This window comes from Setaria italica, chromosome V, assembly GCF_000263155.2.
Source record: "Setaria italica strain Yugu1 chromosome V, Setaria_italica_v2.0, whole genome shotgun sequence".
NCBI lineage: Eukaryota > Viridiplantae > Streptophyta > Magnoliopsida > Poales > Poaceae > Setaria > Setaria italica.
Window position 1 is genome coordinate 36,730,509 of NC_028454.1, and position 116,823 is coordinate 36,847,331.

The window sequence follows — 116,823 nt, forward strand, 5'->3', positions numbered from 1 at the left end:
AATACTGAAAACCTGCTCTGTTCCAACCATTATGAACACTGTCTTGCTTTTTGCTCTTCATGTCATTTTTTTTTGAAGAAACTCTTCATGTCATTACTTCGTGTCTCCATTCTCTCTATGCATACACAAACACCGCTTCACTTATCAGCTTATTATTGCCGGTGATCTTCTTTGACCCCATCTTAGGGTTTGAACACAGCTCCACATTTGCTATATAACGAGGGCGTTGTTTATTAAGAAGGTGATCGCAACACAGCATGAATGAGAGTAGGTTGTCATTGTTAAGGATAAGCGTTCGACTATTCAGATTGGTCACTTGAAATATTTTTCTCTTCGGTGGACAATATTATGATATACTTGTTTATACAGTTGAAGGTTTTTTTTTATGGAAACATACAACCAAGCCAAGTTAGAAGGAGAAACCGTGAGGCTTGGCTTCCGCTACAAATTCGGACTACGGTCTCAATCACCCATATTAGAGTAATAAACCCTCGATCCTTAGTTATGAAATGGTCCATAACCCTTTTTCCCTAAATGACATTGTTAGGGTTACTTACATTTGTAAAGAAAAACACTTATGACATTCTGGTATAAAAATGGCTCTTACTGCAAGTCTCGAGCTTCAATACAGTACGGTTCCGTGTCGTGCGCATAGAATCCGGCTAGGTGCCTGACGTGGATCCGTGCTGTTCCCGTGGTCCAGCCACCTGCCCGTGCCCAATCGCCTCATCCCCAGCCTGTGGGCTCCGCTCCACCGTGCCCAGCAGCCAACCACTGCCCGTTCGCCACGTCCCCAACGCTCCCCAGCTATATATGAGCTCATAATCCTCTCCGGGTCGACCAAGTCGGAGGAGAGCACCGTTGCGCACAAAAAGCAAAGGAGAGCCTGTGTCAGTTGGGCAGCCACAACGAAAGAAACCAAATCGCAGCACAAACAGCACGCCATGGTGATGGAGGAGGCGATGGACAGCGAGATGAGCCTGTCGAACATGGTGCTGGGCTTCTTCGAGGATTTCGAGAGGGAGCGGTGGCCGGAGAACGACGACGACGACGAGGGCTCCAGCGGCGGCGACACCGCCGAGAGCAAGGCCTTCTGGCGGACCCAACATTCCCAGCTGCATGTAAGCCCTCCCTCCATTTGATTTGGCAATCTGCTGTTTCGCATGCTGATCAAGATCGATCGAGCAAGTGTTCTTCCCTGGTTAGAAGACGAATCGAGAAGATAAACTGATTTGCAGCTCGTTGGCAGGCAGCACCGCCGCCACGACCACATAAAGAATAATCCACGATATTTGGATTGATCTTTTGTGTCTTTGTTGTTTTGCGTTGGCCTAGCTAGCCTGGTAATATCTTCTGGTGCTGAGCGATGCAAATATGCGTGGATGTGGATGATACAGGAGGCCCTGTCCAAGACCAGCCCGGCCGAGAGCAGGATCCGGGCGGACACGGAGGCGGCCATCAAGAGCATGCGCGCCGCCGCCGCGGCGGGCACGGCGTGCTCCTGCACGGGGCGGCCCGCGGCCGGCGGGGACTGCCGGCGCTGCATGCTCCGGCGCGTCGCCGAGCGGCTGCGCGACGCCGGGTACAACAGCGCGCTCTGCACGTCCAAGTGGACGCGCTCGCCGGACATCCCTTCAGGTAATTGATCATCTGCGGCTACGTCGCGCGTACAATTAATTCACATTCAGTTTCTACCGTGCCTCGTCACCGATTTCTTTGCTGAAACCCACGGCGATCACCAGAAGGAAAGAGAGGGGAATATCCAAATTAGGGGTGTTTTAGCGAAGAGAAGATCCTATGCCACCAAACATTTTTCACGTACATGCTGCAAGTGGGCTCGACTGATTTTGTTGTTTAGCTCCTCCCGGTCATATCACGCGTATGGATTTTTCTTGAGAGAGATGGATTATAGAAGCGTTCTGCCAGTAGCGCCTACCTGCAGTAGATAGATATCATATCGAACACGGCCTACTCTGTAAACTAACATGGTTCACATGGACCTAGTCATCCTTCTTCGATGAGAAAGAGAAACGCTTCCCTACTAACCAAACGGCCAGGCAGATGCCAGGAACGCGTCTCTTTCCCTCTCAGTTCACCGGTCACGGCTCCCACTTGCCGCGTCCACATCAACCCCTCCCGGACCAAAGGAATTATACACCACACTTGCACAGAAACATCCCAAAACTTCCCAACCAGATATTCATTCGATACCCAACAGTTCGTTCGTTCCGCGTCACACAAGTTTGGCTCGTCCGTTACTACATGCCTCATGACGTTTGACGTGCCTTCTGACCGGCTGAAAAATCTGACGTGTGCAGGCGAGCACAGCTACGTGGACGTGGTGGTGCAGACGCGGAGCGGCAAGGCGGTGCGCGTGGTGGTGGAGCTCAGCTTCCGCGCCGAGTTCGAGGTGGCGCGCGCCGGCGCCGAGTACCGGGCGCTGGTGGCCGCGCTGCCGGAGGTGTTCGTCGGCCGGGCCGACCGGCTGCGCGCCGTGGTCAAGGCCATGTGCGCCGCCGCCAAGCAGTGCATGAAGGAGAACAACATGCACATGGGGCCCTGGAGGAAGCACAAGTACATGCAGGCCAAGTGGCTCGGCACGCCCGAGCGCACCGCGGCCGTGGCGGCGGCGGCGGCGGCGCCGCCGGTGGCTCCCCCGGTGGTGGTCGGCTCGCCCGAGAAGCAGACCAAGTTCAGGGCCTCCATGCTGACCTTCGACTTTGGCCGGACGGCGGTGGAGGTCGTGTGATGACAGCATGGCGTGCGTCCAACGAGGATTACTGCTGAGCTGCATATTTGTAAGTAGAGTGTACCCCGGATTTTAGGTTTTTGTCAGGATTCAGAACTTTAGATTTCAGAAAACCGGTGTTGATAGAGTAGTATCATTCGATACCATCACGTACTGTAGGGAAACCGCAAGTTCTGAATTTGTTGCTGAGGAATTAATCTTATTGCAAGGGAATAAAATCGAGCTTCACTTGCACTGATAAATATAGCCAACTGGAGCGCCAAAGATATGAAGCGTTGATTACCTTAAAAAAAAGAGATCTGAATGCCCGCAAAAAAAAAAAAATCTGAAGCTTTGAATAAACAGTCGCTTCTACTGAACAAGATGACAGGAAGCACAATTTCGGATTTTGTAAGAGATGGACAAGGGGACTTAAACAGTAGGCTACAGCACAGATGACAGACCTGTATGTCCAAACAAGCACGCATAGTTTGTACTTTTGTTTTGCACAATTCAGTAAAAGCAATAAAACCCACCTATGAGAGGCCCATTTCTAGCCGGTACGCATTGCTCAGAAAACTGTCCTGAAGGTGATAAGACTGCTATAGCCAATAGCAAATATGGATAAATTTAAACAAGAAATGTTGCAAGGTAGGAAAGGGATATAATAAATAAATAAATGTGTGTTCCAAGATGTCAGAATGAGCTCTTGATGTAACGATGCCAAACATTTTAAGCTCCTTGAACAAGCATTTTTCTGGAAGCTGCTTATGTACATTTTGTGTATTGATGATCAAGAACACTGCCATGGTGAAGCAAAGCAAGCGCTAATCATGCTATAAAGCCGTAAAATGCAAACAAACGATTTCTTTTCTGTATCTACCCAACATAAAAAAGAACTGCAGTTACATTCTGTGGCCTATCAGATTAGCGAGTTCGGAAGGGAGAAGGTGCTGAATAGTTACAACAGTTTTGGCGGAGGAGGCCCAGAGAGATCAGGTTGGCTATGCTTGAGCTTTTGAACCCAATGAGCAAGCCAGTTCTTGTGATCATGAGTCTCCTGGCAGATCGAGCTTGGCATATTATCGAGTGTACCATCTCTGTCAAGAACTGTCTTAAACTTCTCCAGTATCTGAACTATTTGGCAGAAGTCAGGCCTCTTCTCCGGATGCGAGGCCCAACATTGCTCAATTAGAAGTCGTACTGGCGCTGGACAGCTAGCAGGAATAGCCGGCCTCACATTCTGAAAATTGGAAAACTATTATGTTCATAATTTTATTTCCCCAAAAGCAACACTACTGCAGGAGTGCAGGGTCATGAGGTTGTACTGTGTATGTACTTCTGAAACTTCACCATACAGTGCAGCTACTCAAAATGTCTAAACATATTGTTTCTTGTGCAACCCAATCTCTTAATATTTTTCTTGTGCAACCCAATCTCTTAATATTTGAACAAGCCAATGAATAAATATCATCACGCAAGGAAGGAAATGAGGATCAGGTTATTACCTTGTCAAAAACAGCAAAAGCTGCTTGAAATGGATTCAGCTCTTCATAAGGTATTGAACCTGAAAACATTTCCCATAAGATGAGGCCAAAGCTGTAGACATCAACTTTTCGACCATATGCTTTGTGCTTCATCATCTCTGGAGCCATCCATCTGAATGTCCCGGTGTCATTTGCTAGAGGATCGCAGTACTCTTCTTCACAAGCTATTCCAAAATCAACAATCTTTGCACAAAATTCTTCGTCGAATATGATGTTCTCTGGTTTCACATCACGATGGACAACTCCCTGCGAGTGAATGTATGCCATGCCGTGTGCGATATCCAAGCTAATTGAGATAATCTTGTCTAGAGGAAGAGCTTTGTGATCTTGCTTGTGCAAAAACGCTCTCAAAGAACCTCCAGAAAGGAATTCAGTGATGACGCAGAATACCGGTGGACTGCTGCATGCTCCAACCAGCTACATAAACAAAATGTGGATTGATTGAGAATGAGACTCATAGAAGCAAGATCACAATTTGTAACTATCATGATAAAGGATGGGCTTTCATTTCCTGAATTTTAGTGTGCTTGCAAGTCAAACAATGAAACAATCGCCACCACTCAGTTGGACAGCAGGACTACCATGTGCCCGTATGTTAGGCATGTTAGTAGGACCGCATGGAACTATGGAAGGCAACCTTAAAAGTGCAGCTACTAAATACTACCCTACACTAGTACTGATCTTCAGGGATTCTCAAGTGTCCAGATCAGCTGGAAGAGGGTTATGCCAATTAAATGCAAGGAAATAAACACATAATCTGAAGGTTAATTGCAGGTTTAAGGGTTCGTCTGCATATGCAATTCTGCATACTGTAGCAGTTGTCAGCAATAAGGAAACCACATATACATGAATAATTCAAATGTTGATAGTTGGCCATATAATCATGAGTGCATCTAAACACAAATTGTCACAAAGTAAAATAACTACAAAACATAAAGCACGCAATAATAGAATTGTGCGACTATTCCATGATATTGTAGAAGTACAGCCACTGCAGAATTAGGCCAGCATCATAACCATAAAAGAAATCCTAAACAATGGGAAGTTAAGAATTACCTTAATGACATTAGGATGATGGAGGCGTGACAAAGTGGAAACTTCGGTGTTGAACTGCTTCTCAAGCTGAGCAGCCAGCTCTGCATCTTCCTCATCATCAGGCTGTCTGATGAACTTGACGGCAACAGGCTGCTCCTTGTAGATTCCGTGAAATAACCGGCTGTGAGCCCCGGACGCAAACCTGTGCCCAATGAGCAGCTGGGAGCGATCGACGGACCATTTCTCGAGCACCTCCAGTGCAGCAACCTTCGCCCTTCCGTTGGCATGGCCCTCCTTCCTATGCTTCAGCTTGCCCGGTGCCCTCACCGGCGCAGGTTGATTCCCAATCAGGTCTAGCGATGACGCGGATCTCCGGGGCGGTGGCGGAGTGGAGAACCTCTTGCTGGCTGATTTTGCCTCCTGAAACACTTCAGGGATGTGGCGAGATGGGAGAGGCGACCTCGCTCTCTGCTTCACCATCGGCCCATCGCAGAGGACACTAAGCGACGAGCTGCGCGTCAGGGCGTCATTGCCCGGCGTTTCCTTCCTCGGAAACGGAGCAGGGCTTGAGCACGCTCTCTGCAGCTTCAGGCTCTGCTCGTCGGGGTGGAAGGAGAACTCGAGGGCTCCAGGGCTCTCATCATCCGTGGGCTCGCGAGGGACGGCCACGCTCAGGTTGCTGCTTCCTTTCTTCCCATTTGCAGCCTTGGCATCGTCCTGCGTCGCCGGTGCTTGCTGCGGCGGGCGATCACCGACTGCCTTTTCGTGCTGCGTCGGCTTGACGTCCGGCGGCGGGCGATCACCGACTGCCTTCTCGTGCTGCGTCGGCTTGGCGTCCGAAGACAAGTCCTTGGGCTTCGGCTGGATGCCCAGCGAGCTCGTCCTCGGAAGGGCGGAGGTGGAGAACCTCGTCCCTGGCTCCATGTTGAGGCCATGGAGCTTGAACCCCGAGGCGGAGCCCTTCTGCTTGAGCGCGGCGCCGCGGTTGAACTGCTCGACGAAGGCGCCGAACTGCTCCCTGCCGGAGTTGGAGCGGACGACGGAGTGGGAGAACCGCGTGCGCCGCACCCACGAGTAATCCTCGTCGTCCATCTCCCCCTCTCAAATCCCGATGCCACCAACCAGACGATCCCGACTTCCCGAGACGCGCGCGTGCGCACGCACAGGGACAAGGTTGAGGTGCCGAGACAGCTGGATCAGAGGAACCTGGACGAGAGAAATCCGGATCCTAGCACATCCCACAGGTCATTAAACTGGCGCCACATTTGCCGCTCCCCCTCCTTGAAGAGCCCCGAGCCTTCGTCCCCGCTCGACGATCCAGTCAGATTCCACGGAGCGGCTCCGCCTCCTGAAATTCAATTCGAAAGCAGGAACCCGAAATCAATACGCCACATAAACAGCAAAGAAACGTGGAAGAATTCGTATTCGAAGCCACCGGGAACTAACAATTAGGAAAACAAACGAAATGCTTCCATTGGTCAAAAGTCAGGAGCCAAGGAACAGAGGACTAGAGGAGGATCGGATCAAAAGGGCGACGAACCGTGCCGGCTACGCGAACGAAAAAACGGAGGCGTGCAAGAACCATCATGAGAATAGCGAAGGGCAAGAAAAGTGCGAGCGGCAAGACAAGGCAGGACGGGCGCGAGATACGTGAATCTGAGGAAAGCATGACGCGGAACAGGAATTCAAAACCCACGCAACGCCACGCGACACATCCCGACGCAACGCAACCGGTGCCCAAATCCAAACAAGAGTTCGCCCCTCCCCAAGTCCCAATTTGCTACCCGGAGCGAGAGCGAGAGAGAGAGAGAGCCGTCCCCGACGCTTACCCGATCGGAGGAAGCAGGACGAACGAACCCCACGCGGCACGCGCCGAGCAGGCGGGCAGCCAGGAGCCCAGGAGGAACGTGGAGGGAACGCGCCCGAGCAGGCGAGGCCGCGGCGTAACAAAAGCGGCGGAGGAAGGAAACGAGTCGGGCAGCGCACGGGAAAAAGGCGGCGACGCCGCGTGGTGGGGAGGCGCCGGAACCCGGAAGTGGAATTCGCGCCGCGCCTTTGGGGGGAGGAAAGGAGGAGGCGAAGAATGTTGCGATGGAGCCCCCCGAACGGTTTTATCGCTGGCCGAATCGAGCAGCTTCCGAGCAGCGAGGGGGAGGGCGCCCGTCCGGTCCCGTCCCGCACGAGCACCGATCCTCTTGGCTTCGCTTCGCTTCGCTTTCGTGCGTGCGCTGTGCCCCTGACGTGACAGGATGGGACGACGGATCTTTACTTTCCCCCGTTATAAAAAGAAGTACTCGTAATAAAAGGAGATCGATCGAGCAGTGAAGTTTACGTGAGGTGTACGTACAGTAGGGGGCGAGGAGGATTCATCGCTAATTCAACGATTATTCTATGATCAATTATTGGAGACGACTTTTGAGATTAATCAAAGAGTAAACTCCGTGATTGGTCCTCAAACTTGTATCGGTGTGTCGTCCCGGTCCCCGAACTTGCAAAATGCGTAATTAGCTCCCCAAAATTGCTAATCGTATCATATAGGTCCCAAATCTTTTTAATTCAAGTTAAGCCAGCTATGTGGCATGCTGACTGTGCATCATATGGAACTTGTAGGTGGGCCCACACGTCAACCCCATCTCTCCGCTCAATCCTTCCCTCTCCCTCATCCCCTTTCCCACGTCCTCACGCCGTCACGCGCCGCTCCTTGAAGCAGAGGATAGCCATGGTGGCCATCGGCAGAGGGAAGGAGAGCACCTAGTGGAGCGCGGACCTCAAGATCCCACAGGCGCCGCTCCTTGCTTCTTGCTCCAGCTCATGCCTCGCGCCACAGCTGCTCGCCTCGTAGTCCACAAGCCTCCCGTCGCAGCTGCACACCACGAGCTCTGGATTCAGGCGGCATGACCTCCGGGATTAGGGTGGCGGGTTGGCAACATGAGCTCCTGGCGGTTGGGCGAGCTTCTGAAAGGGGCATATGTGTGAGCTCTGGGTGGTAGGGGCGTTGGCCGTCGGGGCCTCGGGGGCGAAAGGTGTAGCGAGCTCCTTGCGGCCCTACAAATGCACGATTTGTGGAGGTCCTCTCCTTGCTCTCTGATGCGCACCTCTATTCCACAAGCACCACCTACCACACCAGCATATCGTCGAGCAGGTTGTGGATAAGGAAGTGAAGGATTAGAGCTCGGCAATCAGCATCGATGCGGTATCATTTATGATGGTTCGACCGCAGCCCAGAACGACGCGTAGCAGCGCAGCCATGGCGGAGACTCCGGCCAGTGGCGTGTTCAGTGGTGACGGCTCGAAGGAGATGCCTTGAAGGCGCGGACACCCGCATGGTGACAGCAATACTAACTCTAGGCTTGGGGTTTGGGTTCTGCTGGTGGGTGGTTCTTGCTTGCGTGGAGGTGAGCTGCACAGATTGTGACGCTTTGCTCGAGCGCAGAGGAAGGGAGCTGATGGTTTGCTTCTTAGTTCATGGAGAAGAACGAATAGAAAGGAGAGTTGCTATTGGTTGCTTCAGTGGAGAAGGAACAAAGAGAGGCAGATGGCATGCTAAAATCATGGGCGCTGGTGTGCAGCTCGGGGAAGAAGAAGAAGATGCAGCTGTTGTTGTTTGGTCGGTGGGGAAAAAAAAAGAAAGAGAGATAGAGATGACACGTGGGCCCTATATGCCGGATTCAAGTCGTATCATAGTCGGCATGCCACATATGCAATTTAACTCAAATAAGGGGACTCATACAGTACAATTATCAAGTTTGGGCAGCTGATTATGCATCTTGCAATTTTGGGGACCGGGATCGGGATGACACATCGCTACAAGTTTAAGGACCGGCCGTGGATTTTACTCTTAGGGCCTGTTTGGTTATGGATGCTTATTTATAAGCAACTTAAGTTGCTTATTGTAGTTGCTTATTTATAAGTCTAGGTGTTTGGTTTGGGTTGCTTATCTGATTGCTATTGACATATTTGCCCCTGCCATCCCATTTCCCTCTACCCCTATCTGGTTTGGGTTGCTTATCTGATTCCCTCCATCCCATCCCACGGGCGGCCGGCAGCGAGCGGCCGGCGCGGCGCGGAGGCGGGCGGCGAGCGGGCGACGGCCGGCGCAGCGGCGGTGGGCGGGCGGGAGCGGCGGCGGCCGACGCGGGAGCGGGCGGTGAGCGGCGCCGAGGCGGGCGGCGAGTGGCCGACGGCCGGCGCAGCGGCCGGCGGGCGGGCGGGCGGCGCGGAGGCGGCCGGCGGGCGGGAGCGGCGGTGGGCGGCGCGGAGGCGGCGGCGCCAGGCAGTGGTGATGGGAGAGAGAAGAGAGAAAAGGGAGAGAGGAGAGAGAATGAGGGTAGGAGGAGTAAAGTGCCCCATAAGCAACCCAAAAGTTGCTTATTTGCTTATGCATAAGCAACTTATAAGCAACTCTATAAGCAAGAGTGTTTGAGTTATAAGCAACTTATTTGCTTATTTTTAAGTTGCTTATGGATAAGCAACCATAACCAAACAGGCCCTTAGTCAAACTACAAACTAAGTGCTGATCTCTTTTGGTTTTGGCGAGGGGGAGAGGGAAGGGTAGGTGGGATGTGAGACGGGCCGTATTCTTCTCGTGGATTCGATGCCTCGATGGAGCGCTGGCACCTGAGATCTATGTGGATCAGACCTTGTGCATGTGGGAGGGTTCCGTGTCAGCATCGGGCGAGCCCATTGGCAGAGGGCGTGTGTCGTCCATACATTTATAGGTCCACCAGAAGATTTGGACAGTCCTAGATATATGGTTGTACATCGAGACGTGTAAGACATGGAGAGTACGGTGCAGGACGACGTGGTCTATGTAGAGGACAAGAACTAGTCGAGGATTAGGAAACTACTCGTAGCAATTAGAGTAGGATTCACTAGTCGAATCCGACTAGTATTCTTGTAAACAACAGACCTGTAACCCTACCTAGCAATATAAGGTGAGGCAGGGACCCCCTCCAAACAAGTTCAACCAACACACAGGACGTACGGTATTACGCAACCTAGTGGCTTGAACCTGTCTAAATCGTGTGTTCGAGTTCACCTTCAAGTTTCTGATCTCGGTGAGCCCCACACACTAAACACCACCTTGGGCACCCCCCTTGGTAGGTTGACGGGTCTCAACACCGACAGCTGGAGCGCTAGGTAGGGGATCTCGTTGAGAATCCATTGGCGAACTCGATGGCCCAAGTCATCATCAAATCAATTGTCGCATTCGAAGCCGGCGCGACGTCGTTCATCTTCAGCTCGTGGGTTTGCATCGCAGACAGTGCTCGAAACTTCCACCAACATATTGCGCCGGCCTCGAAGAAGAAGCGGCACGCCATTAACCTTTAGCGCCAAGCTCTGGAGGATTTCGTCGAGAAATTCAACGAATTTTCAATTTCTAACCTAGTCAGAGGCTGGGGAGACGAGTCCGAGTACAACTCGACTTCTCCCGCTAGTCGGACTGGTTCCCACAAGTTGGCGCTTAAGCTATCGTGCGAATTGGACTACAACCCAAGTCGATTCCTATTCGGATTCCAAAACTCGGGTGCTGTCTACCAAGCTACCCTGTCTAGATCACAATTCAATTTGGATTTGACCGAGGACCTTGACTACTACTTGGATCCGGACGAGAAAACTCTATTATTAGGTCCACAACAGGGTCTAACGATTACATCAACTTCACAAGGCATATTCGCCTACTGGCCCAACATGAAGCCTCGTACTCTGTCCAAGGATGACGAGTCACGCTTTGTCGCTTCCCTTGATACCCTCCCGTACCAGGAGGGAACCCCTATGTCGCATATCTACGAAGAAGACAGCTCCGCAGAGGTCATTACGTCAAGTTCGGGATGCTATTCTCCGGAGCAGGAACTCTTCGCCCTTGTTGCTGCACAGGAAGGCGAGGAGGAAGAGCAACTAGAAAGAAATCCGTGGCATGAACGTCACCCAGATGACGTCCCGTAGGATGAGCTCACGCCAATGTAGCTGGAGAAGAAACTGAAGCTCAAAGAGATTGACGGTGAGCAAGAAACACTGCAAGAGCAAAGCGTCGTCGCCGCCTTGCAGTTGATCTACCAATTATGAACTTGGATCTCGCGTTTGAAGCAGTTCAATCGTGTCAACATCATACTCCTTTCGCCAATATCGCATCCATCGACTTGATTACCTGGGCAATGCCTCAAACCAAATACACTATGCAACTGGCTCAGCTAACGGAACGCGAGTACGAGCAACTTTATTGGCAAAACCCGATACACTCAGTTCCTCACACTCCATCCCAGCATGGCAGCAGTCATAGGCGCACTCAATCCAGACCAAGTCAGATTGGAGGTGCCAGACCAAGCCAAGTCGGAGCAAAGGGTAGTCGGGCGGCAGGGTAAATCGGATGAGGGCGGGAGCGGTAGTTATGCGAAATTTTCACCGTGCATGGAGGCTACCTCGGCGACTTGTAGGCGTGCGTGGCGCGGACGTGGCCTAGCGCGTCGCGCTGGCCGGTGGGCAGAGGTGCCGCACTGGGGCACGGCTCCTGTCGTCTCTGCTCTTTCTTTTCTCCTTCATCTCCTCCCAATCGACATGTTCAGGCCTCAATTACTCAAAAATTTCCATCTCAACTCGTAAAACTCTTTTAAGCGAACTTGTAGAGTAATCCAAGCACTTTATTTGATTGATTGGCCTCCAACCGAAATGATCACTCTAAGACTAAGATTTTTAAGCCCCAAGTTCGGGCAAAATCAATATGTAACTGAATCCTTTCAATTCAGTTTTGTAAGGTATGGTGCAGGGTCATTTATACTTCTTTGAGCTTGATTTAAATTAGGCAAACTTGTTCCATACAGCTTGACCCTTGCCTATCCTTGTTCTAAAACTAACAAAGATTCCATTTTGCATAAGAACCCATATAACTTTCACATTAGATTTCTCAGAAACTTGCGCCAAAAACTGCCAATCATTACTGTTTTTCAGACTTAAAATTATTTCGGCGAGAAGGCTGAAATCTGCTCATTTGCTGATTTTGGACTTCATTTTAAATTTGAACCTTCCACTTTGGCCAACAATATTTCATTTTCCTCCTCCATAGACCATATTTCACTAATGTCCAAAAACATCTGCTCACTTACAAGAAAAATTCTCCAGAAATTGGTTCCAAAGTTGTGTACTCAATATTATTTTCAGATTCGCGTGTTTTCGAACGATGCATAGTAACTTCGTCGATTCCATCTTCGATTATATTTCTGAGAGGTTTATAACTTGAATTAGACCCCAAGTTTCACTCTTTTGAGTTCTAAATACTATCAAGTCTTAATTTCATATCTTTGCCAATTTATCCAAATTGAAAACTCCAAATTGCAAATTTAGTCGAATTCAGCTCAAATTTGACTTTGGCCCAATTTACCTTCCTTTAATCCAAATTTCACCATTAGCTTCTTAATGTCATACTTAAGTTGTCATTAACACTGGGTGTTACAGATAGCCGGCTCCGACTACAATATACAATATAATGCACAATGTAAGATCATCTCCAGCAGATTCCCTTTCCTCTCTCCTCCTTTCAGCCATAAAGAGGATTTAAAGGAGAAAAATCAGCTCCATCAAATCCCCTTTGCATTCACTTTCCTCTTTATTTTTTCTCAATCCCCTTTCTTCCACTATCTCTCCCCTTTGCAGGGAGGAATTCACACATCTCCCTTTCCTTCTCTACCTATGCAACCGTAGGGTCTGCACGTAACATGATTTTTCTGACCACCCGATCTGGCCAGTGAGTGCCGCCGGCGCTTGGGCGAGTACGCCCGTGGGGACCGTTGGGCACCGCCCACCGGGGCTGCCGCCGTCGGGCGCAAAACCGTCTGCTCGCGAGCTGGCACTGCCGTTGCCCACCGCTGCCCTTGCTCGGATGGCCTACTCGGCCATGGCTACCGGCAGCGCACGCGTCGCCCAGCTCCTCACACCGCTGTCCCGAGTGTGGCCGCGTCCCATGAGGCCGCCGCCGCCCGCCCATGCCCTGGTCAGCGCGCCGCAGGAGGGCGTCGCGGTTGCTAGTCAAGCGCCGGCGCAGGAGAAGGGAGAGAGAAGTGAGAAAGGGAGAGAGAGAGGAAGAAGAAAGCTTTTTACCCATTGACCAGTGGATCGAGAGAAGAAAGAGGAAAGGTGATCCTGCGGTACTTTCCCTGAAAAATTCTAAAATTGTCAAAGGAGATTCTCCTATAGATTGATAAAGGGAAAATGTGAAGATAGACGCTCTAAATGGACTTTTTTAAATCTCATGTGCGTAGCTATTCGACGTGTCGGTCTATCCAGTACATGGTTAAAAAAAAACAAAGATTCGCTAATATGGATCCACCCTTTCAGGCTTTGACCGATCCCTGTACACGTGGCCTAGATTTTGACTAGCATTGTCGCCCGCGGAGCAGTTTATCTTCACGAGGAACGAGGTCTTAGTTAAACAGGAAAATAATTGTTTTTGCTAAAAAAAGTTAAGAGCAACTCCAACCAATACCTTTTTTAGAGAAAAAATGAACTCCAACGGTCCATCCAAAACTCTCCCAAAAGATTGACGACACACCTATTTTCACGACGCGCGGTATTCCCTAATCCCGCTACCCTACTTGTTTTTTTTTCCGCAGGCGTGGCAGCCGCCGCCTGCTTGCCCCGTGCAACTCCTCTCCGGCTCTCTCCCTTCACGCTCCAGACCCATCATCCACCACCACTGCTGCTCTCTCTCCGCGCCCCTCGGCGATCCCTCGCCGGATCTGTCAGGTTCAGTTGCTTGTCATGGCCGCGGAGGCAATGACCCGCAAGCGCGCGGCACCTAGCGGTGGCGAAACCTTTTCCCCGGCGAGCGGCGTGAAGCGGGCGCGGCGAGCTCCGATTGGGAGGATCCAGGTGCCCAGGGCAGGCGAGCGATGCAGATGTTGCCTATCCCTGTCCTCGTCTTCGAATCACTGCCCTCTGGCGGCATCTCCTCCGCGTCGCACCGCATCGTCAGAGTACACGTCGGCGACCCCATCGAGTGGTGCCTCTTCAGCTGCGGAGTACACGTCGGCGACGCCCTCAGAGTACACCCCAGCTACACCGTCGGAGTACACACCGGTGACACCGTTGTCGAGCTCTGCCCCCTCACCGGACTACACGCCGTCACCATACTAGAAGAGCGCTGCCAGCAGATGTTCCTCGCGCACGAGCAGGTCCAGCGCCACCCGGGTCCAGCGCCAGCTCACCTTCTCCTACTGATGCTACTATTGATGCCGTATACTAGGAGTATGTCTACGACATGTTAGATTAGTCAATTGCAGTTTTAGTCTTTGTACATGCTGTGTTTATGGTGATGCCTGATGATGACTTCAGAGAACACAAATTCTCAAATTCTTATGAAGTTATAATGTTATTATTTCGTTGATTCATAATATTTGTTAGCTGAGACCTGAGAACGAGGTTCAATGTTGTTCTCGCTCTTTGTTCCATCTTTGCAAACGATTTTGTAATAATATTTGTTGGCTCGGAGCCGTGGCGCAATGGTCCTTGTTTAAAGCATCTTGATGGTTCTCTTCACCGTCTCCTATACTAAATTGAAAGATGCGGATACAACTAATTTAGCTGTTCGATTTGGGCCGGGTGTAAATGGACCCAATTATAATAACATGGTCTTTTTTGAATTATTGACGGGTAATTTTTAACAGTCTTCTGTGTCCTGATATATTTTGGGAAAAAAAATTTAGCATAACCCAATACCTCAATTTAGGGAATTTTTTTAAGAGTTGCTCTAACAAAAATTTTTTGGTAGGCCTCAATAGTCCCGCCGCCCGCCCTGTGCACTATCAGGTCCAAGATAACGCGCCAACTGCCAAGGAACCCGACCGAACTCCACCCTCCCGCACGGCCGCACCACGCTCCCGCAGTCCCCGCTGAGAATAAAGCGTGGGAAGCCAATGCAGGCAGCCACCACCACCACCACCGTCCGCGCGCACCCGCACATGAAGCCTCCGTCGGGCGTCGGCCTCCTTCCTCCGGCTGCCTCCTCCTCGCCGCGTCAGCTTCCGCGCTTCTCCGTGCCTGAGCCTGAGGGCGACCGCCATGGCAGCCACGTCGCAGCAGGAGGAGGAGGAGCTAATCATCACGCGTCCCCGACGACTGGCACCTCCACGTCCGTGAAGGCGGCGTCCTCGAGGCTGTGCTGCCACACAGGTTCATCCGATCATCGCTGCTGCTTGGTTCTTTGGTAGGCGCATGCCGAGTGTTCGACGTAATGTCTCTGAGAGGTAGTTGTTTGGCTGTGTTCTCTGTGGCAGCGCGAGGCATTTTGGGAGGGCCATCATCATGCCCAACTTGAAGCCTCCGGTGACCACGACGGCGCACGCGCTGGAGTACAGGGAGGAGATCATGAAGGCGCTGCCGCCCGGGAGTGGGCCTGTTCGCTTCAGCTTATAAGCCGGCTGAAAAGCTGAAATGGCTGATTTGTTGTGAGAGGAAAATACTGTTTGGTGGCTGATAAGCCGGTTAAATAAGCTGGAGCGAACAGGCCCAGTAGCTTTGAGCCACTCATGACCCTTTACCTCACGGACAACACTAGCCCAGAGGAGATCAAACTCGGAAGTATGAATTATCTCCATGCAGTTACATGTTCTTCAGACCTTTTTCATCTTCAGATCTTAAGCTGCATCTTTACCTGTGGCATGTAGATCAACTTCACGTGTCATTTGTCCGGTTGCTTTGGGTTGCATCCATGTGCTCCTAACGAGTAAAAATCCAACAAGTAGCCAGCGCTATTGTTGGATTCACTGTCTATTTGTGGTAGACTCACACACAATGCAATGCAGATGTACATATGTGCTAATGTGCTTAAAATACCAAGGTTGTGTGCATTTATCCATCTATGGATTATCTGGATCGTGATGTTTATGTTGAATGTATGTGGTTTTAGGAAAGAGTGGTGTAGTCTGTGCTGTGAAGCTGTATCCTGCCGGAGCAACTACCAATTCCCAAGATGGTGTCACTGATATTGGGAAATGCTTGCCTGTCCTCAAGGAGATGGTCAGACAGGAAATGCCCTTGCTTGTAAGTAGCTTTGGTGCGTTGCATCCTTGATGCACTACTGACCTTTTGATTAGAGTTGTGATCCATGTGACTAGCCTTTACTGGACATAATCAACATTCTTGCTTCTACTATTTGGTAATTTGTTTTTTGTTGCACTTCCTTATGCAACAGCTTTTATCGGTATTTGTGATTTTTCTTCAGGTTCATGGAGAAGTCACGGATCCGCATGTCGACACATTTGACCGTGAGAAGGTTTTCATTGATAGAATATTGGCACCACTTGTAAAAAAACTTCCACAGCTGAAAATAGTCATGGAACATATCACAACTATGGATGAAGTGAACTTCATAGAATCATGTGAAGAAGGTGCTGCATTACTGCTAGAATGGCATTATACTTCTACCATTTTCTATGATTATAACACTTTCATGTTCCCAGGTCATGTTGCTGCAACAGTGACTCCCCAGCATCTCCTCCTCAACAGGAACGCTTTATTTCAGGGTGGCTTGCAGCCACACAATTATTGCTTGCCAGGACTGAAAAAGAGAGACTCATTGTATGTTGCAATCACCGTCCAATAAGGGAGTGTGTGGTTCCACGAACTAAAGTTTAGTCCGTGTCACATCGAATGTTTAGATACTAATTAGGAGTATTAAACATAGACTAATTACAAAACCAATTGCACAAACGGAGACTAATTCGCGAGACGAATCTATTAAGCCTAATTAATCCATGATTAGCACATGTTTACTATAGCATCACATTGTCAAATCATGGACTAATTAGGCTTAAAAGATTCGTCTCGCGAATTATGTGCAATTGATTTTATAATTAACATATATTTAATACTCCTAATTAGTATCTAAACATTCGATGTGACAGGACTAAACTTTGGACTAAAGAACCAAACAGGCCCTAAGAAATGCTACCAGTTGTTACAAATGCACAATGAAATTTCTTTTGGTTCATGAAATGACTAGACATTTCCTAAGCAATTATGAAAATCACTTCCTAAACAGGCATGATGATAATCATTTTGGTTCAAAATATGACCAAATATTCCATCATCAATGTATAATTAGATCCATAACAATGTTCTTGCATTACATTTTTTTTGCATGGTTAGATTTGGCTACTGCCCATCATTTTAATCAACTGTCATGTGAAAAGCTCTTGTTTCTGTAATTTGGAACAGTACTCCTGTTAACTGTTTCTCAACCTTCTACCCAGGACAAGCTATTCTATCTGCTGCAACAAGTCGGAGTAGATGGTACTTTCTTGGCACTGACAGTGCTCCCCCATGATAAACGGAACAAAGAACGTTCCTGTGGATGTGCAGGAATATACAGTGCTCCTATTGCCTTGTCCCTTTACGCCAAGGTATTTGAAGAGGTAATCTCTATATCTAGCACTCTCATCCTTATCAATAATCTTTGCTTCCTAGAGAATACATGATCATTTACCACCACCACTACTAGATTTCAAGAAAATTATCTTGCTGTAGATTGGTGTCAATTTCACGATACTGAAGTTGTGAAGTATAACAAACCATGTGGATGTTGAAAATTCTCTTTCTGATTTGGTTTTTTGGACATGTTTCCACTATTTCAGGCTGGTGCCCTAGATAAGTTAGAAGCATTTACAAGCTTCAATGGCCCTGATTTTTATGGCCTCCCAAGGAACACTTCAAAGATTGTCCCGAGAAAGAATGCCTGGAAGGTTCCTGCAACCTATACATACAGTTCAGGGGAGATTGTGCCCATGTTTACTGGCAGCACCCTTGAATGGCTTCCATCTGATCAGACCGAAGAATAAACAATATTGTTTACTTGGGGGAATCAATTCCATTTGTTTCCCCCTTTCTGTTAGAATCAGCATAGCAAACTGTCTTCAGCCATAAGCTGGGATGCCTCTACGTGGAATTCTTCAAGGCCAGATTAGCGAGAATGTGTGCTGGTTGAGTTGTTATATTATATCCTTTTGGGATTGCAGACTTGCAGTACAATTTCAGAAACATGGCACAGTGTATTGCTTTCAAGGGTGATCTACTTGCTGATGTAGACATCAGAGCACCCATGATGAATAAATATCAGCATTACTGTTACATGGCTGATATTTGATATTTCCTTTGCCGCAACTTTTTCCTGTTACTACTTCTGAACCCTGACAGTCTTTAGGACGATTGTTGTCTGGTTTATTCAGACTTGTAGTTGCAGGTGATCCATGCTTTCAGTATCGTCTCGTTCTGTCATCGCATTGCCATCCCCGTCTTACCAGTAGCAAACTCTCACCAGGTGCTCCTCCCTCTGTCGTCCACATCCAAATTTTCATCACCGTCATCATCACGGATGAAACTCAGCAGCGCTCGCAGCTCGCGAGCATTGACAATGCCCCTCTCCTCCATCTCCCTTGCTAGTCTGTCAGCATCCTCCCGCTTCCCAGCCCTCCACAGCTCCTCCACCAACGCCCTCCTTGTGATGTCATCCACCACCCTCCCGGCCCTGGCCATCTCCCACATCACCAGCTCCGCGTCCTCGGCCTCCCCGGACATAGCCAGGGCACTGACGAACGCGTTGCACGCCGGCTCCGTCGGCAGGAGGGCCTTCCCACGCATTTCGTCGAACAGCTCCCGCGCGTTCCTGGTGCGGCCCTGCGCGCTCAGCCCGTGCACGAGGTAGCTATACGTGGACGCGTCCGGCTCGCACCCGTACAACGGCCGCATCTGGTGGAAAACCCGCAGCGCGTCGTTGAGGTGCAGCGACTGCGCGTAGCCCCTGACGAGCACGTTGAGCGTGCGCGTGTCCGGCGTGATCCCCTCCTCGAGCATCTGCCTGAATAGCGCCGACACGTTGTCCATGTACATGTAGTGGACCAAGGTGTCGCCGCGGCCACGCGAGAGCAGCGCGGTGAAGAGCGCGTGGTACGTTCCGGCGGAGGGGCGCGCCGCGGGGTCGGCGGAGGCGCGCATGAGGGTGTAGACGTGGAAGGCCTTGCCGAGCCTGCCGAACTGGCAGTAGAAGTAGAGCGCGTCGCGGAGGAGGGGGCCCGGGGAAGGGAGCGAGGGGAGGAGCGAGAAGGAGAGCGCGCAGGCGTGGTCGAAATCGGCGTAGAGGTCGGCGGCGGCGAGGCGCTTGATGACGACGAGGAACGGGGCGGGGTCGGGGCGGAAGGCCGGGAGGCGGAGGGAGTGGGTGAGGAGCGGGAGGAGGAGGCGCGCGTCGGAGGTGGAGGCGAGGGAGGAGGCGAGCGCGGGCGGGGTGAGGCGAGACGGGAGGGATGCGATGGCCGCGGAGACGGCGTCGGGGGAGGGCGGCGGAGGGTTGGGGCCGCGGCGGCTGCGGCGGAAGCGGTGAGGCGTGCGGCGGGATCGGGTGGAGAATGGCATGTGGCCGGAGATAGACGCGGGGGCGGCGGCGGAGCGGAGGAGGCGGCGGAGGAGCGTGGCCATCGCGGCGGCGGGCGGCGCATTTGAGTGGCGAAGGACGGGGAGGTCAGAACGGGTATTTTTAACAGGCAGATCCCAGAGGTCCAGGACTTCAGCATTCAGGCCCATAGTAGAGCCCACTAACCGCACAGAGGTTGCTAGTCCAGTACTCCAGTCACACATTGGTAGTAGAGCACCGGGACGGAAACAAGAGGCGAATTCCTCGGTTACGTGGAGGGTAGGATGGCGGCCGCCGCGGCGCTCGCGTTGGCGAGTCCTCTCCGGCGTCTCCTCCGCGCCCCTCACCCGCGCGGAGCCATCTCCGCCCCGTACTACGGCATCACGCGAGGTAAGCCCGAACTCCCATCTTATTGCTCGATTTTAGCCTCTCCGCTGACGCTTAGCCCACCCGCGCCGCAGGACGGTGTAGCTCCGCCATTGCCGTCGCCGCCGCAGCAGCCAGGAATTCGGCGATGAAAGGAAGCGTGGACAGGAATGCAGCCGAGGAAGTCAGGAACATTCTGGATATGGTAAGTTACTTCCCCCCTTAATGACAATTGAGAAATCAGGCTCAGTTTATCGTCATTGAACTAAGAAACTGCTAGTATTCAGAGCCTTGTGAGTATAGCTATTGAACTTAAGCAGTTTGTAGGGATGTGTTTGATTAATTGCCTTGGAATCAAGTGCTTCCATTGCACTTAACATTTTACAACCATTATCAGTATTGAGTTATTTTCCAGCTTAGCTCTGAAAGAGAGTATTAGGTAAATGACAAACATGGGCCATGAGAAATGCTTAAAGTGTAGCTGTTTCTCTATTGTCCTATGAAAGTGGTTGTCAATAAGAGTGTCCATTTGGGGCTTGCAACATAAACTTTCAGTTGCATTCAATTGTTAGGCTTCAAAGATAGAAATCGCCCATGTTCTGCCCTTGTGAGTTGTAATAGATAAATGAGTGATAACAATTCTGGAGTTTTCAAATGCACATAATCATTTTCAACAGATAAACAGCAGATGGAAAAGAGAACCTTTTCCTACTACGGAGGGCATTGTAGTGAAAAAGATATTTGCATTTACCGTAGTCTGTAAACGATGGCTGAAACAGTTGTATCATATATTTGTATCTTGTTGTTCTTTCCGGGAAAAACGAAAACAGAAAAACCAGTACCTAATTTGTTAGCCACTTTGGCATACACTATAGTATAGAGACTGTTATGTAGTTTCATGCATGAGCTTTTGACATCATCGCTGAAATTTTATTCTGTTCTTAAAAATCTCGGAGAAATTTTGTATTCCAAGGAAAAAACATACTATACGTGGCTATACATATATTTGTTCTCTTATTTTAGTATTTCTCAGAAATATATCGTTGTCCTTTTCTCTTTGAAAGGGCAGGGGCAGTTGTCTAGTATAGTCATCTTAAGGCTCACGATGCTCAGGTCACAATTTTCAATCCCAGAGGGTCATATTCTTTGGAGAATAAATAGGAACAGTCCACAAAACTTGGGGTACAAATTTAACTATGGCATTCAGCCTGAGAGCCTAAGTGCCACACCATTGGGCTGCACAATAGTTGGCAAAAATCTGAGTAGACTCTAGATTATGATCTGTCATTGTTCTTTGTAGGCATTTTCGTTTCCGTTATACAGATGGTAATGATAAAATGTGCCAATTTGATCATGTGGATATGGTTATTCTGTCTATCCGTAGGTTATCTCTTACATCTATCTTATGCAGGCAGAAAGGGCATCCCAACTAAGAGATGTTTTCCACACCAATTTTCTTACTCCACCTATAATAAAGGAGGCTATGCTGGCAATTGAGAAGTTAGCAGATATAAAAGCTGTAGCTCAGGGTGGCTACCCACAGGTGAAATTTAAATACTCAAATGGAAATTTGTTAACTTCTTCCATTAGCCTATCTAGTTTCTCATTCTTATATTTATATGTATAGGCTGAGCGGTGCCGAATTTCTGTTGGACACCCGGACTCTATGACAAGTAACCCAGATGTAGTTGCTGCTTTGAGGTTTTCTCAGTTTTACCTTGTAAGCATTGCTATCTGCTATATAAGCTGACTTTGAGGCCAATCAGCATCTCAGGGAATTTCCGATTGGAACCCTGTTCTCATGGTGACTTTCTTGGTGCCATTCTCGGAACAGGAATAACAAGGGAGAAGGTTGGAGATATTCTTTTGCAGGTTACTGCTTTCCCAATTACTGTTTCTGAATGATCTGGCCATTTCCCACCATTTTTTCTTTTGTCATTGAGTTGTTCATTTTGATTTTTGTTAGGGGGAGAGAGGTGCTCAGGTCCTTGTTGATCCAGAACTTGTTGACTATCTGATTTCTACTCTTGAAAAGGTAGGTTTGATGTGTTACAAGTTGTGCAGCTCTTCTGATTCACAATTTACACGAGCTTATTGTGTAGTTATCCCTGATTTTCTGATTATTGAGTTTGATGGACAAGATCTGAGATAGTTTGTTCCCACATTTGACCATATTGCGGTCTGGTGTGATGCTGCTGTGTTTTTGTGTGTACTCATCATATATCCTGATATGTTTTATGGTCCTAATGGAAGGGCTTTCTTGGTGATTTTCGTATGTCGTGTTATGAGTTTTAGCTAAATCTAGTTGCCAACTTGACTGCCATTCATTCATGTACTTTGGTTGCCTTTTATGATTCTGTGAATTGCTTACTGCAAATTCTTCTAGTTACAGTCCATTTCTAACGTGATTTTATTCTACAGGTGGGAAAAGTTGGTGTTTCATGCACACAGATTCCTTTGCTTGCTCTAGAATATGAACCACCAAGGTTTTTCTCATGTGATCTCATCCTTTCTATGAATGTTATAAGCTTTCTTTCAAAGTTTTATGTTGTAAAACCTTGGCAAAAGTGATTCTTTGCCTTTAAACTGTAGAACCAAGTCATCAAAAACTGTAGAAGCATCCCTCAGGGTTGATGCCTTGGCCAGTGCGGGATTTAAAATCTCACGCACAAAGCTTGCTAGCTTGATAAGGTATGAACTTTGAATCTTTGAGTTGTCAGTTATCAACTTTGTATTTACTTATCTTAGCACAGTTGTTTTGTTTGGACTTTTGTCTATCCTAATGTGCACTATACCTCTGTTTGCTTGTTCAGTGCCGGGGATGTTCGAGTGAATTGGACGCCAGTTCTGAAAAATGGAGTTACCCTCAAATCTGGAGACATTGTTTCTGTCAGTGGGATGGGAAGATTAAAGGTAATAAAAAAAAATGTGATATTCTTCTCTTATAAGTTATAACTGACTGATGGTATTGTACACACTTATAATTGAGGATGACCTTCTGGTGTTGCTTGTCACCTAATTCACTCTGATACTGCTAGTTTATTGGTTTTGCACTTTTGCTTTTGCTTGAGGCTTTTTAGTCTATGTTGTTTCATAAATATGTTGAACTTTTCTAACTTTTTAGTCTATTAGGTTGGATGTTGCATGTTTCACTTTTTCGTTCGATATTGTTTTTGACTATATAATGCATGCAAACTGTTTCGTAAATTCAGCTGAGCAGCATCTGTTGACCATATAATGGCAATGGGTGAAACATACAACATTGGAGTGAATTTTCCTGCCCTGCTGGGCTGCCTCCTCCCATCTCAAGCGCCTTCCTCCCCCTGCCATGCTAACCTGTTGGAGCGAGTTTCCCCCACCACAAACTTGGCCCTGACGTTTGTACTGTGTTGTATTTCAGCCATGATTGCTGTGATGTCATGGGCCTGCACACTTCCTCTTGGTTGTTATCCACCTTGAAATTGTGGTATTGTTCAGCCACAATTCCAGCGCCCTTGGTTTGAACCACAAACTTACATTCCAGCACCTCCTATAGTGCCGTGGAACTTGTTAAGATGCCAAATGCATCATAGAGCGAGTCAGGCAAAGCATCAAAGTGACACCCAGGTTCATACTATTGGCCACCTGTGTTTCTTCTTAGACAACATGTAGTGGCAAGTCTTGGACTGCCATCTTTTGGTGTATGCACCCACAAACTTCTTCTGTTGGTATTAGATGGCTACCAGAATATCATGCATGTGCTAATGCAAAACCATGGTATAGCATCTGGAATATATAGGGTTTGTGTGTGCAGATTAATTCTAACGGTATTGATCTTAGATGGCTTTCACATCCTGTGCTGCATGAGCCCCCAAAAATGAAACTAAAACCTTTGCTTTGTACTGAGTTTCATGGTATCATTGTTGATCTGATGCTGTTCCTTAGCCTGAATTAGTGTAAACATGTTAGGAATTAATTGGCTAAGCTGCTGTTCTATATTGACAAAGTAAGCATATTGCTTTGTTTGCAACAAGGTCTTAGAATCAGATGTTAGGCGAATGGCCAAATATATGCATGCTGCTGAAATTTTTGTTGTTTTGCAAACTTATGAAGTGATTTCCTTTAGATTTATAGCATTAAATTATCTGACCGTTTATTTATGGCTACTTGTTCATTTTTTTCCTGTAGATTGGGGAAATTGTAACTACTAGGAAAGGAAAGTATGCGGTTGAGTTGATCCGATATTTATAAGCTTTGATCTTCAGTCCTTTCTCTACTGAATTGAAAGGTATGCATTTTTGTTATACCTATATGTTACTGGAATATTTATTAGCATCTTAGGGAAGCTGAAAGTGTAAAAAAAAAATTGAGTATATTCGTAAAGGAAAAGGCTATGCATACTACCAAAGTGTATGACTTGTGTATGCCTGGGCAGTCTTGAATTTGCTTGTGCCGCTTGAATAAAAAAAGAGGAACAATCCTGCGCTCTGTTTAGATACTTGAGTCTGGTCGAGCGTGGGTCAAATGCTTTGGTCAGACATAGCATTTTCATTCATATAAGATTCATCGACTGTGTTAAATTTGGAAAGCAATTGTCTCTGAGGTGAACAATTGCATAAACTCCTCAGTATAGATTCAGTATTTTGAATAACAAGCTCCAAAGGGCCAGGGTGCTTCTACTACCTAACATGGGTTTCCATTATTTTGGTGCTATCACTGACACGGTCTTGTTGAACTTTTTATGCACTGTCAGAATCACTCTTTTAGGTTTTGCTCTAAAGCTGAAGTAAATGCTAGAGGCAGGGAGGGAGATGTTTATGTCATGAAAAAGCAAAAAAAAAAAAAGGAAACTGTTTTTTCTGCTCATTTAACTATTTGAAACCAAATATACCCTTTTCCATGTTCGATATGATCATGTCCTAGGCTACTTGCATTTTGATCATCAAACATGTGAAATGATTATGACAAGATGATAGGAAATCTTTTGCAATTGGGACAATTGATAGCTGCTGGCCATGGATTCATAGGCTCCTGGCCCTTTTAGTGCTAAAAGGGTTGACAATGAGCATGCCTTTTTATGGGTTCTGTGGTTCTTGATTGCAAAATCATCACAAGATTCAGTGTCCAGAGCTGCAAATTGTGCGAGGGTCTTAGTTTTTCATATGTTTATCTGAAGGTTACTCACGCTGGGCTCGTTTTCTTGGAACAGGTTGAAGAAAAATTCACGTGGCACCTGTTAAAGTTTTTCTTTTTTTTTTTTGGTCAAAAGGTTAGCTATTAAGGAACCTCACAAAGGGCATGTACAAGTCCTTGAACACCTCGACCTATTTAGTACAGTTTGGCTGGCTAGCACCACTACATGCTTCATCTGGCTTGCAAACATGCTAGACCAGGGCACTACTAATGCGGCAATGGAATGTATTAGCCTCTATAGGTGTTTGTTTAGAGAGATATCTTCTTGTTCTTTTCTTCTGCTTGAAAGAAGAAAATGCCAGTACTCTCCTGTTCTTAACAACACGGTATTGTAGCTTCCGTGTATTCTTTCACAGAAATATCCAATAATACCTAGCAAGATATTACTGCTGGTAGTGTGAAGTCAAAAGCAGGGCATCACATGTTTGTAAAGGTTCTGTGATGTATCCAGCCTTGTGGGACTTTGAATGCGTTAACTTGACAGCCTGTGTCTAGGGGTTGTTTGTTTGAGCTTTGAAGCCCGGCAATTAATTTGGCCAGGAACAATAGCTACAGCTACCTTCCTTGCACCTCGCCGCTCTCTTTGAAGGTGCCAAAAGCTTGCTTGCTCACATGCTCCTACGAACGTATAGCCTCGGACGGCAGCAGCGAAAGATGTGTTTGTCACCTCGTGATTGTTCCTTCCAAAGGTAACCACACGGTGATCGATCAAATGAGACTATTCATAGGCATCTAATATTTGATGAATGGTGAGTCGGCCTTGCAATGTCTGAGCAGTATGATAGTGTATGAATCCTGGGAATTGATTGTAACGGGCAAAATAGGATTTGCCTATTTTTTGTTTGCCTTGATGTTTGGGGTATCAAAAGATATAGGATCATTTGGTCTGATGACCACTTTTAAAGTGGACCATTCTCAAAGCTATGCCTCGAAATGTTTTTAGTGGCCTGAGTCAGTGGAACAGGTGAGAGTGAGCTGCACTTTCCAAAGCAGAATCATACGCATTTGGACACTTCCACCACAAGTTTACTTTGAGCCGGCGTGACGATGTGCTTTCTGGCGCGAAGATAATCTAGATTAGTCCCTAGTCTCTGCACTGTCAAGCCCCATTTTGGTTGCTCCAGCTGGGTGCCTTTTCATTGAGCCCCTCTTGGTTTCTTTCGTGGCCAAACTAGTGGCAAATGGCTTATCCGGATGTGCCATTTGTAAGGCAAGATCAGGAGCGACAAATTTGACTCCGGGTCTAAAATATGCGTGATGCTTCCTTGGTTTCTACGCTCGCTATACTAAGAAAATACACAAGCCCATTAGCCCAATGATTACCTTTTGCTTGTCCAGCATAGCCAATAGGAGCATCCCATTGCCTCCTTAATCCCCAACGAAGACTTGACCAGTTCGGAGGATTCGAGACGATCTTTGCGTACCGATGGCCCCACCAGAAGGAGTTTATGCCGTCCTTTGAACTGGACGGTAGTAGTGAATAAAATGTGCTGGATGTTGTGACCTTTTCCATGCTCAACTACTCTCTTGGTGGTTACCGGAATGTTTATAGCTGTTGACTGACTTCATCTATGTGGTGATGCACCACATGTTTTGCAGTTTTTTCTTATACGCTCATGATGTACTTGATCTCTTTGTGTTTTTTGCCTGAACATCGTGAATTTGTAGACCAAAATAAGAGTCAATGCAGCAGCTGTGGATGATATCAGACTATCAGAGGTGCGGCTAATAAGCGCGCGAGCTCTTTCGTCACACGTTTCAGCCTCCCATTTGCCATGTTAGATAAGATAACCTGTCATTACCGCCATGCAGATGCTTGCGAAAATGGTCACGCTTGGAATCAAATGGCGTGCCTACAAAACCGGCAAGCAGTTCGTCGCTAAGGCTATGAATAATCTATGAATTAATCTTAGCTATATATCTGCAGTGACCCAGCAACACGTCACACATGGGAATATCTAGCTCGAGAAGTAAAAAAATGTTGCGTAGAAATGGACCTTTTCACGGCGCAAAATTCCAAACATAAAGACGGGATCGCGGGTTCGCAACGACTAGCATGGATGGAATTCTGAAGCAGATAGTCTTGTCAGATAGTACTGGTAGCGAAGCAGCGTGCCATGATTGAGCTGGCTTTACTTGTTCTTTGTTCCGATCAGGCTACAAACAAGCGTGTTATCTGAAAGCCCCAAGTTTATCGTTGTGATCCCGTCAGGAACACATGGCGTGCAAGCCCCTCCCTAATCCATTCCCACAATCCCACCCCAATCATGTTCCACGCACGGGTCTCTGTACGAGCATTCGGAGCAACACACCAAAAACGCATGCACACCCCACTTCCACAACCGACGCCGGCACGCCGCCGAGGCGCCGACGGCGACGCGACACGATCCAGCGGCCGTTTCCGGTTCCTCAGCCGGCCGCGCGCCGGCGGGGAGCGCGTGCATGGCGGACAGCACGAAAGCGCTACGCGCCCGGGCTAACTGGAACCTTTGGTGCTTTGGGGCTTTTGGTTTTGGAGACATGCCGCCCCCTGCCCCGCGTGCGCGCGCGACCCGACCACGCATGGCAGCGGCGGCCGGCGTGCCGACTCGCGCTGGCCTTGGCACCATCCGCGCGCGCGCGCGGCGCGCCAGCCGAGAACGGCCGGCAGCGAACGGCACGGCGGCTTGTTTCCGGCGCCGCTGGCTGGCCTTGGCTCTCCCGGCCGAGTCCGTTGCTGTCCGATCGCGATGGAAGAGCAGCTAGCTCCACCACGTACCTGCCCCCGCCTCCCCGCCTCCCCGGGTGGTTGCGCTACGCACTAGTTCTAGTACTACGCAGAACGCAGGGGGCAGCGGAGGCAGCCTTCGCTGACATTTCGATTGACGCCGCCTGAGCGCGCACGGCACGAGGAGAATGTGAGGAGCAAATTTGTTCTCTTCTGCTGCCTCATTTCCTCTCGATCGGAATTGACAAGTTTGTCTTGTGGCGTTGATGTGAATCACACCACTACACGTTATCCACATTGTTGTTTTACTCGGGGCAGTTAGGAGTGAGGAACGGGCCCGTTTATGTTTGTTGTATAGTAGAGTACTCCCATGCCATTTTCTACTGCATAGACGTGTCCTTTGGCCATAATCTCTCCTTTAGGGCGGCTTATTAGCTTGCAGAAATCAATGGTGTACTGACCTTTCAGGGTTCACCGAAGCTGGGGGGATGCGTTTTCCTGTTCACAGAATTTTTATCGGGGAAAACCAGTACGCCCGGCCTTCTCATGTGATCCACGTCCCTCTCCGTGAGAAAGCACGCAAAGTTGCCAGTCATCCTCTTATTTAAAAAAGCTGCAAACATATCACTTCCAGGCTAGCTAATTAAAAGGTGTTTGAACAAGAGGTTCTCCAATTAAAAAGAGTACGGTCTGAAATTGCACGCTCTAATTAAACAGCCATTAAATTAACGACGACCACCAACAGCGACTTGTTGGTGTGAACTGGCTAATCGTGCTGGAAAAGTGGAAATGTCACTGCTGATCGCCCTAGTACACAACAAACCGGTCGACGGCATGGCTCCGTTGAGTTAATGCCACCACACATGGCGCCCATCCGGTGAAGATCCTCAGTTCCTTCAATCGCCGCGAGGCAGCGTCATCACATGACAGGAACTAATCACCGGGGATTAGTTTATGAACAGTACCACCGGCGGTAACATGGAGCCGAAACCGAAAGGGGTCGCTGGACGCCGAGCGATCACTGGTTTAGTTTAACACAATGCTACCGCCGGTCGGTACTGGCGAAACGCCAGGACAGGACACAGCCGCTTGACGACGCACCTAATTATTGCAGCACCGCCAAGCAAGTCAACAAATTCAAAGCGCGAAATGAAGTAGGAGTACATGCACCGCAACAAAGACGGGGTGGTTTACGGGGGAGCTTTTTTACGGGTGTTGATTGGGTTTCTTTGACTAACGCAGCCACGCCATCACGGAAGATGAGTCTCGTTTCTCATTTCTCGAGTGTGTGTGTCCCTGTCCTTTTCGGAAATTGCGGTGCCTTGGTAAAGTTGTTGTTGTGGCCATAGGTGAGAGTGAGAATCTCTGTTTTCTCTGGGAGCGAGCGACATGTGTCGCGTTCGTAGTGACTCCACGACTGGTGATGACAAGATTTGAGGCTTCCGCAAAATAGTGTTTGATTCGTACTAAGGTAACGTAAACGCAAAGGGATTAGATTACAGTGTAATTAGCAGCGGAATAAATGATTACCCTCTTTGTTTGATTGCACTCTGTTAACGTAATCAGATTACAGTGCGGGTGTTGTATCTGATTACGGTGGAGGAGGAGAGGTAACAAGCTTGTATAGATATTATTTAGGTAAGGGATTCGATTACAGTATCAATTGATTACAAACCACCGCAACCAAACATATGTAACGGAATTCGTTACCTTCAATAATCAGATTACGTTACATTTGAGCCAACCAAACACCAACTTATTTCTTCGCTCTTTCAAGCGCTAGAATTCTACGTCAACTTATCAATAATCAAAATCGGAGAATGGACTAAATTGTCGTAAATTAGATCTGCTTGCTTTGCCACCAACTTTTTCAGTAAAACACATTCTGTACAATCACAGGACTTATATTGCCATGTGGGCGCGAACCTGGCTCCTTATTAAAATTTTGCAACTAGGATAGCCTGGCTAAATTCTAACCGGTGGTCAAATTTGATCAAGAATTATCAAAAGTACTGGCAAACTTTGGCTGTAATCTTTATTCAAACCACAACATGAGTCACATGACCGGAAAAGGGCAGTATATGCTTATGGAGGCAAAGCAGTCAAGCCGCAACTAGATTAGTGCACTGGCCCATTCCGTTCCCTTCTCCTTTTATCCCCATCTTACTTTTTCTTTCTTTTCCAAAGGCAGGAGTTTTGAGTAGATCACAGTATTCCACTAGCTAGTCCAATCATGGGATGTGGGATAAGACAGGTGCCACAGGCAACATGGTCCAACAAAAGCTGTAGCTCCATCTCCCCAAGTCCCCAAGGTTACCCAGGTGGTCAGGTCAGATTGTATAGTAGACGCACCCCGCCCGGCAACCGGACAGCATATAACAACTGAGCTATCCGACGGCGAACTCGTGCAGCAGGCTAGTAGTCGAGTACTGGTACCGAAACCGACGGCACCATACGCTCGGTCTGCAGAACTCGAAGACGAGCGGGCGCACAAGCAGAGCACTCGATCGCGAACCGAAACGAAAAAACAAGCCGCGACTAGTCATCTTTTCGGCCCGATCGCGAGCCACGAGCTGACGCGGACAGGGTTGAACCGGTCTCCCCGCCACCACCGCGGGCGGCAAATCTGGCCGCGCGCTCCCGTGCCCACGCCCCCACGGCAGCCTGCCCCCGCCACACGATGGCACGACGACGACGAGTCGCGGCCGGATCACGGGCCGCCGCCGCCCCCCACCGGCCGGGGGTGGACGTACAGGACAGGACGCATCGCGCGGATGCTACGGAAAAACCAAGGAATCGCGCGGGTCCTCGGCACGCTAGCTGCTGCTAGTGCTGGTGCCGGGCTCCCTTCCGTTCCACTCCACGGCGTGGCTTGCCGCGGCCAACTGGTCTCTACTGCGCTCCACTTCCACTCCAACTCTCCAAGTGGGCGGCGGCACCTCCATACCCGAAGAAGCCTTCACGGCGACTCCACTCCGTCCCGCTAGATCACGAGACGCAGCGGCGAGACAAGTTGCAGGGACCCGCCCCATTGTTGTCTCTGGTCTCAACTCTCAAATCGGTCATCTGAGCTGGACTGCTAACTGTTCGATTCGACGCACAGAGTGGCACGCACTGTGGCACTGTGCAGGAGAGCCCATGGCGGTGGTGGCCCGCCGGTCCCGGCGCAGGCGCACAGCTGTTGCCCACAGCCCCAAATGACTGACTGGTCCCGTCTGCCGGAGAACATCTCGGAAATATAGGACTGACAGACAGGTACAGAGAGACAGGTGCAGAGTTTGTCAGGAGAGCCTCGAGCTTTTTGCAGGAGAGGAAGGCAGGAAGCAGTCACTCACCGAGTCACCGCTGTTGTCTGCGTCTGCCAGTACGCGATGTCGAGACGTGCGCGCCCGAGCTTGTGCTGCAAGTGTTGCTTGCTGGTACACCGAATTTTGACCAGAATTATTATGGCTCTCCTCCCCAGATTTTGCATGCACGCGGAAAATTACAAGGAACCGTATTTATGAGCGCTGACGCACGAACAGCGGGCCGGGATCAGGAGGAATCAAAACCGAACAGGAAATGAAGGGAAAAGGCGAACAGAATTGACATCAGAGTGCGGACAGCGAACCGGTCAGAATCAGGAGACGAAACTGACGAGGCACACCTAACTTAACCTCGAGATTAATAGTAATCTTCATCATTAATTAATTTACTAATTCATCCATCCATCACTTCGTTTCGGAGGCGCCGCGTGCGATCAAGGAGTCCAGCCTGGCTCGATCGGATCGCACGATCGCTCGCGAGTCGCCGCTCCAAAAGGAAGAAAAACTCCCTTCTTCCTTTCAAGAAGGGAGCAAAAATTACAGCAGCAGCAGGAGAAGACAGGCAGCAGCGTCGATCAAGAAGGCAAGAACAACGGCGAAGCAAGCACCTTACAAGACCAGAGGTGAGGGTTGTAGTAGTCCAGGTAGTAGCCATGGTGATGGAGGCGCGCGCGCCCGCGATCAGAGGTGGGATCTCGGGGCCGGATCACTCGGACGGCGCCGCCGCGGGGGCGGCCATCCGGGGCGAGGTGACGGGGAAGAGCGGGAGCAGGCGCGGCGGCTCGGCGCCCCTCGGGGACGGGTGGAGGAAGAACCCCCTCTCGGCGATGGCCGCGCGCTCGGCCTCCTCGGAGGACGACGTCGAAGCCGGCGAGCGGTTGAAGGGGTCGCCGGTCAGCGGCGTCACCGGGCTGCTGAGCCTCAGGGACGGGAAGTCCAGCACGCTCGGCGAGAGGATCTCCGGCGTGGCCCTCCGCGGCGATGGCGGCGGGCCCATCGCCAGCGGCGCGATCATCTTGAGGTTCTTCATGCTGCTCCGCCGCTCGTACAGCTTGAAAGACGGCTTCTTGGGCCGGCACGGCCCGCCAGCCGCCTGGCCTCCACCGCTGGTCCCGGCGCTGCCGCTGCTGCCCGCGGCCGCCGCCGCCGTCGTCGCGTCGTTCTTGGCTGGCTGTTCGGCGCCGGTGAGCATCTGGACGACCTGCTTGAAGGACGTGGTGTCGGCCTGGACGAAGGTGGTGGGGAACGGCGTGGTGTCGATGGTGCGCGGGATGGGCCGGGGGGACGGTGGGAGGTTGTGGGGTTGCGCGCGGTGGTGGTGGGGGTGAGACGGTGAGGTGGAGGACGACGACGACGAAGAGGTGGAAGAGGAAGGGGAGTTGGGGTCCTGCCGATGAGGCACGGGGAGGAGCTGCTTGGTCGAGACCTCCATTGAGTGAGTGTGGGTTTCCTTCCTGGGTTTTGGCGTTGGTGAGGAAGAGGGAGAGGAAGAGGAGGAGAAGGGGGACGGGGAGGAGGCGACGAGGGGAGGAGGAGGATTTGAGTGGAGGAAGAGGGTGGGGAGGTAAGAAGAGAGGAAGAGCGGGGGATGGGAGTTAGAGGTGCATTGCTGGTGGTGTGAGTGAGACTTTGGATGCATGGTCTCTCTCTCCTCTACTTTCTCTCTCCAAAATCTGTTTCTTTTCGCTCGGGTTTCTTTTCTTGTTGGTTTTCGTCTAGTTTTTCTTGTCCTTTTCCTCTTCTTTTTTGCTCGGTTGTGTTGGGTAGTGTGGTGGTGGGGAAGCAGAAGGGATAACCTTGTGGACTGAACCTCATAGTTCCTGCTATTTACACTCGTCCCCATTTGGGTCTTGTTTTCACACTTCATCACTCATCTGTTATTAACTAACATAAATGTCTTTGCGGGACAGCTGAAATTGCCGGCTTTGAAATTTTGCTCTTTTGTGGTAAAAAGCGTAGCCTGTGTTTAATTTGATCCACCCATTGAATGGTTCTTATCATTATATTAAAGTAGTTGTTTTTGTGTTTTCTTTAACGAAAGTTAGTCACTGATATTTTGGAGGAGGTGCAGCCAACATAGATGAACAAAATTCAGAACAACTTGAGACAATTTATGGATTTAGATGGCTAATTGCGATTTTAAATCAATGATATCCCTAGACATACAAATATCATGTACTGTACAGAGAAAATGGTGATGTAGCCACTCTCCTATTGGCAAAAAGGAATATCAGGAAACGATACAAAATGAAAAACATCAAACTTATTCTCGGTGCAATATATAGTACATGGTATTTCATCATTATAAGTCAATTCTAGCTGTTCATCTAATCTAATGCGAGAGGTGTTGGGGCAAGTAAGTTCATCTACAATGAGAGTGCAAACGTGGATAGTAGAGGCTACAACGTTGTGAAATGGAGGAGACTTCGCTGGCTTGTTACCAGATTTTGAGAATTTTCGTACATGATGAACGGGGGCAAGAGGCACAATTGCACTCAGAGCAACGGTCGTTGCAAGAGTTGCTCATGGTGGTGCTTATATTCACAATCATAGGCGGTGAAAAATTATTGGTCAAAGTGGAGGACGGCGAAGGTTGAGGTGCTATATAGAAATTTGGGCAGGAGGATGGACAATCACGAAGGGAGATGATGAGGAAGAAAGGAGACGAAAGTTATTGGAAGGCTTTGAGCGGATGAAATAAGATGTTCATCTAGGAAGGTGGAGAGTGGTCCGATGACAAAGGTTTAGAAGGGTGGTTGAAAAGCTGTAGTAGTGATAGTAAATTTGCATGATTTAGCGTAACGAAGGGAAAGCGAGAAACATGTGAATTTACCGTGACGATGCCGTGGAAAAGGGAAAGCGAAGTCCGAAGACTACTGACGAGGGCAACTTCGCCGTTGAAACTTGAAACGGAGAAAGAGCCGGACGCTTGCTCGGGAAGATGCCGTAGATTTTTTTTTCGAGTGGAACGCGAGGAGCGCTTTAGCATTTGGGTGGTTGCTCATGGCTCATTTTTGGTCGCGTCTCACGCGTTAGGAACGGTCCAAAGATTCTCGTGTCCATGGAAAAGGCTGGACGCATTGACTTTAAGCTCCCTATTGACTGATCCTGGATCAGTTTGGTTTGAGTTAAAGGTGCTTATTTGGAGTTGCTTATTTTTATCTAGCTATTTGGATACCCTCCTTATGAGCATTGAATGAGGTGGACATTATCATATTTGCCCCTAGCTGTTTGGAGAGAGAGAGAGGAGTAGAATGCATTGAATGAGGGTAGAAGGTGTAAAGTGCACCTTCTAGTCCCCATAAGCAACTCTTGTGTTGCTTATTTGCTAAAAATAAACAGCCCTATAAGTAATCCAATAAGCAAGGGTGATTGATTTCATAAGAAAATTGCTTATTTTAAGTTGCTTATGCATAAGCACTCAAACCAAACGGTCCCTCTACCTACCGCTGCTGCACTCCTGCAGCTGGGCCACCACCAATGATTCCTCCTGTCCTGACCCTCCCTGGGGCCTGACTGCCTCGTACTGGACTCAGGACCTTTCTTGGGCTCTGCATTTGAAGAATTTTTTGGTCCTGCCGTGCGCGTGGCTCAGTGCTTCAGTTCAAAGTTCATGCTGTACCGCCCGGACCCGAGGATTAATAAAGTTTAGCATGTTATATCGATTAAATATAGATTAATTATAAAATTAATTGTATAAACGAAGGCTAATCCGCGAGACGAATCTGTTCAGTTTAATTAGTTATGTTGACTAATTAGGTTTAATAGATTCATCTCGCAAATTAGCCACGACTTATGCAATTAGTTTTATAATTAGCTAATCGGTATCCAAACATCCGATATGACTCGAACTAAAAATTAGTCTATGGATCCAAACATCGCGCAAAAACGAGAAGACGAGTAATTTTTTAGTGGAGACGGCGTCACATACGAGAAATGAGTAGAAATGCACCCTACTTTACGTCCATAGAGTGCATGTTTCGTCCATAGTACTTGTCGATTTTTCAATCTTCATCTGTACTCATCAGTTGCTCTCAGGCTCTCAGCTGTGTTCTATTTTTTTTTGACGTAACCACGGACAAATTCCGGGATGATTGTGGAAATCGAATCGTGTTCACGGTCCAAATTTGGGCGCACGATGAGAAAAAGGACGGGACAGAAAGCGGGCATCCAATTCCCGTTTAACGGCTACACGGGCGGCATCGGGCTCTCTATTGGTTTGACTATTCCCCCCTCCGGCGACCAGCGCCGCTCGGTGAAGCAGCCAAGCCGCTAGGGCACACGACAATTGCATTGCATGCCACCTGTGAGGGGGGAATCTTGGAAATGATGCTGCTGGCCACATTTCGTCGCTGCTGCAAATTAAAATGCGTGGAAAAGTCCGGTGAGCTTGTTTGTACGTGGAATGAATCGTGGATTATATTGATCCGGGATGGATGGCGAGCTACCGAGTATGACACGACGGACGATCTACTGTGCTCACAGTAACAGGAGATTGACCACCTAGCGTCTGTAGAGAAAAAGGATTAGTAGTGTTGATCAAGTTTGGAGCCATCAAATCGCATAATTGGAAGTTGGAAGTTCACATCGTAGCGCCAATTAATGGAAACGACTTCTCTCGTCAAACTTGCTATCATGATGAATCATTGTTTGCTTATCGAAGGAGGTTAAGCTTGCATTTGGAACACACAAATTCTGCACGGAAACAGTATGATGTCTAATTTTAGGAGTCGGATGCAGTGACGGCTATCCAACTAGCCCCGGAACGGGAGGACAGATTCATCTGGCGCTGGACTGCAAATGGTACATACACTGCTCGATCTGCCTACAAGATGCTACATCACGGATCCATACCTTTACGGGGTGCAAACCGGATTTGGAGTACACGGGCTCCCCTAAAGGCGGCCATCAGGCGGATCAGGCGGCGGCCATCAGGACGGCCATCAGGCGGCGCTTATGGACGGCGGATCGACGACGACGGCATAATCTGGAAACTCATGCTGACTGCCTCCTTTGCGATCAGGAACCAGAGACCTGCGATCGTATCCTCGTCTCTTGCTCCTTCACGCGGCAGATCTGGTACTCAATTCTGGTTGCAATAAACCTCCCTGCACAGGCGCCCGTTGGAGATCTTTCACTTCTCTCCTGGACTCAGCTGAGGAATATAACCCCACAAGGCAAGAAAGCAGGCATGGACTCCCTTCTGGCGCTAACTTCTTGGGAAGTATGGAAGGAGAGGAACAAGTGGGTCTTCAGAGATGGAGCATCAACAATGCAGGATCTCCTGTCCAAGATCAGGGCGGAGGCTGACCTATGGATCCTAGCTGGTAACGCGGCACTGGAGAGCCTGCGCACGCCTTAGCTCATAGGGTAGTTCCCTTCACTAGGTTGCCTGTTTTTTGTAATCACAACATCCGTGTAAACCGTGCCGAGAAAAACTAAGCAACCCATCAAACGGGCGTCGTGTAATTGTCTTCTACCTATTAGTCCAATAATAAGCAGCTCTTCTGCGTATTTGAGGAAAAAAATATTTAGGAGTCGGATGAGGCCCCAGCGTTCCAAGCGATCTCCCTAATCTTCTTATCCTTTTCCGCCAGGCTCGCAACCTCGGCGACCGGACGCGCGCGCGCGTGCACCCACAGTCCCACACCCACACCGCCACACGGCCGGCCAGCGTGGCCAGTGGCGGCAGCACAGGAAGGTTGCCCGGGCGCCGGCCCCGCGCGCACGAGAGGCCGTGCGCCCGTGCGCGGCGCCGCGTGCCGGGCTGCCCGCGCGCGCGCGGCCGAGGTGATCGGCCGAGCGAATCCTCCCGCCCCACCCGTGCCGGGGCCAGCTCGGCACGAGCGCTGTCTGGTCGCTTTGGCCGGGCTAATCATTAATTGTCCCCGCCAACGCCAACGGGACGTGCCAGCGAACGCCCTCGGTCAAGCGCCCCATCACACCGCCTCCTGCTGCTGCCGCCGCTCGTGGTGGTCTTGGTCTTCTTGGAGTGCACTTCAGCTCTGATCCGGCCCCAGCGTCGTCCCAATCATGCGGTGGTGGTGGTTCGGTCGCCTGGCGACGCCAACGGCGGCTCCAGCTTCTTGTGGCTGGTATATATTGCCGTATCGGACGTCGTCGTTTTCTGATCTGGGGATGCATGCCCACCAGCACGGAGCGTGGATCGCTGCGACTGGGAGTGTGCTCCATCCCATCCCGGGAAAATACCGTCGTGACCGGTGCCGCGTCTGCCAGTTGTAGGTTGATTCCGAGTCGTCTTCTGTCAGTGTGGTTGCACGCAAATGGCAAGCATATTTCCTTCTATAAGCACCTCCTTGTTGGGGTATGCATTTTTGTCAGACCCCGTAGATCACACCATGACAGCAGGAGTAGTATTCCGCATTGATGCCTGGCGACGAGCGAGTCTCCGGTCGATCTCCGGTAGGAAGGGAATTGAAGGTGTTAGCTCCGGCGTTTCCACGTCTGGGGCCACTAAACCTTCTTTCTTTGACCGGCAAATTAGGTGTGCAGCCAGCCGGCCACATCCCGGCCGAATCCACATCTAACAGTGGCCATGACAAGGCCATCGCTCCAGCTAGCCGGCCACACCTGCTGTCACCTTCAGCTAGCCCACACTACCACACTTTCCATTTTGGAGAGAGCGATCTAGCTACCAAGTGCCGAGTGCCGTTATGACTCCGATCAATCGCGCAGCCGCCAAGATCTCTAGATGCGTAACCCCGATACAGTCTGTAGCGGAGTGGAGTAACATGGGCCAGTGCTCTTCGATCCGTGCGCCCAACCTGGTAAGCCTCCTGCAGCTGATCTGCTGGCTTCCCCTGGCACTTCCGGTTCGGTTCGGTTCCATGCCTCGCCACTGCACGTCTGCACTTCCCATGGTCTCATGGATCACAATCCACAGCGCCACAGCGCAAGTGGAGGACCAGATCGATCACGAGAAGATGCCCCATCTGGATCTGGTGCTTTGCCTGTGCGAAATGGTGGGGGCTATCCGGCACCGGTTCCTCCGTCATATGCTCTCTTTCACTAAATCCCTGTGCTCCACGGTTTGAGAGCCAGGGCTCACTCATCAGCAGCACCAAGCAGATCGTGCGAGCTGAGATCCACTGCATAGCGTTCGGCGAAGCACATAGCATGGATGGCAGCTTGGGAGGCATCTGCTAGCTGCAGGCCCCAGTGGCGGACAAGGCGCAGGGGCCCCGAGCTGAGCCAAACCGAGTCCCACGCCTCGCCGAACATGGCGGAATAGGACACGCCACCATCCATGGACCCCTCAACAATTAGACGGAGAGCAATGCATGCCGCTATAAAAAGAACCAGGGGATATGGATGCCCTGCAAGACATTCCTTTCTGAAAGGTACATGGCCTTGTGGGGGTGGCGTTTTCTGCTGCATCCGGGTACAGAGATTTGCACAGCTTGATGATTTCGATGAGAAGACAAGGCACAGGGCCAAAAAGCATCAAGGAACAACTAGGTAGCCCAACGGAGCAGTTGGGTGCTTGAGATTCACGGAGTCAGTCGACGCGAAATGACACATGAGCATGATGTGCAAATCTGACTGTGTTCAGCATTGTCTCATCTAGAGGCTTTGCCAAACGCTTCCACGGCAGCAAAGTGAATCAGGTAGGCAGGCCCTTTCTACTCGGACTGGTTTGATTTCCATGCTTCTTTTTAGCACCCGTCACGTCAAATGTTTAGATACTAATTAGAAGTATTAAACGTAGACTATTTATAAAACCGATTACATAAGGGGATGCTAGATAGCGAATCTATTAAGCCTAATAGTCTATGATTTGACATGTGTTGCTACGTAAATATTTGCTAATGATGGATTAATTAGGCTTAATTAGGCTTAATAGATTTGTCTCCCCGTTTAGCCTCCACTTATGCAATGGGTTTTGTAAATAGTCTACGTTTAATACTTCTAATTAGTATCTAAACATTCGACGTGACACGTGCTAAAAATAAGCAAAAGTAACAAACGCCCTCGAAATCAGCAGACTAGCTTGCCAGCGAGTCCAAAACGTACTACTGGAAAGCAACAAGACAGTATTCACTCCTTGCACGACGAAATATATCGCTATAACGAGTGAAGTGTCATAAAACGCAGTGGCTCGATATGCAAGAAAAAACAGTTGTGAATACAGGGAGTAAAGTGGGAAGCGTGACAGGGAAATGGGAACGTAAGCTGAAGAAGTTGCCTGGTACCGGCTGTTTTCCATGCAGATGACAGGACAAGCAGCTGAAAAATATGGTCAGAGAGGTCTATTTTTCTCATATTTATTAGGTGTGCACCTTAACACGCTTCGCCTTGTCTGTTCAGAGACCAAACCTGTTGAATCGGTTTAATGGTGCACTCTCGCACAAGTAACCTCCAAGTAATAAAGAAACAATCCAAGCAGACAAACATATGCTGGATATTTGTATAAAGTTATGCAGGGCCTGCGCACAAACTTATGAGATGAGAACTCTAAGTCAACAGTTTTATTCGACTCGTCAAGCACCAATAATATCAATGTTGAAGCTGAACAGACATACAGTGGTACAGACCTTGTCAACAAGGAATTTGACGCGAAGAAAATAGCTTGTGCCACGAAAGATACATAAGAATGGGAATAATGAAGAATATGCAGCTGCAATAAAACAACCCCGGGCTCACTGTACCATGTGCAGGGGGATTCGTTAAGCTCATGAATACGGGCCTGAGGAGACGCTCCAGAAAGATCATCGTTACAGGGCCCGAGAGATGTTCTTGAACTCGTTCAGACAGCAGAGCAAAATCTTTTGACGTTTGAGAAGAGACTGGCGCTCATTCTGGATAGTGTCAACAGCCCCAGGTGCGACAAACATGTCCATGAACTTGTCATCATTCACAGCAAAGAGCTCGAAGCCAAGTGCCAGAAACAACCTTTCACGGCTGCATTTCACCAGTGGAAGAAACAGGTCAGCAAATAATACAGCTTCAAATGCACTGGACAGGCATGTATAACATTAAAAAGGCTACAACCTGCTAACATCCTGATATTTGACACACAACTAAAGACCTACTAGATGTGCTAGGCGCTATGCCAAAAATTGATTCAGACAGTTCACGTCTAATATTAGCAATAAGTTGAATGAACCAGACAGTTAATCTTGGTAATCAAAGAATTTAGTGCCAAAAGAAAATTGAAATGTGCAACTTTCATGGATGACAGTAGACTGAAAATTTCTGTGATAGTGCTTGATGCCCATGCAATCAGTTAGTTCCATAGTGGTTACTGGTTACTCTTCTCAAATATGATCATGTGCTCAGCTGTTGACAAAATCAGTTGTGAGTTCAGTGACATGTGATCTGGAAATGAGTACTGGTGGATTGGCCAACTAGATCAAAACATCAAGTTCAATCTGGATGTTATAGTAAACTCTCAAACTGAACAAGCATAAAGAGGAAAATGTCTGACATAATTATCAGTTTGAACATACCATGGTGTTAAGAATCCAGAGTTCAATGCAGAGGGAACATTTCTTTCAATCAGGACTTCCCGCATTTTGGCAAAATATCGAGCAGATATTGCACAGATGGTGGAGTATGATGACCCTGACTTTGAGCCTATGTCATCAGCACCAATGATACTGTTGTTATGGTGATTCCTATTGGTATATGCTGCCATCCTTGCATGTCTCTTCCTTGGCCCACCGTCATTCGGGATCCCAGTATCTTTCTTCTTACCGCCGTGTATATCCGATGGAAGATCAGGAGAAGGTGTCTCAGGTACTGTTAACTGGCTTTCTCTGAGAATGTCCTTTGACTCATTTCCTTTAGTAGGTGGTGTCATATGCTGCTGATCTTTTGGAGGCATGTTCTCCTGAGCTTCGTCTAATGCCGATCCACTGTCTGATAGATCAAAGGATGTAACTCCAGGAAAGTGGTTAAATCTATTCATGGAGTTGGCTACAGATCCAATGCCACTAAGAGAGTCGCTCTCATAGCAAATATGGGAGTAGGGGCTTGTAACTGAATCAAGGTGATGTCGCACTATCTGCTTGCACTGCTTGGACAATTCTTTGACAAATTTATAATATGAGCACCGGAGAGCAGCAAGAAAGCCAACATAGCCATCCATATCTTCGACACTTTGATCTGTTATGCCAAAAAAAAAGATAAGAATAAAAAAACATTTTGCAAATGGCGAAAGCAGTAATACCATTGAGTGCTGACAACATAAAAACTGACAGGACTAGATGCCATGGTAACTTAAAGCTTTAAAACAGTAATATATCCATAAAGTGATCCATGGTAAAAAGAAGCTGGGAAGCAACTAACTCACCAGTAAATGACCATGCTGATATGGGAAAATTGTTCAATATTTATAGCAAAAATGTGCATTTTCTGAAGTTGGGGGATGCAGATGGCTAACTTTATATGTTCAGTACAAAATGCAATCCATACCTTTTTTTTACGAACATGTTCAAGAAAAAAAAGATAAATAGTTATGATTGGTCATAACACACAGTAGAAAGAACTTACAGCTAAGGACAGTAACAATCAACTTCATTATGAACTAAACGGTACCCATCCATGTTAATATAGTGACATGATTAACTCCAGAATTTTTAAAAAAAAACTCTTACATTGTGAATCCTTATTGCGGTTGCGCTCCATAGCGAGGTCAAACAGACTTTGTAGGACAAACGCAAGCCGGTCACATGCAGTATCAATAAGAGGAGCAAGCCATGATCGTGCAGCTGCACGGGCTATCTCAGCTGCTGCCTCAGTCAACCCACTGCTTCCACCCCTTCCAGCATGAGCAAGTAGTATGTTCGCAACCTAGTGACATCAGCATTATAGTTTCAGCTATTTTCACCCAAAAGTTCTGTGTATACATAGTAGTCACAGACTAAAGAGTACCTTCTCCCTTGATACTTGTGGGCACTCCATTGAGTATGTTGCACAACGAAATTCATGCATTACTCTCTCAAAAGCTGCACCGCCATACAGCTTAAGAGTGGAGTTGGCAGGTTTTACAGGCACATTAATGCCAGGCCAGCTGACAATACCACTATGCATTTGTTCCTCATCCGTAGTTTTCCCCCATATCTCTGGAGCTGGATCGGCTGCTCCATCAAGTAATGCACGCTTTGATAGAAAAGAAGAAGAAGAAATGTTAGTTAGTTCAAGCTCATCAAGTGTCAGCGGCACTAGAAGAGAGTATTAAGTTGCATTATGTTTGTAATACCAAATGTGTACAAATAGAAGCGGCATGAAGCATCGCCGATCTCCGGAGCTGAGAGACATCAGATGTTGCTTGTAGTTTGGAATCTATTCTCGTCAGTTCCATTGAGACTTCACTGCACCTCTGCTCTAACAATGCCAGGGTGGCTGGAGCAGCTTCTTTGTACCTCTTCTGAAGTTCAGATTCGAGATACTTCCTAAGGCAGCTGAACCCAATGTGTGATCCATATTTCTCTTCATTAAAGCCACCTTTCACATTATCTCGCAAGTGACGTAGCACATCAATATCAACCTGACAGATCTGCCTCCGGAATTCTTCATTGGAAATTGTTCCACGGTCCTTTGGAAGAGCCACGAAGAATGGGTGGATGTTATCCCCAAGGTAGCCGCTTGCACTCAAGAAGGTATCGACCTCCCAACGCTCCGTGAATTCCTTCAAATGATCAAGAATAGTGACATTTTCATAAGGCACACACCACCACTCATAACTTTTTCATACTGAAAAAAAGTCAGCCTTGTGTACTGAATTGCTGATTGTTCTACGGGCATACCTTGAGTCGATTGTCGAACTTGGAGATGACTACCATGGTGCGCCTGAAAGTGGGATCAATCTCTTTAAGCGTGTCGAGCCAGATTGACGAGCACCATTCGACGCTGCTCTGCTGGAGGAACAGAACGAGGCGGTGGGGTGGGGTCGCTAGTGATTTCACCATCGACAGGATCTCATCTGGTGTGCTCTCTGGCTCACCTCTCTTAGCCTGCAAGCAAGCAAACGATAGCATCAGACAGCTGACCCACGCCATCACTGCAGTTTGAGAACTGAGAAGTCTCAACTCTCAAGTTCACCTCTGTACCTTAAGCACGAAACCTGGGGTGTCGATGATGGTGAGGTTGGGGCAGTGGGCGTACTCAGCCCTCATGACGATGGGCTTGGATGAGACGGCGGCCTGGATCTTCCGGAGGTGCGACTCAGTGCGCTGCTTGATAAGGTCGGCGATGGCCGTGGCCACCACCATCGGGCTCCCGTACTCCTCTGAGTCCTCCTCCTGCCACGCACCGCAAAGCAACCCACATAAAACAGGCGCTCAACGAGTTCACACTAGTTACATACTCGATCTGAGGAGAGGTAACGGGAAAACCCTAAGAGTGGAAGTGGAGCAGACGCACCTGGAATCGGCATCTGGGCTCGAGGGCGGTGGGGTCATGGACCATCTGGAGGACAAGGGGGCGGCGGGTGCCCATCTCGACCTCGCGGACGTTGAAGCGGAAGCCGAGGAGCGCCTCCAGGAGGGAGCTCTTCCCGTCCGACTGGCCGCCAATCGCCACGATCTCCGGGATGGGGAGCTTCTCGCCGAACGCCACCGCCGCCGCCTGGAGCCGGTTGTACGCCTCGAACCGCGCCTTCGAGTCCGCCGCCGCCGCCGCGGCAGCCGCCGACGCCGCATCCGCTACCGCCCGGCGGGTGGATGGGGATGGGGGCGGCGCCGCCGCTGATTTCGGGTTCGGCGTCCGGCTCACCGCCGGGGACGAGAGGGCGCTCGCCGCCATGGGGTGTGAACGGCAAGCAGCACTTGGGGAAGAGGGGTTTGAATTTGAAATGCGGGGAGGGATCGGATGGGATGGGAGCCGTTCGGGGTGGCCGTTATATTCATTCAAGGACAGAACCAGATGGGCTGGGCTGTTCAGGAACGGGAGTCTTTTCAGACCAGCCAGCCCATTGATAAGAACACTCGCGGTTCTGAGCCGTTAGATGACCACGAGAAGTATGTAGATCACCACCCACGCAAAGAAACGAGATCCAAGTTCCACCGTCCCAGTTGCAGGCACCTCCAGCCGGCAGCCGTCCAGGTTCATGACTTCATAAATCATAATCCTCACAAAGATGCAAATGCAATGGTGAATTTCTGAAACAGAAAGCATTATTTGACCCTTCCAGCAATGTCAAATTGCTGGTCAACCCAGATAACATGACAGCCGTGGTACAACAGAGGAAACTGCATAGATTTACAGCACGTTTAAATACTTCAGGTTCACATAAGAAATTCTTGACATGCCAAAGCAAGTCTCTAAAGAGGAACGCACGCAACTGCTACAACAACATCAACAAGGGTTTTGCTTCTCAACAGCCAAGGTCGTCACTCATTTAGCCAGCAAGACAGGATCTGCAGTCTTAAGTGATTCGGGGTCAAAATTTGTTGCACTGCATCAGATTGTTCACACCATGAGGATCACCTGAACTTCTGTCTCCTCCTCAGCTCCCGCTGTATAGCCTTCTTCCGAGCCTCATCTGAAAATTCGACCTTCTGTGCAGACCTACCTTGTGGGCTCCCGACATTCCCTGAAGCGCCACTGTCCTGGTTTTCTCCAGGCCCGTATCCTGGTGGAAAGACTTCTCTTGAGATGGTGCCAGGAGTCACAACTGCTCTCTGCTCCAAGTCTATATTCCTTGAACCACCAGTTCCCTGGTTTTCTATAATGCTATATCCTGGCGGACCACCTTCGCTGGAGACGGTCGTATGATTAGCAAACATTCTCTGCTTGCAGCTTGTAGTCCACAGGGTAATATTGCCCTGATTTTCTCCAGGCCCATATCCTGGAGGACCAATTTCTCTTGAGATGGCCGTAGGACTTGTAAACACTCCCTGCTCATAACACGTACTCCAAGAAGCACCATTGCTCTGATTTTCTCCCCCATATCCTGGCAGTCCGACTTCTCTGGGAATGGTCGTAGGACTCGTATACATTCTCTGCTCACACCTTATATTCCGTGCAGTGCCATAGTCCTGGTTTTCTCCAGGCCCAAATCCTGGAGGAACAACTTCTATGGCTGTGGGAAATACTCCCTTCTTGTAGCTCATATTCCATGAAGTGCCATTGTCCTGGTCTTCTCCAGGTTCATTCCCTGGCAGGCCGACCTCTCTGGAGATGGTCGTAGGACTTGTAAACATCCTCAACTCGCAGCTCGTATTCGGTGAAGTGCCATTACCGTGCTTTTCTCCAGGCCCATATCCTGGCGGACCAGCTTCTCTTGAGATGGTTGCAGGATTAATAAACATTCCCTGCTCACAGCTTGTATTCCACGAAGTGCCACTGCCCTGGTTTTCTCGAGATCCATATCCTGGTGGACCGGCTTCTCTTGATATGGTCGGAGAACTCATAAACACTCCTTGCTCGCAGCTCATATTCCACGAAATGCCACTGCCTTGGTTTTCTTCAGGCCCATATCCTGGAGGACCGATTTCTCTTGTGATAGTTGTAGGACTCGTAAACACTCCTTGCTCGCAGCTCATATTCCTTGGAGCATTATTGCCCTGGTTTTCTCCACGCACATATCCTGGTGGACCAACTTCTCTTAAGATGGCAGGAGGAGTCATTATCACATTCTGCTCACAGCTAGTATTCCTTGAACTGACCTGAAGAAAGTTTTCTCCAGGCCCATATCCCGGCGGGCCAACTTCCGTTGAGATGGCAGTGGGAGTCATAGTAGCTCTCTCTTCACACCTGGTATATTGACTGGGTGGGATATCTTCTTCAATATCTTCATTGAGATTAATTTGGATCATCAATTTTTCAGAAATCGTGTCATTTATATCTGCAGCCGGTTTTTCCATCAACACGATATTGGGTTCTCTTACTTCAACACCATCAAAGGATAAGCTATTATCATTCTCTGTAGTATTTTTCCCCGGATGTTTTTTATTCTTGGCAGCAGCACCTCTTGAATAATAACGAGTAGCAGAAAACCATTTACTGACCTGTTAACAGAAACTATAATAAGACAACAGAAACAATACAATAAGCATGCATCACAAAGATCTCACCTGATTAAATGTCAGTCCTAGCTCTTGTGCCAGACTCTCTTTTGTTGCACGACTAGGATATGGATCTTTTTCAAAATGTGCCTTCAGCTTCTGCAGAAATAAGCAGTGTCAATGATGTATCTGTATTAGATTACAATTAATTGGACCAATTTGTTAGTGCAAAGTAGTTTCGAGAAAAAAATGGATAACTAACTAAACCAAAAGGAGAGCTGTATTTTATACCTGACTAACTATAGGACCAAAATGATGTTTGGAGGCTTTGCTACTGCTGCTATTGGAGCAAAGAACTTCAGTTCGATGCTCACTTGCAGAACCTGTAAGCTGCTCACTCTGAGGAGTATGTTCATTATTCTGCTCTCTAGCTGGTGTTCTTCTAGAACACCGTTTTGGAGGGAGAAGTGACTCAACAGGTGATGCTGTTTCATTGTCTTGTAATCTTGACTTCCGTGGTGTGCTAAATGCAGACCACTCTTCATCACTCGAGTCTGATGATTCTTGCCCATACGACTCCTTAAGTATAGCACATAAAAATGATGAGATATGAATAAGCCAAGGCATGCAAGCAACAGTTCCTTTTCTAGTTTCAGAAATGAATACAGGCACTATTGAAACCTACCATCTCAATTTCTGTTCCAGAAAGTGGCATATCTTCTTTGTTACATTGGTTAAGATTATTCTGCATCGTCGGTTTTTCAGGAACAATGACACTTCTATCCGCAGTCAACTTTTCCATCACCCCAGCATGGGTTTGCATGCTATCCGCATTTGTGCTGTCATTATTCTCACTAGTATGGTTGTCCTGATGCTTTTCGTTCTTGGCAGAAGCAACCCTTGAATAATGACGAGTACTAGAGAACCATCTGCAGACCTGTTAATAGAAACACTATTAAGGCAGGAGAAACATAACTACAACTCCAACAAGAAAACAGCAGGAAGTTCTTGCAGGAGGAAGAACAAATGCAGAAGTCAGTACCTGATTGAATGTCAATCCTAGTTCTTGTGCCAGATTTTCTTTTGTCACGCGACCAGGATATGGATCTTTCTCAAAATGTACCTTCAATTTCTGTAACAGAAATCTAGTGTCAATGCCATAATTGATCTTAAGTTACAATCAATTTGTTCAACTAGTCAACACAAAGTAGCGTGGGGAAAAATCTAGATAGCTAAACCAAAGGAGATATTTAAATATCTATACCTGGGTTACTATAGGACCAAACTTCCGTCCAGTGCTACTGCTGCCATTGGAGCGAAGAACTTCAGTTTGCTGCTCACTTTCAGAACCACGAAGCCGCTCCCTCTGTGGTGTATGTTCATTATTCTGTTGCCCTGCTGGTGCTCTTCTAGAGCACCGTTTTGCAGGCTGAAGTTGCTCACCAAGTGAATCTGTTTCGCTGCCTTCTAATAGTTCTTTTCCAGACCACTCTTCATCATCACTTGATTTAGATGATTCTTTTCCATATGCCTCCTTTATATTGCCGCATGAAATAATTGAAGAAAGAAGTAAGGCCAGGCCATGCATGCAATAATTTTCTTTAGTGTGTAATGTGGTTTCAGTAGAAGTTGTGCACTGATTGATTCACTAAAAGATGAAATTGAGATGGTCATTGACCAAGAAAATTATTCTTCTATTGAATGTTATTATTACTATATTACTATTTCTAAGGGTTTTAGGGTTAGGAGCAAACACAAGAGGTAGGAAACACTGGATACAGAAAACATGTACTAATGGTAGGCGAAAGATGCGAGAGAGATGGCATACATTGTATAGTTTTTTGTAATCCAACCGTTCAACCTGCCGCCTACTTGAAATTGGTAGCACCGTGCCTTGCTCTAGCTCCATGTCTATAAATGCATGATTGGATATTTCTTCATTTGACTGGTTACCAACAGCCCTGATTTTCATTCTACCAGTACTGTTTAACACATCTAATAATGGAGATGCTGAGACTTCATCCTGGCCGCAAGATTTAGCAATCTCAGCACAAAAATCATCAGAGTCGGATGTGAAATCTGATTCTTCTGAGTTCAATTCATATTTTTGGTCTTCACTAGAATCTGGACCTGCTGGATCAAAGTCATCGTCCTCTGAGTCCTCCGAAGGCAAACCAAGGTCATCCCCTGTACTTGCATTATTGGAAGTAGCAAACATTTTGTTTTTAAAAGGTTCAGAATGCTCAAACAAGGTGATGAAATATGAGACATCAGAATCTGACCTTTGCGATCATCCTCTGCAGAAAACCTGTCTTCATTCATCATGTCCTCTTCAGCCAATGCAGGGTTGTAATCACTGTCCTCTATATGATCGGGTGGCAGATCGGAAGCAACAACTTGTTTAGAACCATTTGCAAGTGAAGCTGCCTCAGGGAAAACTTTCTGCAGTGATTAAAAGTAGTGTCTTGTTGGAATGTAATCTAGCCTCATTTATCTCTGCTGTACAGGTAGTTTGTAGGTTTTTACCTCCCACGAGTCATGAATAGAGAGTTTGCTTCCTTGGAGTTCATTAAGTGCATCTATAGAGTCTGCTTTGCACACGCATGCAGGGCACAGCCATCCTTCATCACCCGGAGGTACTACAAACAAAAACGATTACAAATGAGAAACAAATGCAATGATGATTTGGCAATATAAGGATACCAAAGGAGGATGGATTAGTAATGGATATTACTATCTTCAGTTAGCAAGGGAGGCTTCAAACAGTTCTGGTGGAACCCTCTGTCACAGGCTCCATCACAAAGAATGATGTCATTTTGTAAAGTCACATCCTTTGAACCACATATGGCACAAAAAATCTGAAAGTTGAAACAAATTATCTCTGCCTAGTTTGAAAACCAGGGTAAATAAGAAAGCAAGAGATATCAAGAATAAAATGCAACTGCCTACATCTTCACTGGAAATTTCTCCTGCAGAATCAAACAAAGATTCTTCAAGCTTCCCTTCGGATAAAACAAGGTCCATATTCCGAAAAGCTTCCCGGATTCTTAGCTTGCATTGTAGGATTTCTGCTTTGGCTCGTTCAAGCTCCTTCTCTGGTCTTATTTTTTCCAAACTGTGTAGTCATGTATCACCAACACAACGCATGAAGAAAATGCACAATTAGAAATTATTGATTAAATTAAAGAAATGCATGGTGGAATGTGAACGATGAGGAACAACGCAAGACATTGCGTAAATCATTTTAGACAAATGTGGAACATGGAATGCAGCCAGTATGTAACCAAAATTCAAGATATGTTCTATTTGCCACACAATCATACTAAAAATTTTCAGTACATATTGCATAACAGTTACAAATGAAAAGGAAAACCAACTTGACACTTAGTATATGAAGATATTGCCTGCAGGCCCTCTCACCCCAGCCAGAAGATATCTCTTTCGATGGTTGTTGGGCTAACACGAATAATAGAGTGGATGGTCAGACAAGAAAGGGGCTTAATTATATCATCACCTTGGGAGCTTGGTCAGTGTGTGTGGAACCATCGTAACAGATGTGTGTTTGATGGGATTCAGCCTAGCATAAACGGAGTCCTGGTATCAGTTAGGGAGGAGCTTCACCTTTGGAGCATGGCCGGAGCTCAAGGAATCTCTCATCTCCTCGCTCTAGTGCCACCCACCCATTGAGTAAGTTTTGTTAGTGGTCAAGGTCTTTCTATTGTAATAAGGCGAGAGAGTGCTCTTTGTATGATGTGAAGGGTGTGTGTGTGGTGCTGTACGGGACTCAAAACCCCTCCCTTTTCTTCTTAACATAATGATACGCAGCTCTCCTGCGTGTTCGAGAAAAAAAAAGTATATGAAGATATTGTGCACAATGCATATACCTACTACCAACTAATTCATCCTTTTTAGAGTGAAACAAGTAGAAAAATGCATGAGATGGACTGGAGCAAGTGATATGAAACATAATAATTTGAATGACAAACCTTTGACCTTTCCAACCTTCACTGGCATAAGCCTGAATAAAGCTTTGTTGATAGTTCATTCGATTCAATATATATCTAACTCTTTGACAAATTTTTACATAGTCCTTCTTGGGACTGCGATCCTTCGAGGGTCGGCAACTTTTTCTTTTTCTCACTGCTGTTTGAGCAGAGGTACTATCATTTACAGGCTCACTACATGCCTCATTCTTCTTTCCTGAGGCAGAGCGAAGCACCCTGACACCAATCTTCGGGCTATCTGTCTTTAAAGGTGTCCTACCTTTTCTTTTCCCTGAAGCAGGTTGAGCAGCAGTATTATCATTTGAAATCTCATTGAATGCCTCGTTCTTCCTTTCTGAGGTAGAGCGAAGCACCCTAGCACTGCTAAAAGGGCTTGCCATCTTCAACGGACTGCCACTTTTTCTTCTTTTTGCAGTTGGTTGACCAACAATGCTATCATTTAGAGGTTCAGTACATGCCTCGTTCTTATTCTTTAAGGCAGAGCGAAGCACTCTGACAGTGTCATTGGGACTTCCCACCTTAGAAGGACTGGCAATTTTCTTCCTATCTGCAGCTGGTTCAACAGAAGGCTCCGTACATGTCTCATCCTTATATTTTGAGGCAGATCGAAGAACCCTGGCACTGCTACCGGGACTTCCCAGCTTTGAGGGACTGACATTTTTTCTTTTATTTGCAGCTGGATCACCAGCGGTCCTGTTAGTTGTACGCTCGCTACATGCCTCGTCCTTATTTTTTAACGCAGAGCGAAGCACCCTGACGGTGTTGCTGGGACTTCCCACCTGCAAGGGACTGGCATTTTTTCTTTTCTTTGCAGCTGGCTTAGCAGTGGTCTTGTCATTTAAAGGCTCGCTACATGCATCATTCTTATTTTTTGACGCAGAGCGAAGCATCCTGACACTGTTGTTGGGGCTAACCGACGGGCTGCCATTTTTTCTTTTTTTCACAGCTGATTGGGCTGCAGCACTATCATTTTGAGGATCACTACATGCCTTATTATCCTTGGTCAAAGCAGAGCGAAGAACTCTGCCGCTACTATGCGAGGATCTCAAGGGATAGCTTTTACTTGCTGACACTTCTGAGCCTTTCCTTACCATTTTTCCTGTCCTTACAGGTCACTCGCATGCAGAGGCTCAATTGTTCCTAATGTTGCCATTGCCCTGAACAAGACCGTAAGTAAATGAACACAAATGAACATCATCCACGGCAACTGCTAGGACATTGGAATCTCCAGGAAGCCTTAGTAAACAAGCTAAGTCTATCCAGCCAAAATAAATGTGCCAGGACCTGCAGGAATAAAAAAACCCATGAATATGTGTATTGACAATGCCAAAAATTATTAAAAAGTAACTGTCAATGTGTTAATGCATATGTTCTCGGTAATTTCTTAGAAAAGACCTATCCTCCCCCCCCCCCCCCCCCAATGGCTTACATAAGAGTTCAACTTAAACTTATTTGAGTCGAGGAAAAAACAATGTAGGAATGCAAGGGATCGTGGGATTCAACAAATGGTCAATGCAACCCATAAATATACAAGTCGGTTTCAAACTAAATATATGAAGCACAGCAGCTGTATACACTCATCTCAATATCATATCAGTGTGATATGTTGCATTCTTTATGTCGCCAATACAAGATGCTAATATAAGGAAAACTCAGTTGAAAGACAAGCCAGCTCCATTTCTTGATCAGAATAGTTATTGTACTTGTACATTAGAGGTTTGGTATAAATAGTCCATCAGCATGCAACATGTCACCGTTTTACTTGGATGATCTTTATACATTAAAGTTGATGCATGGCACACCATACATTGCCAGGATGATTTTTATGCTGCGCTATTATAAGAAGTAAGACAACACCCCCCCCCACTCCCCCTCCCTATTCCAAGTTTTGCACAGCTGACCAAAACGAACCAGCTTAGCTACTCCCCCACCTAGAGATCTGGAGCACCCTGAAGTCACCGCCTTCTACTCTGCAATTTGGGCTTGCAGGTGGGGGCTCGGGAGTGTGATGGGGAAGCAGGGGCGGACGCAGTATTCTTGCGAAGAACAATCGAATTTAGTAGGTGAAATCATGGTCAGATCCGAATACAAATACCATACGTTAGGGGTTTGGGTGTTCGATTTCGCGCAGAAGGACGGGAAGGGAGGGGAATGGGCGGGCATACCCCTGTCGGATGCTCGTCGCCGGCGAAGCGCCCGTCGCACGACGAAGAACTGGCGGGCAGCGCAACTCGCCCTGCTGTCGCCGCTAGGAAAGGAAGGCCGAGAGCCCGAGACCGAGAGAGAGAGAAGGCGCAGGTCCTAGGCAAGCTCGAGCTGACGGTGACTCAGGCCGCGCGGGGCGCTGGACAAGGGTGGAGGCGGAGGTCACGACGGTGTGGAGCGCACGCGCGCGGGATATTGGAGCGGTGAAGGAGGAGGCGCTGGGGCGGGGCGGGCACTCACCTCGCCGCGGATGGTACCGCGAGTCTCCTTCCCTGCGATGTCGCAGCTTCCGATGGACAGCTCGTGCTGTCAGGCGTCGAGAAAATGCGATGGTCTGACGGTCAGCTCGATGCCCTCGCTTGCTACTGTTCTTGCTTATCGCCTCATCGGGGGTAAAGCGGTTGTTGGGCACTTGGGCTGGGATCGGCGGGTACTCGTCAAGCCCGTCGTTAGATAGGCAAAGGCCCCCAACCGCTCCCGCGGTCCCGCCACGGACAACCAGTGCACGAGTCTAAGGGAAGTTTCTGTAGTTTATTTTACGGTATGTGTTTATTTTTCTACGCTCAAAAGCCATGAGAAGTTCAGAATCTTCTCAGAAAATTAAGTTTTTTCAACTTTCCATATAAAAAGTTTCTGACTTTTCAAAAACTGCACGGAAAGTTCGCTGTTTGTTTGAGCTACATAGAAACTTTTCATTATGAAAAAGTTAAAAACTCAAACATTTCATTATGAAAAAGTTAAAAACTCAAACAGGAACTAATATATAGTCCATCTCTCCCCTCTTATTTTTCACTAAATTTATTAGAGTTTGAGTTTCAGTTGGATATATACTTATAGTGGAATTTTCTCCTCGTTCCCCTCCTCTCTCTCTCTCTCCAATTTATCACCAATCTGAGTGGCGCTCAACGCAGACAGCCTAGGTCATATTCTACTTGATCTTAGGTAAAAGAACACGCTCCCTCTCTCTCTCCATGTAAATGGATGAGTCTCTGAGTAAAGTCAGAGAAATTTGGATGATCTATCGGTCAGCTGGCGGATGAGCTTCCTCTGCAGTTACTATAAAGAAAGAGACTCAGTAACTATCATGTGTGGGCCTGATCATTATCGAGCCCACATGGCAGCTATTAGAGGATTTGGTGTTGTGTGAACCAGCGACCTAGCACTGGCACCGTCATATACCAACGTATTCCTTTGAAATGGATGGAGTATATCCTAGTTTTTGTTCTTCTCCATCTCCGTTTGCGGCGGTGGCAGGCAAACGCTGCAAAGGGAGCATGGATCCATGGAGGCGAGCGCGGAGGGGATAAGGGAACCTGGAGGCTTTCAGCATCAAATGCCTCGTTTCACCGGCGTCGAAGATATTATATCTATCATTTGATTCCACACACACACTGGTGCGCTCAATGGCCCAGTATTGTATCATGTTACCTTGTACATGAACATTTGACTAGCTACGATTTATTCTGTCTCATACTAACACAAACTGCTAAGTAACCATCCCGCAGTCCACCGAACGACACGACAACCGTGCAGAGATGGAAGTGAAACGAACGATACAGGCGAAACATCCTCAGGTTTCTACAGCATAGTACATAGCACCAGAGCCCCTACAACCCCAACCACAGAGCCGACGATCGCATCGCCGACCGACCGTGACGCGCCGGCCGTCGGCGGTGGCGCCCCCAGCAAGCTACTGAGCGACGTCCCGTCGTGGCCAGAGGTACCTAACGGGCTCATCCCCGGAGCATGCGCGTACTCGGGCGCCGACGCCCACAGCGGCGGGGGCGCGGTAGCGCCCGCCGGCGGGAACGCCGTCCACTGTGAAGGGCCGAGCGCCGGGGCCATGGCCACGGGCGGGCGAGGCGCCATCACGATGATGTACAGCTTCTGGCCCTTCTGGCACCGGTCCTCGTCGCTGCTGATGAAGAAGAACGGGCCCGACCGGTCGAACCTGAACACCGAGCTGCTGCCGCTGCCGCTGCCGCCGACGGCTTCGAGCCGCTGGACCGGGCTGCGCGTGTTGCACGTGTCGAAGTCCTCCTCGGTCACCAGCAGCACCGAGCTGACGCCCTCCTCGTGCGTGAACACTGCGAGCCAAGACACGCGCACGTCGTGTTAGTTTCGAACTTAACCGATTCATCGTGTATTCGGGTGCGCAGTTACCGATGGTGTCGTTCACTTGGAACCGGTTGCGGCCGGCCCAGTGGTTGTAGCTCTCGGTGGGGTCGAGGACCCAGCCGTCGCGGCCGCCGGCGTAGAAGACGTACGCCTCCGACGAGGAGACCACGGCCGCCAAGCCCACGGCGATCGCGAGCCACGCCCCCGCCGATGACCACGCCTTGGAAGCCGCCATGGCTTGGCTCCCCGTCCCTCGATTGGCCGGCAAGTTCTTGCAGCTAGAGCTAGAGGAGGGGCGCCGATCGAGAGATGGTATATACGGCAGCAAAGGATTGGAGCTGGTCGTTTATATAGGCGAGCGGCCAGCGGTGCGCGCGGAGGCGGAGAGATACGGTTGCTGACCGCGGCAGGTCACAGGTGGAGGCCCCGGAGGGATGCATGGCTATGACTCTGCAGCCAGCAGCGGGAGTCCCACCGCTTCGCGGGCCGAATTGATCGATCCCCATCCATCTTCTTGCTCGGGTCTTCGATGTCATGCGCGCCTGCGGCGGGCGGCCGGCACGGCGGCACCCGGCAGACGCGGGGAATCCGAGGAAGGCAGTTTCGCTTCCACGACCATCTCTATATATCTGCTGGGTCCATTTTTCTGACTTGAAGAAATGCACATTAAAGTTCTAGCATATGGATCCGTATATCTCGAAGCAAACCATACTTCTACATGTTATTCATGCTTTAATGTGGCATTTATTTGCTAAGAATAAAGGTCATGTGTCGCTGCGGATCAAATTTCAAGCAAGTCAAACATGCAGACATCTGCCAGGAGAAACTAACTGACACTGAAGTTGGTGAGTAGCATTCGGAAATTTCGAGTTCATCTTCCGTAGAAGCTAAACTCAAAATTTCGTGTACATCCACTGTTAGCAAAAATTGCGGTGATCAACTTGCGGGCACTACAATACTACTCTTTCCATCTAAAAGATGTAAGGCACATACTCAACCCAAGATTCAAATATTTTAATATTTGACCAATACTCTAACTTACACATTGGATTTGCATTTGAAGACACTTCCATATGATCTCAATTTTGTAGTTCTATATATTATAGTGTATATAAGATATTAATGATTTGATGTTGGACGCGAGTCAAAACCGTGCATTACATTTTAGGATGGACGGATTACTAGGATACCTTCGGCTTCGTGCCTTCGTCCTTCCGGATGTAGCAGATAGGATATGCTACTATATTATAACTAATAATTATAACATGTCTTATGCAAACCATTATGTCTTCAGTTTTGTTTGAAACACAAGTGTGGTAAGTGTGAGTCGTACTATATTGCGACTGCAACCAGAAACCATAAGTATAAACCCATATGTATATCGGTAATCAATGTATGGCTGTCCAACTTTTTTTTAACGAACGAGAGTTGCCGATTATATTAAAAAGAAGATGAATCCAGACTAGGCGATACAACCAATGAAAAAATAAAACCAGCCAGTTGGATTGGAGCATCAACACGCACCATACACTCATCAACTTAGTATGGTTGTTTGACTTGTCTTCAAGTTTCCAAAATTGGTATAAGATGCCATATATCATTTGGTTTTGCTTGCCCATAAGCCCATTGTGTTGCAGCAATGCAGATCAGAGCATACCATAAAAGTTTACCGTGGTAGACAATATATGCTAATCTGGGACTGGGAGGCTATTCTAGACAAATGGCTGAATGAACTGCTGATCAGACAAACAAATACTCATGGGATGAAACGTATACACAAGGAGATACATTAAATATTGAGTTAAATGTATCATTAGTATATAAACTTGGTGAGTGGGTGCGCTTAGGTAGATCATCTTTCAAATTGTTCATTTGGAAACAACAACTTAGCAAGTGGGTGCATATGGGTTACCGGAACAATACGTGGGCAAAAAAAATGCCACGTAGACAACTTATATGGAATGTTTTTTTAGAAAAGTCCTTGCTAATTCTAGCATTTATTTGAGTCGCATTTGTTTTCAGATTATGTTCCTGCAATTACTTTTAGCCTCGAAATTCAGTTCCAGGTTCAGAATAGAGCACTGCTCTATATGTCATCTCGTGTGCACTGCCCAATGGTCTCGACTCACATCTACATTCTATTATAGCCTGACACGCAACATATTTAAATCAGCGTCGATTAGATCGTCTAGGAATCCACTTCTCTTCTTCAACTTAATCAGTCGTGACATAGCGCTAGCTTTGATGAAAGTTTGCAACCAGGACATAGTGATCCTACAGAAGATACTGAAAACTTGGTGACCATCATGATAGAAGTAAGTTAACCTTGCAAAACCAACTTTGGTAGCTGAAATACGAGTATTAGCTAACACATGATAGCAAGGACATTTTAAAAAAATTAGCTAACACGTAAGCTGCCTACGTGGCATTTTTTCCCACGTGTCGTCCCAGTGATCCATCCGTATCCACCTTTTCTCAAGTTGTTGTTCTTAAATGAACAGTTTGAGAGATGATGCACCTAATCGCACCCACTTGGCAAGTTTATATACTAATGACGCATTTAACTCTTAAATATTTGATGTTTGCAAAGTACAATTATATAAACTGATGGGGAAGCTAAATTAGTAATTACTCCCTTGTAGAATGCAAACATGAAGATGCTCTTTATTCTGGAACCGAGTCTCACATTTGTACAGAAGCAAGGGCCAGAATATAGAACTGTTTCAGCTACCCTCATGAACAGATTGCAGAGAGGTTCTTCCCAGTAGACATCTTGACCTCCTACCTGTCCGAAAGCACAGAGGAGGCTCTGAAAATGAACAAAAGATATCAACCCAGAGATCAGGTGGACATTGGTAACCTTGTAGTATCTCCAAATTTCGTAGGCACATATATCTCCAGTGTTAGAGCAAAATGAAATGAACGGTGCACGTTTATTTGGACTATTAGAGACAATAGCACACAAGCTTCTGAAGAAGGGTCCTACTGTCATCCTAAGATTCAAACAAGTTCCATTCCACCGGTCAAAATGTTATTAGTAGCTAGCAGGATCATATCATACAACAAAGATCAAGATCCCGAGTGTGATGATTCAGAGACAAATAAGAAAAACCTTATCTTGATGAACAAAGAGTAACATTACAGGTCAGAGAAAAATCTCACTGAACTATCTCTGTGTATACTTCTTTTCACCCATTCGTTGCACAAGAGCCAGCTGAAAGCAATGTACAATTGTACATATTTGATATTTCACATCATCAGGTTAGTCTACCAGGAATTTTGAACAAATATCTTGCACGTGTCTTCTCAATTCACTGATTCGTGAAGCAATAACTCCTGAGCAGCAGTGCAGCTTCCTCTTCATCCAACCCGTTTAATTTTGTACAAAGCTGCACAATGCTGAAATGAACAACATAGCCTCTTCATTTCAAGTGCTTCTCAATCCAATTGAACATCTCATCAGCGTGCAAGCTCGTCATCTCATGGTACCCATATGCAAGATTCAGCTCCTCCTGGATGTGGTCAGCCAAAGGAGACACCTCCTTCCAGAACCCCCTCTTCACCAATGCATCCTTCCATGGCGTTGCCCGGCCATCCTCCTTCATATACCCTTCATCATCAACAAATCCTTCCTCCCTGAACGCCGTCCAGATCTTTTCTGATAGCACGCGGTCCAGCCCAGTTATCCTCTCCGACAGCAGCGTCGGCGTCAAAGGGAGCTCAAGGCTCTGGAGCTCCTTCACCTCAACGCCATTCTTCATCAGCATCTTCGAATTCCTCTCCAACAGCGCCGCCCTCCGCCTGTCTTTCGGCATGTGGATGAACATCGTGGGCGGGTATACCGCCGCCGGCGCGCCAGCTGCCCCGCCGAACGCGCCCTCGGCGATCATAATCACGACGGCAGCGAGGCTCATCTTGGCCGCGAGCCTGGAGACGAAGTACCCGCCAGAGGAAGCGCCGAGGGCGACAACCGGCAGGCCTTCGAGTCCGTTCTTGGCAGCCCAGGACTGGATCACCCGCTTGGCGCCGTTGACCTCCTTTCTCAGCGACCAGCACTCCCCGGCGCTCCCAACGGCCAGGACCGCGAACCGCCTCCGCAGAGCGAGGTCCGTGATGGCGACGTCTTCCGGCAGTCCAACGCACCCCGGGCAGCGCGGGGACGGTGGCCAGAAGTTCTCCGGTCGGCAGCTGCAGCCGTGGGCGACGAAGAGGACTGCCCTCGCCGGCGCCGCAGCGGGGAGCTCCCAGATGGCGCGCGCGCCGTCGAAGATCTCCACAGTCGGGGAGGAGAGGGACGGCACCTCCCCTCGGGACTCGTACGGTCGGGCGGCGGTCTGGGAGTAGAGGAACAAGGCGGCGGCGGCGAGCAAGAGCAGAGCCAGCGACACGAGGGGAGTGGTCAGATTCAGAGCTAACCGTCTCGGAGCGTGGGGCGGTGGATACGGCTTGCTCGGCCGGTGCGAGGCAGCACTCGTCCCGCTCATCTGCTTCGCCGGCTGCTTGTTTCTCTGCAGCGGCGGGGATGGTGAATCGGGCAGCACGAGTGGCATGAGATCTCGACGGGGACAAGCCAGTTGGTTCGCATCTTCGGGCTCGACGAACGAGGAAGTGATGAGCTGAAAGGCCGGAGTATGGGCTGAATCTGGATTTGGCAAACCAGGCCTGAAAAGAGGCCTATGATGGATGATGGGCCAACATATATGTGAATTCTCTTATTGGCATGGCTTGGACATTTGTGGTCCTAGCAAATAAACTACGGCCCGACCCTCTCACATCTCCTTCACCTTGACACGCGTTGGTACCGAATGAAATTGCTCTCCTCCTTATGTCATAGAAGCAGCACTCAGTTCCATTTCGCTCCCTCCTGAGATTTTTTTAAGACATTCATAGCATATTTTTCATTAAAAAAACCTAAAACGTAGATTAAAAGAACTATCACCTACAACCAACACCAGAAATACAATAACAACAAAAAAGGAACCACAACACCACCACCACACTAAACACAAACTAAAACACCTGGAATCTGCAGAAGATAAGGACACCATAAACGCACGTCAATCACCGATTGCCTAACAACCCAGAGCCAGCGGAGGTAGAACGAAAATATCATGCAAAACGATGCCTTCAAGGGGGAGCGACGCCAACGGCACCATCGTCCGTCTGTCCACAGAGGACAGACCAAGTCTTCACTTGGCAAAACCAAATGGATTTGGTAACCGTAATAACGTCCCCAGTGAGGTGAGTTACGTTAAAGGAACGCAACCGTTGTCGGTACCGGCGAATGCCGGGCAAAGCTCGCTAAGACCTCTAAAACCAAGTCCATGCAGCCGACCGCCAAGGCCTGGACGAGAGGTAAATTGATGGGATGGCAGTGAGCAATCCACAACGATAACGATAGGGAACATCCGCAGGTCAGCGACCACCATCACGACATACACTTTTATCAATAAGCTATATTGACCGTCCAATTGTCCAAAATATTTCCACTGCATCATTGCATCCGGACATGATAGGACATGGAATGAGATGATTTTTCTTGCAGATAAGAATCAGAACAGGTCAGATCTGATGCAATCATAATCTATGCTCTGTCCAGCCCACGGATTAGCATCTAATCAGCACACTGTCTCGTCCACTAACCAGCTGCTGCCCAGGAGGGCTCACCCTATCTTACCCCATGCCGTCCACATCCTGTCTCTGAAGTGCCTGCCTTGTCTGGACGGGCCCCTCTGATCTCCAGTGATGCCGCGTCATCTCTGAAAGAGATAGGCACATACAGAGGGTGTACACGCGTGCAAACCGCCAATGGTGCGTGCTTGCTTTAAAAGGAGCTCGTACGAGAAAAACAAATCGGGAACGCGAAACCGGCCAAAGGTTTTCGTTCGCTCTCTGTGTGCGGTTTTACACTTTTAACTTCATGGTCCATGCATCATACCATCCGACCTGACGAGTCACCTTTTGTTGCATTCTTCGTGAGCCAGAAAGCACCTGCCGTTTTTGTCGCTCCATGCATCTTCAGTATCGATCGCTTTCGTTTGATCTGACAAGTACTGCGACGACAGAGTTAACAAGGTGGATCACATCACAGTCGTAGCGTAATTTTGCGGTGTGGATAAAGTCTAGACGACTCCGCAATTCCGTATGCTTGACACTGATCAACTCGATCGAGTACACCGCAATCCCCCATCATGTCTTGATTTGCAAGCATGAAGTCGACATATACTTCCATTCTGCGATAATTTTGCAGAATTCTACGATAAATTACGCCCGCAGGTACGAATTTAGCATGTCCCCAGTGCAATGCATCTAGGAGGGATTTCGCTCTACGGAACTATGGATGTACCTTACAATCTCAACCGCATCTAGCAACAAGAATGGAGATGAGGTGTACAATCCAACATGCTGCTTTATGATCTATTGCCGCCGCGCTGCTCAATCGATCTGCTACGGTAGCCTAATCAGTACTTGTCGGAGCTGCTGAGGAACCCGGTCATGTGGAGCACCGCGTTGCGGACGGCGCGGAGGTCGCGGCCCTTGAGCGTGCGCCCGTGCCCCACGCACACCGACGAGGCCACCCTCGGCTCGTCCGGGCACCGCCTCGCGGCCAGGACGTGCGGCGGCACGATCCCCGCCTCCGCGCCTGATGAGGCTAGTCTTCTCACGATCATGCCATCGTCGTCCTCGTCGTCGTAGCTGCGCGTCGGGCGCGCCTCCGCCGCCGGCATCGCGGGGATGCGCACGGGAGGCGACTGCCGGCGGACGGCCGCGGCGTGCGATGGGTGCGGGTCTGCGGCGAGGTGCTGGTGGCGGCGGTGGTGGGCAGCGTCCGGCCACAGGACGTCGGCTTCCTGCAACTCCATCTCCATGCCTCGCAGTCGTGGTCGTGGCTATGCACACGGCCACTCAGCCAGCAACTGCCGCCTGTAGTAGTGTAGTACTGTAGTGTTCGTTCGCGTGCGGTGCCGGATTTATAAGCGCCGGGGGCCTAGTGGGCCGCTGGAGAAAGGGCCAGCCACGCACGCATGGCGTCATGCGGATGCGGCGGTGGGGGGAATGGGGAGTGGACTGCACGCATCGGGCGGCGCTTGTGGCTCGCTCACGGTTTCGTGACGGTGCAGGCTCGGACGGAGACCGTCTGGCCGGTGCCTTGCGTAACCTGACGTCGCCCTTGTCCATATGCAGGAGGAGTACCTTTCGTTTGTCAGGATCAGAGGACTTGATCGATGTAGAAACGCGTGGAACCCAGAAGCCGATCGGATCATCAGACATTCAGGCTGCTAGTATCTGATACTCATGCCGATCATGTTGCAGGCACATTTCCGTCAGCAAAAGGCCGGCGAAGCTGAAAGCGTGAAACGGCCCATGGAAAGCTTTGATAAGCGCCTGCCAATGATGGCGCAATCATGCATCGCTGCCGTGCCACGGGGGGCACAGATTAATCTACTGATCGAATCGGCATCGCCTCTTGACGGGGACGGAAGCGACTGTGCTTGGCGTGCAATTGTTCGCCGGGGCGGCGCGCCGCTCCCTAATCCCTGCAACTGTGCGCGGTAGTGCGAATCACGCTATGACCAAACCGGCAAGTCACGCTAGTACTGGCATGGGCGTCGCACGCCACAATTCGGTCGGCAAGTATGCGTTTCAGTGCCAGAGACTCGACGGTCTCGCGAGAAATTCGGTACAAGCGACAGGACGACTGGCTCTAGCTGGCCCAATTGAACTGGATTGCCGCATACTGTCGTGCTACTCAGACCAAGTGCAGTACCAAGTAGTGCCGGACCCGTTCGCTTTAGTTTATTCAGCCGGCTTATCAGCCACTAAACAGTATTTTCCTCTCATAATAAATCAGCCGTTTCAGTTTTTCAGCCGGCTTATAAGCAGTCAATTCTTTTGACAGGGCTACTCAGACCAAGTGCAGTACCAAGTAGTGCCCAATCTCATGACTATTGGATTTCAAGTGACCCGGCTGGCGAAGACGCGTAAAATATCTGCGCTAGCGTGGATTATTTGTGGAATCCACGAAGAGGAGAGGAATGGACGAAATGTCTTACAGGGACAGTCCTAACTCCTGTCGACCGGATTAACGCTACGGCCAGGCTTTGAGCTAGGGTCCGCAGATTAATTAAGATGATAAACAGGAGGAAGCCTAATCATCGGCGGCCACGCCCAGGGGAAGGGGAGAAAAAGTTTTCCGATCCATTCGAACAAAAAAGATGCTAGCTTGAAGCAGCTGTAGACTTGTGAGCTGCAAATGTGCACGAATTAAGCTAAACCTGATTCTCCTTTTGCGCATGCACCTGCATTGACGACTCCGAGGAAGGCAAGAATATAGGCTAAATATCTTATTCTTTCTTTGATCTTTCTACAATGATGCAAAAGAGATCTCTCCTGTTTCATAAAAAGGGGAGATAGAAAACAAATAAGGTCCTTAAATCTAAATCCAAGTATCATTCATCGTCAGCCGCCAAAATTACAAAATAAGCTCTGCTCATTACTGAGATTGGGAAAAAAAGATTTTCCGCCACTGTAAATCGATCAAAAGAATATAACATGTACTGATGATGTACGCCGAAATGTTGTGCGGGTTCGGTAGTTCAGGTGATCGTGATCCTAGAACGCCACAGCATTTCTTCACAGCTCTACTCCCGGACCCGGTCCTGGTTTCTAGTTGCACCACACAAGACCAAGATCGCGGAAGAACACCTCCACAAAACTCTCTACGAACGGCGGCACGATCATCGCCGTCCCGAATTAAAGCGACGACGCGCGGCGACGTTGGTGGGTATGTCGATGGGGGACGACGCGGCCGGCCTCCACCGGTCACGCCTAGCGGCGGCAGGACTCACGTGCCGGCCGGAAAACGGCGACAGCAATTCCCGCCCGCCCCCGCGCGGCACGATGCCCACAGTGTCCGGCCACATCACGTCCGCCTCCTGCCACTCCTCCTCGTCGTCGTCCGCGTCAGGTCTCGCGCCGGCCGATGACGACGGGCCGGCGGCGCCGGGGAGGAAGAGCCCCTCGAAGCGGCGGCGCCCGAACGCCGGCGCGACGCCGGACACCGAGCACGCCGTGGCCCCGTACGGCTCCTCCATGACCATGTCCGTGGTCGCGAAGGGCACCACCTGCTCGTCCTCCGTGGTGTCTGGCCACAGGATGTCCGCTTCCTGGAACTCATCCATGGCGTCCATTTCCAAGCTTCGGAGGCAGACGGAGCAGGGCTGCTGGCTGCCTGACCACTTTTTATATTCGTCCTGCCCTGCGGGCGTGCACCAGCGCGTCGCCGCGGGTTGCGCCATTTTGCTTGTGCCCCGAAGTGACGTAGGGGCCACTCTTCCCCCGGTCCGGATTTTAGAATCTTGGCGAGATAGCAACTCATGTGACGCGGGGGATACTTTACTGGGCGCTTAATTGAGATTGCCTAAATGACAACCAAGCGGCGCCGGCATGGTTGCCGGCTTGACGTGAAGCAGGGTATCGGTAGGCCATCGTTACGTCAGAAATCTGCTAGTGGTCCAGACTCCAGAACCTTTTCAGATGACACATCGTCTTGCTCAGCTCCTTCTGGGACGTCCGACTGATCGCACAGGCGAGGAAGCTTTCTTGTTCTGTCTTCTGTGCACGATTTAGGTTAGGCATTATGGGTTATGAGATTCGCAAAGTCGCCAGTTTTGAGAGAAACGGAGGAGATTATCCATTTTTTCTCGAGAATATACACCGAACTGTGTAACCGTCATGGTGACGTCGGCTCTATGCGGGCCTTTCGCACGGAACTACCGTAGCTTACGCGGGAGCTCCTACGGAAATCCTATCAATCTTCCGGAAGATAGATAGGATTTCCGAGCTTACGCGGGCCACGAGAATCGTTCTGCACAGCTTAATGGGCCTCACGACGACACTAGCCCACACGGAGCGTCCACGCAGGCAGACAGACAGAGAGATCCACCCACTCCTCCTCCTCCTCCACCTCCTCCTCCTGCCTTCGACGCGGCCCACGGGCCTTCAGTTCGCGACCGGTTAACGGCGGCCACACTGACCGAATGCCGGCATCGATCGATTTCGTTCTCGCCGCACGATCGCCCCCCTTGCCCTTTCTGAATCCACACAATGACACAAGCGCGATTTTGACAGGAGTTCGTGATGGTGCACTCGCCGCGCGCTCATGCATCTATCGTCGCGGGCTCGCGGCGGCCAGGGGCACCGCTGGGTGTGGGTCACGCACTCACGTGGGGATGCATGAGGTATGGGCGCAGCCACGACCGCGAAGGCCGCTGCTTGCCGCAACCCCCCGCTGTCCGTGCGCGCGGCGCGGACGCACACAGCACACTGCTGGTAGATGCGCTTGTTGTTCGCCCGCCGGACGCTGATGTTTTTTTTTCCCGAGAGTGCCTAAGCACCTTCCGATTAACAAGATTAACTGTCTCGATAAAGCCAAGCAGAGCTTGACCAGCACGAGAGCACAAAGAAAAAAAAAGAAACACTAAAGAAATATACAAACAACCACCACACGACGCGAAATAACAGGGAGAAAGCACACTCAAACCCACAGACACAACCACTCTCATGAACCTGCTAAAAGATACAACCTCGTCAAGGGTGCTAAAGGTCACGGCGGCAGAGCATCCACCCGAACACAACAACGGTGACAAAGCATCCACCCAACCAGCACAAACGCGACGGCAAAGCATCCACGGCAAAGCATCCACCTGGAGCAATAATCAACTACGGCGGCAAAGCATCCGCCACAAGATGACGACCTAAGCAACCCGGGCGAGGTGGACAAATTGAAGCGAGGGCAGGCGCAGAAGAAGACATTTCCCAAGATGACCACCACGAGGACCCTCACTGGCCGAAGACGACCGGGGGCGGCGTTCAGCAACGATCCTGGTAGTGACGGCAGCAAGAGCCCGCTGAGTTTTTGTTGACGCCGGATTTCGTCATCAGTAGAATCGGGGCCAAGGAAGAAATAAATCGAAGGAGTACAGATGGGAATCGGTCAAAAGGTGCTACAGTGCGGAATCGGTTAAGTGGCTTTTACCTCGCTTCAGGGTGAATACGCCAGGTTCCCAATCGGCAATCCTTTGCTGATGAGAAATCGGCCGATCGGGAAGGTGGACTAAGGTGGGCCTGTATGGGCTCGGAAAGATGGAGGGATAAGGTGGAGTTCAGCCCACGAAGCGTGGGGTAGTTTGGTTTAGCACGGATTGTGCTTGTAGATATTTGTTTTCTGTTTGAATTAGAGATAGAGTTCTAGTCGGTTAAAAAGATTATTTGTACGGGGCTATAAATAGCTACCTTTGTAAATCTGTAAACACAACAATCAATCAATACAACAAGTTACTTTATTCTTCATACTTACTTTCGAGCAGGCGACTTCACCATCACTTTTCCTTCTCACGAGTTCGTGCGGATTGGTAGGGCTGCATCATCTTGATCTCCGGCCGATTCTGTAAGTTCCGTTTATCGAGTAATATCTAAGCTTTAACTTCCGGCGCATCGCTGTTGTTTCGTTTAGATTTATTCACCAGTTATCGATATCAACTAGATTCATAGGTTTTTACCTGTTTTTCTAGCTTTTATCACCAGTTATCCTGCTAGGAATCGGTAGTATCGGCTTTCATTACTTTCTGTTGTTAAGATCCGTTCGTTGCCGATTAGATCTTCTCCTAGTACTGTTTTCATAAGCTTTGTACCGATTGCTTTAATATTTATCTGAATACGAGGCTACAGGGATCGTGCTGTCTTATAGCCGATTTCATCACTACAGTAAATCGGCCGATCTGCCGATAAGCTATCTCGATCGGAAACTTAGCCGATCGCGGTTATTGAATCTAATACGTATTCTTCCTTGCCAATTAACAGGTCAGATTGGCTGGCACGCCGCGCGAACCGCACCAGGGCATTCACCCGAACAGGAGCTAAGCAGATTCTCCCGGGTCGTGTGTCGGTCGCTGGGATTCGGTTGACCGACTTCTAGCGCCAACACACTTTTGGCACGCCTGGTGGGACCATTACAACCGCTGTCATGTCGAAAGCCGCTGAAGTCTCCGAAGATAACGTCATCGAAGTGACGGAAGCAGATCTAAAGGACGACCAAAAAGAGGATCTGAATCAGTATTTGGAGCAAGTCCGAAAAACTTGCTTGAAATCCTTCAGTCGTTCCAGGAGCGGGGAAACTATTAAAAAGTCTCCTTTTCCTACTCCCCGCCAGATCACGATTTCAGAAGATTCGGACAAAATGTCCGATATGATTCAGCAATCTCTTCATCACGCCTTCATCGACCAGTCCCCGGTACTTTCAAACATGGTGCACAATGCTGTTGTCAACTCCTTCGCCGGAGGTATACCACAGGGGTACAGGGGGCCTACGTATTTTCAGCCGATTCCACCAAATCAAGCTTATCAGGCTTCACAGCCGATCCAATCCTCTGTCGGGGGGTCTGGTGCTTCTACGTCATCAACTCCTTTGGGATACGGCTCCATCCAACCATCTACTGCACCACTCCCTCCAGTCATCCCTTTACCCTGGGGGGCACCCTTAAACACGACCGGTTTGAATCAATCGGTCAGCCAAGGAAATCCTCCGTTCCAGACACCCTCCCAAACGACCACTCGGCCGATCATACCACCATACCAGCCTATCGCTCCGGAGGTCAACAAGACGTCAGAGCTCATGCTGTATGATGAAACGAGTGGCGCCTACAAGCAACCGTCCTTCACTACACCGCCGGCTTATACTCAGGTACCACCCTTTCATCAACCTCCTTTTATTCAACCTCCGATTTATCAACATGTGCCGATTCCGCCGCCAATTATTCCCCAACAACAACCGGATTGGACGGCGCAAATCGCGGAGGTAATGCAAGAACAATTCGGCTTGAAGCCGAAGGTGCAAACTTATACCAACAGGACACCATACCCATCTACGTATGACTTGTTGCCGTTTCCCCATCGGTACAAAGTTCCGGATTTCACTAAATTTTCCGGAATGGATGACACTTCTACCGTGGAACATGTGAATAGATTCATCATCCAATGCGGAGAAGCAGCCGCGCAAGATGCCCTACGGGTACGGTTGTTCTCGTCATCCTTATCTGGATCGGCTTTTCAATGGTTCACCACTTTGCCACCAAACTCGATTATCACATGGGCTGATCTAGAGAAGCAGTTCCACAAATACTTCTATGCTGGAGTCCACGAAATGAAGTTGTCTGATTTAACTAGCCTCCGGCAACGAAGTGATGAGCCGATACCCTCGTACATACAGAGGTTTCGGGAAATCAGAAACAAATGCTACTCCCTGGCTCTAACCGATGCACAGCTGGCCGATATAGCTTTCCAAGGTCTGCTACCACACATTAAGGAGAAATATGCTTCACAAGAGTTCGAGAGCCTGAGCCAGATTGTCCACCGATTGTCTGGGCAGGAGGTGCGTCCATTTGATCCAAGGAGGAATTTCCAGAAGAAAGTAGCATTCCTGGAAGAAGTAGAGGATGAAGAAGACGCTGAAATCGGACTTGCAGAGTGGATTAAGGGAAAGAAGCCAATATCATGCCCATTCGGCAAAAAGGAGCCGGAAGCATTCGGTTTCGATACTGCTAAAGCTGACAAAATATTTGACCTTCTACTCCAGGAAGGACAGATTAAGCTCTCGCCTTACCACACGATACCCTCTGCCGAACAGTTGAAGAAGATGAAGTATTGCAAATGGCACAATGCCACGTCGCATGATACCAATGAGTGCAAAATCTTCAGACAACAAATACAGTCGGCCATTGAGCAGGGCAGACTCAAGTTTGAAGTGCCGGCAAAACCGGCCAAACCAATGAAGATTGATCAGCATCCTTTTCCTACTAACATGGTGGATACGGGTAAGAACCCCCTCCAAACAAAAGTGCTGACATCCGAATCGGCAAAAAGGAGTGGCGCTGTCGATCCCAGGAATCAAGTCACGTCTGAAGACATCAAGGGAAAGCGACGGATGGAGGCCGACGACGGGGAGCCAGAAGGACCACGCATTACTTCCCAGTTCCTGCTCCAAAAATACCAACGCCAACATGAACGGTCGAGGTCCCGTGAGGAAGCAATGCGTCGGCACGAGGAACACTGGAGATGCCCATTCTTCATCCATTGTTGGGAAAATAACCTCAGACTTCCATCAGCCGATACTTGCCCAGAGTGCAACGGTCCTTATCGCAATCGGCCGTTCACAAGGTCTCGCTCCAGAGACGGAAGGCCAGAACCGATCAGCAGGAATCAGCGTAACCCAGATGATCAGCGCCCTTCCATGCGTGATCGGCTGGGGGGCAGAAGTGACCGATATGATCGGTCAGAAGGTAGAAGCTATAATAGGCAGGGGGGCAGGACCGATCAACACGATCAATCAAATAGCAAAGCCAGCGTTCACAGTCGGCTCCAAGATATGGCCGATGCTCGGGTATCAGACGAGAACCCGTTAGGACGTGAGCCAGAATGGGAACGCGCCAGGAAAGAAGGGAGGCCAATAAACCCCAGATGGTGTCCCGATGGTTTAACCAAATCACAAAAACGAAGAGTCCAACGCCTCCGCCAATGGGAGCAGCAAGAAGAAGAGGGCGCAATGGACAAAAAGCAAGAAAGGCCTCGGGTGTGGCGCCCCAAAAGAAACGACAAGGGCAACGACGAGTCGGCGGGCGACGAATCGGCAGCCGAAATCGGTATGGTTTTCATTTTGCCGATGGAGTTTATGACCCCTGCCGACCAACTGGATGTGTCGGCGATAGAGGAACAAACAGCACGGTTGACTTTAGAACCGATGATGGCCACGTTCGAAAAGCCCGAAGACGACGAACGACAACATATGAAGGCGTTGTTCCTTAAAGGACATGTTGACGGTCGCCCCCTCACTAAATTGATGGTCGACGGGGGAGCTGCCGTCAACATCATGCCATATGCCGTACTCCGAAAGCTGGGAAAGAGCGACGACGACCTGACCAGGACGGACATGATGCTCAAGGACTTCGAAGGCAAGGTGTCAAACGCTCGCGGTGCCCTCTGCGTCGACCTCACCATCGGCAGTAAGACCCTTCCTACCACATTTTTCGTCATTAATGGCAAAGGGTCCTATAATATGCTTCTCGGCCGAGACTGGATACACGCAAACTGCTGCATCCCGTCAACTATGCATCAATGCCTTGTACAATGGGTCGGCGATAACATCGAGGTGGTCAAAGCCGACTCCGCGTACAGCATCGCAGCAGCCGACGCACAACAATGGAGCTGCGAAACTGTCAGGTGCATATCAGGTAGGGTGTGGGAAACCGATTTCCTGAAGGTCACCGATTTTGGCCTACAGCCGATCCGAGCAGTCGGCTCCGAAGAAGCGCAATAAATGGATCAGTTCACCCGAGAAGACGGGAAGCTGGGACACGGATTCACGTCGGCCGACTCATTAGAGATGGTAGATTTAGGTGACGGAACCAAACCAAGGCCGACTTTTATTAGTGCAAATTAAGATCCAGAGTACAAGTGTAAATTGACAAATTTATTAAGAGAATTCAAGGATTGTTTTGCGTGGGAGTATCACGAGATGCCCGGATTAGATCGATCTATTGTTGAACATCGGCTACCCATAAAACCAGGGTATCGGCCGTACCAACAACCCGCACGGCGATGCAATCCTAAAATCTTACCAGACATAAAAGCCGAAATAACTCGGCTAATTGAAGCAAAATTTATTCGGCAATGTCGTTACGCCGAGTGGATTTCTAATATCGTACCGGTGTATAAGAAAAATGGAAAGCTGCGCGTTTGCGTTGATTTCAGAAATCTTAATCAGGCCACACCGATGGATGGCTACCCCATGCCTACGGCCGATGTACTAATCGACGCCGCCGCGGGGCACAAAATTATTAGCTTCATGGATGGGAACGCCGGATACAATCAAATACTTATGGCCGAAGAGGATATACCCAAAACGGCTTTCAGATGTCCAGGCCATCTTGGTCTATTCGAGTGGGTGGTGATGACTTTCGGTTTGAAGAATGCTGGTGCTACATATCAGAGGGCCATGAACTATATTTTCCACAAACTCATCGGCCTCCTGGTGGAGATCTACATCGACGACGTTGTAGTCAAGTCCAAAAGCCACGAAGAACACCTAGCCGATTTGCGAAAGGTCCTGGAGTGCACCAAAAAACATGGTCTTAAGATGAATCCCAACAAATGCGCTTTCGGCGTCTCCGCCGGACAGTTCTTAGGATTCATGGTGCACGAACGAGGTATTGAAGTCAATCAGAAGACCATAGCGGCTATCAACAAAGTCGTCGCCCCACAAAACAAAACTGAGCTACAGTCTCTAATCGGCAAGGTAAACTTCATCAGAAGATTTATATCTAATCTATCTGGACGGATCCAGGCGTTCACACCACTTCTAAAGTTGAAGCCAGACCAAGAATTTATTTGGGGAGAAGAACAGCGCAAGGCGTTAGAAGACATCAAGCGATACTTGGTCTCGCCCCCAGTCCTGGTTCCCCCTCAACCGGGTAAGCCGTTTAAACTATATTTATCAGCCGATGAAAAAGCTATTGGATCGGCTCTAGTCCAAGAGTTTGAAGGCAAAGAACGGGTGATTTATTACGTTAGTAGAAGACTCCTGGATGCCGAAACAAGATATCCTCCAGTAGAGCGTTTGTGTTTGTGTCTTTACTTCTCGTGCACCAAACTCAGACACTATCTACTGTCGGCAGAATGTATAGTCGTATGCAAAGATGATGTAGTGAAATACATGCTGTCACTGCCGATATTGAAAGGGCGAATCGGTAAATGGATTTTGGCTTTATCAGAATTTGACCTACGATACGAATCAGCAAAAGCCATCAAGGGTCAAGTCATGGCCGATTTCGTTGCCCAGCACTGTGGGTCGGAGATCGCCTTCGTGGAACTAGCGCCTTGGCAGTTATTTTTTGATGGGTCATCATGCGGAGCCGGATCGGGAATCGGCATCGTCCTCATATCGCCTCGGGGGGCAAGATATGATTTTTCTCTGCCGATAGAAACCGTCGCCACAAACAATCAAGCGGAATACAGAGCTGTATTAAAAGGCTTACGACTATTGAGAGAAATCAAGGCCGATTCTGTCGAGGTCTTCGGAGATTCGATGCTAATTGTGGATCAACTAACCGGAAGAGCTGAGTGCAAAGATGACATATTGCGAATCCATCACGAAGATTGCTTGCAGCTGTTGAAAGAATTCAGATCGGCAGTAATCGAGCACGTCCCAAGAGACCGCAACGAAGAAGCAAACAAACTCGCTCAACATGCATCTGGGTATCGGCCGATTCCGGGCGCCATGGCCTTAGAGCTTGCAGCCGACGATTGGCGTAAGGAAATTGCCGATTACCTAAAAGATCCGTCCAAAAAGGTGGAGCGACGAGTGCGCTTTCATGCTACCAAGTACGTGTTGCTCGAAGATGATCTGTTCTACCGAACGATTGATGGTGTTCTTCTTAAATGCCTTGGGACAGAAGAAGCTAAGACTCTAATGGGAGAAATCCATGAAGGGGTATGCGGAGCTCATCAATCGGCACATAAGATGAAGTGGATGATCAGAAACAATGGGTACTATTGGCCTACGATCCTTGAAGATTGTTTCAAATATTATAAGGGTTGTCAGGAGTGTCAAAAGTTTGGAAATGTCCAGCGTACACCCGCCTCAGCCATGAATCCCATCATCAAACCATGGCCGTTCAGAGGGTGGGGAATAGACCTTATCGGCCAAATTTATCCACCATCGAGCAAGGGGCACAAGTTTATTCTGGTCGCCACCGATTATTTCACCAAATGGGTGGAGGCAATCCCGCTAAGAACTGTGACTTCGGCTATCATGGCCGATTTTGTAAGGGATCATATCGTCTACCGATTCGGTATCCCTCAAACTATAACAACCGATCAAGGAACAATGTTCACATCGGGAGAATTTGAGGAATTCACGACCGATATGGGCATCAAATTGCTAAATTCTTCTCCGTATTACGCTCAAGCCAATGGTCAAGCAGAATCCTCCAACAAAGGAATAATCAAGTTGATCAAAAGGAAGATTGAAGAATGCCCGAAGAAGTGGCACCTATGTTTGACCGAAGCCCTGTGGGCATACAGAATGGCCTGTCATGGGGCGACCAAGTTATCCCCCTATCAGTTGGTATACGGTCACGATGCAGTACTTCCATGGGAGTCAAGGGCAGGATCAAGGCGCATTTCACTTCAGGACCAGTTGTCGGCCGATGACTACTCGGCTCTGATGAAGGAAGAACTTGATGACTTGGCCGGCCAGCGACTGAGAGCTCTAATAAGCATCGAAGAAAATAAAAAGAGAGTAGCCAGGTGGTACGATAAAAAGGTCAAAGTCAAACAGTTCTCCCCTGGAGATTTGGTATGGAAGTTGGTACTACCGATCGGGTCGAAAGATCCTAAATTCGGCAAATGGTCTCCTACCTGGGAAGGGCCGTATAAAATCGGCAGATGCGCTCCAGGGAATGCGTATATTTTGGAAACAACAGAGGGGGAAGAATTCACTAGGGCTCTGAATGGGAGGTACTTAAAAAGATACTACCCGAGTATATGGGTCGGGGCCTAAAGGGATAAACACAGTCAAAGATGACCGACACGACTCGGTTTTAAGACGCATGTGAAATCGACCGGAACGGCCGATTATATTTATAATGGCCGATTATATTTATTCGGACCGATTACATTCGTTCGGTACGGGCGACCGATTACATGGCCGACAAAACACTAAGTCGCCCTTAGAATAAAAAATACAGCAACTAATTATCCTTTTTCTTACACTCCCTCTCAGCCCGACCCAACTCTATCATGAGTCGAATGTATTCTTCTTCTATGGCCTTCATTGAACTCTCCGCTTCGACTTGACGGGGGAGATCTACGAGAAGGCGCGAGGCTTCCGCCGCCGCCAGAAGGACGGGCCGAGGAAGCATGCGGGCCCCATCAGTGGAAGGCCGCGGGTTCCGAGGAAGCGGACGAGCCCTATCGGCAGGAAGCCACGGGTTGCCATTCCTTTCCAGGAAACCCAGGATCGTGCAGGTCGTCGAAGCAATGTCACCACCAGGAACGTCGCGGCGATGACTCCTCACGGCTCGAGACATATGGCAATGTTCGTTCACCACGGCGTCCAGGACTACCCGAGCATCTGCGGTGATATGGTCTTGGAGCTCCGCCTGATGAGCTAAGATCAGAACTTTGTCCTCCGGGGTCAGGGGGTCCTCAGAATGTAGGCACTCAATAGCGCGCACGAGTTCCGGACTAAGGCGTTGAGGCTAAAACAGAGAGGGAATGAGTAAGCGCATTCACGTCCTAAGATCTGGAAGGAGGAGGCGAAGCGTCACCTGGTTGACGGAAGAGGACGATGACGAAGCCATAACAAAGTGGTTGCGCCGATGAGAAGAAGAGGGAAAATGAGATGGGAGCCAAATCGATGTTATCGGGAGGAAGCGCCGAGGTCGATATTTATGGGGGAATACAGTAAAATCTGATGAGGCCACGTCCCATCGGTAATAAGGAAAGTAGTAAATAGTAGGCATCACGAAAGGTCAGTCAAAGACGGCAGTAAATGTTCGTACAAAACGGTCAGCGTTTTACAGATTACCCAAAAGGGTATCGATAGCCGTGATGGCCCGACGACGGATCTGATCGGCGGAGTCAAGAACCCGTTGGTCTTCTTCTGCCGATCCAGGGACTTCCGATGCGGTGCGGTGAAGTCTCAGAGCCTCCTGAGCAAGACGCTGCCTCTCCCGTGTTAAATCGGCAATAGCCGAAGGTAATTCTTGAAGTCTGCTCTCTTCGGCGCTGATGGCCTTGGTCACTTGTTCCATCTCTTTGGCAAGGTCCGCCCTCCGTCGTTTGAGGCGATCTATTTCACTAATGATCGCCGGCCGTGAATCTTCCAAGACATGGATCCGCCGATTCGCTTCCTGGGCCTGGTGCTTGAAAGCATTTTCATCTTCACGGATCTTGGCCAGTTTCGCGCGGTCGGCCATATGACGAAGAGCTCTAAAAACGGGAATCCTCACGGACTCAATAAAAGCCGCTGGTGCCAACGCCTCTTCTGCTTCCTCTGGTACTCGTCCGCTGACGTCACTAAAAAGTTGCCGAATCGGCGAAGCATCCTCTACCAATCGGCCGATATCCCCTTGAAGGAGGGATCGGATATTGGTAAGCTTAGCCCGGACGTCGTCAGGGACGGAGCTTAAGGCAACTTGGCGAGAAGTAGTCTCCTCATCATCAGAGAGAGCGACTGCGAAGGAGAAGAGACTGTTGTTGGGAGAGTCCTGTTCCTGAAAAGAATAAAGAAAAAGGGTAAATCGGCAAGGGAACAGAGTAAATCGGCTGGTGAGGCTGGTTCAAAAACTTACCATCTTAAAACGGATTTCCTCATGCTGCGCTTGTGGAGCCGTTGGATCTTGTTCGGTGGCCTGAGTCATGGGTTCATCCGATGAAGAAGACTCTACGACAATCGGCACGGTGCTCGGACCGGCTCCCTGGGAAGGAATCAGTTGTCGAGGAACGCTTGGTGTGCTGATGGTCTGCATCGAGGGATCGGTTAAATATGTTATATGCAAATACCCGAAGGAAGTCCATAAGACAAGTACCGTACCTCAACGGATGAAGGCAAGGGCGTGTTGGCATCCGGTCGAGTTGTCACTGACTGTGATATTTCCATAGAAGAACCCTAAGAAGCACAAAGTGAACAAGAATTAGTACCGAGTTGACAGATCGGAAGTGATAAAGCTTGAACTCACTTGTAAAGCTTCCAGCAATAGTGAGGCGGCAGCCGCTCCGGCTTGTGTAATGGCTTGAGTATCAGTACTTTGTGTGGCCGGGGGCGGTGCAGTCAAGACTTCTGCCGATGCGGGTACAGGAGGGTCCGCCGATGCCGTACGAGCCCGGACTCGGCGACTGGTTTTCTTGATGACCTTCTTCTGAACTCTCTTCGATCGGCCAGCAATCATATCGACTGATGGAGCGTCATAGCCGATGAGAGGATAAGTGGTGTACGGATAACTCTCTATTAGCCGACCACTGCGGCTGTGCGTGGGAGGAGCTTGATTCCCAGCCTAAAGGAGAAATGAAATCGTTAGTGTTCAATTTAGGTGAAAAGAATACAGTCAGTAATCAGAAGTACCTCGGCATTAGGATCAATGTTGGATGGATCCAGAAGGTTGCAGTACGCCGATGCTGAATTGCAGAATAAGAACTGCTTCCATTCGGCCCACCAAAGCTTGAAAGGCTGGATCGCAAATGGATATAATAGCCATTCATTCAAATTGATCGTACTGGAATCCGGAATTCGGTCTCGCAACCGACAATAATCCAGGCCGGTTTTAAGCGCTTCTCTGAACTTGATTCGGCCAGCAAAATACACCCGTATCGGCAGTTGACCCATGCCGAATTGTCGAGCAGCAGTAGATGGGTTGTAGAACTCATATGTGGGGGCATTTTTCCCCGAGAAGAAGTTGGCCGGTAAAATTCCTGGTTTGATCAATTCTTCATAAAGACCCTCATCAAACCGGCCAGAAGTCGAGTCAAAGCAGGAGGGGAGCTCAAAGACTGGGATGTCTCGCTGGTATGGGAACCAGATGGTAGCGTCCTCATTGAATCCATTGTAGAAGCACCGAAAGTACTCGGCTACTTTTGTAGCAGAATATGCACAACCTGGAAAAGCTGACGCTGCTTCGCCATAAGACATGCATCGGCGACGCTCGGTAGGGTCTTCTGCCGATTCAATATTGGAAAATGTCATGCGGTCCACTGGCTGCCGAGTGATCCTGCTCATATAGAGGTTCAACCATAGATTAACGAACCACCAAGGCCCACCTGGGTTGCCGATTGGTTCTCCCTTGGAAAGTTTTGTGCCGATTTGATGGAGCATGTGGTATACTGCGCCCAGAAGATGTTTCCCGAGAGGAATGTGGCTTCCTTTGGACAGTGCCTCGGCTAAAGATTGGGTGTTGGTTGTTGGGCCGGCGGCTCTTCCACAGAAGAAGTGTTTTTCGAGCCACATTATCAGGAAAGCGGTGTGCTCCCTGTTATCAACAGTACCGGTCTTCTTGTTATCACTAATAAAGCCTTTCCAGCCGCCGATTCCTCTTGTGTCCAGCCGATGCGACGGAACGTTCAGAAGTTGGAAAGGCGTGTCAGGGGAGGATACGTCTAAGCCAGTCAAGAGGACCACATCGGCCAGAGTGGGGGTCATAGGACCATGACCAAATAAAAATGCATTAAGGGCGTCAGACCAGAAATAGGAAGCTGCCATCACTAGCGGCTCATTTTTCTCCATCTGCGACAGAGAAAGGTTGATGCATTGGCCGATTTTAAGCTCATCCCATGAAACGCTCTTGGACGCGGCCACCCATTGGTACCATTCCCTCCAACCAGGGGTTTCATTCGGCCAGGATCTAAAAGTACTTGCCCATTGATTTAAGTTCATATCGGACCGTTTGAAAGGAATCCGGTCAGTTTCCGAATCTATAAGAATCGCCGGATCTGGGTTTCCCATGGGACCGAGACAAACAAGGCCGGGACTATCTGTGAGGTGAATGGTAATTCTATCTCTGACCGCCTAAAAAGGAAAAGGGGGCATAGGAACGTAAGGAATAGATCTAAAATATTGCCGATAAGGAGAGGATTCGGTATTTACCTCCGGGATAAAGTTCTGAGTAATCGGCGTGGCCGCCGACGTTGGCGCAGATGATGGGGCTGTGAAGGGAACCGCCATTGGGATTTCTGATGAAGCCCTTGCATCTGTCGAAGAAGTGATGGCCGTTGCTACCTCCACCGGAGGAATTGTTCCTGGAGCATCGCGTGCTGGGGAGTTGCCGGAGGGAGTCGCCATTGAAGGGAAAAGGGGAAGAAGTGATTGGAGCTGAAACTGGAAGACTTCGATGGCAAGATTGAAGAAAAAAGGAGGTGCGCGCGCTGGAAAAGAGATGTGAGCTTGAAGACGAGTTGCGGTGAAGTGATATTTATAGGGTGCCTGAAGGAAGGGTAAAAACGGAATTTTTCACCACGCCGGCGCGTCGAGTTTTTCGGGTAGTGGCCGTCGTGGGCGCCCGTTTCAAAAAATTGCAATGATCAGCCGGGAGACCGCGAAACGGAAGGATATTTTCACTGCGGCCGTTTCGGAGGAGAGGTTGTAAAGAATTTCGAAGTAAAGGATTATGTTTTACTCCGAAACTGGGGGGCATGTGTTGACGCCGGATTTCGTCATCAGTAGAATCGGCGCCAAGGAAGAAATAAATCGAAGGAGTACAGATGGGAATCGGTCAAAAGGTGCTATAGTGCGGAATCGGTTAAGTGGCTTTTACCTCGCTTCAGGGTGAATACGCCAGGTTCCCAATCGGCAATCCTTTGCTGATGAGAAATCGGCCGATCGGGAAGGTGGACTAAGGTGGGCCTGTATGGGCTCGGAAAGATGGAGGGATAAGGTGGAGTTCAGCCCACGAAGCGTGGGGTAGTTTGGTTTAGCACGGATTGTGCTTGTAGATATTTGTTTTCTGTTTGAATTAGAGATAGAGTTCTAGTCGGTTAAAAAGATTATTTGTACGGGGCTATAAATAGCTACCTTTGTAAATCTGTAAACACAACAATCAATCAATACAACAAGTTACTTTATTCTTCATACTTACTTTCGAGCAGGCGACTTCGCCATCACTTTTCCTTCTCACGAGTTCGTGCGGATTGGCAGGGCTGCATCATCTTGATCTCCGGCCGATTCTGTAAGTTCCGTTTATCGAGTAATATCTAAGCTTTAACTTCCGGCGCATCGCTGTTGTTTCGTTTAGATTTATTCACCAGTTATCGATATCAACTAGATTCATAGGTTTTTACCTGTTTTTCTAGCTTTTATCACCAGTTATCCTGCTAGGAATCGGTAGTATCGGCTTTCATTACTTTCTGTTGTTAAGATCCATTCGTTGCCGATTAGATCTTCTCCTAGTACTGTTTTCATAAGCTTTGTACCGATTGCTTTAATATTTATCTGAATACGAGGCTACAGGGATCGTGCTGTCTTATAGCCGATTTCATCACTACAGTAAATCGGCCGATCTGCCGATAAGCTATCTCGATCGGAAACTTAGCCGATCGCGGTTATTGAATCTAATACGTATTCTTCCTTGCCAATTAACAGGTCAGATTGGCTGGCACGCCGCGCGAACCGCACCAGGGCATTCACCCGAACAGGAGCTAAGCAGATTCTCCCGGGTCGTGTGTCGGTCGCTGGGATTCGGTTGACCGACTTCTAGCGCCAACAGTTTTCAAAACAACGCCTCAAGGAGGGGGCGACGCTACTGGTGCCATTGTCGTCCGACCAACACGGTCAAGGCTTTCACCCGGAAGCTCGCCATAGGAGAGGAAAAGGGGGAATGAATGATGCCTTCAAGAAGGGAAGCGGCGCCCGAGGGTGCTGCCGTCATCGACCCGCAAGCAGGCACAAGGCTTTCACCTACCCCCGTTCCTTCCCTAGAAATCGCCGCCACCACCAGGAGCATCAGGACTGTCGGGTGCCAAGGAGCCGAAGAATGCCGCCACATAACCAGTTACCTGCGCCCCCTCCCGGCGGAAGGTGGTGCAGCCACCAAAGAGGGGGAGGGCACAGCCACCCGGCTGATCACGCGGTGGCGGCGCACGGAGCCCTGCCCCCGGCGGACCTGGCGGCCAGGGAGGGGTGAAACCCCCCTCGCTATCCGCCCTCCGGCAGCGGAAGGGGTGGCAAGGGGAAGGGCGGATCTGACCGCGGCCCCCTGTCCTCCGGGCGGCGAGGGGGGGCGGGGGAGAACGCGATGGCCATCGTCGGGGAAGGGACCCCTGCGCCAGGGATGTGTAGATCCGGGCTCAGGGGAGGTGGATCTGCCAGCGGCAGTCGGCGGCCGGTGGCGGATCCAGGCGACCGGCGGTGCTAGGGTTTGCGAAGTGGGAGTGGAGAGGGAGAGAGGAGGAGGGAGCGCGACGTGGGCGGCCGGCTTCAGCACCACCGCTGGCCGACGTCGCCAGCGGGGATCGAACTTGGGTGGGTAGGTGGGTGGTTGGGTGTCATGCTATCGCCTCTCGAGTCGCCCCTCCGGAGCTCTCGGGAGTCGGGGAGCTCGGATGGTTTGCAGTGAGCTTCGGGCATGGGTGCTGCCGTGCTGCACGCGCTAAACTTGCACGTACCGCACGGCCAGCTTTTCAGAAACAAGTCATTAGGATGCGGTACTTAAAAAAACTTGTACCCGATCGATCACCGTTTTACCCGTCTACTTACTACCAACAGGAACCAGAAACCTAAATCCCCTTCCGTCAAAAAAAACCCCCTGAATCCCCTTCCGTAAAAAAAAAAAAAACACCTGAATCCCCTACGTGAGGCAGCCATCGTTCACACTGCTAGCCAGTTCGAAGTGTTTGTTGCCAGAGCCAGCCAACCAACGCCCGGTTCGTTGATCGCGTCCGCACGACAGCATGCATTGAATGCCACCACGCTATCTCTATCCCCAGCCGCTCTGAACACCCTTGATCAGCTGGCATGTGGATCGCGCGGGAGCTTTCCATGCGCGCATTTACGCTCCCCTCACACCGCACCACCAAACCGTGAACGCCTCTCTCTCTCTCTGCACACGCGCCGTGCCTTCAATGGGGCTTTGCTTAACTACCGAAGCTGCCGGTGAAACGTACGCGTCGCGCGCGCTTCTGCCAGAGCGGGGCCGACGCCGATCGCCGGCCGGCGGAAAAGGTCAAGCGATCTCTACCAAGACGGTGCAATAAATCTCGTGGAACAAAAGAGTGAGTCAAATCTACTCTACGTATCAAGGATGTGCAGGGCCCGGCTAGCCGGCGGTGACGAGATGTCTCCAATGCTTTGCATGTGGAGTGTCTCTGGGGCCGGACCGCCGCCACGCTGCCCTTTTCCCCATCTATTTCCAAATTATCCAGTTAACGCGCCTGGACCGTGGATCTGTGACGTGAAATTGGATTTGACAGAAACACTGTAGGACCTTTGTACTTCATATCTCGCTTCAGTCATTTTTCGGCATGCATTTTTGGTGTGCTACAGGTAGAACCAGAGTCGTCGTACTGCAACTGCTGCAGGGTCTGGAAACGGGTGATGCCAGATTAGGGCCCCAAACAATAAGTGGCCTCAAAGAAGTTATCACGCAAGTAGTGTTGTGGTGTAAATGCGAAAAAAGGTACCCTGAATGATTCTTGGATCATTGGATGCCTTACAGGAATGCTATATCAAAATCGAGTGTTGTCGAGGTTAATCTCGCTTCTTGCTCTTTCAATCCAATGTTCTCTTTCTCCATCTTTGTTGACATCCATATTGCCTTGTGTTAGGATTCAAAAATAAGGACCTATAGAGGCATAGAGGGAAGCAGCTATGGCAGGGCACTCCGACAATGACAGTGATCATAAGCAGGGATTAGGATTTTGTTTTTTGAATTTTTTCGGTCATCAACGAAAACACCAAATTTCGTGAAATTTCAGCTGAAATTTGGACTAAAAAGATGAATCTCTCGACAAAGAAAACGAAATTTCAGGCAAACAGTGACTTCGAAAAGACCAAAATTTCTGCTGAAATTTTGAACCCTGATCATAAGGCAAGAGTGTTAGATGACGGTAATGCCACCGTTCGCGGGAGGACCAAGGAGAACCACCAATTGGTTAGTGGTTGCAGGGGTAGACCCAAGGCAAAAATTTGAGAGGGTGTAATTCAAGAGAAACCTAAATAATAAAGCTTTTATATGGTTAATTTTAGTAAATTTGGCTTGGTGATTTTGAGTGAGGGCATGTGCCCTCACTCAGCTGAACGCAAAGTTTGCCCCTGAATGGTAGAAAGGGTGCGAGACAGCGAAGCTATGCTACAGTGGACGGTTGGAGGGTAGGATTACCCGTCTGGCGATGTCGAAGTTTGGGCGTTATGCATTGGCTTGCTGAAGGCAAGTTAGGTGGATGATGAACGTAGGTGACAAATCCGGCCAACGACGAGGATCAACCGGGGACACATAAGAAGTAGGAGTGAAGAAGTGGACGCGTGCACGGATCTAACAGTTTGAAATTTGGCTATTAGATCCCTCGTGTAGTGCCACGGAAACAAAAAAGTGTCCTGGTTGCGCATTGCTAGGTTCAGCAAAAATGCGAGTGCTGGTTGCAAATATCACCTGTACGTTTTCATGAAAGAAATGCATCACTTGTACATGTCCTTGATTTGTTGCACGCCCAATTCTGATTTCCCTACTACGGCTTGCCCGCACGACACCTTTTTCTGAAGGAAGCCCACACAGCACCTTGCATTATTCAGGATTCTTCACTGGGATTCAGCCGTACCGCACGCACTCCCTGGAGCCACGAACAAGTCTCCTAATGTTCCTGCTTGTTCAGTTGTTCACCAGTGACGTTCGTCCAGTGCTTCTATTTCGGCGCGTGGTATGACAAGTCCGACCTCTGCCATTCACCGCGAGTGCACGCCGGCATTCTGACCTGCAGATGGTAAACCCGGAATAATCTCTACTGTCGTCGCAGACTCGCGCCTCTTCTGCGAACTGCACCACTGTCGCAAGGGACACCGAACCAGGCGCGTGGTAATCAATCGATCAGGACGACCCCGCGTCGGCCCTGAGAATCTGAGACCCAACCGTGACTGCTCCAACCATCACCAATGCACGCGCACATGCATGCAGAGAGCTCGCCAACATGGACGCCGGCCACACCGAAACTGTTCTCTCTTCTCTCCACGCACTCCCTCCTGCAGGGTCCTACCCACATGCTGCTCATCTACCTAGGGGCGCTTCTAGCAACCTGCCCTATAAGTAAGGAGGGCTCGAATGTGTCGGCCTGCCGAACGGTCTGCCATTATATTCAATCCGCCGCGGCCGATCAAGGAGAAAGCTCAGCTAGCTAAAAGGATGGGGCGCACAGCTGCAATGCGGTGGATGCAGCCGGCGCTGCTCCTCGTCCTGGCCACCGTCGCCGTGGTGGTGGTCCGGGCCGAGCCCCAGGTGCCGTGCTACTTCGTGTTCGGGGACTCGCTCGTGGACAACGGCAACAACAACGACATCGCGTCGCTGGCGCGGGCAAACTACCCGCCCTACGGCATCGACTTCCCCGGCGGCGCGACCGGTCGGTTCAGCAACGGCCTCACCACCGTCGATGCTATATGTAAGCTACTAAGCTCAAAATACTCTCTGCTTTCTTGGTGATTATAACACCGACATTAGCTTCCTGGGTCAGGAGAGATTTTTAGGTGTGTCGGGCATCCCGTATCCCTTGACACCAATATCACGCTTTGAATGAAGTAGTGTCCGTTCATCAGATGATGTCATGCCAATCTGAGTGCCACGATGGCGACAAGTCCACCGAGGCCTTGACGCTTTGTAGACGAAGCTGGTCCCCTCCGCCGTATGATGGCCTGATGGGACGATCGATGGCTGATGCCGACGTTCCCTTCGATTGGAACCACTCGTAGTCTGTGCAGAAATTCTTACACTAGAAACTAAATTCATTGGGAGCAACCGAAACCGACGAATTACAATCAGTAGTGCTCACTGACAGATAAATTGATATTAGTAGTCACTATGATCTGAAATAACAGTCGAAGCAAGTACTTACACGCGCATCATGTATTCATGTGTCATTTTTTCAGCTCGGCTTCTGGGCTTCGACGATTACATCCCCGCGTACGCCGGCGCTAGCAACGACCAGCTCCTCACCGGCGTCAACTTCGCCTCCGCTGCAGCCGGGATCAGGGACGAGACCGGCCAGCAACTGGTGCGTAACCATATGTTTTTCATCCTAACTCTTGAAAGATCAATGATCACGCTACGCATTAACCTGAAGCTCACCATGTCGATGGGTTCGTGAATCTGCAGGGCCAACGGATCAGCTTCGGTGGGCAGCTCCAGAATTACCAGGCGGCGGTGCAGCAGCTGGTGAGCATCCTGGGCGACGAGGACTCGGCGGCGAACCACCTGAGCCAGTGCATCTTCACGGTGGGCATGGGCAGCAACGACTACCTCAACAACTACTTCATGCCGGCCGTCTACTCCACCAGCCAGCAGTACACGCCGGAGCAGTACGCCGACGCGCTCGCCGGCCAGTACTCGCAGCAGCTCCGGACCCTGTACAACTACGGCGCCCGGAAGGTGGCGCTGATGGGAGTGGGGCAGGTCGGGTGCAGCCCCAACGAGCTGGCGCAGCGCAGCCCCGACGGCGCCACCTGCGTGTCCGAGATCAACGCCGCCATCGACATCTTCAACCGGAGGCTCGTCGCCCTCGTCGACCAGTTCAACGCGCTGCCCGGGGCGCACTTCACCTACATCAACGCCTACGGGATCTTCGAGGACATCCTGAGATCCCCTGGATCGCACGGTATGGATGCATCGTCTTTGCACATCGATCGTTGCCCCCCAAAAGAAAGCTAGCTACCTAGCGCGTGTCCTGAAACTGAAAGCAACAATGGGGGCTTTGGATCTGTGCAGGGCTGACGGTGACGAACCGAGGGTGCTGCGGGGTGGGGAGGAACAACGGGCAGGTGACGTGCCTGCCGTTCCAGACGCCGTGCACCAACAGGAACGAGTACCTCTTCTGGGACGCCTTCCACCCCACGGAGGCGGCCAACATCCTCGTCGGGCGGAGGGCGTACAGCGCGGCGCTGCCGTCCGACGTGCACCCGGTGGATCTGCGCACGCTCGCTCAGCTCTAGTTGTATTGATTGATATTAGAAGACGTCGGTCACGTCAAGATGAGCAAAAGCTTACTGTGTCTTCCCTTTTCTGTTTTCCCTTCCTCGTGCCGTGATTCTGCAGTGCGGAGATTATATGGTGTGTACTACTCGAAAGGAGATATATAAATATTTGTGCATCTGAACAAACTATAAATATGATATATACATGGTTTCTTCGCGTTTTGCTAATGTAGTCGAGGGCATAATGTCACTGTTCAGAAATATGTGAATCAGTTCAAGCAAAAGGGCGATGAAAACACCTTAGATCTCAGTCGACGAATATCAGGTGTCCAAATTAAAGGAAGTGAGCTTAGCTCTAACTCAACTGGTTAGAGTAGAAGGTATGATTGTGCACTCTAATCACCCAAGTTCGAGGCCTCTCTAGCTCGAATTTGGGTGCCTATTTTTTCTGGATGAAAAATCATCTAGCTCCTCTATGTTGATCTAATTATTTAGGTGTCCAAATCGTGTTCCAACTGTTAATACATCATTTTCAACTTCTGATTCAAAGTGTTGTCTCGCAATTTCACTCTCTCCTGTGCTTGTTCGTCCCCGTCTGCCCATCTCCTGCGGCTTCCTCAACACCAGCCTCACATCTCACTGCCCCCCCCCTCCCCCCCACACACCCAGCCTAAATCCTAGTCTCACCAATAACAATGGAGGTGGCAGAAGTGATGTTAAACAGGTACCATTGAAATCAATGTACTCCCTCCGTTCCAAATTGTAGCTCGTCTTAGCTTTTTTAGTTACATAGTTTTTACTAATAGAGCAAATTCTCTCAGTGCCACAAATTTTGATGGCTTCCGTGCGTGCCACAAAAATTTTTGAACTGCCCTTAGTGCCATAGAAATTTTGATTTATCCCTTGTATGCCATTTCCATCCATAAGCTGTTATGGTACAGTTAAACAGACATAGAGAAGATTCATTTACCCCTCCAATAGAACGAAGTAAAATTTAGCCATTTCCCTTACATGCCATATTCAGATGAAGTAGACCAAGTAAATACATATAGAGACAACACAGGCCATCACGTATATCACATACAACTCAAAAATTGATGTATTAACATATAGGCCAGATAAATAACATATTAATCATTAAACATGAGCATTAGTTTTCTCATCACAAATGAGTATCATACAGACCAATTTTGCCACCATGACATACATACCAAAATAATAGGAGTATATCAGATAAGCCATATGAGTATAAGTCTCTCATCACAAAGGCACATATCATAAGTTTCTCCTCACAAATCATGCAACTCTCATGACACTATGCATGAAGGGGCGGTGCAGGAGGGTCGCGAGGGGACCATGGGGGCCGCATCACCGGCGCCCCGCGGCTCCAGTTGATTGGACGGGAAGGGGTAAGACGAGAGGATGGGGGAGCACGTGATCAGAAGAGATAAGGTTTTCCTCTAATAAGCCCTTTGCTTAATGTAACAAGGGCAAAAATAGCATTTCACCTAATATCAATGCATCTTCCACCCGGGTAACGTCAAAAATAAATGTAACCCTAACAAAAATGTCATATAAGGGATAAATCAAAATTTCTATGGTACTAAGGGCAATTCAAAATTCTTTATGGCACACAAGGAAGTCATCAAAATTTCTGTAGTACTGAGGTAATTTGCTCATAATAATATATGCACTTAGAAAAAATAAAACGGTCTACAATTTGAAACGGAGGGAGTTGCAGTAATTTCAAATATCAAAGCTGTTAAGAGAAATGAAGAACATTGTCTCAAACAACGGTCCAACCTTGCACATACTCCACAAGTGTTCCCTCTGTTCCTAAATATTGGTTACCTTTGACTTTTGACCACTGACCATGTGTTTCACTGAAAAAAACTTTGTGCAAATATATACCTATAACAATAAAACGGACAAAAAGAAGTATCCACATAATCTTTTCAACAAGACAAATGACCAAATGGCTAAAAGCTAACGGTGACAAACATTTTGATGTTAGCAAAAAGTAACAGATGTTTACAAACTAATCGGATGGGAGTATAGAAGATGCCGAAACAATTGTATTGCACCAACCCAGGAGCAGCTCTATTGATTTGTATTAAATTAAAGAAACAACAAAATGCCGGCAACAATCTGTACATGAGGCTGGGGCCAGTGCCAAAGAATCCTTCTTTCAGGGCCCAGGGATAAAAGTCTGATATACAACTATGATCAGCTGAGAATCAACCAGTTACAAAACATCCATTTTCAGAAGTTCAGAGCACAAAGATATGATATACAGTTGAGTATATTTTCTAGCAATCATCAATATGATCCTCTAAATGAAATTAACAGCTTGCTGGGGGTTAAAAATTGGATCTTGACGAACGTGATGAACGGGTGGTGCTGCCCTCATTGCGATCTTTCTTCCACATTCCTTCAAAGCTCAGGAAACATCTGAGAGGTCTCACCTGTTCATACACAACACTGACGAATATAAGAACATTTCTTGCTAGAACAATCCACCTTATGCTATCACAGGGCACTCAGAACACAATGAAAAGGCATGAACTGTTACCTTCCAACGGTTTCTTTGAGCTATCTCATTTTGGATAGCAGACAACCGGTTGATGATTTCTCTAAAATCAGGCCGGTGCGCAGGATTTTCACTCCAGCACTGCTCAATCAACCTGAATTGGTGTCAAAAGGACAGGCAAACACGTCAGAATTAAATTTTCAAGAACAAATTCACCAACTATAACGGCACATGGAGGAAATAGAACACATTAAATTTCACACATACAAGTAGTCAGATTTAGCATCGTTTGCAGAAACATGTTTGCTAAAAGTTCAGAATGCAAAGCAAGCCACACTAATGCTCTAATGGAGTTAGTAATTGCCACTGTAGGAGAAAAGAGAGGAAAGAATGAGTGCTTACTCTCTTAACCCGTGAGCATAATGCTTTGGAGGAGCTCTAAAAGGCGGCCTTTCTTTAGAATTGTGTGCCTTCTCGATTTCATCATTTCTCTTATCATAATAAGGAAGACACCCTTCAATCATCTGCAAAAGTTAAGAACACTATGAACATAATGACCATATGGGTGATTTTGGTGCTGAAGTGTCGTTCTTATGTTTAAAAAAACAACAGTGTTAATCAAATAAAGATACTAGCAGAAAACTTCATAACAATGCCCACTACCATATAAATATGACGGTAGCAATATTTAGATTTTAGAAAACACAGAAATGCATAACCTACTGCGTGGGAGAGAAATGCACAATGTTATATATCAAAACTTACCTCCTGAAGTATCAAAGCGAATGAGAATACATCCACTTTGGTATCATACTCTTCATTTCGCAGGACTTCTGGAGCCACATACCTACCTGTGACATATATAATTAACAGTTGATAAAGAAGGCAAAAGGGGGCAAAGGTCAGCACTAATTTAACGTGTTGAATGATAAAGTCCACTTACAAGCATTGCCTGGAGAAGTTACTGCTTTCTCTTCTCTAACTTTTCTTCTCCATTTTAGCATTTTACACAAATCAAAATCTGCCACCTTCAGATGTCCAGTGTCATCCCTCAATATATTCCTGTTAGCTTATACAATGGGCATATAAAGTCTTTTTAACAAACCAAGTACTTAAGCACCTCATGGGGTGTGCAGAGAAAGACGCAAGCAATTTTCACTTAAAAAGAAAGTAACCACAAAGTACTCACGAAGGCTCAAGGTCACGATGGATGATCGCTTGAGGTTTATGCTCATGTAAGTAACTCATTCCTCTGTTACAATTCACAAAGGCACATGGGTTAACAACGAAACACAGTAGTCCTAGAGAGTTTATCTCATATCCAGGTTATGGCTGGCAAACCTTGCAATATCAAGAGCTAACTTCACTGCATATGATGGTGGCAGAGCTCCTTTCTTATTCAAGTGAGTGCGCAAATCACCCTGAAATAAACATTTTGATTATTCTCAACCACCCATGAATGACATAAAGTTGGATTCCGAACTCCATGTTACAGAAATTATGGCACGGAAGGAGTAGTTAGGAAAGTCAACATATAGCATATAAGCTATTTTAGTATAACAAAGATCACAAAGTTGAACGAAATAGGAATTGATAATTTGCACTGATCTATTGCTGGCCAAACATTGTCACAATGAAAGAAGCTGCTACTACATGGTAAAAACTTATTTCACATAGTCAGTCAGTCAAATATAACCACAACTCATTAAGAAACTTTAACAAGGTCATCAAATATCATCAATTGAGTAAAAAGACATTAAACATGAGATACATGGCCAGATAAGGGCAGTCCCAACCCAATGACTAGGATGGTGTCCATAGAATTAAATGAGCTACCACCTAGGATAAAGGATGATGTGGCAAGGGAGTAAATGAAGAAAGAGAAGGATACCAGGTCTTGCACGAGACCTAGTTTCTACACACCATCCAAGACATAATGAGAGATGAGTAGTATAAAATTCAAGTATGGAATAGTGGTGTTTGCATTGGAAGAGTAGTGTCCAGTACTAGTTTCTTGATGATGTGGAGCTTATGGAAACTATGGGTCTAGTACTAGTTTCTTGATGATGTGGAGCTTATGGAAACTATGGCTAGTGTCTTGGGTTAGGACTGCCCTAACTAGAATAATATGAAGGTTCAGCTACAGCATTGCTTCATATAGTGACTAATCAAATAGGCTTCTCAGTTTAGAAAAAGAAATGCAGATTCTAAAAGCATATTGCTCTTAAGACAAACCTTATGCATAAATTCCATGACAATCATCATTGGATTGCTTTGTGTCACAGCACCGAGAAATTGCACTACATTTGGATGCCGTATAAGTTGCAGCACATCAAGCTCGTCTCGGAATGCCCTCCTGTAATACATCCAAACTATCAGGATAATATAGCTTGAGGAAGAAGGTAAATGTTAAATAAAGCCAAGACAGGCCAGAAATAAATCGAAACTACGCACACTTTGTTCTCGTCCACAAGTAGATCATCGTCCAGCTTCTTAACAGCAACTGGAATGCCCCTCCATGTTGCTTTCCTAAATGTGCCCTGAGAAGAAGATTGAAACAACAGCTACTGATTTATAATGCCAATGAAATCTGATGGTGGAAGTACAGCTTTGAAACTTTAGATAAATGAAGTAGAATCTAAAATCAATAATTCAATAGCATCTGATTGTTCAATTGTATGCTTATTAGTGCTAGAGACAACCAATTCGTAAAATGCTCATGTGAAAGGAAAGGGAAGGTATATATATACGAACCTTGGACAAATCATTGCCATTACTGAAATCAAGCTCGGAAGGATCAATCTCATATTCAGGAACCTCACGAACGTTGTTCACATGCATAGGAGCAATCTTCAAGAAAGAAGCGAATGTTCAGAACACCTGAACAAAACAGAGCATCAGGCAGAGGCGACACATGTGTGACTTATTACCTTATACTTGGAGCCATGCTTCTCCAAGATCTTGATCACATCATGATTCTGATAATGCATTGCATCCGCCAAAGGCTGCCAGATAGTAGCAACGCTCAACTAATGCAGCAATTCACAACAAAACATATATGCACAAACAATTTTATCTAGATGCTATGTTGCACGTGCCTAGCATATAAATTGCGTCATTGGAAATACGATTTTTTGGCACATAAAGTCGAAGTTATTGCCAGATCTTCCTCTAAGAAAAGGATTTTGAGGTCCTCATCCAACGCAAGCAAAAGGAGTCATTAAAAAAAACAGCAAAAACTTGAGCAGGCCGCACCGTGCTGCCCCATTGGTCCTCGACGGCGGCCTCCGCCCCGCGCTGGAGGAGCAGCTCGACGACATCGGCGTGCCCCTCGCACGCGGCGATGTGCAGCGCCGTGCGGCCGTCGGAGTCGCGGAAGTTGGGGTCGGCGCCGCCGTCGAGGAGCTCGCGGATCCCCTCCGCGTTGCCCTCGTGGGCCAGGTACATCAGCTGGAAGCTCATGACGCCGTTCGCCTCGGCGGACCCCTCCGCCGAGCCCGCGCCGGTGCCGGCACCGCCCTCGCCGCCGCACTCGGGCGCCAGCGACGATTGCTTCCCCAGCCTGAACCGCGGCGTCAACGGCCCAGATGCCGGCGTGGGAGGCTTCGGCTCCATGGAGACTGACGGCAACGCTAGGGTCGGAGATCGGATCGGAGGCTTTCGGGTGACGGGGCGTGGAATTCACAGAGCGGAAGAGAGGAGAAGGGGAGGGGGCGGCGGGCGCGTGCGTGCGAGCGAGCGAGCGAGCGATGAACGAATCGGAAGGGGGTTTGGGAGTGGAACCTGGAATAACACTGGGAATTGATGGCGTAGGCCGTAGGGTGCGGTGGGTCATGTGTGGGTGGGTGGCTGCTGAGCTGGCAGCAGGCAGCCAACGAACTCCCGGGTATGAACCCGATGGGAAACAACGGCCACGGGATATCGCGCGGACGGTGAGTCCCTGGCAGCTGGGCCCCGCCTCAACCGGAGTTGACGTGGGCTCTGGCTCTGTTTCGCCGGCTACGCCGCTACGCTGCCTCTGCCTGTGCCTCTTCTTTCGGAGGAGGTCGGAGCTGACGTGCTATGCTGCAAGCCCAGGTCGTGAATCATGATCCGTGACTGGACTAATCGCCCCCTCTAGAATCCATTCATCGACCGTGAGTGGACTAATCTAAAAAAGCATTTATCATCGAAGTATATTTGGCAACCAATTTATACTCAAATAAAAATTTGAGCAACCAATTTATATTAGTGGCAAAGTTCTGAACTCAAATTCAACGACGATGTGATCACATGACATCTGATGCTTCACCAACAGCCTTTTCTTTTGTTCTTTTTTTTTTCCAAACCAAACTTCACCAACAGCTAGGGTGACATGCACTTTGCAAAGGTCACTCTCAGGTCGGCAGCGGCTGACATGACTTAGCCTAGCTAAATCTCAGGATTACAGGGTTCTTGAGGTGATGCATCATCAAACACCTCCAAGACAAGTTGGATACTCGTGCTAATAGAAAATGACATGTTGGAGATGTCTGCAATCTGTCTGCAGGTGAGAGCAGTTATTAGCGACCAATAACATTGCAACCAGCAGCTTGCCGCCGCTGTGCCGCAAATTAAGATAAAGAGCTTTTAGGTGTGGCAGGATAAGGACCGCGGCGATGATGTCAAGCCTTCGGTTTCGTCACCGCTACGCGGAACAAACCATACCTTGGCGGCGGCCGCGGCAGCAGCATCAGGATCTGAGAGCCGACGTGTTTTGGGTTATCTAGAATGGAAGCCTAGATCATCTGAGAATATTTTTTTCGTTGAACGGCTTGCAAGATCCTGAAAGCGACGTTGGATGGGGAGTTCAGGTTCTGGTCGGCTGCAGAAATTAAAAAAAAGAACGACGATGACGGACGCTGCTAGGCGTCCAGACGGTTGCTGCTAGGTCCAAATCGTCGGTTCAGACTGGATATCAAATGCCAAGTTGTGCCAGTGTATTCTACAAGAACTTTGCAAGTCTCCTACTAATGGAATGAAGATAAGTACATGTCTTGGCTACACGTCGTCTATGCTCATCTGAAGTTTTTCGAAAAAATATACCCGACGAAGGGGTGTAATACCCTTGACGGAATCAGGAAGGGCATCTCGCCAAGAATATTACTGCCGACGGTACGCATCATGCCGCTGGACACAGGCCATCGCGCCTCCTGAAACAGGAGGGATCACATAGCCAGCTAGCTAGCTACCCTCTCCAGGGCTGAAAGGGCGCCATCGCCGATGGCTGATCTAGTCGCGCGAACATTTTCGAGCTGCAGGCTGCAGCTTCTTTCTAATTGCTTCATGCATGCTATGGTAGCATTGGCTGACTTTGCTTGGAGTTGGAGCATACTGCAAACTAGCATAAAGGGTGATGGCAGTGGCAGTTTCAAAGAACAACAGACAGGAGATCAACACAGCACGAAAGCACGCAACAGAAAGCGCGTACCCGACGAATCGGCCGCGTCCGCGGTCACGCCACCACATGCGGGATGTGGCTTCCTTCCTCCGGGGTCCGGGCGGTTGCCCGGCCATCCCAGCCGCCTGCTTCAGCCTGAATTAACCCCGGCTGACAGTCTGACACTAAACCACGTTTGAGTGGATGAAGGAAATTTATTTTCGCCAAAAAGGAAAATTGGAGCAGTGACTTACAGGCTTCATGGCCTGGCCACCAATAGGTTGCAAGATTAAAATTTTCTTGTTGGATATGACAGGCAATTATTAAAAATCGCAGCCTAAAGATATCAATAATAAACAGAATTTTTCTGGAATACGCAGGAGAGCTACGTATCAAGAAAGTAGATAAAAGGCTCATATAGCCATAAAACACCGCACACACCAACACTACACACATCACAGGTTCTAAGTTAGATACGTGCCCGTTAAAAAATTTAAAGGTCGACCACCCCGCACCAACGGACGCTGCTAACCCCCGGTCGAGCAGCGACCAGATCACTAATGCCTTTGGTGCCTGCCAGCCTTCAAAGAACAGCTTCTTCTGAGTAATACAAAATACCAATTTGGTATATCAATGTTGGACTATCAGCTTCATCATGAGCTGAATCCACTCAGTAAGGATAACAAGAAAGAGAGAAATGGACGTTCAGATTGTTTGCTTCTTAGCCGTTTGCCCTTTTGGAGAACATTGTTATCTTCAAGAAAAAAATAGATGCTTCCACTTTTCGGCTTTGAAATTAAAGTAGACATGGACTACGAAGAACAGATATTCCTTTCATGAATGATGTATCAGATATTATGCGCAATCATTCAACCACAACCACACCGAAGTGCATTGGAAAGATGGAATCATAAGAGAACCAATATCAGAACTTTTAAGCAAAGGCTATAGATGGGTATAAAATAATATCTAGTTCACCAGTATAAGAAAATCTGACAAGATAAAGGAATGATATACACTGGCTACTTATTTATGTAGCATTTACTTATAAACCTAAGATTGTTCCCTTTGTAACAATAATTTGAACTCATGTTTGCCACGGTTTGTCTCAAGTTGGCATGCAGAGCTACTACATACATTCAACTCTGCACTATGTAATAAAAAATGGACATGCATATGGTTCTTTATATCTGGTTTGTTTCCAACCCTCAACTTTAAGGTACATATGCAATTTTTACCCCCTCCATGTGAAAAAAGAGGTAGTAGATTCTACTTTTCCTAGCACCAGGGAGAATCCTTATCGTGTGAAAAGAACGGAAGTAATATTCAATTTCGAATGCACAGCTAGAACAATTTCACATGCCAGACAAAATCAGCATGATTACATAGAGAAAATCTGCATCGATGACCTACTACATAAGCCGCCATATGAAGCGAGCTGAAAGCTCATTGTGTGATGGTTGAGATCCATAATTTGTTTCGGTTAAGGTAAGTTAAAAGGATAAAGCAACACCAATATGGAAGTAAAATATTGTACACACTATAACGCTTTTGTGGATGCATATAAACTGGGGAATTGTAGAGACATAATAGAGAAAGGTTCTCTACATGATCCAACTATAGCCCACCAAATTGTAGAGGCTTAATTGCATAAAACTGTAAAAGATGCCCATTTAACTTGAGAAGAGTTCGGCATCAACTCTAATATCTATATATACATATTCTTTAAAAATGCTCATGAATGTCTACTTATTTTTCTGGTAACAATAAGCCTCTTCTCTTTCTTAAAATCCAGCTACTAATTTTGAACTAAGCATTTACCTAGAACAAACAAGGTCTACAAGTTTTCTAATGATGAAGCAATAACAAAAACTAATGTGATGATAAAGCCTAATGAAAACATACATATATACATTAAAGTCACAAAAAGAAGTGTTATGCATGCATTAGCATTAGTTATCCCCAGAACACAAAAATATTCTACGTCAAAAGATATATAGTGATGCAAATGGCTTTGCCGCAAGCCCGCAAACAGAATGACTGATTGATTACATTAGACTGCCAGACTTTCTCTAGTAAACCAAAAAAGTATAATGCTAAAATGCCTTAGGAGTAACATGTAAAAGTGGCAGAAATATGTACGCTAAAACATATTATGGATATCATGAACACTAGTAGAGAACTCATCTTCCATGCACCCCATTTTGTCCCGGTTTAAAGTTGGTTCAGGACAAAAGGTTCACCAACCGGGACTAAAGCTCGGTCACTGGCGGGAGGCTCACCAACCGGGACCTTTTATCCCGGTTGCAAAGGCTAGTGGAAAAAAAAATGACCTCGAGAGGCCTTTTATCCCGGTTTGAAACACCAACCAGGATAAAAGACCCCCCTCAAACCGGGATAAAAGGGTCCCCAACGGGGTGGCTGAAGGAGGACTAAATCCCTCGAACCCTTTTATCCCGGTTTGTAATACCAACCGGGATAAAAGGATCCCCACTAGTTAATACAAAAGGATTGCATCCCCTATATGGTTAGATGTGTTGTGTAGGTGGGATGGGAAGAAAGCTACATGCGAGGTTGGAGGTTATGGGTTCGAATCCCACGCAGCGCGCACGCGCATATTTCGCGTGAAAAATTGTGTGACTTGTGACTGTATAGGGGGATACAAGGGATTTCTTTTTTTTTTCGGCGCCTGGCGTGGTGACCCGTGACCTGGTTTTTGTCCCGGATCACTCAACCGGAAGATTTGCACCCTACCAACCGGGACTAATACCGAGTTTCTCTACTAGTGGAAACACAGTGTTGTGCGGCAGCATGACATAACGCTACTATCTCGTCTTTGAAAAAGGTGATGATAACAACCATCGTACGCGCTTTATAAGTACTTCATGCTTGGACCTGGCTGCTCCAAGTCGACATTGAGCGAGGTAACAACAGACACTTGTTCTCCAAAAATGTCGGATGTGGAACCCTTGGTTTTGGCCCATGTGATACGGGATGTGTTGGATGCATTTACACCAACTGTCCCCCTCAGAATAACCTACAACAATAGGCTACTTCTAGCAGGTGCTGAGCTGAAACCATCTGCAATTGTGAATAAGCCAAGAGTTGATGTTGGGGGCACTGACCTCAGGGTGTTCTATACACTGGTAAGCAAAGATGATATGCTATATATTATGTGGCACCATAACACCATCCTTTTATATATTGGCAATGTAACTACAACTTGAGAAGTTTAAACTCAATCCCTCGTTCCATTTTTTTTGTTCTTCATCTGCAAAAAGGTATTGGTGGATCCAGATGCCCCAAGCCCAAGCAACCCATCACTGAGGGAGTACTTACACTGGTAAGTCCAATGGCAGGTTTGCAATGTCTCTTTACCTTCCGCGGTGAGCTAAATAGCTTGACTATTGTGATGGCATGGCGCACATTCTAGGTTCTTATTTGTTGTCTACCTTTTAGATCCCTTTAACTGGTGTTCTCTTTTGATATAATGTGTGCTGCATGTAGGATGGTGATAGATATTCCTGGAACAACTGGAGCCAGCTTTGGTATGATCTCTTGAAACCACTTTTCCCATCTAGATTCTTCATTTTTCAGCAGGATTTTGTAGATTGCAAAATATTCTCAGAAGTTTTAATTGACTCACTATCAACAAAATTGACCTACCACTTGCTAGCAGTTACAACCTACAATGAATAATGTGGCCATAAAACGAATGCTATATGAAGCTAATTTTCTATAGGATCTAGAGCATGTACATGCAATTTCAAATTTCCCACACTCTGATCCGTTATATAATGTCAGAAAATTAAAGAAGCACACCTTCACATTCCAAAGTAAAAAAAAAATGCTCTAGCAAGTCTCCAACTTTACTGCTTATCCGTAGGTCAACAATCGATTTTGGACAAGTTAACTTATATATGCAAGGAAATGTAAACCTGAACCACAAGTCTACAAGCAAACATCAGAGCCCAACATGGACCACCTTAAGATAGGAAATACTAGTAAACCTATCATTTCAGGCCAATGCAATGTTTGAATCTATAAAACAAAACAAAAGCACTTTTGATATAATTAAGTGGTTACTGCGTTTTTTAAGTTTAACTATGTACCCACCATATGTGGTCTATAATACGAGCAACTTTTGAAATTTGGCTGTTCGAGAAAAACTATTGAAATTTGGCATAGTGTGTTATATATTATGATGGTATATAATGCTCTTCTTTCCAATTCTATCTGTACTTATATGTTAAGTAGGCTGGCTGACTTAATTTGCAAAAGCTATGAAACCAGACCCTGTATGGGTGACATTGATTTGTCTAGGATAGAAGAGGAATCGATACATCGTACCAATAAAGTGAAAATTGTTTTAGCATTGTGAACAAGCGCTGGATTCATAATTATAAATTTAATACCAGAGCCGTTTTGCAGGTCAGGAGCTCATGTTCTACGAAAGGCCAGAACCAAGATCTGGTATACACCGCATGGTGTTTGTGCTGTTCCGACAACTTGGCAGGGGGACAGTTTTTGCACCAGACATGCGACATAACTTCAATTGCAAGAGCTTCGCACGTCAATACCACCTAGACATTGTGGCCGCCACATATTTCAACTGCCAAAGGGAATATCTCTTTTCCCTTTTCTTCTCCCAGATTCAGAGAGAAGCTTGGGTGGATGCGGATTCGGCTCCGGCAAGCTTGCACTATGGAATATAGTGAATGGTTTGAAATAATGTGCATGGAATTAGTATCAATGCACCCTAATGTCTGTTACGCGCGGCTCAAGGGGATGTTTGGATACGAGGTGTTAAACTTTAACAGTATCACATCGAATGTTCGGATGCTAATTAGGAGAACTAAGAACTAATTATAAAACTAATTGCATAACCATATATTAATTCGCGAGACGAATCTATTAAGCCTAATTAATCCATCATTAGCAAATGGTTACTGTAGCACCACATTGTCAAATCATGTACAATTAGGCTTAATAGATTCGTCTCGCGAATTACACTCCATCTGTGCAATTAGTTTTGTAATTAGCTTATGTTTAATACTCCTAATTAGCATTCAAACATCCAATGTGACGGGTGTTAAACTTTAACACTAGTGAGCCAAACAGGCCCTAAAATTTTTTTATGTTCTTCATGTTTTGTAAATAAAGTTGTAGGAGAATCATTTCCAATGGAATTTGTAATTATCCAATAAAAGTTGTTACTTGGTGTTGATTCTGGAAATCTGGAACATGTCATGCCTAGAAAAATTAAAGTAATGATCTTGGTATTCGCATTCAAATTCAAACAAAAATATGTATTTGAATATTTCTTGCCATGTCACGAGAAAGTACCTTTACATGTAGGACATCCAATGCCACGTCAGGAACTTCGCCTAGGAACTAAAATCCTCTAGGGAAAGAAATGTTCCCTACGGTTTCTCGGCGTGTCCTAGGGCAATGTTCTCTTTCTCACCGAATCCCTCCCTAGGAAACTTTCCCTACGAAAAATCTATAGGGAAATGAGTTCCCTACTATTTTCTACCCTTTCCCTAGGAATTCAAGCTCTAGTGAATCGATTTCCCTACTATTTTCTACCCTTTCCCTAGAAATTTAAGCTCTAGGAAAACCGGGGAGTATCATAGACTTCATTTTATGAATCACGGAATAATATCTATTGGAGATATTTAATTTATTACAAAATGACTCGATGTCTAAAAGAAAATATTACGACACATAATAATTATCGCGGCACAAAGCTCCATCTACCACATGCAGTCAAATAGCCTGGAACTCTAAGTCTTCATGGGAAGCTTCCTCTCTTCATCCTCGTTAACTAGCACCGGACGCGCGCTTCGCCGCGCTCTGTATACTCATATGTGTATACGTTCATGCGTAACATACTCATATAAGACAATAAGACACGATCGTGCTTGGGAAGTAGGAGCGAGCGGATACCTGTTAGAGAGCGAATATCATGATCTAAACTCCCTGTGAAGATATTTCAATTCCACAGTGGAAACGTAATCTGAATTATTATAGTTTCAGTACGAAGGATCTATATATATAATGTAATTATCTGAAGGACCATATGTTGGGTGAAATGTTCCAAGATATGCAGGCTCTCGCTTAAATGTCTGGCTATGGAAATTGGTTACACTCACTAAACTGAACAGCAAAGTTGATGCAATAGGGATTATCAAAGATGTTCACTTACATTCTTTGGACTGAATCAACTTCGTAGAATATTCGGATAAACAAAAAAATAAAATAAACATCAGTTAGAACTGGCCATCCATATGGACTTGATAAATTCAAAACGATTATTATCATTAGTCAACACTGAGACAGACGGCGAAAAAGATTTTTCAGATGAGGACGTACATGCCGACATCTTAGGTGATGAAACTTTTCCCTTATTTGGTGCAGGGCCTGCAGGCTTCAATAAGCACCTGCATAATCATATTAATCACTGCTTCATGGGCGGAAGATGTAAGGACAAACTGTGTCTATTGCACTTATCAACTCTACCTTGCCTACACATTTGTGCATTCATTATCGCTGTCATCTTTCATCACCATCATAGTTTGAGAAAGGAAAATGGTGAATCTATTTCCGATTCTCTTTCAGCCTTTACCAACCAGAGCATTCTTCAGAGTTCAGAAACACAACAACAATTCATGCAGGTAGATTTTTAGAAGCCAATAGTGCTAGAGTATACTAAAATGAACTTTGTAGCACTATAAGCGCTTAAAACAATATTTCAAAAATCATCTGCGTTCTTTCCAAAAACCAATTTTAACACAATTGAACTTCAAAGTAGGGGCAAGATCACCAAAAAAACAACAATATTTCCTCAACCACAACACCATTTTAATCCTGTAAGCTTTCCATATGCAAATGTTTTCTGTCCCTGGTACAATTAAATACAGAGGTACTGGGTAGCTAGTGCAAGAACAAAAAAATCACCATTCATGGCAACTGATGCGTAGGGTTAACTCTCAGACCTAATCATATATAATAAGATACACTCTCCAATAACCCTCACAATCTAACCATCACAATCATCACAGCCAGGGCATGAGGCTGAATATGCTTCTCCACTACCTGTCCAGCACCCAACCAAAAAAAAGAGAGATAAGAATCCCAAATGTCATCCTCTTTGGAAACAAAAGGGGCAATGATGTTTCAAGAACATGAGGAAGAACATTAGTAGATGATGTTTCCTAGAGCAATTAGCAGATGACGTTGGGAATACAGCAAAGTAATGGTTTTTTACGTCTCCACTAAAACAACATTAGGTTCCGGCATGCTTACGGGTCTATAGTCTAGAGACGCCAAGGAGGGTGGCTCACCGGCGAATCGGCGATGGAACTCGAGATCAAGCCATTGTCGAATTCGAGGTTCCCAAATCAGGTAGCAGCAACTCGCAACAGAATCGAGATCGGTGTTGGGAGGATTGAGCCTGTCGCCATTTTCCAATCTGAGTTACATACTGATGGATTTTCCTACTCCACATGGATTGCCTAGCACAGCAACTTTGCAGGCAGCTGCAGTAACAGAGTAGAGGAGTGGATTTTAGCACATAACAAATTCACCAAGACGCAACGATGAATAAAAGAAAGGGGAAGGGAGAAATCATTGATGCTGCAACTGCAATATCTGGTTTTGGGAGCTATGGAGAGGGGCAACGATGGAGGCCGACAGGTTTTAGCCATGGACCTCGCGCTTGGCAAAGACGATGGTGTGGGCCACCGCCGGTGGCCTCTTGTCCACGCGATCACGCCGCTGCGCGTCCTCACGCTGACCGCGCTGCTCTGGCCATTGGGGTTCCGGCGTCCCGCTGCCCGACCGAGCCGTCATGTTGCCCGCGCCATCGATGCACCAACTGGGCTCGCGAGCTACACTGGCGGGCGTTCATCCACCGGTTGTTCGGCCACAGAAGCAAAAACGCCTGCGCCATCCACGCCGCTCGGCCTCGCCTTGCCCGCCGCCCAGACTGGCATGGTTGTCGGCGGTGGAGCCAAGGAAGTTGGGGCCCGTGGAGGTGGATCCGATAGAGGGCAGAGGCGGTGGCACGAGAGCGCGACGGCGGCGCACGGAGAACCAGATGTGGAGCAGGCATAGCGGCACCTCCTCGCCTACGCATCATTGACCCGCGAGTGGACGGCGCGGTACGGCGGCGGAGTGGAGAAGGCAAGCTGGCGAAGTGGCCGATCCCCGGAGTCCGTGCTGCATCGATTTCTTCGCGAGGCAAGGACATGGCACCCGGAGCGCTGACAGTGACACGCGTTCCCTACCACGGAAGTGATACGGGGGCGTTTGGTTCCCTTTGCTTATTTTTAAGCAAGTGTCACATCAATGTTTAGATACTAATTAGGAGTATTAAACGTAGGCTATTTACAAAACCCATTACATAAGTGGAGGTTAAGCTCGCGATGCGAACATATAAGCATAAATATTCCCTCACTACAAACTCTTTACAGTACCAACACCGTGTAAAATCATGGACTAATTAGGCTTCATACATTCGTCTCGCCATTTAGCCTCCACTTATGTAATCGGTTTTGTAAATAGTCTACGTTTAATACTCCTAATTAGTATCTAAACATTCGATGTGACGGGTGCTTAAATTTAAGAAAGTGAACCAAACCAGGCCGCAGTTCGGGCAACACTGATTGAAGCATAGCAGCACGACGCGTAAAGGTGTGATTGGATGCTGCAGCTCTAGCCAGGCCCGTTCGAACCAGGCTCTCGGTGCCGGTCCGAGGACATGCCATAGCTCTTTGTTTGGTTACATGAATCCACACGTGCAGGTTATAAAAAGCAAGTAATTGGTTATCTGACAGCCTGTTCGCTTCAGCTTATTCAGCCGGCTTATCAGCCATCAAACAGTATTTTCCTCTCACAACAAATCAGCCGTTTCAGCTTTTCAGCCGGCTTACAAGCTGAAGCGAACAGGTCCTGAATGTCTGCATCTCCTACCTCTATGACATGCAGGCTACATACTTCTACGTGCATCGCATGAGCCAGGCTCCGAAGAAACATCCAATCTCTCCGCACGGCGGAAGCCTGGCTGGGAGGCCGCTTTTGCACCCCGGGGGCCTGGCCCAACCCCTAGCGCAGGCATCCGAACGTGCAAACCTTGCATCCCAGGAGCCTGGATGGAGAGGCTGCAAGCATCGAATCATGCTCTAAGTGTTCGAGTCAAACTGTCAAAGGACAACTCTAGCTTGTGCGTTTTTCCATCGTGTGAATTGGGACGTGAGGTAGGCACAGTAACATGCACTGTAGCGTTGGTGCCTCGGCTAAATGGGTAATTCTTCTGCTCTATGAATAGGAATATGATGGTGGGAGAGACAATACGAGGATAAAAGAGAAATGATCACTGCATTAAAAATATATTCCAGTGTGGGAAAAGAAGAGATATAGGGCTTGCATATAAAAAATGCTTAACTTTGGTGGACCTTTGAGCATAAATTTAGTTGGTCAAATTTTAATTAAAACAAATAGTTACTACATGAGGATCTTTTCCATTATTTACATGAGGATCTTTTCCATTATTGACTTGTCCCGAACTTAAGGTCAACCCACCCTATTACGTGCTCCTACCTTGGTCAAATAATCAAGACAAACCCAAAACTATAGTCATCTTCATTGTGATTCTCGAATCCTAAACAAAATAAAATAATTGTACAACTTACTTACGAATCGCACCCTAAACAAAATAAAATAATTGTACAACTTACTTACGAATCGTAACTCCTTATTACTTGCGCGAATAGCGTAGCATCATGAAACTCCCCACTAAGAGTAGCCCTTATTGACCAAATTAATAGCAATCTCTTATAGCATAGCAGTTTTCTGATTTCCATCAACTCTGCTTGATTATACTTCAATTTATTTCTATCACCACTACCTACGGGTACTTCTAAGAACAAAGAATTAATTATTTAGAATTTCATTTGCGGCGGTTTTTTTCCTTCTCTAAAGATCCTATGGAATGGCTAGATTACTCCTAATTCCCACAACAACCTCCAGATATCAACCTTATGAACAAATATTCACAAAGCATGACGTACGTGCGTGCCAATGTATGGGTACATGCATACTAAGCTGATATACTTGCAAGTAGTAAGTGAACATTCTGACTATAAGATTGTTGCAAGTGGGCAAAGCCGAGAACTAGGATGAAACTCTAGGGTAAGAGGTGTTTATATTAATCACTATTTAAGTGCATGTTTGGTTCAGGGTGAAACATGCTAAAGGTTAGGTCGCACCACATTTTCATATATCGCTATTTGGTTCATTTTCACTGCTACGACTTGCCATCTCCACATGTCATGGATACAATTTACTATCATCATAAGTATGACTTCAATTTTATTGGCCACATTTTCTTTGCAGCCAAAACTCGCATAAGGTTAGTGTATGATTCCAAGCTAAGAAAAAAGGCCGATATGTAAATTGTAACTCTAAATATCTAGGATTTGTTTCTTTAAAATGTATTTGTAGCTTTGGTAAAACTACCCAGGTAAAAAGAAAAGGCTACACAATAATTCTTTTTTTCCTTAGCCTCTTTTTGAAAAATCTTACAATGTGTGAGCTTTTCCACCAGATTCCAAAACAAAAAGTCAACCTGTTGTTCAAAGCCATGCATTCCATCAAGAGAAAACAAGCCACTTTTCAAACACACACAGCATGACAACATTGAAAGCGTGCTTTGAAATATCTGGCTAGCATGACAACATTGAAAGCCATTAACAACAGCAAATCGCCAAGGGGAAATACGCATAACCAACGGGAGGAAGAAATTGTAATATGAAAAAAAAAAGAAATGGAGAAAAAAAAAGCCAGTCAAACCCAACCACCTCAGCACCGGAGTCGCCTTCCCCTCCTCCGGTCCTCCCCAGAAACCGTGTCCCCTACTCTCTCTCTCTCTCTCTCTCTCTCTCTCCTCGATCAACAGCAACAGCGGCGGTCAGAAGCTTCCGTCGCGACAGCTCCCGACCTCCTGCCGGTCTTCCCCCTCTGGTAGTCCGCGCGAATCCCGAGGCGGCGGAGGAGTAGGAGGAAGAGGAGGAGCGGAGGGGGGCGGGCCCATCAGCCATGAGCCTCGCGGGCTCCGCCCTGGAGGCGGCGCTGCAGGCGGTGGGGCGCGGCCTCGACGCCGCCGGCGACCACCGCCTGCTCTACTGCAAGGGCGCCGGGAGGCTCGTGGACCTCGACGAGGACCGCGCACGGGACATCCCCCTTATAAGCGGGGGCGTCCTCTCCAGCGTGCCCCCAGACGTCGAGGTCGAGCAGTGCCCCAGCAACCCCGTGCGAATCCGGCCCCCCGCCCCCCACGGCGCGCCCCCCGCAGCCGCGGACGAGCCCTTCGTCTGCAGCTATCCGCAGGTAAGCAGGATAATTCGTCCCGATTGGGAACTTCCGATCAGATCGTGCGCGGCTTTCTGTTCTGTTTGCCGTGCACTTGTGATCTGAATCCTAGTCGATGTCCTAAGCTCGGCGGCTGTTCAGTTCTCGTTATCTGATTCTGATGCCTTTGTTGGCAGATGGCTGAGTTTTTCAACAGGAAGTCATGCTTGTTAGAGACCGTACCGCTGGGTTCCTTCAATTCGCTGTTCAGCTTCACCGGTTCATGGAAGAACGATGCTGCGGCTACGAAGGCCCTCGCGATTGATGGCTATTCTCTGCCTCTGTTTCGAGTGATAATCACGAGTCAAGAACTTACTCTGCTTGAGAGTGTTAAGCGAGCGATTCCAAATGTTTGGGATCCATCAGCATTGGCTAGGTCAGTAGGTAATCTTCTTATTTGATACTATTGTCAGGATCCATTTCTGATCAACACCATTCTGTACTACTCTTCGCCAAGTACTTTACCCACCCCATCAGCTGAAGGTCACTCTTGTTTCACTTCTCTGTAGCTTTATCGAGAATTATGGTACCCATATTATTACCTCTGTTACGGTTGGTGGTAAGGATGAGGTATATATTAAGCAGCATTCATCATCCCAATTGTCCGAGATGGAATTCAAAAATTATGTGAGGGAAATTGGGAGGGAAAGATTCTCAGATGTGGAAAATAAGTCTAATGCAATTCCTATCAATTACAGCGAGAAGGTTAGCAAACTCCTTACTGCTCTCTTTATCTCAAGTTTACTAGAGGTTTTCCCCCACATGTGATGGTGATGGTTTATGGTAGCAAAAGCATGTCAAGACTACCTTAATTGATTTGCCTGGATTGTTATACAACTGTTTGTTTACAAAGGATAATTCGTGCACCATGGCTACTCTTTTATGAACGCTTGCCTTGAGGTTTCTTTAAAAAATGTGTTAGCTATTGTGAATAAACAGTCACAATCAATGAAAGAAGATTGTTTGTATGTGTGCATTCAATGGCAAAACAGGAATTGTTGAGTGCATGCTGGAGCGGTGTTATAAAGACAGAATAGTAGACTAGTACGAACTGTAGTTAACTTGATAAGAGCATGCCTAGTGTTGGTTAGAACCAATGAGCAGACGAAAAGCAAACAGAAGTTTGGTTCTGTAGCTTTAATGTACAAAATGATTAGTGGGATCCACATCAAAAAAGGGAGAAAACTGTGCTATGCTCAACTTGAGCGTCTGCTTGCCTGTTCTCTGTCGAAGCTGTGCACGTTCCATTTGTTCATTGCTCTCTGTTTGAACTGAAAACATGATAGGTTCCCACAGAGTTTTAGAACCTCCCCTTGGTTCGCTTTCAGATTGCACTGGCCCTGCTCTAAGGAAATATACTAGCCTATGCAAGTAAGCACATTAATCGCCACAATAATGTACTTCCAATCAGAGCCAGCCTCACCAACGAGTACCACATGAACTCCCAAGAATATCTCAGCCTAAAAATTATGTCACCAGTAACAACAGAGGTACATAGATGAAATCATATCTAGCTTTGTAGGTAATTTCATAAGGTGCATGTACAAATAATGAGAGGGGGATTGTAGAGTAGCCTGTAGATAGAACTCTCCTCACTGGCACATGATTCCCAGCATTCATATGTAAACATTGATTAAAACAATGTTGCTTTATCCTTTACAGGATATGACAGTAATATTCAGAAGGAGGGGTGGTTGTGATCTCGTTCAAAGTTTTAGTGACTGGAAAGGAACTGTTGCCTCAGCTCCAGATGTCATAGGCATGACCTTTCGCTCAATTGTCTCTCTTGTTGATGATGTACCAGGAAAAAAGCACCTTGCTCGTGCAGTTGAGCTATACTTGACATGTAAGATATGCTTTTGAACACTTATTTTCTCCATACAATTATGCAACTAATTTGCAAATTGAATATGCATTTTTAATACCCTGAGCTCGAAGTTAACATATCATTTGATATCTCTTCAATATGCTGTTTTGATAAGTTCTATTTTCCAGACAAACCTCCAATTGAAGAGTTGCAGTACTTCTTAGATTTTCAAGTCCCACTAGTTTGGGCTCCAGCTCCACCAGGTATTGCTGGTCACCACAGGAAGGAACCTGTCTGCCCATCGCTTCAGTTTAGCTTGATGGGCCCGAAGCTCTTCATTAGCACAGAACAGGTAAAGGCTACCCCCTTAAATCCACTCACATAAGTAGATAGTTTGTTTTTCAAATTTACACTAGAAAAAGGCTAATTTAATTGCTCTCACAAAATCATATATTGTATTTTCTGGATCTGTAAAGCACAGTTACCATCATCAATATTTTTGTACTGAGCTGAACAAAAATATAATTCTTAAGATCAGGGTTCTGCTGTATGTAGAAGAACAAGTATGAGTAAATCGCAACAGGGGTACAACAAAAGTGGGTGCATTCAAGGTCATATGACATGGTTGTTGCTCAAGTGGGTCACTGGTTTTGTTGATCCATAGCTAGTCCAAATCCCACTGCGATGGCAAACCTAGGCACGCAATGCTTTTTAGTCAGATGCCACCATGGCTTATGCTCAGTATCCTTGCAGGAAAGCCCTCCTCACTCCCCTCGGTGTCTCTCTCACACCTTCCCCCCTCTATCTCTCTCCACGTCCTTGCACTCTTGCCTCGTCAATTTGACTCATTTCCCCCTTTTCGCCCTACAAGAGTCCAACAAGGCAGGCAGGGAGTGTGCGTTGGAGCCCACCAGTGGCAACAAGGAGGATGCACAGGTGAAAGCGGCATCTACAGAGTGACAAACGGCAGTAATGGAGGCTGGGTGCATTTGGCTGCCTTCAGTGACCCCCAGTTGGCTAGGAGGTGGCTAATGCCTCAGAAGTAGTGAGAGGGAGAGGAATAGAGGGCAGGGTGAAGAGGATAATGTTCATGCTAAGTCTCAGTTTGTGGCTGTTGTGATGTGCTTATTTTTCAGGTGCTACATAAAAGTACTAGTAGAAATGACTTTAGTTTTTTTTGGCAAATCAAATTACATTGATAACACTGTTTGCATAACTCTTGTTCCTCTTACACTATTCGTGTAATTTGGAACACATTAATCTCCATTTGCAACCTAGCATAAAGTTCTGCAGAAAATGAGGTTATCAGCATAAGTCAACACCACGTGTCCCCGGGTTTACCACTGCGCTGTATGCAACTTTTACCTGCTATGCACTACTTAAATAAAATCATAGACTCATTTGAGCAAGGCTCAAGTTATATGACCTGGATGTGGGACGTGCACACCATGGAAGTTGTTGTACCTATTGTGCATTTAAGTCATTAAAGAAGATATATTCTGTATCTCTTGCAATTTGGTACAAAATAGTGTAGTGTAACTTTAATTCCTCCCAAAAAAAGTTCATTTAGTTCCTCGTACAATGTCACCTCGATGTGGTAGATACTTTTAGGATTCCACTTTTAGGACACTTTTAGGACTTGTGCATCCAAACATGGGTCCTAAAAGTGCACTCATAAACTTTAGGAGGGCTATTTTCATTAGGAGGGCCAAGGCATCCTAATGGGTCCTTTTTCTCCTAAAAGTGGTCCCCAAACCCCCCTTTACCCCTGTTGCCCTCCCCAAGCATTTAATGACGTGAACAGTGCAGGAGCATTTAGAGGAGTAATTGGGGGTAAAAAAGTTATTTTCCCTCTAACATCCTAAATATTAGGATTCCATCCAAACAGCCCTCTCCTAAATTTTAGGACTACCAATTTCTGAATCCTAAACTTTAGGACAACCCTAAACTTTAGGAATTTGTATCCAAACAGGCCCAAAATACAGAACTTAGGGGAGCTCTACTTTGCTTAATGGCGCTTTCAAATGTATGTTTGGGATTATTTTCTGGTAAACATGCTAACTTTTAATGAGATACGTGCAGATCTCTGTTGGGCGTCGACCGGTTGTTGGCCTCAAACTGCTCTTGGAAGGAGCCAAACAGAACCGTCTGGCTATTCATTTGCAGCACCTTGGCTCATTACCGAAAATATTCCTACCTCATTGGGACTCCCATATTACAATTGGACCTCCAAAATGGCAAGGCCCTGAAGAACAGGATAGCCGATGGTTTGAGCCAATTAAATGGAAGAACTTTGCTCATGTCAGCACGGCGCCCATAGAGTACACTGAAACAAATATTACAGATCTGTCCGGTGTTTATATTGTCACAGGAGCACAGTTGGGAGTGTGGGATTTTGGTGCAAAGAGTGTTCTCCACCTTAAACTCTTGTTCTCCCGAGTTCCTGGGTGCACAATTAGAAGATCAGTGTGGGACCACAGCCCATCAAGTTCTTCGACTCAGAGAACAGATGAATCTTCATCATCCTCTAGTGATAATGCTAAACTTGTGAAGATCGTTGACATGACAGAGACATTGAAGGGCCCACAAGATGCGCCTGGCCACTGGCTGGTCACGGGAGCTAAGCTGGGTGTCGAGAAGGGCAGGATTGTTGTGCGCGCCAAATACTCCTTATTGAATTATTAACCAAATGTTGAAAGCATTCATTCACTCACTCTGCTATGGAGCACTGTGTTTAAAGATAGCATTTGTTCTTTCGTTTTTCATGTATGGCTTTCCTTTCCCTTGTAACTTGATGTGGATTCATGCTTCTTGACTTCTTGTTGATCCCATGAGTAAAGTAGCATGAAGGTGTTTATGCCGAGTTCAAAAGTATTTGATCTGACCTGTCATCTCTTCCACAGCCATCTGAGCGTGGCACTGGAATTGATGTATTTAATTCCCTTGGCATTGGGATTTTGTCCTTTGAAAATTGTCAGCAGAACATAATCGGTTTATGGCTTTATGCATTCCTGGGTACATATATAGTGCTAACAGCTATGTTAATCAAATTCAATGCAAGTTGTGCATCTGGTCGAATTGCATTTTTCGATTAAATGATTCATGTTGTAGCACATATTATCTTTGACAGAGTGGCAGTGGATGTGGTTATTGCAGATTGGCACGGTTTTCAGTTGATAATAGACTTCAAAGTTTGTTCTGTCATTCAAAGCTTTTGCTTGGTTAGTTAATCATACTGCCTCTGTGGGTCAGGGAATACATCGCTTCTTTTGTAACATGCAACATGAATGCTTCCTGAAATTCATGCATCCTTTTTGTGCTAGTGTAAGCAAACTTGGAGTTTACAAACATGTTTATGTTGTTGTGTTTGTTATCATTCTAGTAGTACCTATGTTGTGGCCGTCTATTACATGAATGTGTCAAGAGGACAACCAAGCTTTAAAGATCAGAGGTGTGGTAACATTGAGTCGCTGTTCTTTCCAAGTGAGAAGCAATGAGTCACTGTTAACGGAAGTACGAGAAATGTTCTTGCTGCTACTTCTGCTTCTGCTTATAGCTTTGCTTGATTAATAAGGCCGGCTGGGTAAAGGACGAGAACAATATCATTTATTTTGACTGGATCAAGATATTCACCGTCATCCCGTCATCTTCTGTGATATGTGAAATCATTGTTGTGTTAAAATTCGTGCAGCTTGGAAGCTTAGCTCATAGGTCATATAAATGTTATGTCTTGTTGTGTTTCCTATCTGCTTGGAAGTTGCTATTTTGTGCTTGTCTGTTACACATAATGTGTCCAGGATAGGAACATAGTTTGAAAAATATCACATGAATGGTTACAGAGAGTCGTTCTTACTGTAACTGTAAATAAGAGGACGTGCTCTTCTTTCTACTGCTGCTCCTGCTTGATGGAACTGATCTTTGGCATCTCATCTGATGGACATCAGGAGATGCTCCCAAATGGAACAAATGGGACGTCGACTTGTTTCCCCTTTGCCTGCCAATTTGCAAAGCCTCTGACCTTCTCAGCATTTGAAGAAACTAAAGTTGAATCGACTGAAAAGAAACTTTCTTCTGACTGCACTATTTTAATTTCAGTTTGAGTTGTGCCCCAGTGCTCCTCTTTTAAAAATATGTACATGTATCTAATTGCAAACTAGAAAAAAATTAGTTGGAGGGCAACTCTTTCAGTTTAGGAACAGAAATGTGCTGACTGCAGGCGGGGAGAATTCTTAGCTGAAGATTCCTCCTGCGCCCTTGCGAGTTCTGGCTTGGTGTTTCCGCGGGGACATTCTTGGCGTCTCCGCATAATTGTGGACTAGTTTCATTGTGCTGTCTAGCAAAATCCAACGTAAACCAACGCCGGCGCTGGTTGCAACTGGCAAGCAATGCTCCAATGAAATGTCGCGCTCTCAGGGACTGTTTCTGAAAGATTTTTGCTTCGGATTGATCAGCTTCAGCGACGAACGAGACACATGCTGTCGTTTTCAGACCGTTCATACTGAAGTATCCCGTCCTTGAAAAACACATCTGTGGATGTTTCCCTGCAGAGCCTACTATGCATGACAGAACAAGTGGACAAAGTTGCTGAGTACTAAAGTTTAAAACAGGGGTAATCACTTGTGCTAGGATTTCCACTATGTATAGGACAGATCAATCAGCAAGTAAACAAGTTACATGGTATCAAAGCACAGGTCATAGCTTATGCTAGGAACAGCTAACCAATCAAAGTGACTAGTTCTTGTGTGCACTGAGTTTGCTAAGTTCTATTCCAGTGTCTGGCAGCTGTGATTGTACATATGCACCAAGCTGTATTAAAGACTACCAAGAATAAACAAATGAAGAGAAAATCCTAGGAAGGCTCGTTCATGCAGCACACTTTAAATGTCCTTGCAGTTGCACCTTCTGCTTCTCCCCCTCAGATAGTCCTTGGCCAAAATGGTAGCTTGCTTTCTCTCACCCATTTACAACTTCTCATCATTCCAATGATTTCACTTGTATACCTTTTTCTTCAAATCTTATTAGGAACGCGAGGACATGAGCCAAGTATCTGAAGCCAAGATCAAAGCAGACTCCATCTCCATGGTATATAATATACTGGTTACCATTTTTGTTCTTTTGAAACGACAAGCGCTTAACTGCTTATTTTTGCGTAGCGTAAAAGGCATGCTTGCTATGACCTTATATGTTGTACATGGATAAAATGTCAAAATGGGGCCAGTGGATTAGTTTTTCCCCTCTTTTTATGGAGTGAATTTGCTAAGTTCTGATCTGATTCCAAACAAACATAAACATTTATGAAATGAAAAGTTCACACATCATATATCCACATTGATGGGCACTATTTTTGATCACTTAGCAAAAAAAAATGAGGACCTAATTGTGTTATTATTGCTTCCCCACGCTTGTTGATTCTCACTGAACAATAGCACGCACTCATTCATGAAGAAACTTTATCTGTCCCTTGATACTCACCTAATGATGTGCCTGAGATGACTCTTAGCTAGATTGATGGCTTATTTTGCTATCTTAAATTGATTCCGTCTCCCACTTTGTTGTCCCTCACTTCCTTTTCGCTTCTTATACAATTTTATAAGGGCCAAAGCAAAGTACCCGAAGCCAACGGCGGAGTAGATCACTCCATGGTACGTTTCTTGGTTCATTTGATGCTTACTTTTCCATATCTGTAAAGAAATGGTTTTTTTTTTCAAAAAATTGATCCTAGCCAAAAGGATGAGAAAAGGTGTGACTTGGTTACTCATATATATTATATCTACTAGGTGGAGACACGTGTCGTTGGAGGAAACAGGTACGAAGTCATTGAAGGGAAGGTTGATTGGAGGGGAAGACCTGCTTTGCGAGGGCGCCATGGCGGTGCTCTCAATTCTTTATTCATTCTTGGTAAATATTTGCAATCTCTCTTAGACAGAAAAGGAGCAATTAAATCTTAGTAGTTTCTGAACTGAATTTGCATTCAGAATTTTATTGCATAAGTACGCAAGTAAAAGTACCTGCTAAACTAATTCATTTGAGCCCCATGTATTCAGTTTGGTATATATCTAACTTGCTTATTATGTTTTATTAAGCTAGTTCTTGTTGATTCTATATAGTAGCAATTTCACTGTCATTACATACTAGATCGGGAGAATTACGCCTGACCAAGCTGGATGTACAACAAAGAAGTGAGAGGCCAGATAGGCAATTTCTGAAAAAGTAAAATTAACCACTGTAACAATGTATGTTTAGCAACATAAATAGGAGAAATTAATCATGTGACACTAGTTACCGGATTTGCCGTAAGCGACCAAGGAACAAGCAGAAAGGTCGTCTTTCAACCATAACACTCTGAGCACTGCTGGTCGTTTTTGCAGCGAATTTCGGACTTGAGAACATGGCCTCATTGTCTCTGGCCGTGAACCTCATCTTGTACTTCATGGAAGTCATGCACATCCCCCTTTCTGACGCCTCCAACCTGCTGACCAACTACATGGGCACCAGCTACATGGTCGCCGTGCTCATCTCCGTCTTCGCCGACATTTTCATCGGCAGATACATGACCGTGATCATATCATCTCTGATCGAGCTCGTGGTAGGAATCGCATCCCATGCCTGCGTATCATCCGGATAATCCGAGCCGATGGTTTCCTGCTGCTTTGTCACGCTAGCTTGCATCTCTCCCTTGTGGGCGTTTCTTGCAGGGGCTCCTGCTGCTAATGCTGCAGGCGCACAACGACCGGCTGCTGCCGCCCAAGTGCGAGTCCCTCCTGGACCCGAACTGCCAGCGGGTGCACGGCAGCAACGAGGTGCACCTCTACCTGGCGCTGTACCTGATCGCGATCGGGTCGGCGGGCATCAAGGCGGCCCTGCCGGCGCACTGCGCCGACCAGTTCGACGAGAAGCACCCCAAGGAGAAGCTGCAGATGTCCAGCTGCTTCAACTGGCTGCTGCTCAGCCTCTGCATCGGCGGCGCCATCAGCGTCACGGTGTTCGTGTATATCCAGAACAGATGGGGCTGGTACAGGGGGTTCGCCGCCGCCACAGGCGTCATGGGCCTCGCCATCATCGTCTTCATTGCCGGCCTGCCGAAGTACCGCATCGCCACCGTGCAGGGCAGCAGCGCGCTGACGGAGATCTTCCAGGTTTACGTCGCTGCGTTCAGGAACAGGAACCTGCCGCTCCCCGAGAACCCCGACGAGCTGTACGAGATCAGCAGGAACAAAGCTTCCCCGGACACGGAGTTCGTGGCGCACAGGGACAGGCCCTTCAGATTCCTGGACAGGGCGGCCATAGTCCAGACAGCGAAGGACGCGGCGCCGAACCCGTGGCGGCAGTGCCGGGTGACGCAGGTGGAACACGCCAAGACGGTGCTGGCCATGGTGCCCATCTTCTGCAGCGCCATCATCATGGGCACCTGCCTCGCGCAGCTGCAGACCTTCTCCATCGGGCAGGGCAACACGATGGACACGAGGCTCAGCAAGCGCTTCAGCATGCCGGTGGCCTCGATGCCCATCATCCCGCTCGTCTTCCTCATGTTCGCCGTTCCCATCTACGAGATCCTCTTCGTGCCAATCGCGCGCCACCTGACGGGGATCCCCACCGGCATCACCCACCTCCAGCGCGTGGGTGTCGGCCTCGTGCTCTCCATCGTGTCCATGTCCATCGCCGCCGTCGTGGAGGTGAAGCGCAAGAAGGTGGCCGCCAGGCACGGGATGATGGACATGATCCCGGGGAGGGACTACCTGCCCATGTCATGCTTCTGGCTGGGGCTGCAGTTCTCCGTGTTCGGCATCGCCGACATGTTCACCTACGTCGGCCTCATGGAGTTCTTCTACTCGCAGGCGCCACGGGCGCTCAAGTCCATGTCGTCGTCGTTCCTGTGGTGCTCCCTGTCGTTCGGCTACTTCATGAGCACCATCATCGTGCAGGCCGTGAACGCGGCGACCAAGGGATCGACGGCGAGCGGCGGGTGGCTCGCCAGCAACAACATCAACCGCGACCACCTCGACCTCTTCTTCTGGCTGCTCGCCGTGCTCAGCACCCTCAACTTCTTCAACTACATCTTCTGGGCAAGCTGGTACAAGTACAGAAATGCATTGCCCGCGGACGCACCCGAGCAGCAGCAGCAGCAAGTGTGATGCATCGTGTAGCGGTTATCCTAGCCAGTCTCTTCATTCGGGAGTCCTCTTCGTGAGCCTTTTCGTTGCTATACCGGATACGTGCAAACTTCGTCATGTTGCTGTTTGAGGCCACCAGAACGTTTTCCTGGCACTTGGCATCACTAAGCAGAGTGTGTGTGGAGTGATGGGAACCTCCTCTGTATGAGGACAGAGCATTTTTTTTTAACGAACTCTTTGGCCGGTCAGCACAGAGCACATAAGCTCCTGCGGAAATGGCTTGGGTCGGGTTTTAGTTGTTGAAGCTTCTTGTTTATAAAGCTGAAACTATTTGAAGATTTTTTGGCAAAATTTCTTTTAAGTACCAATGTGAGTAATTTGCTGGCTAGAGAGGAGAGACATGCACGGCTGATTTAGACATCCATAAACTGGTAATAAACATAATACATGCTATTCATGAGTTCAACAAGACTGCCCGATACTACTTCGTCTGGTCTTATTACACATGCGACACAGAACATCTTGTAATGCCCGCGGCTCACGGGAACGGCGCGTGGCGCTTCATGTCGTGCGGCACGACGTCGATGGCGAACCCCTTGCGGTGTCGGAGCCAGTAGTCGGCCTGGCCCGGGTGCTCCTCGGCGGGCGCCTCGACGTCGGCCCTGGCCGCGCGGAGCTCCTCCGTGGAGAACCCGTACCTGTCGTCCCGCTTCCGCACCAGGGCGGGGCGCACGGTGGCGGCCGGGTCGGCCTGCGGCGACACCATGAGCGCGGGCGCCCCCAGCGGGAGGCGGTCGCCGCGGTCCACCTGCCAGGTGCACCAGAACTTGCCGAACGTGGCGGCCAGCGTGTCCAGCTCCGGCTTCTCCAGCATCCCCGGCACCCGAGGGCTCGCCCACAGCCCCGCCTTGATCTCGTGCGCGTGCGAGTGCCACAGCCGCTGCTCCTCCGCCGGCAGCGTGTCGAACACCTTCCTCGACACCATGTACTCCACGCCTGCAGACATTTTTGCAAAGATGCATATGCCAATTAACAAAGACACCATCACGCAAAGATTTGGTGGGTGCACGCCGGGCGGGGTTACCGATGAGGCGCGCGTCGGCGGCATCGGAGTCGTAGACGGCGCACTGGAGGAAGTCCTGGTTGAGGCGGGAGGCGTAGTGGTGGGTCTCCACCTGCCGCTTGGGGTCGTGCGCGTACAGCGCGAACGTGCACACGTGCTGCCTCACCTGCTTCACGGGCTGCAGCGACTGCGTCGCCGCCGCGCCCATGTCGAGCACCTTCGACGACATCGCGGTCGGCTGCCCCGGGGGCGCGGTGCCGCCGCCGGCGGTCGCGGAGGCCGGGGTCGGCAGGGGTTTGTCGTCGCTGGACGCCATCGGAGCTCGGAGATTGGCTTGCTCGGCTCTGCGTTACGTGTACGTGCGCCCCGGCGCGTTCTTTAAAGAGCGAGATTGGGAACGGCTGGGGTGGCGCCGTGCGACACGTATCGAGTATGTGAGCTCGAGGCTTCGACGTGGCGGGTGGCATGCGACTTTGGTGGCAGATGCGCGAAACAGCTGTGGCGACAAATGTCGAGTTCTGAGGCGCGGACTGACCCTATATAGATATCGCCGATTCCGAGGCATTGAGGCTGTTTATCGAGCAAGCTGGTTATCCGAGATTTCGCTGGGTAAAAGTGATTCTCTTGTATAAATTTTTAAAATTAGAATGGCGAATCACTTAAGAAGCTATTTTTTCCAAGTAACCGACCTTTTAGTTCATTTTAGAGAATCACTTCACATGATTAGTGGAGAATCTTCTCTCTGAAAAAATTGTTTGAGCAGAGCTCATCCTGAACTCAACACATAATCAATTTTAGGAGCTCGGCAAAACAAGATATGGTTTATGAAACACCCCGACACTCAAAACCACAGAATGACCATTAGCTGCACCAATCATCTAAAGACTGCAGTTACATATCTTAAAGTTGTATAATCCTAAGCTATTCCCTACGTCCTTCAAAGAGCGTCTTTTTAAAAAATTTCAGATACAATAATAATAGTGAGAAATTTCTATATTATCTCTAATAATTAATATTGTGATTGAAATCATCCTGTCTGATTAGTTTTCTAGTTAAGGTTGTATAATTCTACTCTACGTTGGATACTGATCTGGTTAAAAAGGAAAATCATTCATGTTAGCGAACCCAATCATCACCGGCAGACGCCTAAGGAGGGCCTGGAATTCCGAACCCAGACAGAGATAGAAGAAAAGAAACTCGAGCCAGGCCAGATTGTTTGGGCCGCATTTCGCTGCCCAAACAATCTGGCAAACCCATAGGTCTGGTGGTTTCACGCAGGCCGAGAGCCCACCCACCCGCTAAATGGCAAACCCACCACGGCCACCACTTCGCCACCGCTTTCTTCCCGATGCCGTCGTCGACGATCCGAAGCATCTCCATCACCGTCTCCGACGAAGACGGTGCTGCGGCGGCACCGACCCGGCGTCCCCGCGCCGGCAGGCGGAAGGCGGCGGCGCGTAGCTTGGGGCAGCGGGCGGTGCGGCTGGTGGCGCGGTGGTGGCCCGTCCTCCTGCTCCTCCCGGCCGTCGCGCTGCTCCTCTTCGAGGCCTCGCGGCTCCGCGGCTCGCCCCCGGCCCCCGCCACGCACGCCTCCAGCCTCGGACGGCTCGACCCGACCACACGCCTTGTCCATGGCGTGCGCGAGCGTGAGTTCCCCGCCCTACTAAGATTCGATCTACGCACAAACTGTTCCCGATTTCCCCTGTCCCTAAATCCTAGATATTACAGTGGAGGTTTCGTACGTACAGTATTTCGGTCAACTGCGTAACAGGAATTGGTGTGGTTGTAATTGGTAACGCGAGTACTGCATTGCACGGTGTGCTGTGCTTACGGTGGTTCAGAGTTCGGACTGCTGTTTTTTCACACTAGTTAGGTATATCGTGGCAATTAATCCGAAAATTTTAGATCTTGCACACTGAGAAAGTTATGTTACAGATCTTGTACACTGAGAAAGTAAAACTATAGTAGTATGGAAATGCTGACACACCTGTTCTGATAAGCGCTGAATCACAGAGCACATACTACTCTCTCTCTCTCTCTCTCTCTCTCTCTCTCTCTCTCTCTCTCTATATATATATATATATATATATATATATATATATATATATATATATATATATATAGAGAGAGAGAGAGAGAGAGAGAGAGAGAGAGAGAGAGAGAGAGAGAGAGAGAGAGAGAGAGAGAGAGAGAGAGAGAGAGAGAGAGAGAGAGAGAGTGTGTGTGTGTGTGTGTGTG

The 116,823-nt window shown here is 48.0% G+C and overlaps 18 protein-coding genes and 1 pseudogene across 20 annotated transcripts in view; 8 read left to right on the forward strand and 11 right to left on the reverse strand.

Annotated features, from left to right (window-relative positions):
• Positions 1–823: 823 nt before the first annotated feature.
• Positions 824–2,993, forward strand: LOC101765165. Of its 3 annotated transcripts, none has more exons than XM_004969878.3 (3): positions 824–1,121; positions 1,340–1,638; positions 2,319–2,993. In XM_004969878.3, exons 2-3 carry the CDS (start codon positions 1,383–1,385, stop codon positions 2,747–2,749), a joined length of 687 nt encoding a protein of 228 aa, XP_004969935.1. In that variant the 5' UTR covers positions 824–1,121; positions 1,340–1,382; the 3' UTR covers positions 2,750–2,993. The 3 variants fall into 3 exon arrangements, with proteins under 3 accessions (XP_004969935.1, XP_004969934.1, XP_022682512.1); XM_004969877.3 differs by having other exon boundaries at positions 1,398–1,638; XM_022826777.1 differs by having other exon boundaries at positions 1,017–1,121; positions 1,336–1,638.
• Positions 2,994–3,391: 398 nt separating this feature from the next.
• LOC101765837 (probable LIM domain-containing serine/threonine-protein kinase DDB_G0286997) lies at positions 3,392–7,463 on the reverse strand. The gene is made up of 4 exons (XM_004969879.3): positions 7,140–7,463; positions 5,332–6,658; positions 4,237–4,692; positions 3,392–3,971 (listed from the first exon to the last, which is right to left on the reverse strand). The coding sequence occupies exons 2-4, from the start codon at positions 6,400–6,402 to the stop codon at positions 3,690–3,692; spliced, it is 1,809 nt and encodes a 602-aa protein (XP_004969936.1). The 5' UTR covers positions 6,403–6,658; positions 7,140–7,463; the 3' UTR covers positions 3,392–3,689.
• Positions 7,464–15,128: 7,665 nt separating this feature from the next.
• Positions 15,129–18,426, forward strand: LOC101766253 (annotated as a pseudogene).
• Positions 18,427–18,576: 150 nt separating this feature from the next.
• Positions 18,577–19,876, reverse strand: LOC101767074 (pentatricopeptide repeat-containing protein At2g27800, mitochondrial). The gene has a single exon (XM_004969881.3). It carries the CDS (start codon positions 19,873–19,875, stop codon positions 18,610–18,612), a length of 1,266 nt encoding a protein of 421 aa, XP_004969938.2. The 5' UTR covers position 19,876; the 3' UTR covers positions 18,577–18,609.
• On the forward strand, positions 19,873–25,753 carry LOC101766660 (putative RNA-binding protein YlmH). Its single transcript, XM_004969880.3, has 11 exons — positions 19,873–20,095; positions 20,167–20,276; positions 21,483–21,614; positions 21,699–21,772; positions 21,838–21,943; positions 22,038–22,106; positions 22,493–22,557; positions 22,664–22,762; positions 22,885–22,984; positions 24,239–24,338; positions 25,260–25,753. The coding sequence occupies exons 1-10, from the start codon at positions 19,990–19,992 to the stop codon at positions 24,299–24,301; spliced, it is 924 nt and encodes a 307-aa protein (XP_004969937.1). The 5' UTR covers positions 19,873–19,989; the 3' UTR covers positions 24,302–24,338; positions 25,260–25,753.
• Positions 25,754–31,432: 5,679 nt separating this feature from the next.
• LOC101767479 (VQ motif-containing protein 4) lies at positions 31,433–33,174 on the reverse strand. Its single transcript, XM_004969882.4, has one exon. The coding sequence runs from the start codon at positions 33,120–33,122 to the stop codon at positions 31,962–31,964; it is 1,161 nt and encodes a 386-aa protein (XP_004969939.3). The 5' UTR covers positions 33,123–33,174; the 3' UTR covers positions 31,433–31,961.
• Positions 33,175–39,719: 6,545 nt separating this feature from the next.
• On the reverse strand, positions 39,720–44,254 carry LOC101767879 (dynamin-related protein 5A). Its single transcript, XM_004969883.4, has 8 exons — positions 43,643–44,254; positions 43,330–43,521; positions 43,027–43,233; positions 42,480–42,908; positions 42,152–42,379; positions 41,875–42,070; positions 40,726–41,383; positions 39,720–40,177 (listed from the first exon to the last, which is right to left on the reverse strand). Exons 1-8 carry the CDS (start codon positions 44,021–44,023, stop codon positions 39,991–39,993), a joined length of 2,478 nt encoding a protein of 825 aa, XP_004969940.1. The 5' UTR covers positions 44,024–44,254; the 3' UTR covers positions 39,720–39,990.
• Positions 44,255–44,364: 110 nt separating this feature from the next.
• Positions 44,365–52,831, reverse strand: LOC101768287 (remodeling and spacing factor 1). Its single transcript, XM_004969884.3, has 13 exons — positions 52,677–52,831; positions 50,214–51,515; positions 49,177–49,342; positions 48,962–49,085; positions 48,754–48,866; positions 48,510–48,669; positions 48,056–48,414; positions 47,492–47,761; positions 47,270–47,359; positions 46,913–47,164; positions 46,519–46,806; positions 46,297–46,386; positions 44,365–46,230 (listed from the first exon to the last, which is right to left on the reverse strand). Exons 2-13 carry the CDS (start codon positions 51,323–51,325, stop codon positions 44,704–44,706), a joined length of 4,551 nt encoding a protein of 1,516 aa, XP_004969941.1. The 5' UTR covers positions 51,326–51,515; positions 52,677–52,831; the 3' UTR covers positions 44,365–44,703.
• Positions 52,832–54,014: 1,183 nt separating this feature from the next.
• LOC101768167 (early nodulin-like protein 1) lies at positions 54,015–54,789 on the reverse strand. Its single transcript, XM_004972117.1, has 3 exons — positions 54,600–54,789; positions 54,193–54,523; positions 54,015–54,126 (listed from the first exon to the last, which is right to left on the reverse strand). Exons 1-3 carry the CDS (start codon positions 54,787–54,789, stop codon positions 54,015–54,017), a joined length of 633 nt encoding a protein of 210 aa, XP_004972174.1.
• A 2,759-nt stretch (positions 54,790–57,548) lies between these two features.
• Positions 57,549–59,138, reverse strand: LOC101768689. Its single transcript, XM_004969885.2, has one exon. The coding sequence runs from the start codon at positions 59,102–59,104 to the stop codon at positions 57,977–57,979; it is 1,128 nt and encodes a 375-aa protein (XP_004969942.1). The 5' UTR covers positions 59,105–59,138; the 3' UTR covers positions 57,549–57,976.
• Positions 59,139–60,763: 1,625 nt separating this feature from the next.
• On the reverse strand, positions 60,764–61,475 carry LOC101769094. The gene has a single exon (XM_004969886.4). The coding sequence runs from the start codon at positions 61,421–61,423 to the stop codon at positions 61,016–61,018; it is 408 nt and encodes a 135-aa protein (XP_004969943.1). The 5' UTR covers positions 61,424–61,475; the 3' UTR covers positions 60,764–61,015.
• Positions 61,476–62,876: 1,401 nt separating this feature from the next.
• On the reverse strand, positions 62,877–63,756 carry LOC101768574. Its single transcript, XM_004972118.2, has one exon. The coding sequence runs from the start codon at positions 63,743–63,745 to the stop codon at positions 63,293–63,295; it is 453 nt and encodes a 150-aa protein (XP_004972175.2). The 5' UTR covers positions 63,746–63,756; the 3' UTR covers positions 62,877–63,292.
• Positions 63,757–82,401: 18,645 nt separating this feature from the next.
• LOC101769504 (GDSL esterase/lipase At5g45670) lies at positions 82,402–84,492 on the forward strand. The gene is made up of 4 exons (XM_004969887.2): positions 82,402–82,739; positions 83,224–83,348; positions 83,450–83,948; positions 84,059–84,492. The coding sequence occupies exons 1-4, from the start codon at positions 82,406–82,408 to the stop codon at positions 84,280–84,282; spliced, it is 1,182 nt and encodes a 393-aa protein (XP_004969944.2). The 5' UTR covers positions 82,402–82,405; the 3' UTR covers positions 84,283–84,492.
• Positions 84,493–86,337: 1,845 nt separating this feature from the next.
• LOC101769908 (serine/threonine-protein kinase HT1) lies at positions 86,338–90,593 on the reverse strand. Its single transcript, XM_004969888.3, has 12 exons — positions 90,050–90,593; positions 89,725–89,799; positions 89,549–89,644; positions 89,249–89,334; positions 89,030–89,150; positions 88,136–88,215; positions 87,984–88,046; positions 87,738–87,856; positions 87,560–87,645; positions 87,197–87,318; positions 86,837–86,948; positions 86,338–86,729 (listed from the first exon to the last, which is right to left on the reverse strand). The coding sequence occupies exons 1-12, from the start codon at positions 90,407–90,409 to the stop codon at positions 86,625–86,627; spliced, it is 1,425 nt and encodes a 474-aa protein (XP_004969945.1). The 5' UTR covers positions 90,410–90,593; the 3' UTR covers positions 86,338–86,624.
• A 4,519-nt stretch (positions 90,594–95,112) lies between these two features.
• LOC101768980 (protein HEADING DATE 3A) lies at positions 95,113–96,907 on the forward strand. Its single transcript, XM_004972119.2, has 4 exons — positions 95,113–95,338; positions 95,474–95,535; positions 95,700–95,740; positions 96,624–96,907. The coding sequence occupies exons 1-4, from the start codon at positions 95,144–95,146 to the stop codon at positions 96,905–96,907; spliced, it is 582 nt and encodes a 193-aa protein (XP_004972176.1). The 5' UTR covers positions 95,113–95,143.
• A 6,185-nt stretch (positions 96,908–103,092) lies between these two features.
• Positions 103,093–108,374, forward strand: LOC101770316 (MACPF domain-containing protein CAD1). Its single transcript, XM_004969889.3, has 6 exons — positions 103,093–103,583; positions 103,742–103,980; positions 104,114–104,309; positions 105,267–105,450; positions 105,600–105,763; positions 107,494–108,374. Exons 1-6 carry the CDS (start codon positions 103,293–103,295, stop codon positions 108,094–108,096), a joined length of 1,677 nt encoding a protein of 558 aa, XP_004969946.1. The 5' UTR covers positions 103,093–103,292; the 3' UTR covers positions 108,097–108,374.
• Positions 108,375–111,799: 3,425 nt separating this feature from the next.
• Positions 111,800–113,860, forward strand: LOC101769788 (protein NRT1/ PTR FAMILY 4.3). The gene is made up of 2 exons (XM_022826723.1): positions 111,800–111,997; positions 112,074–113,860. Exons 1-2 carry the CDS (start codon positions 111,800–111,802, stop codon positions 113,541–113,543), a joined length of 1,668 nt encoding a protein of 555 aa, XP_022682458.1. The 3' UTR covers positions 113,544–113,860.
• A 71-nt stretch (positions 113,861–113,931) lies between these two features.
• On the reverse strand, positions 113,932–114,901 carry LOC101770719 (oil body-associated protein 2A). The gene is made up of 2 exons (XM_004969890.1): positions 114,607–114,901; positions 113,932–114,518 (listed from the first exon to the last, which is right to left on the reverse strand). The coding sequence occupies exons 1-2, from the start codon at positions 114,899–114,901 to the stop codon at positions 114,061–114,063; spliced, it is 753 nt and encodes a 250-aa protein (XP_004969947.1). The 3' UTR covers positions 113,932–114,060.
• Positions 114,902–115,894: 993 nt separating this feature from the next.
• The window catches only part of LOC101771114, a 3,347-nt gene continuing 2,418 nt past the window's right edge, over positions 115,895–116,823 (forward strand). The window contains exon 1 of the mRNA XM_004969891.3: positions 115,895–116,231. Coding sequence (XP_004969948.1) covers positions 115,934–116,231 — 298 coding nt within the window. The 5' untranslated portion in view covers positions 115,895–115,933. The remainder of the gene's footprint in view (positions 116,232–116,823) is intronic.

What these genes read in the sequence shown, in the direction of transcription:
- LOC101765165 (XM_004969877.3), top strand. Translation starts at nt 945, where the DNA reads ATGGTGATGGAGGAGGCGATGGACAGCGAGATGAGCCTGTCGAACATG. An exon ending in CCCAACATTCCCAGCTGCAT is followed by an intron (nt 1,122 to 1,397) that starts GTAAGCCCTCCC and finishes TGGATGATACAG; the next exon opens with GAGGCCCTGTCCAAGACCAG. An exon ending in CTCGCCGGACATCCCTTCAG is followed by an intron (nt 1,639 to 2,318) that starts GTAATTGATCAT and finishes TGACGTGTGCAG; the next exon opens with GCGAGCACAGCTACGTGGAC.
- LOC101770316 (XM_004969889.3), top strand. Translation starts at nt 103,293, where the DNA reads ATGAGCCTCGCGGGCTCCGCCCTGGAGGCGGCGCTGCAGGCGGTGGGG. An exon ending in CTATCAATTACAGCGAGAAG is followed by an intron (nt 104,310 to 105,266) that starts GTTAGCAAACTC and finishes TATCCTTTACAG; the next exon opens with GATATGACAGTAATATTCAG. An exon ending in TCTTCATTAGCACAGAACAG is followed by an intron (nt 105,764 to 107,493) that starts GTAAAGGCTACC and finishes AGATACGTGCAG; the next exon opens with ATCTCTGTTGGGCGTCGACC.
- LOC101765837 (XM_004969879.3), bottom strand. Translation starts at nt 6,402, where the DNA reads ATGGACGACGAGGATTACTCGTGGGTGCGGCGCACGCGGTTCTCCCAC. An exon ending in ATCATCCTAATGTCATTAAG is followed by an intron (nt 4,693 to 5,331) that starts GTAATTCTTAAC and finishes TTGTTTATGTAG; the next exon opens with CTGGTTGGAGCATGCAGCAG. An exon ending in CTTTTGCTGTTTTTGACAAG is followed by an intron (nt 3,972 to 4,236) that starts GTAATAACCTGA and finishes TCCAATTTTCAG; the next exon opens with AATGTGAGGCCGGCTATTCC.
- LOC101768167 (XM_004972117.1), bottom strand. Translation starts at nt 54,789, where the DNA reads ATGGCGGCTTCCAAGGCGTGGTCATCGGCGGGGGCGTGGCTCGCGATC. An exon ending in CCAAGTGAACGACACCATCG is followed by an intron (nt 54,524 to 54,599) that starts GTAACTGCGCAC and finishes CTTGGCTCGCAG; the next exon opens with TGTTCACGCACGAGGAGGGC. An exon ending in CTGTGGGCGTCGGCGCCCGA is followed by an intron (nt 54,127 to 54,192) that starts GTACGCGCATGC and finishes GTCGCTCAGTAG; the next exon opens with CTTGCTGGGGGCGCCACCGC.
- LOC101769504 (XM_004969887.2), top strand. Translation starts at nt 82,406, where the DNA reads ATGTGTCGGCCTGCCGAACGGTCTGCCATTATATTCAATCCGCCGCGG. An exon ending in ACGAGACCGGCCAGCAACTG is followed by an intron (nt 83,349 to 83,449) that starts GTGCGTAACCAT and finishes GTGAATCTGCAG; the next exon opens with GGCCAACGGATCAGCTTCGG. An exon ending in GAGATCCCCTGGATCGCACG is followed by an intron (nt 83,949 to 84,058) that starts GTATGGATGCAT and finishes GGATCTGTGCAG; the next exon opens with GGCTGACGGTGACGAACCGA.
- LOC101767479 (XM_004969882.4), bottom strand. Translation starts at nt 33,122, where the DNA reads ATGAAGTGTGAAAACAAGACCCAAATGGGGACGAGTGTAAATAGCAGG.
- LOC101767879 (XM_004969883.4), bottom strand. Translation starts at nt 44,023, where the DNA reads ATGGCGGCGAGCGCCCTCTCGTCCCCGGCGGTGAGCCGGACGCCGAAC. An exon ending in AGCCCAGATGCCGATTCCAG is followed by an intron (nt 43,522 to 43,642) that starts GTGCGTCTGCTC and finishes GGTGCGTGGCAG; the next exon opens with GAGGAGGACTCAGAGGAGTA. An exon ending in CCGCAATAAGGATTCACAAT is followed by an intron (nt 41,384 to 41,874) that starts GTAAGAGTTTTT and finishes TTGGCATAACAG; the next exon opens with ATCAAAGTGTCGAAGATATG.
- LOC101768689 (XM_004969885.2), bottom strand. Translation starts at nt 59,104, where the DNA reads ATGCCACTCGTGCTGCCCGATTCACCATCCCCGCCGCTGCAGAGAAAC.
- LOC101768980 (XM_004972119.2), top strand. Translation starts at nt 95,144, where the DNA reads ATGTCGGATGTGGAACCCTTGGTTTTGGCCCATGTGATACGGGATGTG. An exon ending in CTGAGGGAGTACTTACACTG is followed by an intron (nt 95,536 to 95,699) that starts GTAAGTCCAATG and finishes TGCTGCATGTAG; the next exon opens with GATGGTGATAGATATTCCTG. An exon ending in AACAACTGGAGCCAGCTTTG is followed by an intron (nt 95,741 to 96,623) that starts GTATGATCTCTT and finishes GCCGTTTTGCAG; the next exon opens with GTCAGGAGCTCATGTTCTAC.
- LOC101766660 (XM_004969880.3), top strand. Translation starts at nt 19,990, where the DNA reads ATGGCGGCCGCCGCGGCGCTCGCGTTGGCGAGTCCTCTCCGGCGTCTC. An exon ending in TCAGGAACATTCTGGATATG is followed by an intron (nt 20,277 to 21,482) that starts GTAAGTTACTTC and finishes TATCTTATGCAG; the next exon opens with GCAGAAAGGGCATCCCAACT. An exon ending in GTGGGATGGGAAGATTAAAG is followed by an intron (nt 22,985 to 24,238) that starts GTAATAAAAAAA and finishes TTTTTCCTGTAG; the next exon opens with ATTGGGGAAATTGTAACTAC.
- LOC101770719 (XM_004969890.1), bottom strand. Translation starts at nt 114,901, where the DNA reads ATGGCGTCCAGCGACGACAAACCCCTGCCGACCCCGGCCTCCGCGACC. An exon ending in CGCCGACGCGCGCCTCATCG is followed by an intron (nt 114,519 to 114,606) that starts GTAACCCCGCCC and finishes AAATGTCTGCAG; the next exon opens with GCGTGGAGTACATGGTGTCG.
- LOC101767074 (XM_004969881.3), bottom strand. Translation starts at nt 19,875, where the DNA reads ATGGGCCTGAATGCTGAAGTCCTGGACCTCTGGGATCTGCCTGTTAAA.
- LOC101768574 (XM_004972118.2), bottom strand. Translation starts at nt 63,745, where the DNA reads ATGGACGCCATGGATGAGTTCCAGGAAGCGGACATCCTGTGGCCAGAC.
- LOC101769908 (XM_004969888.3), bottom strand. Translation starts at nt 90,409, where the DNA reads ATGGAGCCGAAGCCTCCCACGCCGGCATCTGGGCCGTTGACGCCGCGG. An exon ending in AGCATGGCTCCAAGTATAAG is followed by an intron (nt 89,645 to 89,724) that starts GTAATAAGTCAC and finishes TCTTTCTTGAAG; the next exon opens with ATTGCTCCTATGCATGTGAA. An exon ending in CTTGTGGACGAGAACAAAGT is followed by an intron (nt 89,151 to 89,248) that starts GTGCGTAGTTTC and finishes GATGTATTACAG; the next exon opens with GAGGGCATTCCGAGACGAGC.
- LOC101769788 (XM_022826723.1), top strand. Translation starts at nt 111,800, where the DNA reads ATGGCCTCATTGTCTCTGGCCGTGAACCTCATCTTGTACTTCATGGAA. An exon ending in CATCTCTGATCGAGCTCGTG is followed by an intron (nt 111,998 to 112,073) that starts GTAGGAATCGCA and finishes TTGTCACGCTAG; the next exon opens with CTTGCATCTCTCCCTTGTGG.
- LOC101768287 (XM_004969884.3), bottom strand. Translation starts at nt 51,325, where the DNA reads ATGGTAAGGAAAGGCTCAGAAGTGTCAGCAAGTAAAAGCTATCCCTTG. An exon ending in GAGAAATTTCCAGTGAAGAT is followed by an intron (nt 49,086 to 49,176) that starts GTAGGCAGTTGC and finishes TTCAACTTTCAG; the next exon opens with ATTTTTTGTGCCATATGTGG. An exon ending in TGCAGAGGATGATCGCAAAG is followed by an intron (nt 48,415 to 48,509) that starts GTCAGATTCTGA and finishes ATGCAAGTACAG; the next exon opens with GGGATGACCTTGGTTTGCCT.
- LOC101769094 (XM_004969886.4), bottom strand. Translation starts at nt 61,423, where the DNA reads ATGGAGATGGAGTTGCAGGAAGCCGACGTCCTGTGGCCGGACGCTGCC.